General features: G+C 41.1%; 1 protein-coding gene across 1 annotated transcript; it reads left to right on the forward strand.

Annotated features, from left to right (window-relative positions):
• Positions 1–40,408: 40,408 nt before the first annotated feature.
• MYRFL (myelin regulatory factor like) lies at positions 40,409–110,696 on the forward strand. Its single transcript, XM_090275148.1, is given in 25 exon segments — positions 40,409–40,414; positions 41,665–41,770; positions 41,860–42,100; positions 42,910–43,001; positions 49,019–49,169; positions 52,756–52,951; positions 55,251–55,327; positions 56,508–56,618; positions 58,296–58,386; positions 63,060–63,221; positions 63,916–64,116; positions 71,086–71,194; positions 71,979–72,088; positions 90,616–90,779; positions 91,369–91,429; positions 94,540–94,625; positions 97,194–97,268; positions 97,352–97,407; positions 97,528–97,710; positions 104,304–104,366; positions 104,981–105,068; positions 107,001–107,075; positions 109,795–109,915; positions 110,243–110,317; positions 110,453–110,696. Coding segments are annotated over 25 exon segments (2,787 nt in total). The 3' UTR covers positions 110,540–110,696.
• The last annotated feature ends 33,483 nt before the right edge of the window (positions 110,697–144,179 follow it).

Genomic DNA, 144,179 nt, shown 5'->3' on the forward strand with positions numbered 1-144,179 from the left:
CGCTCCCCAGGTGTCCCTCCTGACTTTTTAAAACGTGTAACTGCGGTTTCCATCAGCCTGTTGCCATTGCCGCTGCTGCCACCACCACACCAAGCCCTCTCTGTCCCAGCTCCACCCCTCCTACCTGGATGAGTATTTCTTCTTTATATCTTTGTTTGCTGGACTTCCATATAGTATGATTTTCTGGAACTTCTGGTTGTTTCTAGTTTTGAGGTAATTGTATTTCTTCTTAGTTGTGGAGGGAGACGCAGCGTGTCTTTCTACGCCTCCATCTTGGCCAGAAGTCCTTGTCAGTTTTTTTGTTACCCTACTATTCAGAAAATATTAATCATCTACTATGTGCCAAGTCCAATAATAACCTCCTTGAAGCTCTTTCCTTAGCTTATAATGATTTCCTTTCTTAAATATTTTTTAGAATGAGGACAGCAAAACTAGCTAGAACATTCTGATGAGGAGGGCAGTGTGTGCGCTAGGTTCCTGTTGATATGTTAGTTTCTCATTAAGTGCAATCTTGTGTAAAGAGTCAAGGTTTGAAAATCAAGAAAAGTTTTGGAAATTTGTTACCCACTTGAAATCTGTTTTTCTTCATTTCCTCAGACTCTTTGTTCTAAAAAAACTAAGCCCTAAATAATGTATTTTTCCTTATGAACACTTTTATATAAAAAAGTATCTGAATTGATAATGCCATTTTGAATTAAATCTCCTTAAGTGTCAAAACCATTGAGATCTTAGTTTTTATTTTTTAAAGTTTTAAATATGACCTTACATTCTTAATTTACTACCTTATGGGTATTTCTTTGGGACTATTTTGATATCAGAGGACTCATCTTTTATTCCCAAGCTTTTTAGAATAGTTTAAAAACTGACTTGAGAAGGGTATTTTGTTATTCATCATATTTAATCTTGATAGAGGGCATTTTCTGAATTGACAAGAAGCTATTTAGCTCGTTTTCTTAGAAATCTCTTGAAGTAGGTTCTCAAATGCTTGTTGACGGATCATGAAAGCAGAAGAGGAGATTCCTACTCTAACTGAGAGGAGTGAGAAAGACTCCATGCCAAGAGCAGATCACAGGAAAAAGCACAAAAGGGAAACTGGCTGACTGAAACTCTGGCTCACTTGTTGAAGTTGGGATGGGGCTAAGTAGCTTGTAAGACCCGAAGCTGTCGACAGACAGGAACTACCTGGCAGCTCCTAAGATCTAAAAAGGAAGGAAGTCCATTTAGGAAGCTGCTGTCAAACAAGCTTGAAACATTTTCTGCCCCTGTCTCTCTGCTTCAAATTTAAATTTCTAGGTAGCTATTATTAAAAGAAAGTGGTAGGGATGCAAGGTAGGCAAAAACATCCATTGCCTGTGAGTTGTATGGGGAAACCATGGAGGGGCCAAGTGTTTAGAAAAATAGAAGTGTGGAAGGCTCTGGCACAGAAGAATAGGGTCAGAAGTACCTGCCCCAGATGGGATGGCTTTGGAAAGGCTTCAAGGGAGGGTAAGCAGAACTGTTGAGTAGAAGAGAGGTGTAGCTTTGAGAAGTGTCTGTGCATAGTAGCCACTCAATAATATTCATAGAATAAGTGAACTGAAGAACTGTGCAAAAGGCTATTCTCTGTAACAGTTAGTAAACTTGAATTCTAGCTTCAGAGAACCCAACACGTTTAAATATAGGAAGACAGAAACTTGCCCAATGGCAGAACAGTCTAGTGAATAGAACAATAAGGGATTTGAGACAAAGTATTGCCAATTGGTGGAAAGCCTCAGATTTCATTATTACCAGAGATAAAACAGTAAATATCCTAAGTGGACCCTGTCTATTATTTCTCCAAGAGTGAAACCAGCTCTGATTGGTTGATGTTTCTGAATCCCTGTGACAGGACTCAGAGGCTCTGAACAGTGAAACAGTACCAGGACTGGCTGTGGGCAAGCCTGACCAGTTTCTAAATTCTTTGTCTTTCCTTCACTTTGGGGCTAGTATTTTCTCACCTTCTCAGACATCCAGTATCTTCTGTCCCAATAAAACCTGAGCTTGCACAGAAGATACAAGTAGCAAATGATCTCTTACCTTACCACTCTATAGAGTCTCGTATTCCATGCACTTTCATAGAACACAGGCTGTTTTGATCAATTGAGTCAAGAAAGGTTACCTTCTCTAAGGGTAGGTTCAGTTGATCTCTAATGGAATTTTATTTTCATTTTTAAAAATTAAATAATAGTTTATTTAACATTCAGTGTGACCCCAAATTGGCCAAGACAAAGTCAGAAAACATTTTAGCTGGAAAACTTAAAAAGACAAACACAAGCCCTGGCTGGTGTGACTCAGTGGATTGAGCATTGACCTGTGAACCAAAAGGTTGCTGGTTCGATTCCCAGACAGGACACATGCCTGGGTTGCAGGCCAGGTCCCCAGTTGGGGGTATGCAAGAGGCAACTGATTGATGCATCTCTCCTGATCTTTCTCTCCCTGTCTTTCTCCCTCCCTTTCCCTCTCTCCAAAGTAAGTAAATATATTCTTTAAAAAAAAGAAAAAAAGGTAAACACAACAAATTGACAGCATTGTCTAGGAGCTCCCTGGCACCATGGTTTAATAATGTCAACTTTTATTCTATTATTGCCCATTACCTTCATAGGTCATGCTGAATGTAATCTGATGGTGGAATTTTAGACATCATGTTGCATCCTAGCATCTCTGAAATGACCTCACAGGGACTGGAGCTCCTTGTTTATTAGTTAGGCTACCTCTGCTCCTGTGTGAAGATAGCATTGACTTTTCCCGGACATGAGAGAAAGAAGATGCTAAGGACAAGAGAAACCTGCCAGATCATGCAAGCAGTTTGGGATTACCCAAACATTGTTATCTGATGTTGGCAGGTGGTTAGAAACTATGTTGCCATGGTGTGAAGCATCCACGACAAAGGAGTGTGGGCTTGGTGCTACCAAGAAACAATCCCTTTCCTTCTTTCATGCTGGGATCCCCAAGCTGAAGGTGATTTCATTAGAATTTGACATGTGCCATAACCAGGTCAGCACTGATTCCCATCACCTGCAGACACTGTTCACTGGAGGCCCACCAGGGTTATCACCCTCTCTAGGGAATCCTGGCACAGAAGCACCCAGACAGGTCCTCCCAAGAGGAGGCTCCACCACCTTTTTGGGGGTTACTGAGGTTGTTGTCTTTTCAATTTTGGAGTTAGAATTAGGTTTCTGGAACACTCCACAAAGTCTTTGAATCTAACTTTAAATACATGGATAATTTTGAAAAATATAGATAACTTAAAAAAAGAAGATAGTTTTTCACTGTAATCTCACCATTTAGTGATAACAGCTTTTCACAGTTTGGTCTCAATTGTGTGTGTGTGTGTGTGTGTGTGTGTGTGTGTGTGTTTTAAAGAAAAATGGGATTACACTATACTTTAATAATGAACTTCTCAGGGAATATAGAGTGGATATCTCTTCATATCATTATTTATTTATTGACAAAGGTCTGCAAGCCATGGCAAAATCTGGCCCACTGTCTGATTTTGTAAACAAAGTTTTATTGGAATACATGTGTTCATTTACAGATTACCTGTGGCTGCTTTGATGTTATGATGGCAGAACTGAGACCATATATCTCTCAAAATTTATATGGTTCTTTATAGAAAATGTTTGCTAACCCTTGATCTATACCCTAATTAATAATAACTTTTTTTTATTGAGCATTTACTATGTGCTGGGTATAGAAACATAGTTATCCTTGGTGTGAATCCTGGCTCTGTCTTTTACTACCTCTGGGATTATGGATAAGTAAACCTCTGCAGGTCTTAGTTTTCTTATTTGTAAAATGGGGATAATTGTATTATTTCATAATGTGGTTGTAAAGCACCATGTCTGATAGAGAGCTCAATAAATGTTAGCTATTATTATTCTCATTGATACTTTATTATTATTTTCTTCTTTTAGTATCAAAGCAGCCCCATGAAGGATTTTCATCCTCCCAAGAGAAACATGAGGCCAACAGAGGTTACATTATTTCCATAAGGGTCATTCAGGTAGTGAGTGGCTGCAAGGTCACCACTTATTCCTTACCTTTGCTTATTTGATTGGAACAAGCTGGTGCCACATCCTCATGTGGTGGATAAAAATTCAGGAGGGATATCTCAAGAATGAGGAGTCCCAACCCCACACCAGGTCCCCTAGCCCAGTGTTCCAGTGCCCAGAAGATAAATCCCCATAACTTCTAGCTGCAAAAACCAGTGGGGATTGAGCCAGAAGAAGAAACTTCTAGAGTACCAAGCAGTTCCTTTTAAAGAACCCACACATGGACTCCCTACTCAGACTCCCTCCCTCTGATCTTTAGCACTGGAGTAGCAGCTTGAAAGGCACCAGTGGCATACAGGGAGGAACTGAGGTGTCTGGCATCAAGGAGAGAAGTAGGGGACAGCTTTCTCCCACAAAGAAAGGTGGACAGAGGCCATTGTCCCTTTTCAGAACTCTCTCTCTACAGAGCCACAGAACCATCAGGCTGGTGCCATATCAGACTCCATTAACCTGGCTAACTCTGTTTGCCCGCCCTGGAGATCCCCTGAGACTCTGTCTGACTCAAGCTGTTAACAGTGACTTCTCCATATGAATAGCTGCTTTTGGCTCATTCTTCACAACTTCCTAAATCATCTCACACAAGCAACAATTGGCCCCTGTGAGCCCCCAGCCCCCGTACCTCTTGCTAGGAGGCCCAGGCCTGGAACTAACAGCAGCCAGCCTAGATTCACAGTTCAGCTTCACCTGGGAATCCCCAAGCCTAGCACAAGTAACAGCCATCTCAGATTGCTTTATAGCACATACAGGGTGGCTCCAGACAAAACATAGGTGGGAACTGACCTTGTCCTACACCACCTGGGAAATTCCAGAACCTGAGCACTCAGAGGACAGCTATAGACCATGTCAGAACACCACCACCCTGCCTCTGCACAGCTGATCCTCCAGTGAGAGCAGGGGTTAGTGGTCAGTGGTCACAGCCAGCCCTTGCAGATGACTGGCCTGGGTAAATCTCTCCCATCGACCTGTCAACAGAAATCAAATCTCAACTACAAGAGGGTGTACTCAGCCCACATGAAGGATCCACCTGAAGTACCCAGCTTGGGTGATAGGGGAAGCTGTGCCACTGGACACTACAGGACACATACTACATTAGGCCGTGTTGTCAGGGGAGTCATAACAGCTGTACCTAATACATAGAAACAAACACAGGGAGGCTGCTAAATTGAGGAGTCAAAGAAATATGGGCCAAATAAAAGAACAGATCAAAACTCTAGAAAAAGAACTAAACAAAATGGAGATAAGCAATCTATCAGATGCAGAGTTCAAAACACTGGTTATAAGGATGCTCACAAAACTCAGTGAGGACCTCAACAGCATAAAAAAGATCCAGTCAGAAGCAAAAGATAATATTAATTGAAATAAAGAACAATTTATAGGGAAATAACAGTAGAGCAGATGAAGCCAAGAATCAAATCAATGATATGGAACATAATGAAGCAAAAAACAACTAATCAGAATAACAACAAGAAGGAAAAAGAACCCCCCCAAATGAGGATAGTATAAGCAGCCTCTGGGACAACTTCAAGAGGTCCAACATTTGCATCCTAGGGGTGCCAGCAGGAGAAGAGAAAGCATAAGAAATTGGAAATCTATTTGAAAGTCTATTTGAAAAAATAATGAAAGAAAACTTCCCTAATTTGGTGAAGAAAATAGATATGCAAGTCCAGGAGGCACAGAGAGTCCCAAACAAGATGGGTGCAAAGAGGCCCACTCCAAGACACATTATAATTAAAATCCCCAAGGGTAAAGATAAAGATAGTATCTTAAAAGCAGCAAGAGAAAAGACTGTTGTCTGAGTTCTTAGAAGAAACTTTGCAGGATAGAAGGGAATGGTAAGAAATATTCAAAGTCATGAAAAGCAGAGACATATAGTCAAGATTGCTCTACCTAGCAAAGATATCATTTAGAATCAAAGGGCAGATAAAGAGCTTCTCAGATGAGAAAAAAACTAAAGGCGTTCACCATCATCAAACCATTATGATATGAAATATTAAAGGAATTTATTTAAGAAAAAGGAGATCAATACTATGAACAATAAAATGGCAAAAATACATATCTATCAACAATTGAATCTAAAAAACAAACTAAACAAACAAGAAGAACAGAGATAGAATCATGGCTTTGCAGAGGGTTTTGATGGTTGCCAGATGGCAGGGGAGTATGGGAGAATGGGTGAAGAGGTGAAGGGATTAAGAAGTACAAATAGGTAATCACTGAATAGCCATGGGGATGTAAAGTACAGTATAGGTAATGGAGTAGCCAAAAAACTTATGGCTCATGGACATGAACAATGCTGTGGGGGATTGCCTGAAGGAGTAAGGGGTAAAGGGGGGAAATTGGGGAAAAGGGGAAATAATTGGGACAATTGTAATGCCACAATCAATAAAATATAATTAAAAAAGAAGAACATCCAGGCAAAGGGAACAGCAGTGTGAAGATCCTGAGCTTGGAGTGATCAGGGCAGGGCTGGAGTACGGTTATGGGGGAGTGGCTGGGGGCAGGAAACTGCTGAGTGACGATGGGGAAGGTGGTAGGAGATGACAACAGAGTTTGGATTTTTATTCTCAGTGTGATAGGAAACCAGTGGAAAGTTTAAAGGAGAACAGGCAGGACTTGCAGATGGATGGAATAGGGGGGTGAGGAAGGCTCAGGAACGAAGGATGATGCCTAGGTGTTGGTGTCAACGTCAGTGCATGTTAGTTCAATGTAATCTGGCTTCTGCCTCAACTTACTCTTCTGAAATTTTTCCTAATTGCTCGATCACATTATAAATCTCCAGCCCCTCATCTTCCTGGCATTCTCTCTAGACTTTGTCAGCACCACCCACTGTTCACTTGTGGAAACTCTTGATTCCATGGTATCTTCCCTTCTGGATCTCATCTAGCCTCTCTCTCCTTTCAGGCTCACTCACTAGTTCACCTTCCTCCTTGTCTACCTGAGAGTCCTATTTGAGAAACTCTTTTATTTAAGCACCAAAGCTTATCCTGAATGGTTTCATTTATTCCCATGGATAAGCATAGTTCCAGACCTATATTTACAGCGACTTAATGTACCTATGTATGTATAGTTTCCCCAAACCAATACATTCTAAGTGGAACTCATCATCCTTCAGCTCCTTCATTTCAATGTTTGCTTCCTCCTATATTCCCTTCACTCTCCAAAAAACCTCCCAAACTAGAAGCAGGGGTGTCACCCTTGACAACTCCTCCTATACTCTTATAGTTAATCATTACTGAACTCTGTTACTTCAATCTCAAAAATATCTTTCAGCTGCAACCTCTCCTTTATTTGGAAGGTCATTTCTTGCAAGAGCCTCCTAACTTCTCTTCTGTGCTGACCACCTTCCATTTCACTATTGGTTCATAAGGATGTCATTGTTTAAACATTTCTGTTGAATCTTCATTGTCTGAGCTCAGCATAATGGTCCCAAAGTAACGTTTCAGGCATCCTTATCTCTGGAGACTCCCCCACGCTCGCATTTGTTAGAGACAGTTTGGTGTAACTGGCTAACAGCATGTTCCAGGGCCACAGTTCTAATCTTGACTCTGCCCTTTGCTAGCTGTGTGATCTTGGGCAGGTTACTTAATCTCTCTGTACCTCAGCTCTGTATCTATAAAATTGGGTTAATGCTGATACCTATCTAATAGGGTTAATGTGAAGGTTAAGTGATTCAGTATGCATAAGGTTCAGAACAGTACCTCAATTACTATGTGTTTGTTTTTTATCATTAGTATTATTATCTGTAGTCAGTATTGTTATTATTATTATCTATACCCCAACAACACTGAGCTTTTTGTAGTTCCTGGAATATACACTTCCCTTTCATAACACTGGGGTTTTGTGCCTTTTGTCCAGAATGCACTTTCCTACTTCATCTAGCAAACTTCCCTGGGCAAAGTTAGAACAAAATTCTTTATACTCCTCGAACACTTTGTCCATACCTTTGATGTGCAGCCTTCACATCAAAGTTTAGTTTATGTGTCTTCATGTCTGTCTCCCACAGAAGACAGAGATTACCCCTAGGTGAGGCCTGACTTTCTCTAATCACCTTTGCAGGCTTAGGGACTTTGATGTAGAGTTACTTTAAAGAAGTCTGTTGAATACATGTTAAATGAATGAGATTCTTGACCAAAAAGCAGAGGCCTTAATTGCATTATACAAAGGTTTGTGCTCTTTCTCTTTTTTTTTTTTTTCAGATTTAATGTGTTTTATTGATTAAAATATTACATTTGTGCCAATTTCCCTTCCCTCTGCTCCCCTCCACCCAGTGGCCCCCCTCCCTCCAGTTGTCCCCCCCTTTTAGATTATGTCCATTAGTTGTGCATACAGTTCCTCCCAATCTCTCTCCGTCTATTCCATTCCCTCCTACCATGATCCCCAATTCCTATATCATCTCCCTCCCTCTCCCCACTCCCCCTCCCTGTTGACCTCCCCCCACTATGCTTCCCTTACCCACAGTTCCTTTTCCACTCTCGTTGCCTGTTTCGTTTGCCTTTGTTTCATCTCCCTAGCTTCTGTTTTTTAAACCAGTCCCTTTAACATCTCATATAACAGTGGTTTGGATCTAATGAACTCTTTCAGTTTTATTTTGTCCTGGAAACACTTTCTCTGTCCTTCTATTCTGAATGACAATTTCGCTGGATAGAGTATTCGTGGTTGTAGGTTTTGGATTTTCATTACTTTGAATATTTCTTGCCAGTCCCTTCTTGCCTGTAGGGTTTCCCTTGAGAAGTCAGCTGATAGTCTAATTGGGACCCCTTTGTACATAATTCTTTTCTTCTCTCTTGCTGTTTTTAAGATTCTCTCTTTATCCTTAATTTTTGACATTTTGATTATAATGTGTCTTGGAGTGGTTCTCCCTGGGTCCAGTCTCTTGGGAACTCTCCTTGCTTCCTGGACCTGCATGTCTATTCCCTTCCCCAAGCCTGGGAAGTTCTCCTTTATTATATTTTCACTCAATTTTTCAAGTTCTAGTTCATCTTCCTCATTCTCTGGCAAACCAATGATTCTTATGTTGGGGCTTTTATAGCTGTCCCAGAGGTTTCTGATCCTCTCATTGTTGCTTCCTATTTCCTCTCGCTGCATTGGTTGACTGCTTGTTCCTTCTCCATATTCCAGTTTGTTGAAATGAACTCTGGATTCCTCACCATCTGTCTCGTATGTGGTTTTGTTCCTTTCGTTATGAAAGTTTTTCGCTTCTTTCATATCTTTTTCCTGCTCTTTTGTGAATTCTGTAAGCCACCTGATAACAATGGCCCAGAACTGAGCCTCTGACAGGTTTCTTATCTGTTCATCTGTCAGGTTCTCTATCTGCTGTCTGGTGAGTTGTGCCACCGGGATCTCTATATTTGTCTGCCACATTTTGACAGATGCGTTTTGTTTTCCTGGGCTGGCTGTCCGGGGCGGTGCCTGTGTACGCGTCACAAATTAGCGACCAGTGCCTGTCTGCGACCTATTTCGCAGCCCTGTGGTGCTTTCTGTGGGGGCGGGGGTCCAAGATGGATTCACACAGTTATTCAGCTAGGAGACCGGGATCCGTCCTCCCGCCCCCCTGGGCCTCACTGTTCAAGGCGATGCGGTGGGCGCTCTCCCCAGCGCCCGGAGTCGCGCACGCCAGGGGCTTGATTGGAGTCGCGCACGCCAGGGGCTTGATTGCCTCCGGGATTTTTCGCCGCCCCGCCCGCCGCTCCGCAAACAGCTTTGCCCTCTTTAACTCTTACCTGCCCAAATGGCACCGCTGGTTTATAACTTCATATGTTGGGCTTCCGTGTAGTTTTATTTTCTGGAATTTCTAGTTATCCTTTGTTTTGAAGTAGTTGTATTCCTATATAGTTGTAGAGGGAGACCTAGCGTGTCCGTCTAAGCCTCCATCTTGGCCGGAAGTCTCTTTCTCTTAAATATATATATGTTATTCCTCAGACTAGTGTGTTTTGGAGTGCTGTCAGCCCAGTTTCTCACCTTCCTGTGGGCGTTCCCTTTCAGATATTTTAGTATCAGAATCAACTTGGAAGCAAGTCAGCTCATCAATGCTTTTTATACAGATTACTCTTGGATCTGTGACTCATAATAGTGATCTTCTGCTAGGCATGGTAACTCTGTTTACCCTAACCAAACAAATAAAAAAAAAACCCTCTTTATCAGCAGGAAAGAAATGGAGGTGGTGTGGAGCTCAGAGGAAACATGGCAGAGATGCTGAGTGGGGATGGAGAGAATTCAAAACCCAGATCCATAGCTGAGAAGTTCAGGCTGTAAATTAACCTGGGTCATGAGCTTAGAATCTATAATTGGGAGTCACTAGATGTTAGGAGTCAAACAAGGAAGTTCTAGTTCTGAGCAAAAGTAGAGGTCCAGGCACCAGGACACCAGGCAAAGTGGTGGGAATGATCACAGAGATGATCTGATTATAGTGTCTTTCTCAGCTGAGGCTGCATTTCATTGGCCACTCACATCAGCTCTGGAGGTTAGGCACCATCACAAGTCATCCACCTTTAATCCTGAGCTCCTGACTCCAACCTGCATGGGTGGTGATGACTGGAGGAGTAGTTAGAGCACAGGCTTTGTTAGAGCACTGCTGGGTGCAAAACAAAACTCTTTAGAGGGAATTTAGGCAGCTGTAAATTTAGGCAGCTGGGTTTCCTCAGAAGTGTGGAACAAATATTAACTCTCAACAGTAGTTAGAGCACAGATTGCCCTGGATTCAAATCCCATCTCTACGGATGATTTAAGATACTCCTTTGGTAAACGGCTTGCCTCTCTGAGACTTTCCTCGTCTATCAAGTGAAGCAGGTATACTTAATAGGAGAGGAATAAGAATTAAGTATGATGTATGTGAAGTACTTTGCATAGTGCCTGACATACAGTTATTGACTAATGAAGTAGTATTGTCAGATTCTATAATTTAGAAAAAGGTTCATTCTTTTAAAGGAGCTCCCTGAAGCAACCTGTGATCAGTAAGAAAACCACTATCATTTACTCAATGCTTGGCTTTACATTAGACATTGTACTAAGACCTTTAGCTGTATTAATTCTTAATTTGCACAACAAAATGAACCAGTGGATAATGTTATCACCATTTTAGAGATGAGGAAGCATAAATTCAGAGAAGGTTTGTACCTTGCCCGAGGTAACACAGCTATTGTGCTTCAGAGCTTGGAGCTGGACAAGAGTCTCTTTCTCTGAAGGCCTGCGCTCCTGGCCACTGTGCACAGGATCTACTAAAGAGGTTGTATGGAAACATCTGTAGAGTTAACTGTGGAACTTATGGGTCCTGTTAAAATAACCAGGATTTTGTGTGTGCGTGTGTGCGTGTGTGTGTGTGTGTGTGTGTGTGAGAGAGAGAGAGAGAGAGAGAAAGAGAGAGAGAGTGAGAATTTGCATATTATTCCATTCTGTAGATGAAATTATTCTGGAGTGCTAGCAATTGGTACCGTCTGGCATTTTTTGGCAAAGCCCAGCTCTGGCACCATAAAATGAGGTGCCAGTGGGGAAAGGACAGTTGTTTATGTTCACAGAGCAGACAGCCACAGAAACTCAAAAGACAAGGCTACAAATAAGAACGTGAAGTTAGAAGAACACCAGTGCTGGCCTGTAGCACCACTTGGTGCAAAACATGTTTGTAGAGGAAAGTTAGGCAGCTGGGTTTGCTTGGAAGCGCAGTGGAAAATAACTCTCAGTCCTGTCCTTTTTGGTAACCAGACTCAAGACAAACAGTCCAGTGATATGGCATCCCGATATTTGATTAGCAATATAAGAAACAGTTGTTATGGATAGCAATGGGGAGTAATATGTCTTAAGGAAAACATCATATGACTTGATAGCTGGAAATAGTGTCAGTTATATAGGATTAAAGTGCTCAATATCCTCAAATATTAGGAGCCAAGACATATGCTTCCTAGGAATCTCTGTGGTGTGTGTTTGATATTATAGGCCTTGGTTCAGCCAGATCTGGGTTTGAATCCTGATTTTTCTGTTTCTTCTTTTTGAGACTTTGGGCCAATTACAAAAGTTTCCGTTTTCTCCATCTGTAAAATGGGGATAATAATACCTACCTCTTAAAGCTGTGCAGATTAATGATAAAATGCAGAAATGATGAGGTAAATGATAGTTATTGATCCTTACTGTAATGTTTGCAAGTGTGAAGGAACCAAATTGCTTGCTCTGTTCTGAAACAAGAATAGCTACAAGCCATATATATACATATCCACGCATTTCTTTCTCAAACACTCCTGTCTCCAGGGAGTTATTACAACTTTTATATGTTCACATTAATTCCAGAGCCTTTATAATCATAAAATCCATTTATAGCCTTTAGTTGCCAAGCAACAAAGGACAAAGTACTGAGTATTTCCTTTTATTGCAAAAGGTTCAGCTTTTCCATGTTGGTCCTGAAATCAACATTTTTCAGAAAAGACAGAACAGTGAAATTTAACACCATGTTTCCAAGGTTTAGAGGCATTTGTTGTTTGGGCATAGAAGCAAAGCCGAAAGGTGTACATTGTTATTATTGCCCTGTCCTTGAGGAGCTTAAAACATTTTGTGCTAATTTCATAGTAAGAAGTTCTGAAGTTGGAAGACTACAAATTCAGTTCAAGGAGAGAACTTGTTTCATTTAATGTTCTGTGGTGCTCTGAGTGTAAGAGAATGAGTCCTTTGATCTGTAAATGGTCTTTTGGGAAAGTCTGCGGTGACGTAAAATATATATGAAAAATTATGACTGGTCATTCAACCATGCCCTGGCAGGGTTTAGGGGACCTGGCTTTGTGCCACATAACTAAACTGAATTCTCCACTTCTTTGAAGACTATGTTGACATAATAATGTCCAAAGCTGTGAAGAATTTTTATGAATTTATTTGGGCCAAACGACATATGCCAGGGAGCAAGCTCTCAAACACTGGAGAATAACAGTTTGGCAGCTTCTTTTATGCATTTGAAATTAAGGAAGATTACGTGAAGGCGGGAGAAGGCAAGGTGGGGATTGGATTACAGGATAGTTTTAACAAGATGATATGCTCTCCTGAGGGTGGTTATGGTTTATTTCAAAGGTCTGTTAACCTAAATGCACAGAAAAAAAGGACAGAGTTTGTTTAAGGCAAAGATAAACCTTTTAGTAAAGAAGTTGTGTGCCTGGGGCATGACTACCCACTAAGACCTGCCCAGTTACAAATTCATGTTCAGATCACCCTGTGGAATTATTTTCCATAGAGGCCATCTTTTTCTCCACAGGTATCAAAGCTTTTAATTACTTCTGGTGTTTTTTTTTCCATGAATAATCAGTAAGTAAAGGATGAAAATCAAAAAAGAACTGAAATACTTTATATATTCTATTTAACTTCTTATAAAGTACCTCAATACAGCTTATATTTTAAAAAGCTCTTAGAATATCTTTGGAAGCAGTTTCTTACTTGCATAACTATTTTGCTATTTGTGTGTATGAAAATATGCAAAAGCAGATTATCTTTTCTTTAATGTTTAATCAGCTTTATTCAAGATAGCCAACAATGAGAAACAACCCAAATTTTTATTAACAGGAGAATGCATTAACAAATTATACTTCTTCATACAGTGCAATACTTAACAATAATAAATAACTGATTGATAACATAACACCATAAATAAAATTTTAAGTTTTTATGTTTGTAATTTTACAGAAGAGTGTACTGAAATATACTAAATGTTACCAAACAGCAAGTGAGGTCCTGCTGCCTGCTGCCACCCTCTAGGCAAATTTCCAGAGGCAAAGGTCTGATGATAAAGGAAAGAAGTCTTTATTCAAAAGCAGTCACTTAAGACTATCAAGTTACAGCTTTAATCACTTAAGCCTATCCATTAAAGCTAAAATCTTTAACTCCTGAGCTCCCCTATCATTCCCCCTGTTTTTAATTATCTCATTTTTATAGGATTAGTTTACAAACTAAAACGACATAATATACAAAAGAATTTTAATATACATTTTAGAAGAATGGTGGGCTTCTGCCTCAGAGCCCGTTCCCTCTAGAACAGCCAAAGAATAAACCTGCCACCCTCTGCCAGGCCAGCTTAATCCTAGGCTGTGCCTGGAGTGCCTTCCCATCCCAAATGCCGTCTGTTGGGAAACGATGGCAGCCGGGTCCTCAAGGAAGAGAGTCAGAGAACTAGTCTCTGCCTTCCTTTTATTTTAAATCTTCTAGCCCAGAATTCCATGTGCTCTGGAGGCATTCAGCTTCTCAGTTAATACCATCTCTGGGCTGTTTACCATTGCCTCAGCAAACTCCTCCTACAGCCTCTCCCTTCTCCTCTCCAGTGATCTGATCAGATCTCTGTATTATAAAGAGTATCTACTTATGATTCTATTTATGTTGGATTCAAGAAGAGTAAAACCAAGCTATTATGACAGAAATCAAAACAGCCAGTTTCAGGGGGAAAATTTCTGGAAAAGGTCATGAGGCACCTTTCTGAGGTCATAGAGCATCTTGATGGGAATTTTACTCCCCTTATCCACATATGAATCCTACTCATATTATGCATATGTGGTGGGATTCTATAAATGCAGAGTGAAGACAATGACCCTTTTTTTCTTGTTGGGTTAGTGAAGCTTGTTGCTTTGAAACAAACTTACTAATTCATATAGGATTTTTAGATGCAGGAAGAGGCAGAAAGGACACCTACAAATTAAAAACAATTTTTTATTAATGATTTTAGAGAGAAAGGAAGGGAGAGAGACAGAAACATTGATTTGCCATTTCATGTATTTATGCATTCACTGGTTGATTTTTGTATGTGTCCTGACCAGGATTGAACCTGAAACCTTGGCATATGGGGACAATGCTCTAACCAATAGCACTAACAGGCCAGAGCCATGAATTTTTTCTTATACATTCTACAAGGTAACAGCTAGTTAAGGCTCTTCTGCTGAGAGTAAATGTCCTTTGGGGCAATTTTTGCATGTGAATATAAGAGCAATAGCTAGCTGTTAACATGACTAGGCTAATTTCGACTTATCAGAACAGAGGCACTTTTAAATCTATTTCTCACACATTTCAAGAAATGCACCTAAAGCATTTGGAGAACTACAATATTCTCTTTTTATTTTGTCTTTAAATCTTCTCCCCTCTAGTTTCCCTGGGAGAAGAGGGCTTCTGTATAAAACTGTGAATTGACCCTTCATGGTGGTAAGGATCACAGAGCTGTTAACCCATGCTCAGGACTTGGTCCTCCCTCCCTTTGCTGCTATTTATGGAAATGTTGGGAAAAAAACAAAAATTCATACAGAGCCACCAATTTTTAAAACTATTTTTATTTTTATTTTTTATTTTAGAGAGAGGAGAAGGGAGGGAGAAAGAGAGGGAGAGAAACATCTATGTGAGAAAGAAACATGGATTGGCTTCCTTCCATATGTGCCCTGACTGGGGACCGAACCTGCAACCCAGGCACATGTCCTGACTGGAAATCGAACCAGTGACCTTTCAGTTTGCTGGGTGATGCCCAACCAACTTCGCCACACTAGCTGGGCTACAGCCACCAATTTTTACATTTTCTTATTTTATGCACTTGTTCCTAATCCATCTTCGAGGTTTCCTCCTTGCTCCTCCATTTGTATTATGCTTGTTTATGAAGTTTGATATTTTACAAACCCTTCCATCAGCTTATTGGTCCCACAAGAGGAAGGCATTTTACCGATGCAGGAAGTGGAGCCTTAAGGAAATTGAAAGCTATGTCTAAAATCCCATTGCTAAGTGTCAGGGCTGGTGGCAAAACCTGAGTCTTCATATTCCAAATCCAGAGCTCTTTCCCTCTGTATCCCACTTTTCCTTCCCAAAGAAAAGTCCATCCTCCAGGGCAAGGTGTCAAAAAAATACTTAAATACACCTGGTCAGTCTTTTGCAAAAACTCCTCCCTTTTATCCTCCTCTCCCTCACTTGACTCTTTACCAGTACTCTTCCAACAAAATGGCTGCTGGCTACCTCACCCCTCTCATCTCCAGAACAGGGCCAGCAAACTCCTGTGTTTTTGGCCTTTACATAACCCCCTGCTTTGATGAAACTGATCTGCCTGAGTTCAGCAGTTCGTTTCTTGTTCTGAGTCCTGTGTTTCGGGAGTGGAGGTGAGAAGCAGAGAAAAATTAGAAGGGAATAAACAGGCCCTGGCTAGGTAGCTCAGTGGATGAGAAAGCCATCCCAATACACCACGGATGTGGGTTCGATCTCTGGTCAGGGCACATACAAGAATCAACGAATCAATAAATAAAATAAAATAAAATTTTAAAAAGGGAATGAACATATATTATGAGCCAAGCATGTAGTGTTAAAGAAAAAAAATTCAATGCCACTGTTCACTGTTAACGCATGGTAGGGAGGGCTTATTCAAAGAAGACACCATCAGAGTAGGTAGCATGACCACGGTGAAGGAATTTTGCAGTAGGGTAGAGAGATTTGGCTCAACTTTGACTACAGTGTAGGTTGGTGGGCATTTGTAGCCAAGGAGCAGAGTAAGCGGAAATCTGGATGAAATGACCTAACAAGAGGCTTGCAGAACGCAGACTAGTGTGATCAGACATCACCTGGGGGATGGCGGAGGCTGGAATCTGATTTAGATATTGAGGGTGATCAAAGATGGAGGAAGGGGGATGCTAGTTAAACTAATTTATTAGAATTCTTGCTAAAACTTAAAAAATGCCGAGAGGAACATGGAAGTAGACCTCGTTGAAAAGTTCAGGGGAGTTGGAGTATAGTCAAGGAGAGAATCTCTCTGTAGTGGAATTATGTATGTTATCATATTTAGTCTGCAATCAGCACGGTACGGTGGTAAAACTCTTTTTTTTTTTTTCAAGATAAGGGAACAGGCCCAGAGAGGACTGGAATTTAATCCAGATCTGCCTGCCTTGCAGTTTCCCAAACTCTCGTGCTTTTTCTGTAGCTGTTACATGGGGCTCCCCCGTCCTGGAACACTTTCCCGCCCTTGTTCACCTGGCTAACTGCATTCACCCTTGGTGCCTATGCTCAGACATCGTTTCCTCCTCATTCCTGTGTACTACATAGCACTTTGTGATTCACCTTTTGAGGAATGGATGGCTTTTTTCTGTGTCTCTCTCCTATGGACAGCTGAAAGGAATGAACTGTGTCTCATTCATTTCTGCAGCCTCAGCAGCTAGGAACTGGCACATAGTAGGCACCCAAACAAATCTGTCAAATCAACAAATATAGAACTCTAAGCCTGGTATCTTCCTAGCATTCCAAGCCTTATGGATTTCCCTCCTTTATTTCTTGCGTCTAAGAGGACAAGATTCTTTGTCCTACACCTGACTGAAGACTCCGCCCTCAGCTGGTGCTCTGTTGGGCTGTCCCCTTCCTATCTGCCTGGCTTCACAGCACAGGAAGGCACTGCTGAGGCAGGATTGGCACCCCTGAGAGCTACAGGGTGGGCAGCTTCCTTGTTACACTCTTTCTGAATTTGTTCAGTGTAGGGTCTGCCCGGGGGGGCCTTGTTTTAATATCAAACACTGCATGTTCCAGATGAGCCCAACCACCTGTAAAGCTGGGGTTGAGGGGGTCAGAGAGATCCCTTCTTTAGCTTTAAGATGGTCTTCCTCTTCCTCTTCATATTTTGGTTTTGGCAAAATTAGATTTTCTAATAAACCAACCAGGACAATAATTCTTCAAAATCTTGACCATAAAATCAATAAGATTCCTTGATGTGTTCCTATACCATTTAAATTTTTTTTTGTCCGTTTCTGTTTCCCAAATTCATCTTTTATGGTTAACATGCATTTGTGTTTTATTTCTCTTCTAGTGTTTTTTTTTTTCCTGTATTTATTAACATTAGTGTGTGTTATTGAGGAGAAAATGGACTTAATGTGTTTAGAGAGAGGAGGAGAGTCCTTGAGCCCAGGAAGACTAGCTGTAATGTAATTGAGTTAAACCAGTTATAACCTCAATTTCCTCCCCTCTTTCCCTTATAACTCAGCAGCTGTAACTCTTCTTTGCAACCCCTTCTAACATCCCTTTTATAACGTAAACTCTTATATTTTCTGAAGTACTTCATAATACGATTATAATTTGCTGTGCTTTTATGTTTTTATTAGAAATGTTGTTTTTATTAGTTTTTAAGTGGTTTGCCCAAACCCTCTTTTCCTTCATTATTTTGCAGAAAGTGAGGTTGTTCATTAACACATATGTTTATAGTAGAAAACTCATGAGTTCCTGCAATAACAACTGTGTTACTGAAACTTGAGCAGATCTTTAAGCTTGCTAAGACTGCTCTTCTGCCAAATGGGGATAATAATAGTTCCTATTTTATAGAATAAAATTGTTTATAAGGAGTAAATGGGAAAGTGACTATAAAATTCTTAGCATAGTATCTGTATATAAAAAAATGCTCAACAAATTTACCAAGTATTATTGTTATTATTATTACTCTCCATTGACAATCTCTCAGGTGGTTTAACTGATTCTTTTGCCCTCTATTGGCTCTTGTTTGAACACCCTACTATGTGTCATTATCCCTGTTAAGGTACAGGGCCCATGTCATCAAGGTTGGACCTGTGCATAGAGGAAAATGACCTCAACAGCCTAGTTCTATACTCAATGATTTTATTATTGTAACCCTACATTAGTTTCTTTTCTTCCCAACACTTCCTCATGATGTGCAACTGAAAGGCCTATGTCTTTATCACCTACTCACAGATAAGCCAAGTTTCTCTGTCTCACTTACATGATTTAAAAGAGCCAATGTAAAGCTGAATGCATAACCTACTACATCTCATCTTGTCAGCCAGCCATCAGTTTCGTCAACCTAGGTGAGACCTGAGCTTTCACGCTGTAGTGCACCTTGCTCCCCTTCTTCAGGTCACTTGCACACTTGGCCAGTTTACCTTTTCCGTGCTTCTCCAAATCACAAATAACATTATTGAAAAGGATGAGAACAGAGTCATTTAGTCCTGAATTTTAAGATTTTCTCCAGGTTAACATTTTGGGGTACAGTTGTTCTCCCTGGTGTAAGTTTACCTAATTCTAATGAAATTTTCTCCACCTTTCTCCACCTTAGCTACATATACAGCCCCCTTGCCCACCTGCCCGCCAACTAAGATTGGAAACCCCCTTATCATGTTGGCGCTATTTCCTTCTTTTGCCCCTCCCCCACCTGGAGGGTAAGATTGAGTGTTGCTCACTGTTGCCTCCCCAGTGCCTAGCACACACACTTCACTGGCTATTTATCGAATATTGACTGAATAAATGAACAATTTTGTTGAGTGTCTAGCTGAAGTGAAGATACACATTTCCATGGAGAGTGTTCTAATCTTCCAGTCAGACAGCTGAACAGGAAAAAAAGTCCACCACCCAGTTTTTGGTGGGCACATGCAGACTCCCCGATGTCTCCTGATGTTTGTAGAGTCCAGCAGTCAGGTTTTTAGCAATCCTTTCTAGAACTTTGCATCTATGACAGATTAGAATACCCATGTGGGTGTTGTCATTCTTTACACAATGTGCTTGAGCTTTTTATTTTTTCATGTTGAAAAACATTAAAATTCATATTATCTGTTGATTATGGGGCACATGGATTTCTGGTGATTCATATCATCTTAAAGTCTAGAGACAGTCTTTTAATTTAGACACTATTTCCAACAATGAATCATGTTAACTTTGCTTGAAAGAACTGATTAGCTTCTTTCTCCCTGGATCAATGTAGGACAGCCTGTACAAGGAAGACTGGGAGGCTCCCAGGATTCCAGGTCATTAGGTGGACTTTTTCTTGAGGTCAGTGCCCTGCCATCCCTCATATCTACAAGTGTACAAAACCAAGGTTGACATGACATGAGCTTGAGCCAGTGTACTCCTCCAGCTCCTTCCCAGGCTCCTCGCCCAACTCTCTCATATTTCCTATTTCAAAGCACCAGTGTGACCTCGCTACCAAAGCAGAGGTGAAGAGCAGCCTAGATTCCTTTTAATCAATCAAAGTCCAGTGGGGCTCTCCTCTCAAATACATATTACTCACATTCAGTGATGTGCTGGTAAATGTTTAACAACCTACCCTTGGGGGAAAACTCCCTATTTTGTAGTGTTTGCCAACTTCCATGGTGTAAGTCCTCCCAGTATGGCTAATGTCAAGAGACTAACACAAAGACACTTAAATGTGGAAGTGGGAAGAGATGTGCACAGGCTCGTACCAGCAGGCTCCAGCTCTCCACCGCACACTAGTCCACTATCCTGACCCATCTCCACTTCACTGGGTCAGTCTCACGGCTTCCAAGGCTCCGGGGTTGGCTTCTGCTGATGGTGCCAGCCTTGTGGACGCTGTTCCTGGAAGCTTTTACTGGCGCACTCATGCTCCTGCTGAGTCATTTAGGTGTCCCATAATGTTCTGTGCACAACTCGGTTTTCACACCGTATTGCTATAGCATTTTTTTATGCCACTTTTTCTCACTGGTTTATAAACTTCTTGAGCACAGCAACTGATGGTAATGACAACAGCTAGTATTTATGGATCTGGGAAGTGTGCTAAGCACCTTTATAGGCATTATCTCATTTAATCCTTACAACTCTGTGAGGTAGATGCTATTATTATCTTCATTTTATAGGTAAGGAAACCGAGATACAGAGAGGCTAGGTAATTCACCCAAGGTTGCACAGCTGGGAAGTATCTCAGCCAGTGTGGACCCCAGGTGTGATTGCAGAACTAGGGTCCTTAACTACTAAGGCTCAATTGTCTTTGTATCCCTAGCACTGTGCCTGGTCCATAGCAGGTGCCCATTAATTATGTGTTGAGTGGTTTAATGAGGTAAGGCTAATGTTGACAGTGTCCTTGGCTAGTCTCTTTGCTCTAGTTTTGTTCAGCTTCACTCCTACCAGCAGCACAAAGACCTTTCAAAAATATAAAGCTGATCATGTCACCACTCTGCTAAAAATTTTCAATGTCTGTAAATTTTAAGACAAATTCCTTACTTTGATACCTATGAACAAACCTTCATGATTTGTTGTTTTCCAGTTTCTCTAGCTACATATTCCACCATTTACAATTACATTCATTTAAATTTTATTACACATCCAACAAATTCAATATTTACGGAATAACCACCATGTTCCAACAAATTCAATATTTATGGAATAACCACCTTGTTCTAGGTAGCTTAGGATCTGTACAAAAAGGCAATTTCTACCCTAGAGAAGCTTAGAGTTTAGCAGGGAGAGACAGACACCCCCTCACATGATTGCTGCAGTGGATGAACTAAAAGTACAGGCTGCTTGCAGCGGGTCGGGAAGGAGCTGCTCTTAGTCTGCCATGCTCCTCACCTGCCCTCCATCTCTGGCTGAACTTCCGGCACATCGCCACAGCAGTCCTGCTGCTGACTATTGAAATTCGTTTGCACACGCTCCTTTCTGTTCCTAGAATGTTTTTCTACCCCACCCCCCACACTTATCCAAAAATTCCTCTTAAGTGTCACCTGCAGAAAATCCTTGGCCCACCTCAGCCAGCCTGATGGGTATCCATGTATACATCCATGTGAAGACTGAGCACCCTGTGCTGCTAGCTAATTTTCTTGTTTCTCTCTCTGGACTGTGAGCTCACCCCTGATTTTATTCCTGGAAACATAGTGGACACTAAGTAAATGCTGAACAAATGAATAAAACAATTAATCAATTAATGCTTGGCAATGTCTCTGGGAAAATATCATGTTTGTTCATCTAGCTCTGAACTGGCTGTGGCTTTCAACACCAACATTGGAGTCTCCTCTCCTCCAACTCCTTTTCCTCCACACCTCCCCCTCCTTCTTCAGAACATCCATTAAAATTCTGCTCCACTTTCTCACAAACACAGGCATATAAGAGGGAAACAATCTTGAGGTTTAAATCCAAAGGGCAACCATGAGGGTGATCCTCATGGTTTGGCTGAACTAAGTGCCTGGGTTGGTGAAGAATGGGGTGGTCTGTGGGCTTCACTTTAAAACTGGTTTCTCTTTTCTATCCTAATGGCTTGGACAGAAAGAGCCCAGAGGTCTGAGAGGGGGGAAACCTAAAATATTTCCCTCATCCCAAACTAAGTATAATGAGCAAAAGGGTTTTGGACAGGTGAGATGTGCCTGGCACACCTTCCTCCAAAGAAGCCCTTCTTTTCCCTAATGTGGGACATTGAAAAATTAATACCTGTCTTTTGTCATCTAGTGGTCATGGATTGAATGATGTCTTTTAACCCTGTTGCCAAATCTGTTGCTCTGAGAATACAACAAGGATGCCAGCCTGTTAAACCAAGCACACTGTTGTCCAGGAACAGCCAACTGACCTGGAGTCTGCAAGATCCTTCCCCATGTGGGAAGGCCACCCTCCCCTCCACACCCCCACTCTTATTAGGGCTTTCTGGACCCAAGGTTAGGTAGGACGACAACCATGTCCAGCTTGAAGCAGCTAGAGGAGCTTGAGACCTTCGCCCATTGTCCTTTATAAGATTATAAAGGATCTTAAGTCTGAGAGAAAGGGATTGTTATTTTTTATTGTTAAAATAATTAATTAATTAATTATTTTTTTAAAAGAAGAAGAAGAATACATGAAAGGATGAAGTGGGAGAGCTTGTATGTATGACCCATGGGCATGAACTTAGTGGGGGGGGTTGCTGGGGGAGAGGGGTGCTGGGCAGAGGGGAGCAAAGGGAAAAAAAAATCTAGAGTCATCATAACAGACACATTTTGTCAGCTTGCCTATTTTCTGAATACTCTGTGCAGCATTGTGGTGGGACAAAGGGTGTAAGAGTAGATAAAGAAGGAACAGGGGGCATCCGGGTTGAGGTGAGTGATGTGGGAAGGGAGCCTATGGAAACAACAGGGGCTTCACATAGCCCTGGTGCATGTGGGTGTGCAGGTGGGTGTGAGGGGAAGCAGGGAGTAATGAAAGACTGTGCACACCCTACTCACACCTTCGGAGAAGCCCCGTTGCCCCAAAGGCATATGTATGTCTATTAGTAGGTCCTCTGAATGCAGCCTGGATGTGCCTGTGGCCCTCCCTGATGGATTGATTCTCATAATCTCAATAACCATGTGCTTTTTTTCACATCTGTCCAAGGCCAGGACAGCAGGGCAGGTTAGCATCCTGCAGCTGTCACTGTGCCTGCAAGGGGAGGCAGAGAACTGGGGTGAAGAAGGGCGTTGCTTTCCGAGAGCAATAAAAGGGCAGTTCTCTGGTCCTCCCAGGAGGCTGGGCAGCCTCTCCTTTTGTGAGCAGGATGGGACAGTGCTTCCCAGGCACACAGATAAATGTAGAAAAGGGAACAGTTGGGGTTTGAAACAGAGCCTCCCGACAGGTGTGGGTGTTATAAACCAGTGTTTAAGATGTTTAGAGCAAAGTGATTATTTTTAAATGACTGAGCTTTATTTTAAGAGCTATTAGAGAGTGGCTCTGTGTGTATAAAGGCCTCCTGGAAGCAATTTTCTCAGACACTATGGATTTATCTTGTTGAATAATTTCCTTTGGGTCTAGAAGGCACAGATGTGATGTTGGAGTCCTAGTAGAAAGAGGAGACTACTGCGGGGGTCATCTCTCCTTGTTCATCAAGCCACATGGGGCAGGTCCTGGAAGCTGTGGACTCTTATTCCTTTCTACCGGGGGATGGACGTGGGGGATGTAAAGCTAGTGGCACATTAGTCAGGTCTTAGCCATCTCCCATTCTTCCTGGGAAATTGTGTGTGTGTGTGTGTGTGTGTGTGTGTGTGTGTGTGTGTGTGTTGGAGAAGGGGTGCTGTATGAAGCAGATGGGGCATCAGCAGGGATTTCAGTGCGAAACTAAACAGATCCTTCCCCTCATCTGCTTCTCTTAGCATTCGGCTTGACCAAAGCTCAGTGAAGTACTAGAAACAAGTTGCGTCTCTGCATACCATGTCATTTTCCAAAGGCTTTCCATTGCTCTGACTGCCTCTCCCACCCATGTTCCCTGTGCTCATGTGCTCTGGGAGCACTGGAATGGTTTGCTTCTCAAACATGCTGAGCTCAATCCAGCCCCCCAGGCTCTTGCCCTTGCTGTTCCCTCTGCCTGGCAAGCTCTGCCCTCCATACGTCCATGGCTGGCTGCTTTCTGGGCAAAACCTCCATCATCAAAAGAGCTCTCCCCTCACACTCTATTATTCCATTTCCTTTTATTTTTTGTCACTGTCCAAGAACACCCTGTTTCTCAGTCATGTATAGTCTCCCCGGCCCCCACTGTTGCTACTTTTTCATCCCTTAGATCTCAAGCTTGTCCTTTTTTATTTCTCGCTGCTGTGTCCTCAGAATCTTGTACAGCGCTGGGCACATGGTGGGTGCCTAATAAAGGTTGGTTGAATCAGTGAAAGAATGAATGAGTCCTGTCCTGCTCATCTCCAACCTCTCCTTACTTACAAGTCTAGCTCAAGACAAAATGCCATGTTTTGTCTTGACCATCACAATTTTTAGTTCCTGTCATGGAATGGAGTTGGTAATCTCCCTTCCTTCCTTCTTCTATCTTTTTTTTTTCCTCTTACCTGTCTTTTGTACTCATAAATTTTTCCTGTTTGGGAGGTGCTCACATTTTAAAAAAATTTATTTTAATGACTTTGGATGAGATAACAAGTCAAAAGCTGACTATACAATGGAGCTCATATAACTAGTGCAGTGATCTGAACACAAGGCACTGGATTGTGAGAGGGACAGAGAATTGAAGTGTTATATATTTAAACTGCACCTAGAAAAATCCCCACAAAGTAAATAATTGGTGAATATGAGTGAAGGGTATAGGTTCTCTTGTGACTTCCCTTTAGGTTAGTAATTATTTTAAAATAAAATGTTAAAAGTTCTTTCTTCCCTCAAAAAATGTGTTGGGTTGGCCAGAAAGTCCACTACATTTTTTTCTGTATGATGGCTCTAGTAGTGCTTAGTTGTTTTTAACTTCATTAGAAACAATTTTGTTAGATTGTATGGTGATAGCTGCCAGATTAGTGTGCATTAAAAAAAATCAAAATTGGTGTATTTTTGTACATTTTAATATTAAAGATGGAAGAAAACACACAACATTTCCAGTGTATTATACTTCATTATTTCAAGAAAGATAAAAAAGCAACTGAAATGCAAAAGAAGATTTGTGCAGTGTATAGGGAAGGTGCTGTGACTGATCGAACATGTTAAAAGTGGTTTGCAAAGTTTCTTGGTGCTATTGACATTTTGGCCAAATAATTCTTTGCTGTGAGGCTGTCCTATGCATTGGAAGATGTTTAGCGGCACCCCCGGCCTCTACCCACTAGAAGCCAATAGCAGCAGATAGCCAACATACTCAAAAGATCAAAATCAATGAAGTTATTGGTGAAAATAAAATATGTGTGTTTTATTTTATGGAAAAAATAAACTGACTTTTTGGCTAACTCAATATAAAGTGAAATTTATCATCCTCTTCCTTTATAGTTCTGATTTTCAAGCCATGCTTGCAAAATCCTTCTTTAGCTCAAGGTCATAAGAATATTCACTTGTGCTTTTTTTCCTGTGGTTTCCTTTATTTATGTCGAAATATTTGCTCTATCTGGAATTTTGGTGATGAAGCAGGAAAATGATTCAGGTTTTTTCCTCCTAAATGTCTAACCAATTCTATGCACAACTTTTATTAAATAATATTTTCTCACTGATATGAAAGGATATGTTTATCATGTACCAAAAATTCCTTATATATTCCATATATATGTAATATTTCTTGATATGCTCTGGACTTGTGTTCCTTTGATGTGTCCATTTGTGTTTCTTGGTACTCATTTACCCTTACCCACCTCTCCTTCCACAATTATTCTAGTGATTTTGGGCATTCATTTTTCCAGAAGAACCTCAGAACACTTTAACTTGGGGATTATTTGATTTTAAGCAACATACAAATCAATTCAAATGGTTTATTGGGTATATAATGAGGTTGTAATGTAATTAAAGCAAAAATGGAAAAACCAGGCTTAGTAAGGGTCAAAATGAAGAAGAACCTAGGTGCACATGGCAGAGACATTTAGACCAGCACTTGTCCTCTGTCACAGCTATTACATGAGTCAATCCCAGCCACCAGCTTTTAAATCTAGTCAAATTCTTGGGAGAAATAATTGAATTGGCCACTGGCTAACTGATGGATTGGTTCGCCTGGATTCAGGTGCCCACAGAGATTATGTGTTAAAATATAAGGAGAAAGTTCTCAGAAAATGGACATATAGGTTTGGCAGATCCTAAATAATACAGAGTAAAAGTTTTGCAATATTGAGTCTTCTAGTCTAAGAACAATGTAGGTCTTTGCATTTGTTCAAATCTCTTATGACCCATCTAAAGTACATGTTTAGATGGTTTATGTTTATTGTTGTTTTGAATGGAATTAGCTTTTTTCATTATAGTTATTGAAATAATTGACTGCTTTTTTGTACATAACAAAGTAACTAGTTTTTATATTTAATTTTAACCACGTACTCTATTGAATTTTCTACTTATTTCTAATTGTTGTCCATTGTCTCTCTTGAGTTTGCTAGACACAAAGTCATGTTATATGCAAATAAAGATTGTTTTATCTTTTTTTAAAAATGATTTTATTTATTTATTCTTAGAAAGAGAGGGAGGGAGGGAGGAAGAGAGGGAAAAAAACATCAATGTGAGATAGAAACATCAATTGGCTGCCTCTCATCTGTACCCTGTCCGGACCGAATGTGCAACCCAGGCATACGTCCTGATGGGGAATCAAAGTGGTGACTTTTCCCTTTCTAGGATGACACCCAACAAACCGAGCCAAACCAGTCAGGGCTGTTTTATCTTCTTTATAATATAGTCCTATATTTCACATTTTAACTATTCTAACATTTTTATTACAAAGAGAATGAAACCATAAATTTGTTTTTGTTTTTTTAAAACCACGAGAAAGAAAAAAATATTGTGTTACATTTTGGAAAATCTAACAAAATGTGAAGCAAGATGCTGAACTTCTTGTTGAACTTAACAAAAAAAGTCTCTAACCAAACATTCGTTCATCGATTCATCCAATGAAAAATTTATTGCTGCCTTTTTTATACTATAGATTCTTGCAGCTACAATAAGAAAGACACAGTCCATACCCTTAAAGACTTTAGATAAAAAAAACAAACACAAAAGCAAACAATTATAATAGTGTATAAGGCAAAGCACACAGTGTTAAAGGAAGCATCTAAAGTAGCCTTAGACAGGGAAAACTGCTGGAGGAAGGTAACATCTAAAGAGATTTCTGAAGAAAATATTTGAATGGGAAATAAATGCATTATGCCATTTTGTTGCTTTGAAATTATTGGGTGCAAGCATTTCAATGTTGTTAGCCATTAGCCATTGTGAAATCTTCCTGAATCTCAAACTTTTCACTTTGCCTTCGCAGCTCAGGGGGGCAGTGGCGCTCTGGGGAATCTGGCCCTGGATATACATGAGCTGGAGGAGTTCTTGGGCAATGATTTCAATTTGGGGGCCTTGTAAGTAAGGAGAGCAATGGTCTCCATTTGGTGTTTTAAAAAAATTATGAAGTAAATGGTTTGGGAAGTGTTTCCTCCTCTTCTACTTTCTAGAAGAGCTTAGGTAGAGTTGGTATTATTTCTTCTATAAATCTTTCGCAGATTTCACCAGTGAAGCCAGCTAGGCCTGGAGCTATTTTTAGAGAAAGGTTCTCCCCTTCCAACTTAATATCTTTAAAAAATGTGTGTCTATTCAGGTTATCTATGGATAGTTATCAGCTGAGGCAGTTTATATCTTTCAATGTATTTGTCCATTGCAACTAAGTTGTTGAATTCACTGGGCTAAAGTTGTTCATTATATTTCCTTGTTATACTTTTAATGTCTGTCCAATCTATAGTGATGATCCTTTCGATAACAGTAATTGTGGCCCTAGCCAGGTAGGTCAGTTGGTTAAAGCATTGTCCCGATATGCCAACGTTGCAGGTTTGATCTCTAGTCAGGGCACATATGAGAAACAATCAATGGTTGCATATATAAGTGGAGCAACAAATCAATGCTCCTCTTTCTTTCTCTTCCTCTCTCTCTCTCAAATCAATTTTAAAAAACAGTATTTTATGGATTTTTTTTTTCTTGATCTATCTGGCAAGAATTTTATCAGTTTTCTTAACCTTTTGAAGAACTAGCTTTTGGTTAAATTTATAGTCTTAATTTTTTGTTTTCTTTTTCTTTGATTTCTGTTCTTATTTTTTGATACTAATATAGCTACCCCAAGCTTTCTTTTTTATTTTTAATTTAAATACAATAAAATTCAATTTTTTCCCCTTGTATGTAGTTTTGTGAGTTCTGACAAATTAATGGGGTCATATAATTACTACCATGATCAGCACACACTGTATAGTCACTGCAACATTTCCCTTATGCTTCCCCTCTGTGGTCAAACCCCATGCCCACCCTGAGCCCCTAGTAACCACTGAGCTGTTCTCTGTCCCTGCAGTTTTGATTTTTTTGAATTGTCACGTAAGTGAAACCACATTGTAGTTAACATTTTGAGTGTGGCCACTTTCACTAAGCATATTAAATGTTTGATCAATAATCCATTTTTTTCTTTCTTTTCTTTTTTTTTCCTGAGAAAGACTCTGTCGAATGGTTATAACACAGATTGTTTATCTGGTCACCCATTCATTGAATTGCCTTTATACTGTTGTAAAAAAAATCAGTTGGACATATTTGTTTGGATCTATATCTAGACTCTCTACTGTTCCATTAATCTATATGCCTATCATTTTGCCAGTGCTACACTATCCTGATTACTGTATTTTTATCATGAAGTCTAGTGTCCATTGGAGGAAAACTGATATCTTGGCAAACTGAATTTCTAACCTATGAACATGATATATCTCTCCATTTATTTAGGCCTTCTTTGATTTCTTTCATTAGTCTTTTATAGTTTTCAGTATACAGATCCTGCACATATTTTTGTTTAAATTTATACCCCTATATTTTACATTTTCCTTTGAGCTATTTTAAGTAATACCACCCCAAAATTTTAGATTTCAATTATTCTTGACTAATATATAGAAATAATATTGACTTTTGTATATTTGGCTTGGGCCCTGCAGTCTTACTAAAACCATTTATTAACCTTAAGGGCTTTTTTGTATACTTTTGGCCATTTTCTATGTTGACAATCATGTCATCTTCAAGGGAATATTTGTACATCTTTCTTTCCAAACTATATCTTTTGTTATTTTTTTTTTCTTGTCTTATTGAACTGGGTAGAACTTTGAGTATAATGGTGAATAGAGGAGTAGTTTGAGCAGACATCTTCACTTTGCCCTTGATATTGGAATGCAATCATTCAGTTTTTTAATTATTAGGTAGATGTTAGCTCTTAAGTTTTTTGTCATGCCCTTTAGTAGTTTAAGGATATTCCCTTCTAATCCTAATTTGCTGAGAATTGTTATCATGAATGGTTGTTGAATTTTTTCAGATGTTATTTCTGTATATATTAAGATCATAGAGGTTTTTCTCCTGTCTGTTAATATGGTAGATTACTTTCTTACTTTTTGGACATTGAACCAGACTTGTATTCCTAGGGCAAATCTTAGTCGTGATGTATTATCTTTTTATATATTGCTGGATTCAATTTGTTAAAATTATGTTTTAAAGATTTTTGCATTTATGTTCATAAGAATATTAGTTTGCAGTTTTTCTTTTTATTATATCATTTTTCTTGTGTTAGGATCAGGGTAGATATAGACTCTTAAAATTACTTGGGAAGTGTTCCCACCCCTTAAATTCTCTGGGTGAGATTGTGTGGCATTGGATTTATTTCTTACTTAAATATCTAATGGAATTAACTAGTGAAATAATCTATGCTTGTAGTTTGCTTTGTTGGAAGATCTTAACTACAATAGAATTTATCCAATGTATCCATGTTATCTTTTTCTCTTTAAGTGAATTTTGGTGGCCGGTTCTCACTTCCCCCTCCCTACCCCCATCTCAGGTACTTGTCCATTTCAAATTTATGGGCATAGATTTGTTTACAGTAATTTTTATTAGCCTTTTGTAGACTCTGAGGAGTCTGTAGTGATATTCCCTCTTCTGTTCCTCATATAGGTAATTTGTTTCTTTTCTCTTTTTTGATTAAACTCATTAGATATTCATAAATTTTATTGATCTTTTCAAATAAACAGCTTTGGCTTCATTGATTTTCTTCATTTTGCTTGTTTTCAATTTCACTGATTTTTACTTTTATTCTTATTATTTTCTGCTGCTTCCTTTGGGTTTAGTTTGCTCTTCTTTTTCTAGTTTCTTAAAGTGGAAGCTTGACTTGAAATTCTTGACTTGAGACCATTCTTTGTTTCTTATGTTAAATATGCTGCTATACATTTCCCTCTCTGTACAGTTTTAGGTGCCCCCCTTGTTTGTGATATGGTATATTTTAATTTTCTTTCAGTGCCAGGATTTTCTAGTTTTTCTTAAGACAGCCTCCTTGACTCACGGGTTGTTGGAATTTTGTGTTTAATTTCCAAATACTTGGGAATTTTGAATATATTTTTCTGTTGCTAATTTCTAGTTTAATACCATTATGGACAAAGAACATGCCTTGTATGATTCTAATTCTTTTAAATTTAAAGTTTACCTTGTGATCCAGGATATGATCTACCTTGATGAATGTCCCATGTGCACTTGAATAAAGGTGCATTCAGCTATGGGGTAGATAGTGTTTATAAATGCTAATTAGGTCAAATTGATTGACATTATTGTTCAGCTCTTCTATATCCTTGCAGATTTTTGTCTGATTTTTTAAATCTATCACTGTGAGAGGAATGGTAAAGTCTTTAAGAATGATTGTGGATTTAGACATTTTGGTTCTAAGTTCTTTTTCCTTCAGCATTTAATTTTGACCTCCTGTCTTCTAACCTCCATGGTTTCTGATGAGAAATAGTTATTTGAATCATTGTTCCCTTGTATGTAATATGTCATTTTTCTCCAGCTACAAAATAATATCTTTATCATTAATTTCTAGCAGTTTTTTTTTATTATGATATGGTTGGCTATGAGCATAGTTTTCTCGGAAATTTTATTGACTGGGATTTGCTAATCTTTTTGAATCTGTAAATTTATGTTTTTCAAAACATCTTGGAAGTTTTCAGCTATTATTCATTCACATTTATTTTTCTGTACCGATGTCTTTTTTCCTCTTCCTAGAACTCCAATGAAACAAATGTTAGACTTTTGATACTGTACACAGGTCTCTGAATTTCACTTGATGAAAAACAGATAGTGAAAGCAGACCTGAATTTCAATAGTAACAAGGAAACTTGTTTGTGGATGTTTCTGGTACCTGGATCTGCTGATCTTTGCTAAAACAGAACAAAACAAAACAAAAAATTAACAAACAAACAAAAATGTTCTCACCCAAGGACTGTGGGAAGAAAGGAAACACATTTTGCAAGCTACACACACACAGAGACACACACACACACCCTGATAAGTTGCCAAATGCCTGAGTCCACATTTTAAGCCTGCTGCTCTGCCCTGCACACTGCATGGGCTGAACCTAGACACTAGTTGCCCTGTGCCTGAGTTCACATTCCTCTCACTCAATCCCCACAGTGGATGTAGATTCCTATGAGGAGGGTGGGCAGTGGATGTGACTTTACTGTTGCTGGCCTGGAAACAATCTGCCAGAAGTTTTCTAGTCTCTCTCACTTATGTGATTTCTCCTTAAGAGAAGGTATAGCTGATTCCACCAGAGTTCTGTTTAACCATCTGAATCATTTTTATAACTAGCAGAAAGAACTTTAGCTGTTGGGGAGGGGGTGCAGGGGCAGGGATGAACAACAGTTTGATTTGAAAAGCTCTCTTTTTACCTGGGGATTCTGAAACCTGCTGTATGATCTTAGTCCCCACGACAATAATGGTCGTTCCTGCAGGACCAGAGGTATCTCCCTATAGGCTACTGCTATTGGTTTGTCTAATCAGATTCACTCTGTACCGTTGGGGGGGTGGGTGGGATGTGTATGTGACGTGAGGTAAAGGAGGTAGTTAATATTGCTGAGCACTTAGCGAGCGTTGGTCAGTGTTCTTTGCGTTTTATATATTCGCTTACTTACATATTTGACTTTACTACACTTGTCACTCTTAACAAACTCAGCCAACTAGGCATGCTATTGTCCATATTTTACAGATGATGAGGCTGAGTTTCAAAGAGGTTAAGTAACTCTCCGTAGGTAAATAAGTGGCAAAGCTGGGATTAAAATGTGTCTGGCTCTAGAATACATGACTTTTCTTCTACAGACAGCTTTAGATTAATTGATATTTTAAGTGATATTTTGGAGGATTGTGAACCTTAGGGAAATATATTAAATGTGTCTCAAGTAATTTGTCAGAAGGTGTGACTCAGGATGGATCTGAGCCATGCGTAGTTTGCAAAGATTGTCAGAGTTCACGCCCATTAAAGAAAAGTCCTACGATCAGAAAACCCGTCATTGCTGGATAAAAGCTGCTCCAACGCACGCAGTTAAGTGGGGCTGCAATAAAAATCTGAGAGAGAACGTGTGGAAACAGGTCCAGCTCATGACCACAGGGTGATTGCACTGGTTCAGTGATCATTAAAACTGTGCAACCTACTCACTTACTCGAAGTGTGGGGTATTTCTAAGCACCAGGCTCTTTTCACAGGCCAGTCACCTTCCTCTCAATAGCTCTGAGATATAGGTTTCCTTGCCTAGGCTCATAATTAGTAAGTAGCAGAGCTGGGATTCACACTGGTGCTTCCTACAAATCCTGATTACTTCTCCTCTATTGTATTGCCTATAAATTGTTCTTTTTTAAAAAAACGTCTGGGACAACTCTTTATCTAAGTGACCTAAGGGACCACAAGACTGCAAATGTACCAAGAGCCAGTTTGAATCTTATAAGCAGATCTTTACATCTCTGACATATTAAAAAATGGAATTATTGGCTCATTAAAACAAACTCCCCTAAATGCTCTGTGGAAAACTGGTCCTATGAAATGCTGTGGGAAAAACATAAAAGTTCTGTGATCAATAAATAAGCTTATGACTCACTGGCTTAAAATTAAATGATCTTCTTTCCTGCAGTACTTTTCAGAACCTCTGGTGTGCTAATGTGCAGCGAGGGAGGGCAAGTGCAGTGTTCTTCAAACTTATTTGGCCAGGACCCCCGATTGGGAGGCATGTACCCATGGTGAACATTGGGGTATGCTGCTTAAGGCTTTCCCATGTTTCTGTATGTATCTGGTACTCTGGGTTGGGACAGTCCTTTTGGCATGTAAAGGTTGTTGCCCTTAGCCCTTTATCTCCTATGGGACAGAGGCCAGGGCAGCTGTCTGCCCAGGAGGAGCAGACTGAGGTCCTCTCTGATCCTCTGGGTTAGCCAGCCAGTTACCTACTAGAGACAAGGTGTGGTAATTGGACATGTGGGAAATGCCCAGGTGTGGAGAGCTGCTTGGAGGGAGGTAGGCTGGGTATTTAGGGAATAGCATAAAACTCTGGAGGGTGCCACCCTGGCTGAGTAGCTCAGTTGGTTAGAACATTGTCCTGATTATGCTAAGGTTGTAGGTTCTATCCCTGGTCAGGGCACAAATAAAGAAGCAACCAATGAATGCATAAATAAGTGGAACAACAAAGCGATGTTTCTCTCTCTCCCCCTTCCAAAGTAATAAAATGAAAAAAAGGACTGAAATAAAAAATTTTAAAAACTCTGGAGGATACAGTGAAAAAGGAAATGAAGTGTGTGTGAGTGTGTGTGTGTGTGTGTGTGTGTGTAGAAGAAGGAAGACTCTGGGAAATAGATTTTTTTCCTTGAAAAAAATATGAGGTGACACCTATCCACAGTGACTTCACAGGAGAGGACCTTAGAGATGCATTAGGCCCATGAGGAATCAACTCCAGGTTTCATTTAATTTCATTCTGATGGTTGAGCTTACGCATTTAATATTCGGAGGTTTACCAAGGACTTGGCTTATTGGGGTTGGACGGCAAAGTGAGTTTGGAGTCAATGACCAGCTGCATGTTTAGTTCTGCCACCAGTGCCAGTCACGTGGGGCTGATAAGCTCTTAACTGTGATGTTGTGAAAGGCAGTGAGGTAATATGCATAGTTCTGTGAGAACTTGTTAAAGGCTGTTTGAGTTCATTGACCAGTTTGACTTCTGGGTTCAAACTGATTCAGCAGGAGAAAGATGAAACAGAATCTTGGGCTAAAACATTATGGGTGATTTCTCGATTCTAAAGGTATCTGTGGAGAGTGAAATAGCCCGTAGTTTTCCATTTGATTAGGATAGTCCATATTGAAAACACCACGTTCTTTAGAGCATGAACTCTGGTGGCAGACCACTTGACTCCATCTTGACTAGTGGCCAGATGAATAACCTCATGAAGCTTCAGTTTTACTGCCTGTGGCATAGGCACCACAACAGTACCTTCCATATGGTGGTAGCAGAGATGAGCTGAGTCAACATATGCAGATGGCTAGCTCAGGACCTGGCCCAGAGTAGGTTCTCCCTAAAGGTTATCTATTTCTAAAGCAGCAGAGGAGGGGTGCTGACAGGGTTGGGGTCCTTACCATCTGTTGACAGGGGGCTAAAGGGGGGAGTGGCATTTTCTTGCCTCTCACTGCTCTGTCACGAGATGATTTTCTTGTGCTATTTTATCCACTGGCAGCACTTCTGCCAAGGCTCTTTCCCCCAAGTTCTGGGTGGTGGGTACAAACCCTAACTGAGCTCGATCAAATAGTTATTGAGTGTCTACCATGCGCTCACAACTGGACACTATGCAGGGCACACACAGACAGAATTTATCAGGGTGGCATTGGTTAATAAAATTATATAGGTTCCAGGGACACAATTCTACAATACCTCATCTGTATATTGTATTGCGTGTTTACTCCCCAATTCAAGTCTCTTTCCATCACTCTTTACCGCCACCCCCATTCTCTCTTCTACCCCTCCCCCCTTCCGGTCTGGTAATCACCATACTGTAAAACATGCTTTTAGTGTGAATGTTTACATGGGAAGATGAATCATACACATAAAAATTGGAGAAAATACTATCAGTAATCATTTTTATAGCTGGGTAATGGCATACAACAGTGAACCAAACAGATGAAACTGCTGCTAAGGGCAGTGTGCTAGGAAGGGTCTGCCCTGCAGGGCACCCAGGCATTTTCTCTGAGTTGGTGGTATGTGGTGATTAAAAAATAAAAACAAAACCAACAACAATAACAACAAAAACCGTATAAGAGTTCCCATAAGACTATCAGCTGATTTCTTAGAAGAAACTTTGCAGGCAAGAAGGGACTGGCAAGAACTATTCCAAGTGATGAAAAGCAAGGACCTACAACCAAGATTACTCTATCCAGCAAAGCCATCATTTAGAATGAAAGGGCAGAGAAAGTGCTTCCCAGACAAGGTAAAGCTAACGGAGTTCATCATCACCAAGCCCTTATTATATGAAATGTTAAAGGAACTTATTTATGAAAAAAAAGACAATCAAAACTTTAAACAGTAAAATGACAACAAACTCACAACTATCAACAACTGAATCTAAAAAACAAAAACAAGCTAAGCAAACAACCAGAACAGAAATAGAATCATAGGTATGGGGATCATTTGGAGGGTTTTCAGCTGGGAGGGGGAAGGGAGAGAAAGGGGAAATGGGGCAGGGATCAAGAAGCATAATTGGCAGGTACAAAATAGACAGGAGGAATGTTAAAAACAGTATAGGAAATAGAGAAGCCAAAGAACTTACATGCATGACCCATGGACATGAACTAAGGGGGTTATTACTGGAGGGAAGACAGGTACTGGGAGGAGGGGGACAAAGGGAAAAAAAATGGGACAGCTATAACAGCAAATCAAACATACTTAAAAAAAGCAGACTGACTTTTCCTTATTACCTCCTCCTGGGGTGAGCCGCTCCCATTCCTTCCCTGTTGGAACTCCTTGCTCTCATGCCACTCCAGTAGGAAGAGAGAGGCAATGACATATGATATAAAGTCGATCGGTAAGATAAGAAATATAAGCACAAGGTAAAGGGGTAGAAAGTGAGGGGTGGGGGAAGGCTACCATTTTAGATTAGGTGGTAGGAAAGCCCTCTCTTCATCTATGAATTTATATATAGGTCATTTATATAAACATATATGTGACTACATGCGAGTAGTTCCAGCTGGGTGGTCACAGGAGGCCTGTGTCTTAACACTGTGTGTCCTGCATAGTGCCTAGTGGAGTCAGTCATAAGCACATACTTGGAGTTGGAGGCAGCCGTCTGTCTCGAGAGACGATGGTGTAGCTTCTTAAGAGTCTATCTGCACCGCCGAGAATGGCTGTGCAGTCCGACTCGGGAGTGACACGGTATCTGTCTCCTCCCGTGTTGAATCGACATCTTGCGATGACGCTGGAGTGTCCTCTCCAGTGAAGCTGAAGCTACAGAGCCTGGGCAGGGTGATATGGAGGGTCTGCTGTTGCCCATGCAGCAGACCCCCCCTCTCTTCGCAGCTGAAGGATCCAAGGGAAAGACGGAGTCAATACAGCTTGGCTTCAGGTGCGCCGCAGGAGTTGCCGGTGTTGACTACAACGTCAAACCGCCTTAGGGACTCCGGCTCCGGATTTTCTGTCGGGGTTTACTCCCTTAGCCTTTCCCCTGAAGAGGTATGCCGCAAGGCCGCGGAGGTTTTTTGGAGTCAGAGTTTTCCTTCTCTGATGTGCCCTGACTGGAAGATCGAACCAGCGACACTTAGCTCGCAGGCCGACGCTCAATCCACTGAGCCAAACCAGCCAGGGCTCATAAGCACATACTAGGCACTCAATAAATACTTGCTGTAGCCTGGTTGCAGTCTGAAGGAAATACTGGCTGCTTTGGAGGCAGCATGCAGATGTCATGGATGTACATATAACTTCAACTGGCTGGAGAATAAAGTCTATTTTGCACCCTCTCTTTTAGTATGCATGGCTTCAGCCTCCAAACACAGAGCAAGTTGTGGATCTGAGATGAAAGGGTTTATTCCATCTTTTATCAGCAGCTAAGACTTTTTTTTTTTTAATTTACAACTGTCTCCTACAGAAGCTAGAGACAGAGATAGCCCCCCAAGAAGTGACCCATGGTGTTTGTTCCTTCCTACCCTCACTTCATGAAAACCCCTTTCGCTTAATAGGCAAAATTAGAGCAGGAAGTCCAAAAAGTCTCAGGTGCATTCCTGGGATTCCTGACAGGGTGCCTGCCTTTAGGGAAGAGTTAGCAGCTTAGAAACAGTCCCAAATAGCAGTGTTTCTCTTGAAGTTAATCATTGCGCTTGTTTTAACAATCTGCTTAGTTATTTTAAATAATTTGCTGCCACTCAACACAGGGATCTTTGGTTCTCCACAGAGGATGGAGCATGCATTCCTGTTTCTAATATGCCATGCCACATTTCTTGAGTTTTAGGTTCAGTAAGAGCCTCAAAACCCCCACCCAATAAGTTGATTAGCAGGAAGTAAAAACCACAAACAATGACTACTGAGCAGTCCAGTGAAAAGTTCCTCAAATCTTGCAAAGCACCAGTAGGAGGTAGAAAATTTTTTACTCCCTTATTCTATTCTTCTCCCCAGCAACATGCCCAATAAATGACCAAGTACCTTCTCCCGAACAACATACCCAACAGAACACCAAGTGCCTTGTTGTTCCCACCATTGTTTGCGCGGTTACCCCCAGACTCAACCCATTGTTGCCGCTGTTATCCCCAGGCCAAACCAATCACTAGGCGCCCCGGTACCCTGTTCCAGTCATTCCCCATCCCTCCCTTTAAAACCTTGTCAGCCTCTACGCCAGCTGCTGTTCTCTCCTTTGAGACAGCCCGGCAGGTTCCCCTTAATAAATCTTGCATCTCAGCTTCCTTGGTTTCGGTTTTTACTATTTCTAACATTGAGTAAATTGATAATTGTGACTTTTAGTTTTTATTCACATTGAATTCAGTGGTGCTGCTAATGTAAAGGTAACTTAACTGCCTAGAATCTTGAATGTGGCATTGTAAGATCACAGACTCAATCACCACATTTAATTTGTAGATTTGAAAGGGTGATACACAAGCAGAATTTAAGAAGTCAAATGGTGACATATATATGGCTTACAATGAAAATCAGCAACCCTCTGCCCTACTGAATTTGGCTCCCCTGGAGGCAGATACTTTTTAACACTTTTATATATTTCTACCACCTTCTATCTAATTGATTTTTTCTGTTACTGTTCTTGATTTATTCCTTTTAAGAACTTAATATTATCTACATAAAATGTGGAACGTTCAATTGTGTATCCTCCATCCTGTATGCTCTAGTTGTCCTAAGTATTATAACTACAGACATTATAAATTCTACAAGGTGATGTTATAAGTTTTGCTTGCTGCAGTCCTATGTATTTTAAAGAAATTAAGAGAAAAAGTAATTTGCATTCAGATATACAAGTATACCATTTTTTATTATCCACATTTCTTCCTAAAGTTTCAAGTTCTCATCTATCATTTTTCTTTAGCCTGAATAATGTCTTTATCATTCCTTATTGTGCATATCTGTGCATGGATTCATTTAAAAAAATTTTTTAACTGAAAACATCTTTAATTTGCTTTCATTCTTGAAGGAATTTTCATTGGCTATAAAGTTCCAGATTGTCAGTTTTGATTTTCTCTAGCATTTTAAAGATATTATTGGACTCTCTTATTGCCTCAGGAGATTTTGATGAGAAGTCACTGATCATTTGAATCACTGTTACCTTAAATGTAATATGTTTTTCTCTGGCTACATTTGAGCATTTCTCTTTTTTTTTTTTTGGCTTATGGCTATGTGACTCTGATAACCTAGGTATGGTTTTCTCTATACTTATCTTGCTTAAGATTTGCTGAGCTTCCTCAACCTATAAATTTATGTGTTTTACCAAACTTGTAAACTTTTTGGCCATTATATCTTTGTTTTTCTATTCCACTCTCTTCACAAGTTCCTGACTCTTTCTCTCCCTACTTTTTTAACCTAATTTTTTTTTTTGCTTGTTCTTTAGATTGGATGATATTTATTGATGTATCTTTAAGTTTTTCTGTTATGTCACCTAGTAATTAAATTTTTTAAAGTTTTCATATCTAAAATTGTCTTCATTTCTAGAATTTCCATTTAGTTCTTTTTTTAACAGTTTCAATATGTTTGCTGAGATTTTGTATTTTTAAAAGCTTTTACAAATATATATTCTTCCACTACATTAAGCTAAGTTACAAGAGCTGCTTTAAGATCCTTAATTGCTAATCTGGTATTTGGATGTCTTTGAATTGGTGTCCATTGATTGTTCTCTCCTCAAAGCTGGGCTACATTTTCCTGTTTCTTTGTTGAATAATTCTCTTTCGGTTGTATTTGTAATCCTTTTAGGAGTTGTTTTCTCATTTTATTCATCAACTTAGAGTTGGTAACAAAAAGATGTTTATTCCTACTGAGTCATTAAGGAATTCTAAACTATATCCTGAACATTGTGAATGTCTAGATTCTTTCATATTTCTCTGAAGAGTATATATATTTTTGTTATACCAGGCAATTACTTTGCTTAGACTCAATTTGTAAACTCTATCTCTTGGGCAGTAGATCAAATTTCAGTTCGGTCCTATTTTCTTTGGTTGGGCTGTGTGCAGTGAGCCCCACTCAGGGACAGCTTAGGAATCAGCCAGACACTTGTGCAGAATTACCCACAGAATCTGGGTTTCTTCTCTTTGAATCTCTCTTTTCCAAGATTTCCCTCACACCCTTTCACTTTCAGCAGCTGTGTTTGCTCCAAAATCTGTTCTCTGGTTCATTTGGCCAGAAAGACTGTAGGTTTCTATTGGCATTTTAGCTCTTGTGGTTCTGAATTGAACTGGCCAGAAGGCTAAGAGCTGTAAGCAGGTAACTCACCTTATGCCATTACCTTCGTCCAAGTTTCAGTGCCCCTTCCAAATCTTGCTTTTGTTTCCTTTTATTGTTTTGGGGCAGATTAAAAATTTTTCCCCCAGAGTTCCTAGTTTTTATCTGTGGGAGGGTCAGGTCTGGTAGGAGCTTATCAATCATATCAGAAGCAGAAGAGCTTTTTGTGATTCTTTTGCACTTCTTATTATCTAGTTGTTTGTTCTCTGTCTTTAATATTAAAGGTTTTGTGAGAATGCCTGTTCCTTCATTGTTTGCTCTTAAGATATTCTGGATGCAAGCCATTCTTCTCAAAGGATGAACTTCATCGTAGAGTGACTTCAAAATATCATTTCTCCCCTCCTGATGACATCAATTTTTCTAGGGAACAACCGTCCAATTTCTACTGTGGGAAATCTGCTTGGACGCTTACAAAGCCAAGTTGAGGAAAGGTCTCACAGTTCAGCATTTGGAGTAGCTCCATAGTCTTCTTGCTCATTTTTCCAGAAAGTAAGCTTTCTCAGCTTCTGCTGGGGTCATGGAGGTAGCTGTACGTGTTGGGGAAGCTGGTCTAAGGGTCCAGCTGCTTCTTCATCTAACTTTCAATCAGCCCCATTTTACCCCTGAATTCAGAGGCTCCTATTACTTCTAATGTCTTGGGCTTTTCTGGGGCTGTATTAGAATTGGATAACTTCCTGTTGGCTCCTATGTTCCCTCTGCCAACCCCAGGAAGTCTTGTTTTTTATTCATCCTGCTGATCCAGTCACCACCCATACTACTTCTGTCTGCACCGGTGTCACTGAAATGTGGTCTGATGTGGTCTCTGTGCACGCTTCTCTGTCCTTCCACATTTATGCTTCTTTCTTCCTTTACTTTCCTTTGGGTGGGGTTTTCAGAGAACTGTAAATGTATGTTCTTTCTTCCCTTAGTAATAAGAAGTGAATAAATTATAAAGGACAAATTTGAGAAGAAAGCATAACTTTCCTGGTTAATAATAATGGCAGATTTTTCTCTTTATTGTACAAGACTGAAATCTTAATTAACCAAGGAAAGCATGGCAGTATGCTCTCCAGCAAGAGAATCAAGGGGAGGGTGGTGGTGCTTCTGTACGACTTAGAATCACAGAGTTTCTCAACCATAAGGGACTTGGAGGTTTCATGGAACAGGTGTTTTCACGATTTGTTCGTGGTGGTACTCATTTTACTTGCCCCTCAAGATATAAAACAGAAAAATGTTGTGATTTTTCTCCCAGGCATTAAAAAATTTCCTTTATAAAACCCCTGAGCCCTTTTCCAAGAGCTTTTGGATCTACCAGAGCAGAGACAGAAAACACTGGCTTTAATGGTGCTGTTTTACATTGTCTTAGCCCAAACAATATGTCCAACCATCACTCTGGTGTAAGTAACTTGACAATGTTAAAAAGCAACAATAATGTGAATTAAAGTTTACTGAGCACTCCCTATTTTCGGGGCATTATGTTATGGGTTTACATACAGTATCTCATTTAATTCTCACAATGATGCTATGAGGAAAGCGTAATGATTATTTCCCTTTTGTAGATGAGGAAATCAAGGCCTGGAAAGGCTAAGTACTTGTTTATGGACATATAGCTAGGAAGTGGAAGAGGTGGAACTCAAACCCAGGTCTGACTGACTCAAAGCCCATTGATTTAACACAGGACACTGGACATGATCTGGTGGGCTTTGGCCCCTGGAGCACCCAGAACCATCCCCGGGAGTGCTGTACACTGAGGGCCTCCTCCCGTTTGTGACAAAAACTATGATAATGGAATAGGTTACAACAAAAAAGCAATGCCTGTCTCTAATCCTCAGGACGCGCCAGCCCCCAGATACCCCACCCTACTCCACATCAGAATCCTGCTCTCCTCCACAGGTCAAAGGTGAGTGCCCTCCATCTCCCGCACAACGCGAGCCTTCTTCAACTCTGGTGGTGAGCAAGAGAGGCCCCCTCACCTGTGTGTTCCCCCAGGTGCCTGCTGCTGGCCTCGGAGGACTCCGGCTCCTTTCCACCACTCGGCTGCCACCCCCGGGCCTCTGCCTGCGCACCCGCCACAGTGTCCCGAAACGAGCGACTCCGGCCTTATCCACAGCCGCTCTCACAACTGCTACCCAAACACCGGGCACCCCGCGACCGCCCCGGACCAGTCTGTGCCCTCTCATCTGGGGATAACTTGTTTGTACCATCAGCAGCCTCTGTGCCTCAACCCTGGGTAAGGAGCAAGACGATTTAGGGTTTTTTTTTTTTTTTGAAAGACCTCAGAGCAGCCCGCCCCGGGCAGTGCCCGTGGAGAGTGAACAGTGGCGTCCTCTCCAGGAGATGGCAGTGTTGAGTCACGTATCAGACAGGGTCAGGCCCAGTGCTCTTGGCTTTAGACCTTTAATTAATAACCCACTAAACCCGAGGTCCTCCTCATTCAGTGAAAAGCTAGTGTCAGGAATATAGAGGGAGAGTCTGGGTGACGGAGAAAGCCTGCTTCCATGTGCAGCTTCAGCTGGAGTATTCAAGGGAATTGGTGAATGAGCTCTCAGAAAGATATATCAAATAAGCTTTCATTAATATTCCTTTCTTCTCTTTTCCTTCCTCTCTCCTTTTCCCCCTTTCATTCATCCTTTTGGACTTAGAAAATGGCAAAATAATAAAGGCCATCAAAACCTGTGGTAAAATTCCATGCAAAAAAATGTCAGGTGTAGAATATGTACCTGTATTTTAAGCCTGTATCTTCTCTGTCTCAATGAGTCCTTTGCCTCTGACAGCTTAATTTTCAAGTAGGTGAGTCCCAGGTCTATTGGCCAGAGGTAAATGAAATTGGAGACTGGTAGGGCTCCTGGCACAGGGGCTTGCTTTGTCCACTCCATGCATGGGCCAGGTTTGGAAGACTAGCAGGGCCCAAGGAACTGCAACTCATTAGAATTAGACTCAGGAAGGCAGACAGCAGAAAAGTGGAACATTGAATTTTACTTGTTGTAACATGGAAAGCAAAGAAGGACCCTAATCTTCATGTTGGTTTCTTGATTTTAGAGCCCCTTTGTCACCAACCAAGAAGAGAAAGTGCTCACAGGCACTGGAGGACCCCAGGGACGGTCAGCTATGGGCCCAGGACTCCAGCCCAAGTAAGCTGACGCAGGGTTGTGGCTGCCCGTTCAATCAGGGCCTTTTTTTTTTTTTTCAACCAGCTTTGAAGCAGCCCTACAAAAATATTTTCTCTCTCATAAAAGGGCAGTGACAGGCTCCGGGAGTTTATTTCTTCCCTCTTGACATAATGTTTCCTGCAGTCTTAGGTAGATCCTACAGGAGCTCCCGGGGAGAGATGCCATCCTCAGTTCCTCCTGGAGATGAAAGACCAGTCCTTTCCATTTCAAGGGTCATGAGTCTCAGAGGACCCAGACTCCAGGCCTGGGGAAGCTGTACAACTGGCAGCACCTCCCAGGGCCAACTGGTACACTCGCTGCTTTGTTCAGTGCCCCTTCTCCACTGCAGTGTGCACAGAACACAGATAACATGCAGACGTGGTAAACTGCAGGTTCTGACCCAGGAAGCCTGAGGTGGGTGTAGGGTCCTTTCGGGTGCTGCCAGCTCATGGAAGGTACTCAGAAGCAAGCCTTGAGCGGATTTCCCCATGGAGCAGGAAGGTGGAGAAAACTGAGGTTCCCAGTAGATCTCCAAAATTTTGTGACATCGTTTTAGAAGTCTTTTAGTACCACCATCTGATGCCCAGCGGGGGTCAGCCTGCTTTGTTCTTTGTCTTATAGAACATGTGACACATTATGTTTTGAACTTAGAGACCTGATCAAGTTGAGAAAAATTAGGTTTTTTTGAATCTGGAGTCTTAAACTTCAGAATTTTCAGAGTAAATGCGATGGCACGTACTAGGGAAGAGGGTAATACTACACACCGATTCTATCAGCCACTGTGAACGATCAAATGTAGGCAGTGTGAACAGTGCCCCAGATTCAGGGTAGTAAGTCACATCTCCTTTATTCCTGTGCACCAGGTTGGCAAGAAGTCCAAGATTTCCCTCTTGGGGCTCCCTCTCCCACTATTGTCCCCGGACTCCAGAGGTTTATCCTGCCCTGAAAGGCAATGCGTGTGACTTTCTCGCTGGCTTATGTTGCTGCTTTTGCCTTTCACAGCTCCATAAGAGCTGGAGCTTTCAAGGACGTTTGACCTCAGCTCCAACATGGCCTCTGGGGGTCCTTCAATGGATGACGACTTTGTCCTCTCAGCTCAGTCCTCCACATCGCCGTCTCCTGGGACGGCTGTGGCAGAACCGTGCTGGACCTCCAGCCCTTGTATAAACCAAACCTCTTACTATCTTCCTTTCTTTTGCATAGATCCACTGTGCCCAACTGTTGCTTGATTTTAATTATTCCACCCTAGCAACACAACATACAAAATAAAGGCCCCTTTCCAGATAATATAGTGCTTTCCATCCATCTTCCTATGAAAGGTTACTCTAATTTCTGCAGGGATCCTTGCGTCCAGCCTGCAGCTTCAGCAGGATTCTCAAACACAGAAGGATGAGTAAATTCCCAGCCAGACGAGAGAACCATCTGTTCGATTTCCCACAGATGCACCAGCTCACTGAGGGGACTGGGCAAGTCACCCAAACCTTCTGAGAGTTTCCTCATCTAACCAGAGTGCTGCTCAAATTGTCCTGGTCACTGCAGAATTAAGCTCCATCCTGTGCTGCTCTCTTCTGCTGCCTGTCCCTGGAAAGGGCATTGATTTTTCAGCCTCTCCAGAGAACAGTCACAGAAGACTAACTGAAATGTCCCAACAGACAGAAAACCTTGAATCCCTTGTTGAACACCTATTCAAAGGTCATTGAAAAGCTGGCTAAAGATATTTGGCTCCAGACAATGATTCTAGAATAATAATGAGCAGATGGGCAAAAAATAATGGGAAAAAATACCCCTACAAAACTCAGCTGATCCAAGTGCCGTGTTTTCATTACAGCAGAAGTTTCTAGTGGAGTGCTCAGATTTGATGTTGCCAAGGCCCAGGGATTTTACAAAGATCCTGGGAAATGGCACATGGGCAGAGGAAGAAGAGGTTATGCTAGTCTCATAGGCAGGATTTTTGATAGGAGACGATGTTCTTCCTTTTTTTCATCCTTACCTGAGAACATGCTTATTGGCTATAGAAAAAGAGAGGAGAGAAAAGGGGTGGGGTGGGGGGAGACAGAGTGAGAGAGAGAGAGAAAGAAACATTGATTACCTTCTGTACATGCTCTGACTAGGAATTGAACCTGTGACCTTTTGGTTTATGGGAGCCACATGGCCAGGGTGGGAGATAATGTTCTAAGTCAATCAGTAAGGTGTTTTTTGGTGACCTTGTCCTCAACAGTTCACTTTGACCAAGGGTTCCAAGATCTCCATTTATAGAGCTTACAATGTAGAATTATTGGGCTGCTGTGACCATATATAAATTTTTGCTCTGAGAGAGAGCAGCTGGTGGGGAGGCTCCTGTTAGCTGGTTCCAGCCCCACATGGGCTGGACCCCAAATATGAGAGGATTCCTGGTCCCACCTAATCTGAATCCCAAATATAAAAAGGTTCATGGCCTCATATTGTTTGCTCCTCAAGTATAAAAGGGTTTGTCAGCTCCAGATTTGTGACCTTTGGCCCCCAGTGAGAAGTGCAGTGGTTGAATTCACACTGTAGAATAAGAAGATTCTGTCTCATCTCTCCAGCAACTGGGAACTTTTAAAGCCTCATTTTTTTTGATTATCAAATAAGAATCATAAATTCTACTTCACTCATTTCCAAGATTTTTAAAAAAGGAATGCATAAGAAAATATTTTGAAAGACATTCAAACTCAAGCTATGAGTTTTTTCCAAAAGGTTGGGACTTGGACAGTTTGCTGCCTTCACATTCCTGCTTCTCTCTTCTGTTACATTTTCTCAAGAAATCCTCAGTGTAGCATGAGTCCTGTCTCTTCCACTGAACAGCTGTGACACTAAGCAAGTTATTTTAGGTCTTTGAACCCACTTCCATATTTGTTGAATGAGATTAAGAATCCATTCCTCACACCCACTTTCTAAATCTGTTTGACTGCGTCTATTAAAGCATAGTCTGGGACCCAGTGATTCCTCTCCTAGGAATATACCTTACAGAAAATTCACATATGCCCACTAAAACATATGCACAGAAATATTCATGGTAGCATTGCTCATAATAACCACAAACCATCAAGGGCAGGATAAATTGTGGTATATTCATATAATGGAGTACTATACAGCAACTAAAATGAACAAACAACTGCCATTTGCAATAATAAGTGAATCTCATAAAGATAAATTGGGCCAAAGAAATCAACACTTAAGAATACCTATCATATTATTCCATTTCTACAAACTTCTCTGTGGTGTTAGATTTCAGAATAGTGATGATTCTTGGGCAAAAGAAAGTAGTGATGAGAAGAGGACAGAAGGCTCTCTTCTAGAGTGCTAGACTGTCCTGTTTATTTGTGGTAATTACCTGGTATAATTCATTTTATTAAAATGTATCAAATTGTGTACCAATGATTGATGTGCCTTTATCATGTATATGTTAATAAAAAAAGTCTATTTAAAATGAAATTCTAACCTTGAAGATGAGTTGATGAGTTGATAAGCAACTATGTCAAATGTCTGGGACAGTGCCTATGGTTCAGAAAACACACAGGAATAGTAGGTATTTTTATTAGTATTAATACATCCCTGAATAGGCTCAGGCTTGTGCCAGCAATTTTTGTGTGAGCTTGTGGTCCCAGATTCCCAGTGCTGGGTTTTTCCAGCTGATAGCCAGCTTCAGGAGAAGCTACGACTATGTCAGCCCCATTGGAGTGGCTGCCTTGATACTTTTGCTCCTATGAGAAAAGGTGGGAAATGCCATTATCCTTGAGGACAATGCTCCCTGCCCACTGCCCACCCTCCCAACCTGCACCTGGAGGAGTGGAGCTGGCCTTCAGCTGCCTCTCCTGGCACCAGGCCCTTGCTACCATGCTTGAGTGAGGAAGGGCCTGAATTAGCTGCAACTCACTCCCATCAGATAGCGTTACCAGGAGGCCAAGAACAGAAGTATTTGCCAAGGCTTCCTGGGAATAACTGAGTCACCTGAGCTGAAACAAGTAGTGTGATAAACACACCATTGTTCAAACTCTTACTGGTGACAGACGCTGTGCTAAGCACTTACAGACATTATTCATTGAATCTCTTTAACAGTCCTGGCAGGTATCATCTGGTTACTCCCATTTTGCAGATGAAGAAACTGAAGCCCAGAGTCCTTAAACCACTTCCCTAAGATTGTATAGCCATTAAGTTTAGAGTTGTGAAACTCACTTCTAAACTTTAAGGTCTTGAACTTCCTGTATCCTCTCTTCAATGGAGGAGCGAGGAAGAAAATAAAGATGAAAGAACTAGTTTCTCGCTTTCTCTGAATTTGGTATATGATAGAAAGATTTGTTGTTTTGAAAATATTTAAGGCCAGGTAACTTTTGGAGGTCTGAGGACACAAAGTGTTCCATGCATTGCCGACCTCTTTATTTATAGGTGGGAAAAAGTTTCTCAGGATTCTGCAAAATTATTCCCAAATTCATATTTATTAAAAAAAAGAAAAGAAAAAAAGATGGGTTGCTTAGGTGACATATAATAGCGATACCCCAAGGAAAACACATTTTATGTGGCATTTGGGATCAAAGGCAACCTGAAGCAGCCCTGTTATTTATTTTAGGAAGTCCTCAATGAAAGTATGAAGGCGGTTAGATGAGTGAAAGAAATCCCGGGCACAGCCCCCTGCATTTTCCAAGCTGTGAGCCAAGTGCACGCTCTGTAGGAGCTAAATGTTGTATTTCTCCTTCTTCTTGCAGCCGGCACCTGAACTCATGAACAACCACTACTTCCTTTTCACTCCTTCTGTCAGGCATGAGTGCTGGTGGGAGCATTAAAAGAAAAAGGAAACAACAAACGTACCAATTGAATTTACATAAAAATTTTCTGCGGTTGAATCGTACAGTTTGGAGGCATACTCAGATTAAGACAATGTGCAAGGATTATGCAAAAATGGTATCTTGCACGTGTGAAATTGCTGTTATTCAACGCTTTCTGATATACAAAAGTAACAAATGCATATAGTTAGCACTACATACTAACAAGGTATTTTCTGTCATTGTATCTTGGTATCAGCTTCTGAAAGTACTGTCACTATCATTCTCTCTGCTTGTGGGATGTTGCAACTTGGGCAAGACACCTATTTTAATTTCTGTTTTGAAGTTGAGGGAAATAAGACAGTAACTGAATAAATAACTCGTCTAAGTTCAAAAAGCTAATTGGACCACAGAATCTTGGTGCCACAAGGGACCTGTAACAAACTAGAATGTATTGATTGCAGTTGATAAAAACAAAGAAACAGAAGACAAAAGCCATAACCTTAAACTGCCTTAAGCAAACTACATACATACATACATATATACAAACAAACAAAACCAGAGGATTTATTGGCTTCTCTGATACAAGAGTTTAGGACTGGATCCCAGAACTCAAATCACACCATCAAGCCTGGGTGCCCTTCATTCTCAATTGTGCCTCATGCTGCATTGCCTCCTTCCCGGGCAGGCTTTCCCTTCTGTCCCACAATCTTGGGGATGTACCTCACAGGTGCAAAACTCATGGGAAAGACTCAGTGTTGTTGAGCCCTCATTCCCAGTCATGCTGAGATCCATTCTGCTTGGATTGGATTAGACCAGGTGTCTACTTGATGCAATTATTGATGCAAATAGTGAATGCTCAACTTGGACTGACCAAGCCTAGCCAGATCCCGTACCCTCCTGAGGCTGAACATGGCCATCACAGGAACCACACAGAATGGAAGTGAGGGGATGCTGTGCAGGAAGTAGAGAAGATAGATACTGATGGCAATGTCTCCAACAAGTACTCACCTTGGCACCTTGGAGATCACTGACCTCAAGCTGCTCTTTCTATAGATGAGGAAACAAGGCCAGCCACATGCCTCCCACCTCCCAACTCTTGTTGCTTCCCACGTGGTCACTCTGCTTTCTACATGGCCTGTTCATTAGCTTCATGCAGCTGTCTGTGAGTGTAGGAAAGCAGCCTTGGGGGAAAGCTCTAACACACCTATTTCTTTGCAGTGATGAGTAGAAGTTACGGCAGCAAACTGCAAGATCATGACAATGAAGGACGGAACGTGATGCCTGCTGACTAGTGCTCTCCTGCTCTGAAGTGGCAGCCGTACTAAAGTGTTCCTTGGCATAGTTTATTAAATGATCATTACGAGAAACTGTAAGTGGCTTCAGGAACCGCCTGTGGTGGGCTGGAAAGTGAGGGAGGAAAGGCAGTGCTAACTCTCAAGACCAAACCCAAGATGTGGGCTTTGATGCCACCCTGATCAAATGGTGGGCCCAGTGAGAAAGTGTGACTTACTCCTTATGGTTTGCATTCTACCTGGTGAAGAGCTGGGGCGTGGGTTTCCGGCTATCAGGAATCCAGACTTATGATTCTAACTTGTTATAATTTACCCACTAAACGAGGGAGGGAGAGGGAATTTTTCGCAGATCACATGCTCAGTTTAAGCTAAAATCTGGAAAATGGAGATTTCTCAAATTACCAACATTGAATCCTACAGTTAACTTAAAATTCCAGAAAATACATTTTAGGGGCCACAATAAATTTTTAGCTGGTAACACCTTCCTCCCTCAGCATCTATTGTCAAGTTCATTATAAATACACCCTGAAATAATTATAGACATCAGTGGCTTTGTATTCAGAGACTGAAATCAAACCCTACAAAATATCCTTAAACTTGAAAAGTTTCATTTTACACTTATGACATTACATTTTCAAGAAGCAAATGTGGACTTATCCATTATTGTTCTTAACCATTCTTTAGCACTTTTCTTTTTTCCTTAGGATTTAATTTATCCATCTAAGTCTTCTAGAATTTTTATTGAATATAAATGGCTTTCTGAAACACTAGAAAATGTTAGTGGTTAAAGATTAAAATTTTCAAGTAATAAGTACAATATGAAAGGCAAAGCATTGGTCTACAAACTTGAGGGCCTTCATGGTATTTTCTAAATTCAAATATAACTTCTTTAAGAGAAAACTTATTTTTAGAATTTTTATGTAAGATGAATTGGAAGGAAATCTTTTCTTTAAAACAAAATCTAAAGAGGTAAATAGACTTTGGAGTTGGTGTGTTTAACAGGAGAGAGAAAAAAGCAAATTGCTAATTGTATCATTGAAATGTCATAACTTTGTGTCTACCACTGTGTGCGCTTAGGAAAAGAACGGAAGAGTCCGTAGGTCTTGGTTTTGAGTCTTAGCCTTTATGTGATCTTTTGGGGAGTGTCCCATATGCTGCCTCAACTATAAGTACCAAGATCTGAAACTGTCACACACATGCACAGTATTTTTAAGTATATTTTATTGATTATGCTGTTATAGTTGTCCCAATTTTTTCCCTTTGCACCCCTCTGCCTGGTACCCCTCTTTCCTCCAGCATTCTGTTCCCTATGGGTCACATGCACAATGTTTTAATTGACACCTTTCATGCTTCCTGGTCTCTATGCATCTGAGTTAATTAAGCTTTTGAGGTAACTGTTATCTCTCTTCTTACTTGAATAGATTATTTTCTAAAGTTTATTGAACAGCAAATTTATGCTTGACTTATCTAGAAAAAAAGGGGGAACACAAATGGTATCAACTCAAAGGAATAGAGGAAGATGTATTTTGAAGCCATAATTCACTTTTCTTAATCATAAATGAAGGCAATATTCATCTGGATTAGAATTCAGACCCTCTTGATTTCACTATTAATAAAGATAATCATTTGTGCCTTCTTAGATTTTTACATCTAAATTGTTACAAAAATATTGTTTCCCTAAATTAACATTAGGGGACTGAAAATTTATCAGATCTCTTCTTTCCTGAATGATATTTCAGGCATGTATTAAAAAGTTTTTAATAAGCCAGTTTAATTGACTTTTGATATCAAAAACAAAGTTGCTATTCTTAGGTAGATTTCATTAACCAGAGATTGGTGTTTAAGATTCAGAAAATCTTCAATGGTATAATTGTTGTTGGTTGATTCAATGTGTTATAGCTGTCCTTAAGTTTCAGGCTAGTGCTCATACCTGAGTTGTCAATCTTACCTGCTTTCTTCAGGGTTTTTGATGGTGAAACATGGAAGATCACAAAAAGATATTTCCTTTTTTTTCCTCAACCAAGATAGTTCTTATTACCCTCTGTAGTAAAATCTATACAGTTCAATTCATCTAGCCTTTAGATTAGCAAATTAACAGATTAGTTCTAGAAACCTGAGCCAATATAAAGTTCCCAGATGGCATAAGACACATCGTCTTTATCAAATTCTTCATTCAGTGGATTTTCGTGGTACTGCTGGCAGGCACTGTGATTGTGGGGCATTTGACGAATCAGCTACTTGAGGGTAATCAATGACCCAGTGGCTTGATTCATTGTGAGGGTGCTTTATTTGCAAAGAACACTAACACTACTTACCCAAGAAACCCATTAATATTTTCTGTCTCTGGAATTAGAGGACAATTTAGAAACTCTATGTTGTTCATTATAATGGCCGCCTTCCAAATGGAGATGCAAAAATCCACACGGTAGTAGAGAGCTAGCACCGCAGTAAGTACTGCCCTCTTTCACCTGTGCTCCTGGGAAGGTGCTTCTTTCCTGAGGAAAAACCCACATTTAGAAACCTCAATAAGTTAAAAGTCATGTTCCTTATCTACGTGTATAAAAAAACTCACCAAAGGAGTTTTCAACTTTTATATTCTCTTCTCTCCTTGAAAATGTTTCACATTAAACATGTTTTATTTTTATTGACATTTAAAAGTATTTAAACATGTAAAAATGTTTAAGCATTTAATTAAACATGTAACATTCTATTGAAAATGATTTGATTAAAACAAGTAAAGCAAGAGTCTGATTTTTTTAGCCTGTTTACCACCATTGCATCCCTTTCTGCACAAATAACCAGCGTAATAGGTTTGTGTTGCTATTCGGATTGGGTGGATAAAAAGGAAATGACCTCTATCTGGGAAAACAAACTTTCAATCAGTAGTATGACTGACTGTAGTTAATCTGGTGTAAAGCTATTCCTCATATTTTTGACTTGTTTATTTTATTTACATGATCACCAGTAGGCTGAATATTCATTCATCTAAATAACTATTTGAATATGGTATTGATGATGAAATTTAGAGCCGTTTTTAAAACGATTTTATTTGTTAATTTTTAGGGAGAGGGGAAGGGAGGGAAAAAGAGAGGGAGAGAAACATCACTGTGTGGTTGCCTCTGTCGTGTCCCCAGCTGGGGACCTGGCCTGCAACCCAGGCATGTGCCCTGAGTGGGAATCAAACCAGCGACCCTTTGGTTTGCAGGCTGGCGCTCAGTCCACTGAGCCACACCAGCCAGAGCAAGACTTCTTTTTTTTAAAGGAGCAAAATGATAAATTCTATTCCAAATATTTTACAAGTTTGAGTAATGCACTGATTTCCCAACTTCTAGCCTATGTCTTTCTATTGCATGGTGGAGTCAAATGATTGTAGATGTCTAGAAAGCACAAAGGGAAAGGCAGGCTGAGGAAACAATGCTTCCATTTGGTGAGAATTGTGCTCCTTCCTTGTGAGAAGATAAAAAGCTGTGAGGGAGCCAGCTGTGTTTTGAAATATCATTTTCATTTTCTCAGTAAAAATTCACAAAGCTGATTGATTAAATATAGCAAAAGGAACTTTCTGCATTATATTTTCTTGAAATGTTTATACAATTAACAGGGTTAATGAAAAAAAATGTGTAGAAAATGTTTCTAAAACTGGTTTATTGATTCCTCTTTTCATAGACCCAATATAGGTTATCGAGTTGTCACAGACAAAGGATTCAATTTTTCACCAGCAGATGAAGCTTTTGTTTGTCAGAAGAAGAACCATTTTCAGATAACCATCTACATCCAAGTTTGGGGAAGTCCGAAATTTGTCAAAACCCAAATGGGCCTAAAGCCAATAGAAATGTTTTACTTGAAAGCGTTTGGGGTTAAGGTAAGTCTTTTATTTAGTTCCATTAATTTCAGCCAACATTTATTAAAGTGTTCCAGTAGTGTGTTGTTGCATAGCAAACTACCCCAAAACTCAGTGACATAAAATACTAACAGTCATTTATTTGGGTCACAAAGCTGCAACTTGGGTAGGGCTTTGCTCTGATAGTCCATCTCTGTTCAGGAGTCATCAGCTGGGGCAGCTCACCTGGACCTGGGTCCAGTTTGCAAGAAGGCTAACTTACCTGTCTGTCAAGTCCGTGCTGCCATCAGCCAGGAGCTCAAAGGAGCCATAGCTGGGAGGCCTTGGCTCTTTTCCATACTGCCTCTCTATAGGATAGCTTATGTTTCCCCACCAGCACAGTGGATGGGTTCTAAGAATAAATGTTCTGGGACAGAGGGAGCAGAAGCTGCTGATTTCTTTTCTTTTCTTTTTCAAAAGATTTTATTATTTATTTTTAGAGAGAGGAGAAGGGAGGGAGAGAGAGAAGAAGGGAGGGAAAAAGAGAGGAAGAGAAACATCACTGTGAGAGAGAAACATCAACTGGTTACCTCTCGTATGCACCCTGTCCAGGGACTGAATCCACAGCCCAGGCGTGTGCCCTGACTAGGAATCAAAACAGTGACCTTTCTCTTTGTGGGCTGATGCCCAACCAACTGAGCCACACCAGTCAGGGCAGAATCTACTAATTTCTTAAACCTGGACTCAGAAACTGGCAAAATATGACACCACTTCAGATTGTAGTTTTGCAGTTTTCAGTGAATAAATCTTGTACTTCTTTTACTAAATGTAGTCTTAATTATTTTATGCTTTTTGATGCTGGTTCATTTCAAATGGAGCAGATTCAAAGTTTTCACCATATTTTCAAAGAGGTCCCTGACTTAAACAAGTTGATGAACCACTAATCTTGTCAATGCCACCCCCCCTTCCAGTTTAACAGAGTAGGGAGACTGAGGCTCAGTATGTTACACAATTCATCCAAGATAATAAATGATAGAGCTGAGTTTAAAATGCAGGTAGGATGACTTTTGATTAGTCAATAAGTATCTAATAAATTATTACCTCAGATTCAGCGCCTTAGGGGGAAGAGTAGCTGTTGTCCACATATTTTATTCTGACCATTATCCTGGGCTTAGCTTCCCAAAATGGGGCTGGACTACTGGAAACATCAGCTGCTCTTCCTCCACACTGAGCTCTTCCACCAAACCAAACCCAAACAGAGCAAAACAAAAGCAAATACAAACAAAAACCAAAACCCATGTTCTTCCAATTTTGTAAGTAATAATTTATTGTAAAAATTTTGGAACATAATAGAAAAATATGAAGAAGAGAAAAAAATCATTCATATTTGGGATCCACCATTTGGTAGCTTATTTTTTCCTTATTTTTCTGTTTTTAGAATTGATCTCATATTGTTAATATATTGTAAAAAATAACACAATATGATGTTAAAGACTCTATCAACTATTGTTTATAAAAATGCTACCTATTTCTATGAATTCCTGTATTATTGTTAGTTTTATTTTCAATTTTTTGTTCTTGTTAATAAAACTGCAGTAAACATCTGTATATACTCACCTTTGCATGAGGATAAATTCCAGCAGAGGAATTTACACATGAACAATATGAACATTATGAATCTCTTGATGTAGGTTGCCCAGTGGCTTTTCAGAAAGATCGCTGCTGTGTGAATGAATACCCACAGCCATAGATGACATGGCAGATCCCACCACGCTGTTGCCACTGTTCACTAATGATAAGAAGAGTGTAGCAAGTACTGAATAAATGTCATCTCCTATACTTTATTTTTATTATCATTGCTTTTTATTATTAGAATGTAAGCTCTGCAAGGGTAAGGATTTCTGTTAATTTGGTCAACTTCTCATCTCTAAGGCCTTGAGCAATGCCTGATGCCCAGCAGGTGCTCAACAAGGATTTAGAGAAGAAATGAATGCATGAGTGCATGAACGCACGCCTGCTTTCAGCTGTGTTGCTCCTGTGTTTGCAACTGATGTTTCTACTACCCAGTTCCGTACTCGCTGTTTACCTGAAACGCTGTGTGGTCTTGTGTTTTCACTGTGTAGTTTTACAGCTATTTGTATCTTTTCCCGCCAACAGCACACTGCTTTACGCTCAGAGCCATTGTTTATATGTCTTTTCAGTGGCTTGCCCCTCCTGCCCAGTGCCTAGAATAATACATTGGAAAACTTTTAAGTTACTTGTACATTATTTACTACTGATCATTTTTATTAATAAATTAATGAAATGATTTTCTTTTTTTAATGTATGTTGTTTTACACAGGTGGAAGCCACCAATGAAGTGATTGCTATTGAATAATCCCAAGCAGATAGAAGCAAAAAGATTTTCAATCCTGTTAAGTAAGAGCTTCTTTTCTGAATTCCTTTGTGAATGTTTTGGGAAGAAGACCAATTGCCCAATTTATTTTGCTTATTTAAAATGAATCCTACTGTAGAAACTAAATAATAATATATTAATTTATGAACACAGGCCATCAACAAAAAGTAGGTAAAATGCATTGAAATAATTGCAAAAAATTCCTTATAAAAAGCTCCATTTTTAAGATATTTTTATTTTTATAATTATTTACTACTGACAACCTTGCTAACAACCTTGGTTCCTTGAGGTAGATTATGGTTAGATCTTTTAATTTTTCATTTAAATGAGTATGTTGTGGATAGAATTAACTTTAAGGCTCTGAATCCATCCTGTGCTTACAATTTATTTTTTCTTCTCTTTTAAAGTTGTGTTGATAGATTGCTTAATGGGTTCCAAAACAGAAAGCATACAGGATTGGGATTATCCAAAGCCACATGCTAGTCCAAAGAGAGAGTGCTCTGTAGAATCACTTTGGAGTGGGATTTGCTTTTCAACAACTGATTTGGCTAGGATACCATTGAGACATTTAGTGTTTTGATCCTGAGTCAGTCCCATTTGGGCTGGGAAGAAGATGCCCCTTAGCTGGGACCAGGCAGGAGCTCAGCCTGATGCTCAAGCAGGAACCTTGTGTACAAACACGGCTCTCAATCTGCCTGGTGCATCTGGCTCTCCCTTGCGTGGGGAAGGCTGAGTGTGGTCATCCTTAGGAGCAAGCAGCCTCCCACAGCAAGGCCTGGAGAGAGAAAATACATGAAAGAGATGTGAAGGAATTCACGAGGAACCTAGGGAACCTGCTTCAGTGAGGAAGTGAGTGCTATAGAAGCAAAGTGCAAATAAAATAAGTATTTTCTCCTCCTTGTGGCAGTAAAAGAATCCATATGTGGTAACCGGGAGCATATGGCCCTTATGAGTCAGAAACTCTGGGCTTGACCTCATGCAGAATGAGCATTTCCACACAAGGCTTATTCTGTGGACTTCCCTGGCCCCATGCCTGGCCATGCTATAGATGGTTTATTAGAAATCAGTGGCTGGAATAAACTGTCCTCTGCAGTGAGATAGGAACTGGGGACTGAACATGCTTGAGAGTCTCAGATGGGTTACATATGCTCAAAGACTCTGTGTTCTTTTACAGTCTCTTGGTATTTCTGCTGTTTGTTTTAGAATTGACTTACTGGCCAACCAAGTCACCAAAGTAACATTGGGCCGACTACACTTCAGTGAAACCACAGCAAATAACATGAGGAAGAAGAGGAAACCGAATCTTGACCAGAGGTACCAGTGTCACTGTGTCCATCTGGGTGGTTGGTGCTTTGTATAACTAGGGAGTGCCCTCCACAGGACCCTCTGCTCCTCTATGCCCTACTACTCGAAAACGGGGCCTCCCTCAGCCTTCTCCCTCCCTTCTCTGATTCGGATTATTAACATCTCACTTACCCTTAGACATCCTGCCTCTTCCCTCCTCACCCTTGCAATGCCTACTCTCCTGCCCAGCGCCAAACCTGCTCACCTTGGTTCCCTCCATGAGTCTCTGGAGTCACCATGCAGTTATGCGTCATGGCTGTGCAAGGGCTGAGGGAGGACCGACTGCATTTTTCAAACCTGTGTGCTGCTCACTAATAGGATGCCCTGAACCCTGCAGCTTTGCTGCTGCCTTTTTTGATTAAAAAAGAAAATAAATTTGCATTAATTATTTAGACCTGTGGTTCTCATAATGTGGTTCCAAGACTATCAGAGATAGTATAACCTGAACACTTATTTAGATAAGCAAGTTCTCAAGCCTCCCCAAAGACCTAATGAATCAAAAACCCTGGTGGTGAGGCCCAGCAATTTGTATTTTAACAAGCCCTCGAAGTGACCCTGAGGTATGATCCTGTTTGAGAACCACTGGTTTTAGAATATAGGTTTTAGAGCTGGACAGAATTGAGTTTGAATATATGATACAGCCATTTACTAGCTGGGTGACCTTGAGCACATAACTTAACCTCTCTGAGACTCATTTTCCTATTCTGTAAAATGGGGACAATAGCCATCTTCTACTCCAATAGGGTTTTTTGGGGGCTCTAAATGAAATAATGTAGATAGACTGCTTAGCTCAATTCTTGACACATTGAGCACTCAGTAGATGGTAGCCAATAATAATAACAGCAATGATTATTACTATTACTGATTTACTTTAGACACAGAGGAGAACTCATTCTCTAGGGATTGGAGAATTTGTAGAGTGTTACAGAGGAAGTTGGTGAAGTTTTTTCATTCAGTTATTAAAGTAAAAGTTTCTCTGATAAGGATAGTTTTTATTTTTACTTTCAAGAAGTTGTCTGATCTAAAAAATGTCTCAGCGGTGGTACATATGAAGAAGCAACTGAAATAACTGATGAAAATCACTGTTGGGAGCAATTGGAGGGGAGGGTCCCGGTCTTTGACTGAAGGCATGGCTGGAGGATGAGGAAGGTACAGGGCACCCGGCCGAGAGCAGCTTAGGGTGGGAAGGGCCGGGGGTGGCTGAGCAAACGCTGAGGAGTCATCCTCCACTGAGGCCCAGGATATGTGGCTTGGGTGACTCTGGACAAAGGGACCTCTAAAATGACTTCCTGTTGCTCACGTGTTTGTGAGCGGCGCTGGGTTGAGGACCTAGGAATGCAGCCTGCACCGAGTCAGCACAGATGGCCCAGGCCCCCAGCAGGATGACTCCCCAGTGGAGGCCACACAGTTCAGATACCTCAGACTGGGCAAAGGGTGGGCCCAGAACAATGGCAAGTGAATCAAATGCTCTCTCTTTTCTTAGGAGGGGCAACTTAAAGAGGAGTAAAATCTTTAAATATGCAATCCTTAAATGAGTAAACCCATCTAGGTAAATAACTATTGATAAACTGCGGGGTGGTATTTGATTGCACAAATTATGTCTTTGTCCCCTGACGTGTTGGCATTGGTCTTCTATTTCTGTATTAGATACTTCATGTTGGTGGTTGGACTGTATGCTGCTAACCAAGACCAGTTCTATCTGTTGTCTGCCCACATCTCTGAAAGGATCATTGTAAGGGTAAGCTCATGCTTTTCTTGAGTGTGGGCATAGCAGGTACTATTATTTTAGTTTTTACAAAGTGGTTCTTGACAAGAAAAACTTTGTTCCCCCAAGGGTCATTTGGTCATGCCTGCAAACAGTTTTGGTTGTCACAGGTGGAGGGTGCTGGCATCTCGTATATAAAGGTTGAGGATGGTGCTCAACACCTTACAATGCACAGGACAACCCCCACAGCACAGAATTATCCTCCTAAAGTGTCAATAGTGCTGCGGTTGAGAAACCCTGGCTTTAACACTGTATTTTAGGCACTGAGTTAAATTATCTATATATGGCATCATATTATATCGTTTTACATTTGTATTACATTCGTTGCACCCAGAGGAAGGGAGGTGCAAGAGGGTAAGAAACTCATCTGTGATCACACAGCTTATAAGTGATGAAGCTGGGGTACAACCCAGTTCTCTCTCACCCCAGAGCCCACAGGGCAGGGACAGTGGCAGGAAGGCCTTCCAAGCCCTGAAGTGGTGGGTGACCATAGGGGCATCTGGGCCCCTGCCTAGCACATGGTCATGGCTCAGCACATTTTGCCAAATGACTGATTGGTCACAGCTGTGGACAGAGCCTTGGCAGCCACAAGAACATAAAGCTGTTGGCAGCTGCAACTGCAGCTGTGTGATGCTAGACTGGCCACTGCTGAGAATGCCAGGGCCATGAGGCGGGCAGCCTGGGAGGAGGTGGTTGTCACAGCTCTTTGAAGTGACATGGGAGGACACTGAGGACTCCAATGGGAAAAGCGTTCACTATGCGCATGCCAGCTGTTAGCCTTAGGCCTGGGGATGAGATCTGCCCTTTTGGGGAAAGGAGTCCTTCTTGCTTGCCTCGAGCTATTCTGAAACAAAGGGCCCTCTGTGTAATTCTTTTAGTCAATTAAAAATAATAAGCCACCTATTAGTGGAAATCCTTAAACTGGGGCTCAAAGTTTTAATGGAGGAGATGTAACGATGGAAATGTGGTGGAACCCCAATGTGTTTGGAGGTCCCAGGGGGAGAGCCAAGCCCTGTGCCACCAGCCTGCATGCCCCAGGCTGCGTTTTGTGAGGCCTGATCTAACCTGTGGCAGGTGAGGCTCTCACCTGGTCAGGGGCCAAGCACAGAGCTTCCTATCCCTCCCTCAGCAGGGCTCAGAGTGGTCTTGGACACCTCACTTGATGTAATCTGGGATTGCTTTGATGCACTAACAAATCTGATTTGAAATAGTCTAGAAAGCTTCGTTGTTTATTGTTTCTAATTCCTCATAGGAAGGAATACACTGAGAGGTGGAGTCCTGTACAGCTCATGCTTGCGTCAGGCGGGCAGCTAGTCACCTGCATACTTTGAATAATTTACCTGGTGTTGAGGCTCCTCCATTTCCTGCTGGCAGCTCCTTTAAAGCTATCTTCTGGCTGCTGTGCAGACTCACAGAGCAGCAATCCGAGATGGACCCCTCTGTCCAATGTGCTGTGACCCAAACTCTGTTAATCGGCACCTCCTCGTATCTAAAAAAATATGATAATTTAACTCATGAAGATGATTTTGAGAATTTGAAACATTTCTACAATTTATGTTCAGTATGGATACTAAAAGTAAATAAATATTTTCTCAGCATAGATTGTGTCATGTCATTTACTGAATTTTTATTTTAAAAAAATGATTGCATTCCCAAAAAAGGAAAAAAATTATTGATTCCAGATTTGATTGCTTTCTTCTAGTCGTGATTTATGTTTAAAGATAATGCCCTGTTCTACAAGTGTGCTGGGTAACACAAGGGTTATTCTAACAAAAATGAGAAGAATTATAATAGTAGATAACACAAAACCTCCCCCCAAACTAGAAATATCTTATTGATTTTATTTCATTTTCACCCCAAATGCAGAAGTGAAAAATGAATGCAGACTTTTGAATCTATTTGTTTAATGCTTAAACCAACCAAAAGAAAAACAATTTCAGAAATGGCAATATTGGTTGAATCAGTGGGTTTTAGAAATGTCCACAGAAGACATTTCCTGCCACTGAGATTCTAGAAGGCTCCATGTAGGTGTATGCATCATGGGTTGGACAGAAGGGAGATTGGCCTACATTTTACAAAAAAGCAGATGTGCCTAGGCCATAGCCTGGCCCTGTTAGTTTAAGCTCCAAAATGAAGGAAGAAAAATTTGACAATCAAAGATGTTACAAGACCTGGCCACATTAAATGAATGGCAAACTACATTTAACAAATTCAGATTCCTTTTGAGACCTAAGAATTATTCCTCCCAATAGCAGAGATTCACATAAGGGTGATTTGCATGAAGGCTGGAGTACTTGGGAGTCGGGCCTCCAGGAGGGGTCCAGGAAACTAAGCTTGTCAGAATTCTCCTTGGAGAGAGAATCGTGAGCAAGACCCAGTAATTGTTCTTCTGGGTTGTCCATCAAAACAGCTGTAGAAATATATTATGGCCCCATAGTGTAAATTGACCAATTTAATGGAAATTAAGCTTTGCTCCAAAGAACAGACTTATTTCCCAGATGTGTGTTTTGAGAGCATTCCCCAGCAGAGTTCCTTCAGATTCTCCTTGTTAATGACTAGGCTTTCCTTCAGTTCCACATTTCTTCTAAAACACATCATTAAACCTGGTTCACTGCTGTGCTGCAAACTGGAGGAATGATTGCTTCCGTCTGTCTTTCAAAGATGTGTCAGACACCTGGGTTGCATCCCCACAGTTTTTGATTCAGTAGTTTGGAGATGCCTAAGAATATGCATTTCTCACAAGCTTCCAGGGGTTGCTACCTGCTGGCCTGCAGACCACACTTTGAGTGCATGAGTAGAGAGCATTTTGAGACCTATTTCCCATAGTCCTTTCAAAGGTACAAAAATTGGTTTATTATGAATTGCCTTCTTCAGCTCAAGCTCTCTTATTATGCTCCTTAGGTATTATTGCTTTAGAAGCCCAAACGATAGTAAAGCGGAGAAATTCCAGCTTTCCATTACAAATTTAGAGCAAGCCTCAAATTACTATTCATTGCTGTTTCCTATGCCAAACACCTGCAGGGGGCGCCATTTACATAGTATTCATTGTGAAGGGTTTTTTTTTGTTTTTTTCCTCTCCCCTCACCCCACCCCTCGCCACAATTATGCAATTCTGCAGATGTGTGGCTGAGGACAGCAGATTAATCCAATTTACAGGTTGGACAGTGGTTGCTATGCACAGCTGAGTATGTTGAGAATAAATTTGAGATTCTTTACCTTCAGTTTTGCAATGCTTATGTATATATGATTTCAATGAATTCCCACAACTCTGTGAGACAGGTATAGATGTTATTATCTTTATTCTGCAGAGGAGAAAACTGGTACAGAGAACTTAAGTGACTGCCCCAAGGTCACATAGCCAGTTTGTGTTATAACATAGGCTAAAATGTTCAGGTCTTTCCTAAATATAGGAGGCTGGGGGATAAATAATAATAGTAATTTAGAAACTTAAATTTATTTGGTATTTGATATTAATCCTCTACTGTTGGGCCACATCTGAATTCAACTTCATAATTCCAGCAAGTTTTTCTGTGGTTCCATTACAGTTTGCCTCAATACATTAAGATTCTGGATACCAAAGAAGGACAGGTTCACAGATTTTATAATAACATTTCCATTAGGGATTAGGACCCCTCTTTAAGGCTATAGATTTAGGACATGTAAGTCTCTGGTCCTTACCAAAATGATTTGAACATATTTTAGGGATTTGAGTTTTCATCCAGAGAAAGCCAAGTGAGATTGTTGTAATAGTTCCAAAAAATTGAATCTACTTATATCTGCTGTTCCAGTAACAGTTACCAACATGATGATAATTATCCCAAAGCTCATTAAGAAAAAAGAAATCTATTGCTGTCCTATTTTGTTTCCTTGAAGTGGCTGGCTCATTATGTTCAGAGTAGAGCAAAATACATCAACATTTTATATGGCATACCTTTGGATTTAGCTGATTGCTTGCTATAAAGGATTTGAGTCAAAGCCAGTTTGCCATTCACAGCCAAGGGGGCTCGAGGGATTTTTGCAGAAAAGCTTTTTGTTCAAGTGAACTTACACAAAATAATGTTCCATGTTGTTACTTTATATTCTTCCATGGCCATTGTCTATCAAGCGTCAGTGGTTCTTCCAAGCAGCTCATGGGTCAGGCAGGTGGGAATGAAACAGGATATTGAAGACACCCAAAAGTTCTTTAACTGAACCCAAACTCAGAACTATATCCTGATTTCTTTTAATTATTTTTAAGTTGTGAACACATGCATATGGTAAAAACATTCCATACCGGGAATATATAGTGAAGAGTAACTCTCCTTTCCACCCCTCTCTCTATGTCTCCCAGCCCCTGAACCTAAGGAAACCATGGCTCTTGGTTTCTTGAGTGTTCTTCAGAGATAATCTGCATATGTTCAGGAGCTGAGTCTGTAATGTCTTGTATATACTGTCAGAAAGGCAACAAATGAAGACATTGCATCTGTGCTGACTTTTTAGAGGATCAGGGTTCCTACTGTTATATCTGAATTTCTGACAACCTGCCTCAAACACACAAAAATCAGATTTAGAAGGATAGGTCATAATTTTAAAAATAAATAAATTTTGTCATAAAGATTTGATGGATTCAGAGATCCGTACTTAAAGATGTTTGGAAATATATTCAGCAGCTACAGGAAACAGGGAAGGCACTACAGTGGAGAATTCTTCAACAGGAATTTTATTTAAGAGTAAAATCTCCAGAACTTTGTCTGGTCCAAAGTTTCACTTGGCTTTCCTTTGAAGACCACATTCAACGAGGACTACTTCTTGGCAACAGGACAAAAAAGGCAAGTTAATACTGTTTATTTAATAATCAAAGTAAGTAAATTCCAGCTCCAGAACTTATTAGCTTTGTGGTCTTGGGCAATTTGTTTATCCTTTCAGAAACTCAGTATCAATAAAATGAGGGTAATAGTACATATCTCATAGAATTAGGGTGTAGATTTGCACACACAAAAATGCAGCTGTTATTATTCTTCCTTTAGTACCACCTGTGTTTAGGAATAGCTGAGGTATATTAAATATATTTGTATTGTCATTTACTAGTCAATTGTGTATAAAATCATTAATATGAAAGTGTTTTGAAAATATAAAAAGGCTAGCTAAATGCAAGGTATTTTTATTCATCTGAGCTTTAATAAACTTCTCCTATTTTCTGATTTAATGTTCTGGTTTTAAAATCATTATTATCCCTGAAAAAATAGTCTTTGTGAGTTTTCCTCTTCATCTTTCTCCCAGTACAATCAACACATCATCAATCCCAGATACACGCAATAGGGACTGGATGTTCCAAAATATGGCAAACTGAGCTCCTGCTCGTGGGGCCACAGCTATGTGGACATGTCAGAATGTCTCATCCCACATATGATTCTCAGGTAGAAAGACTTAGATACATTGTTTTCCTTTGCTCTGAGGACCAAAGTGATCATCTATTCCTGCTATTGTAACTTGAACTGTAATATATTTATGTATTTTTTCCAGGCCTCTAACCCTGGGCAATTTGAAAATAACAACGATGCATTATGGCAGCGAGGACAAGCTCCAGAATCTGTTGTCTGCCATGGACGAGTGGGAATAAACACAGATGCACCAGATGAAGCCCTGGTTGTCTGTGGCAACATGAAAGTGATGGGGACAATTATGCATCCCTCTGACAACCGGGCAAAGCAGAATATCCAAGAGGTGAGCATGGGGCAGGCCTTGGACACCTTCTCTGACACGTGGGTCAGGTGTGTGGGGTGCTCCTGGCCTCTGACATGCCTCGAGCAAGGACGTCTCTATGTGCCGCCTGTGGAGTGAGGCTGCTTAGCAATTAGGAGTGTGGGAGCCGTTAGGCATCTCTGCTGGGACTGGGAAGCAGTTCCTCCCTGAGAGAATGGACTTACCCGACGGGAGCACTGGGAGATGACAGAGTAGCGTTGGCTTCACAAGCATCAGGTCTCTGGTTTGTTTTCCACAGGCCACTGCCCTTCCTTCCACGCATTGTCAGCTGCTGGGGGTTGCTTTTTCCTTTCCATCTCTGAATTTCCTTCTCCCTGTTCATCTTCCAAATACTCTCTCAGCCCAGTTCTTGCCCATACCCCCCCTGCACCTCTCCAGTTGCTTCCTCCCAGAGACCAGGTCCCAGCCCTGCAGTCATTGTGGGTCCCACTCATCATCTTACTCTGAGGAGCAGAGAGGCTCCTCCTACGTGACCCTCCCTCCATCAATCCCATCACCTGAGGTGCGAGCCCAAGACTATCTCCCCCTGTAGAGAGACGGCTGCCTTGTGGAAATCAGAAATCAAGCTAGATGTCAGGAGGCTGCTCCTTCACTCGGGCCTCACCCCAGCAACGTGACCCTGGACAAAATGCTTAGCACCCCCAAACTCAATGTCTTCGTCTATGAAATAGAAATGGTCCCTGTCTGCCTGACCCCACTGAGCGCTTTATATTTTTCCACCTATTGAGATAGGTACTGAATCATCTGGGAAAGCAACAACAACTATGAAGACCTAAGGGATTAGATTGAGATGCTAGGTTGCTCCTGGTTCCAGCTCTTCCACCATTTAATTCTGTTTTCCAGTCCCTGCTCTGCCACGCCCCCACCTTCTCACTCACACTCTGTCTCTCCTGGGAGCTCTGTTGAGCCTGGGGCGGAATGGTGTTTTTAAGCCTCCTGTTCGTATTCTTTTTTAGTTAACAGGAGACAATCTGTAAATCATTGGCCATTCTTCCAGACTGCATTCCTTTCCCCATGCAAATCTGCACTGGTTTTACTAAACTAGCCAAGGAATGCCCTCTTTTGCTGAGAGGATTCCAGAGAATGGCTGTAATTGTAGACTTTCATGCTGATTGTGAAGCTGCAGTTCATGTTAGAAGAGCTGTGACCTGTTAGCTGGATGGGAACTCTTAGGGCTAGAAAGTTCTCACATACATTTTCAGATCCCAGTCATAGATACTGTGCCTTTGCCTTTTAGAGGGAGATAAACTGTCTCTGTTTCAGATCACGCCAGCTCCAGTTTATCCTGCAATTGGCTATAAAATTCCCTACCAGGTCTTATCTAAATGTGAATGCAAGAGGACTCTTGGGGAAAGTCCTCCACAACCCCTCCTGCTAAGTAACCAGGATAGCGCCAGAACTTTTCTTACCTGATGTCTACACATGGTGCTCTTTGGTTTGAAAAATACATATATTGTCTTAAATTAGGAAACTTCCCTAGAGCCTCTGAAATCCCTTCTAGGAAGTGCTCTCCATTAAGTGAAATGTCATTTCAATCCAGGCTCTAAATGTGAAATTCCTGTATCCCCCTCCTGCTCACAGCAGCATGATGGGACAAAGAGAAGCCCAGTCTCTGGTGGAAGGCTAAAGTTTTAGTCTTAACCCAGGAAATTTGGCCCAGAGACATTCTATGCTCTGTTTATTCTTCTGTGAACAGGGAAGGCTTACATTCATTTTACCCATGGGCTTTTTCTAATTATGTGAAGCAATTTTTAGCTGCAGAAGGCTAAGCAAATAGATATTATCATTTACTTGTAAAAGATGCAAATTATGACATTAATTTATTAAGTCATTTATATTAATATATATATTCTTAATAGGTCTCTCCACATTTATAAAATATGTTTCTTGAAATCTTGTCTGTTCTATTGGCCATTTATTATACACAAGAGAGAGGACGGTAATGTTGATGATGGTGTTGACAGATGTGTGGACTTCATCTCTGCTTCTCCCTGACTTAGATTTTCCAACTTGTAAAAAGAGAGCCATTCTTCCAAATGTGCTGGGAAGTGTTCCTTGGCTGATCTGATCGCGTGCACAGGACTGGAGGTATGCATCCTTCATTTCTTTAAGGTTGCATGGTAACCAGAGCTGGCTCCTGCACGAGTTGTTGCAAATCATAGTGGCCAAACAGGTCACTAAATGCTGTGGCAGTGAAAATGAACACAGGCTGCTGCCTTGCCTTGGCTCTGTATCTCCTCACTCAAGGCAAGGTAGGTTGCTTTGCAGATGGTAAACTCATGAGCACTCTGCATAGAGAGTCCTGGTGGAGGAGATCTCTGGTGCTCATCTGGATGCATATCCAAGATGCCGAGAAGATAAAGCAGATGTGATTGAAACCTGTGACACCGAAACACTGGGAAAATGAGGCCAGCCTAAGAGGAGCAGCTTGACAGTGCCATTGTACCTACCGATGTGACCGCAGACTAGAGAAGGAAATGTAGCTCTTACAAAGGAAACTGAACAAAATTAGGGTAGAAAGGGTATGCTGAAAACCAATGGGGCATGATGAACATCAATGTCGATGCAAAAAAAAAGGAAGTTGAAAGTTGAATGGAGCAAAGGGCTGGAAACAGGCAGTAAAAGACCCACAAAATAAAAGCCAAGAAAAAACAAACAAACATGAAATGATCAAAATTCTTTTCTTCCAACCACACCAGCAGTGAGCTAGTTAAAGACAAAAGCCTGAAGAGCTGGAGAAAGTCAAATATGCAGTCTCCCCTCAGGGCCATAAGCCAAATGCAGAAGTTCCTCAGCTCTGGGGGAACCAATGTCTGAGGCAGACTGATAGTCTGGCTGTGAGTCACAGCCAAATGACATGTAATGAAATCTCTTTCCCTGAACTGACCAGACTCCCACCAATGGAATGTCTTCTCTGTGGTACAATCTTTTTCTTTTTTTAAATTTTATTTTAGAGAGAAAGGGATAAAAGAGAGAGAGAAAGAGCGGGAGAAACAGAGAAACATCAGTTCATTGTTCCACTTATTTATGCATTCACTGGTTGATTCTTGCATGCGCTCTGACTGGGAATCGAACCTGCAGCCTTGGCATTGCATGACACTCTAACCAAATGAGTTTCCCTTTCAGGGCCTCTGGTGCAAGTCTTGGGTTAATGATACAGAAGCCTTGGGCATGAAGCAGCATGACAGCTAAGGCCATTTGCATTTATGGTCAAAACTTTCCAAAACTGCTGCGGGCAAGATCAAATCAGACACTATAATTTTAGTTTCTAGCTTCTTGCTCAACACACCTGATGAGCAAGGCGTGGCATTAAGTGCTGGTCTGTGTACAGTTCCTGGAGGAGGATTCCAACAGGGCACAGCCCTTGCCTCAAGGGCTTTCTCTAGGCCAAGTGTAAACCTAGGGAACATGCAACACAGGCAGTTCATATTTAGCTTTGGAAAGCCTACAAGCCAGACATCAGAAGAGCATGTTTCTTAGAGAAACATCATTATAGGTCTTCAGATCCCCAAGCCAACTCAAAATTTTCTTTGGGCAGAAATCTGTCTGAAATACAATAGTAATACTACTAGAGAACCCTGGCTGGTTTGGCTCAGTGGATTGAGCGTCGGCCTGCGAGCTAAGTGTCGCTGGTTCGATCTTCCAGTCAGGGCACATCAGAGAAGGAAAACTCTGACTCCAAAAAACCTCCGCTGCCTTGCGGCATACCTCTTCAGGGGAAAGGCTAAGGGAGTAAACCCCGACAGAAAATCCGGAGCCGGAGTCCCTAAGGCGGTTTGACGTTGTAGTCAACACCGGCAACTCCTGCGGCGCACCTGAAGCCAAGCTGTATCGACTCCGTCTTTCCCTTGGACCCTTCAGCTGCGAAGAGAGGGGGGGTCTGCTGCATGGGCAACAGCAGACCCTCCATATCACCCTGCCCAGGCTCTGTAGTTTCAGCTTCACTGGAGAGGACACTCCAGCGTCATCGCAAGATGTCGATTCAACACGGGAGGAGACAGATACCGTGTCACTCCCGAGTCGGACTGCACAACCATTCTCGGCGGTGCAGACAGACTCTTAAGAAGCTACACCATCGTCTCTCGAGACGGACGGCTGCCGACGACTACTAGAGAGCCTAATTGCTATGTTTTGTAATATGTCTTTTGGGAAAAATGCATTCAAGGATCCAATTTAGACACCAGGGGTCATTTTCCCTTCATGCAGCCTGGACAGCCTGAATGAGGGCACATCCTTCTCTGCTTTTCATCCACAGCAAAGAGACTGACACTGCCTCATCTCTGGTCTCCAATGGGGGCTCAGGGCAAGAGCCACGGGGATAATGAAAAGTAGGCAAAATAGCACGAGGCTTCCAAGGGTGGGGGAGTAGGGAGCTAGGTAGATCCTGGCTAGCACAAGGCCTGTCCAGGCTGGCTCCTGATCAACCCCTGTCTTCAGTTCTATTAGTGTCAGGGATTGTTCTGCCATCTCATTATCTCCATTCTTTCAATCCTTCTTTTCTGCTGTGAAATTCTGGATGCCTATTACATCAGACGCTTTTCTAGGCACTGTGCAGTTCCTGAAATAAGCAAGACATAGGCCTTACCCTAAGGAACAGAATTTTTATTAAAATTTGAACTCCTGATAAGAAACGCTCATTTCATCTTCAGTGTCTGGCATAGCATCTGACACATAGTAACTACTGATTAAATACTTGCTGAATGAATGAAGAAGCTCACAGTCATATGAGATGGTGACCATTTCTCCCCAGCATGGCCTGCAAGGCCCTCCCTGCTCTGACCTTATCCTTACAGACTAGTAACGTCACACTCTGCCTCTGTTGTGCAGACATCATTTGGGGGATTTCCTGCCTTGTGACTTGGCTCATGGTGTTCTTCCTGCCCAGCATCCCAGTCTTAGTCTCGTCCTTTCCAGCCACTCCCCTACATCTTTCCACAACTTCTATCTTAAAGTTATTAATTTATTTAACAAATATTAGTTGAGCACCTACCACTTGGAAGGAATTGTCCTAGAAACCAGTGATTTGGTAATGAACAGAAAACCATGGCCTCATATGTCCTTGCCCTTGGGAGTATAGCTTATAGGGAAGACAGAAAACAAGGGTGATGCAGCCAGCTGTCTGGTGATAATGTGCTTAGTGCTATGAAGGAAGAGAACAGGGGCCATGAGCACATACGCAGAGGGAGGCTGTCCTAGTCTTGGAAGTCAAGAACTGCTTCTCAGGTGAAGGGACGTTTAAATTGGGGGAGGGAAGCGGGTGGGAAGGAATTACTTTTGAGAAAGGAAAAGTGTTGTGATCAAAGGCCCTGAAGTGGAAGGAGCAGAACAAAGATTGAGAACTGAAATAAGCCAGGATTTCAGTGATGCTTCACCATCTCGAGGAAGCCCTCCTGCCTTCTGCTCTCAAGAGCAACCGTTATTCTCTACTGATCCATCGTCACCCTGCCTATCACATTGTCATATAGTTCATATGTGATGAGTCTGCCTTCTTGTGTAGACCACAAACCTTTAAAAGGCAACATTTTTTGAATTTTAATTTTTAATTACAGTTCACATTCAATATTATTTTGTATTAGTTTCAGGTGAAAAGGCAATCATTTCTGAAGTCCCAACACTATGCGTAGTGTGAGGTATGTTGAAGGTGATTGGTAAATGTTAGTCATATAAAACAATGAGTTAATGCATTGAATCAAGCTTTTGATAAGAGTAGTTATTAAAACAACAGTGAGTTCAGAATGATGCTGCCTGACAAGCACCTAAAGTAAATCTTGCCCATGTAGTCAGTTCAGTTCCAAGCCACACCTTTAACAAGCAGGCAAACTAGGGAAGGGCAGGGGCCTCTAATGATATTGGAGGAGCTTTCTTACTCACCTGACAGAGTGGGTCCAGAGGAGTTGAGGGTCATGACAGGGGTTTTCTTAAAACAGCAGCAGCAGCAACAACAAGGCATTTTTGGTTGCTCTAACGCGTTGTTGAATGTCCAGGCAGTATACCATTAATTGCCAAGCGACCATTGGTTTCATAACCCAGTTATGTTCTAGAAGAAAGTTTAGGGGACGCATGCAGGGCTGACAACTTTTTACTTGTTGAATAAGGTCATTAAAAAAAAATCAGTCTTGTTATACCATAAATTGACTTTACAAAGAAAACAGCCTCAGAAGGGAATGCTTTGAATCAAATACATTTAGCTTTAGGAAAAAGTCACTCTATTGTCTTGATTGGTATCATCTTGCTGGGACGCAGTGAATTTTTTTTGAGGACTTTTCAGTGACAGCTGAGAATGCCTTCAAGAACCTGCAAGAACAGTGAGCTGAGGATACCCCGTGACTGACAGTATGGTCAGGGGGAAGAAGTTATCCCCACAAGGGGAAAGTCTGGGTCTTGAGGATCTGCAGGTGGGCAACCTGGACTTGCAATCTGCAACTTGAAGAAATTTTCTCTAGCAAAATGGTCAAAAGCAATTCAATGATATAGGATATATCCGTACCTCAAAGTCTGTTACTTGAACTAAACATTGCACTTTCAACTTATAAATACAAGGTTGACCTGCATTTGTTTGGCATTTATACTGTGTGTTTTTTGGGAAATGATACTTCTCAATCCTTCAACAATTGTTTCTCTCCAAAGTGAGCAACCTCAGTTCTCAGAAGGAGAGTTCACCTCTTAGGGAAGGGAAGGAAGGCAAGAGCAGCCACTGAGGGAGTTTTTATTCTGGAATTTAGACATAAAAAATGGCTCAGTTTACAAATCAGTGTGTTGAAACATTGGCTTCTCTAAGGAGAAAAATATAAATTTCCCTTAAAATAGTTTGAGCAACAGGAAAAGACAATCCCATGTTCAACATGTCTAATCTCTCTGGGTCACTCTGGGCATTGGTTTGAATAGCAAATTTCTAAGTGGGTGAAATCTGCTCTTCTTTAATTCAACTAGGTTGACACAAATGACCAGCTGAGAAGAATAGCCCAAATGAGGATTGTTGAATATGACTACAAACCTGAGTTCGCGTCTGTGATGGGAATATACACTGCCCATCAAACAGGTACACGCAAGTTCCCTTTTTAATTTTGTATTGTCACCTATTAAAATTTGAATTCTGAATTCTTTATCTGGAGGTTGTGCACTATGGCATTTGACAACATTCTATGGGTCTCAGTCGCCCTCTGTGAAACCCATAATCACTAGAACAGGAAGGCTTAAAGAAATTCCTGTCATTTTTTACTCAACATCCCACCCCTATTCCTGCATCCCAAAGTCCCGGTGGCGTTTTTTGAATATATTGTTTCTTTTTGCTGGAGTCCTCTAGCTCATGGGATGAGGGTGGGGCAGGGGGCAGACGGCAGCTCAAACTGCTGCATGTGCAGCTTTGGGTAGTCCAGGGATGGAGAGAGAAAATGGCAGGCCTAGGCCAAAGAAGGGTCCTTGTGGTGTTTATGCTTCAACCTGAGAATCCTAAGGAAAGAGGAACTGATTAGGGGGTAAAGAAAAAAAAAAAAAAAAACCCAAGCTAATGCCCCACCCTTGCTTCTATATACAGGAATGTTAAGGTGTTTACTCACCCCTTCCAATATTTGGCTGAGAATCTCAAAGAAAAGTAAACGGCACTCCCACTTTAATCCTATAGTGTGGTTCATGGCTCAGAATTCCTTCTTTGCTTCAAATGCAGTCAGATCAAAGCAAAAACTGAGAAGGGGATAAGCATCTATTTGCAAAGACTTCCCGTGTGGCCTGTGGCTGTCATGTTTCTTTCTGATGTAGACCTGGGAGGATTTGCTCTGGAAAGGTCTTTCCCTGACTCAACTTGTGTGGGTGCATTTTGTGTCTAGGAATGATTGCCCAGGAGGTGCAAGAGATCCTGCCCAGAGCCGTGAGGGAGGTTGGTGATGTCACCTGCGAAAATGGAGAGACGCTGGAGAATTTCCTCATGGTCGATAAGGTAACCCCGGAATAAATACCTCCCTGTAGAGCTATAAGCCTGTGGTGAACCCCCTCTGTGACATCAGTGTTCTGGAACATCCAACCAGGAAACGGGACAGTAAGAATTCTTTACCGAGCTGGAGAGTAAGTCAGTGTTGGTTATCCCACACTGGTCCTAGGCACCAAAAAGAAGTCCCATAGGGAAAAAGAAAAAGGAATAAACAACGGTTAGCAATAGAGTTCAGCAGGTCTGGTGGTTGGAGGAAAACTGCCTGTGGGGAAGTCTACTTAGCAGGAGCGCACTTACAACAAGGACCGAACATCATGAGAAACAGTTACAACAGGCTTCGATTAGACTGTCTTGGAAAATGGAACTAAAATGTATGAACATAACTTATCTCACATAATATCAGTTACGTTATCATTAAAACAATGTGTTGCTCCTTAGAATGTTGGAAAACTGAAGTGTTTATTTTTTGAGCACAGTTTTTCAACAAAATTGTATGTTTGAGTTTCAAAGCACAGTCATAAAGTGGGTCGTTTTTTTAAAGATATTCATGAGCCTCGTCATTTCCCCAAGGGCCTGTCTTCATTCTTTGATGTTCAAATCATTCTCCTTTGAAGGAATGTCACCATCCTTGAGGATTAGCTCCTCTTCGTTTGCCAAGGGGTCTAAGGCTGCCATCTCCTTCTTGCCTGATGCCTTGCGTGTGATCTGAGTAGTTCTCCAAGACCACGTCTGTTAATCCTGTGAAATCCCAATCTTTGCGAGCTTTGCAAGTTCATTCTGCTGCTGATTTGCTTTACATTGCATTCTTATATTTGATGCTGGGAGGGAAAGCTGACTGACAAGGGGATTTTATAGTAATCGGGAGAGATGTTTGAGCGAGACAAATTTGTAATTTGTCAGTTCAGTTTCAAAGTATATAAGAATCACTGGGGAATCTTATTAAAATGTAGATTCTGATTCAGCAAGAATGGGGTGAGATCTGAAGTCCTGCATTTTTAACCAGCCTCCTGTTGATGCCAGTTTTACCAATCCTGCTGGTCAGCAAGCTATACGTGGAGTAGTAGGGTAGAAGGGGCACTTACATGTCAGGCCCTTCCATAGTCTTCTATCTACAAGTACTTTCACAAGAAACACTTAGCTAATGGGATCTGGTTGGTCTGCTCAGGCCTGGGCTACAAGGCCTAGTGCCCCAGGTCAAATTCCTTCCTCCTGCTTCACAGGATCACATTTTTGATAAGAGAAATTTTTTGTTCTCTCTCTCTCTCTCCCCTGGACTATTGCTTCACTTGAGAAATTATTTTTGATAATAAAGTACTGAAGTTTTCAAATAATTTACTTAAATGTTTCGAAGCTTGTTGTCACTATTTCTCATGATGTTCAGTCTTTGTTGTAAGTGTGCTCCTGCTAAGTAGACTTCCCCAGGGGCAGTTACTTAAAATATAAACTTTATTCAGAGGTATTTGCCCTGGCTGGTTTAGCTCAGTGGATTGAGCGTCGGCCTGCGAGCTAAGTGTCGCTGGTTCGATCTTCCAGTCAGGGTACATCAGAGAAGGAAAACTCTGACTCCAAAAAACCTCCGCTGCCTTGCGGCATACCTCTTCAGGGGAAAGGCTAAGGGAGTAAGCCCCGACAGAAAATCCGGAGCCGGAGTCCCTAAGGCGGTTTGACGTTGTAGTCAACAGCGGCAACTCCTGCGGCGCACCTGAACCCAAGCTGTATCGACTCCGTCTTTCCCTTGGACCCTTCAGCTGCGAAGAGAGGGGGGGTCTGCTGCATGGGCAACAGCAGACCCTCCATATTACCCTGCCCAGGCTCTGTAGCTTCAGCGTCATCGCAAGATGTCGATTCAACACGGGAGGAGACAGATACCATGTCACTCCCGAGTCGGACTGCACAGCCATTCTTGGCGGTGCAGATAGACTCTGAAGAAGCTACACCATCGTCTCTCGAGACGGACGGCTGCCGACGATTCAGAGGTATTCATATAATAAAGACACTCACTCCCCTACATTTTCTTAAGCTTCCTGGGGTGAGAGGATAGAGGGCAGGCATAGCTGTGCATCTCAGGATAGAGCCTTGGAAGGTGTCACTAAGCTTCTAAGGTGGGGACTCGGGGTTACTCACTCTATCTGTGGCCCTCCCCTAGAACACTCAGGAAACAGATTTCTGTGTTTTTGACATAGGTAACATCTTCCCAGGGCCTTATGACTCTCATTGTTCAGCAAAATAATTAGTTCTCCCCCTGGCCCAGTGTCTGCCCATTCCCAGCTGAGTTTAATGGAGGCAGTTTGGATTATTAGCAACAGGAATTCTAAGGGCCACTCCCCACTTCCCCCAGGAGATGCTAAAACCCAAGTTCATTCCTAGGAAGGTAAATGCAGAGCCCTGGGAAAGTAGGGGATAGCATTCTTGTTCCAGACAGCCAGGTGCATTTGTCACCTGAGGAGCAAATCATGCCAAGGCAGCATTCAGTGTATAAATAAGTAAAACCAACAGGAGTCCAGAGTGGAAAAGTTGCAATTCTCTTAGTAATAGGACCTTAGAGTGATATGATCTATGGAGACGTCACTAAGGCCACACTCATTTACAGACTCCGTTACACCAAGAGCAGATGAACATCTCCATACTCTTTTTCTTCTTAGGCTGTCTTCTGAGGATGGCCTTCAATTGCTTGTTTAATCCTCAACATTGTGGAGTCTCCCTCCTCTACATTCACAGAATATCACCTGTATCCTTTCTCATTCAGGACATAGGGAACGTGGCTCTTCTTGTCCCATGCTCTTTTTTCACAGTAAAATAAGCAAGATGTACAGAGAACCACTTGCCTTGCTGGTGTGAGAAACGCTCACAATAAAACACTGGGACAGAGGACTGGAGCAGCAAAGCAAGGCATTTATTCACGAGTCTGCAGAGTAAGGAGCACCACCAGCCAGGAGAATGTGCGTGCAAAGTAGACAAAGAAAACTGGTTTTATATTAATGCGATTAGCTCCTCTCCCTAATGTGATTAGCTCCCCCTTTTCTCTCCTCCCCCGTTTCTTCAGTTTCTTCATTACCGGTTAATCTGGGTTCACAATCTAACACGATTAACTACTTAACTCAGGGTGTGATTAACTAAGGGTAATCTAGTTATAGCCTGGCTGGTTTGGCTCAGTGGATTGAGCGTCGGCCTGCGAGCTAAGTGTCGCTGGTTCGATCTTCCAGTCAGGGCACATCAGAGAAGGAAAACTCTGACTCCAAAAAACCTCCACTGCCTTGTGGCATACCTCTTCAGGGGAAAGGCTAAGGGAGTAAACCCCGACAGAAAATCCGGAGCCGGAGTCCCTAAGGCGGTTTGACGTTGTAGTCAACACCGGCAACTCCTGCGGCGCACCTGAAGCCAAGCTGTATCGACTCCGTCTTTCCCTTGGACCCTTCAGCTGCGAAGAGAGGGGGGGTCTGCTGCATGGGCAACAGCAGACCCTCCATATCACCCTGCCCAGGCTCTGTAGTTTCAGCTTCACTGGAGAGGACACTCCAGCGTCATCGCAAGATGTCGATTCAACACGGGAGGAGACAGATACCGTGTCACTCCCGAGTCGGACTGCACAGCCATTCTCGGCGGTGCAGATAGACTCAAGAAGCTACACCATCGTCTCTCGAGACAGACGGCTGCCGACGACGGAATCTAGTTATAGGTCTATCTCCAACTTAATTGCAAAGTTATCTAGCTACATCTTCCCATTTCTCTGTGTTTGGTGACAACAATCTTCCTCCTTTTGATCCCAGAGATGTGTGTGAGGAGCTGCGGAATGTCATTTCCTCACCCCCTTTCCATGATTCATCTGTTAATTATCTCCTACTGGCTTGAGAGTCAATGGCTTGCTTCTTTATCCCTAACACTGGCTCCCACCCACTCACGTGGGCAGCATGGTGTTTTTAATGGCCAATTCCAGGGATGTTGGTTTTAGGAATTTTACTAGGACTTCCTGGACTTCATGTTGTAGCAGCTGGTGGAGATCAGATAAGATAACAGTCTCTCCACTCTTTACTCCATTTTGCTTCCATCAAATGTGCCTTTTATACTTTATTTTATTAAATTTTTAATAAAAAATGTCTTGGTAGCATGGCCTAATGTAGTAGGTGTCCTATAGGGTCTAGTGACAGCCTCCCCTATCACCCAAGCTGGGTACTTGAGGTGTGTCCTTCATGTGGGCTGAGCACACCCTCCCCTTGTAGTTGAGCCTTGGTTGCTGTTGGCAAATCAATGGGAGGTGTTTACCCAGGCCAGTCAGGCACAAGGATTGGCTGTGACCACTGACCACCAACCTCTGCCCCCCATGGAGTATCATCTGTGCAGGGGCAGGGTGGTGGTGCTCTGACGTGGTCTGTAGCTGTCCACTGGGTGTGCTGGCCTTGGGGTTGCCCAGGTGGTAAAGGCAAAGGTCAGCCTCCACCTGTGTTTTTCCTAGGGCCAGCCTGCCTGAGCTATAAAGCACTCTGAGATGGTTGACCTTAGAGATTCCCAGGCAAATCCAGGCTGTGAATCTAGGCTGGTTGCTGCTAGTGCAGGACCTGAGGCCACTTAGCAAGAGTTATGGGGGCTGGGAGTTCACTGAGGCCAGCTGTTACTTATTTGATAGGATTTAGGAAGTTATGAAGCATGAGCCAAGACCAGCCATTCATATGGAAAAGCAGCTTGGGTGGGCTGGTAAATTGGGTGGGGCAGAGTCTCTGGGGATCTCCAAGGCGGGTCAAACAGTGTTAGCCAGGTTGATGGAGTCTCAGATATGGCATCAGCTTGCTGGCTCCATTGGGGGAGGGTTTAGGAAAGAGACCATGGCCTCTGCTTGCCTTGATGTGAGACACTTCAGTACCTCTTTGTATATTATTGGTGCCTTTCAAACTGCTACCCTGGTGCTGGAGCTCAGAGGGACTGACTGAGTAGGTGAGTCCATGTGTGGATGCTTTAAGAGGAAAGAACTGGTTGGGGCTCTAGCAGTTTCTTCCACTGATTTAATCCCTACTTGTTTTGCAGCCAGAAGTTGTGGGGACTTATCTTCCTGGCACTAGAACTCTGGGCTGGGAGGTCTGGTGTGGGACTGGGACTCCTTGCTTCCCAGATATCTCTCCTGAAATTTTATCCACCACAGGTGGGTGAGGGACCAGCCTGTTTCCCATCTGCACCCCTCCTGCCAGTCTGGATGGATGTGGTTTCTTTAATTTCATAGTTGTCAGACTTCCATTCAACTTGATTTCTAATGGTTCTGAGTGATGGTTCTATATTTTAGTTGTAATTTTGATGTGGTTGTGCGAAGGGGTGAGCCATGTCTGCCTAAGCTGCCATCTTGACCAAAAGTCCAGTGTCCCTTTTTTTAATAAAGAAATTTTCCCTGAAGCTAAAATGCAAACTAAAAATTTACATTAAAATGTTGACCTCTGTGCTCCATGATTGCTATATTATTTCCATGTTTACTTTGCAACCTCATGCCAAAATAGGAAAAAGAATGGCTGGATCTTTAAAGACTGCCCATGCAACCAAGCAAAGTTGGAGATTAGTCATGTCAGTCAGTGTTCGCATAAACTGTTAGAAATAGTAAAAACCAAAACCAAGGAAGCTGAGATGCAAGATTTATTAAGAAAAACCTGCCGGGCTGTCTCAAAGGAGAGAACAGCAGCTGGCGTACAGGCTTTCAAGGTTTTAAAGGGAGGGATGGGGAATCACTGGAACAGGGTATTGGGGCGCCTAGTGATTGGTTGGGCCTGGGGATAACAGCGGGAACAATGGGTTGGGTCTGGGGGTAACGGCGGGCACATTGGTGGGAACAACAAGGTACTTGGTGTTCTGTTGGGTATGTTGTTCGGGAGAAGGCACTCGGTGATTTATTGGGCATGTTGCTGGGGAGAAGAATAGAATAAGGGAGTAAAAAATTTTCTACCTCCTACTGGTGTTTTGCAAGATTTGAGGAACTTTTCACTGGACTGCTCAGTAGTCATTGTTTGTGGTTTTTACTTCTTGCGAATCAACTTATTGGGTGAGGGTTTTTGAGGCTCTTACTGAACCTAAGATAAACAACTTTTCTTTATGCACTACGACCGGGGATCAAATCTGCAACCCTTTGGCTATAGGATGCTGGTTCAACCAACTGAGCCACAATGACCAGGGCTCTTTTTCTTAAGAGGAGAGGTGACCTTGCAAGTTAAACTTCTCTTATCTGGAGTAATGTGCTTCTTCTCCTAACTTCCTCAGCGTTGGGCAGTGGTGAAAGCTCAGTGATGGAAGGTGAGGTGAAGGGGTCACAGGGCAGTAGGTACCATGAGGTCACTGAGGGCTTTCTGAATTGTTCACCCATCTCTTTACCTGACAAGTTTATTTATTTGTTTCTGTGATTATTTGGGAGCAGGTGGTTAAATTTTTTGAGCATTATTATTAGGTGTACTTGATATAAGAAAAATGTACACAATAAATGTAAGAACTGTCTTAAACAAATTCATAACTGAGTCTATATAAAAATGAGGTTCATCTTCTGAGTAAATTTTCATTGAATAATCTGTGTGTATTTTTTTAAGATTGCATGTTATAAACCACTCTACCATAACTTAGTATGTAGCAACGTTTTACTCATTGATTCTATTTTTCTTCAGCCATAATGTGGCAGAAATTGTCATTTGGGTCATGCAGAGATAAATAACACTTGGTTCCTGTCTTCATGTACCTTACAGATAAGACAGGTACATAAGAAATAAAGCTCTACACTACAACGTGAGGGCTACGGAGGGTGCAGAAATGAACTCTCACATCAGTTCAGAGGAGGAGAGAGGATATTTGGATACTAGGAGTTCACGGATGGAACGAAAGTAGGGAGACAGAGAGACAAGTTACATAAGACACTGTTGGCCTTTGGGACTGAGGGTATGACTGAGGGAAGGAAGGCATCTCAGGCGGCCACCCAAGCCTTCCTTCTTCTCATCACAGCATCTAATTAGATGCTGAGTCTTGTTGTTCTTACTTTGATAATATCTCTTATATATGTCATCTCCCCTCTTTATTCTTTCCATTTTCTCCCTGTTATAATGACCTAACTGACCTGCTAGCCACCAATAGAATTATCTTCCTTTAAAACAAAACAAAACAGATCACTGATCATATGATCTCCCTTTCCCACTTTTGGCTCTTCATTGACCAGGCTGTGGTAAGCCTCCACAATGGGGATGGCAGCTTGTCTTTCTAACCCATTTCCTAACACTCACAGTCCCAGCCCTCAGCCCCCAAACAAGCTGTGACCTTCAGAGTACGATGTCTTTGTGATGCACTTGCACACAAAGACATGGCTTGTTTGCTAGCCCCTTGCCCACCAGCCTTTTTCCCTGTTTCTCACACTGGCCAGTTTGTTTCTGCCTCAGAGCTGTGTTGGTCTGTGTTCTCTGTCCTAAAGACCCATCTGCTGCGTCTCAGCGCCAAGACCTTCCCCGACCACCTTATCTAAACAGTCTCTGCATCACTCAATTTTCCTTTGTAAGCTTCAGGGCCACTGTGAAGGTGTACTATATCCTTTTGGTAATTAGAAAAAGGTACTCTGTCTAGCTGGCACAGGCCCTGCCCACCCCCTGGGCTGCACTTCTGTGCAAGGGACATACTGCTAACTTGTTCACAGCAGGCTGGAGGCTTTTGTCCCTAACTGAAATTATCTTGTTTATTTGCCTGCTTGTTCTTTGCAAACCTCCCCAATTAGTTGTGTAAGAGCAAAAATTGTCTATGCTTTTCAAAACCATGTCTTCAGTACTTGATGTGTGGCTTTAACTCCAGTACTTAGAATATTATAAGAATTCAATAAATATTGGTTGCATGAATTAATGAATTCTATGACACTTTGATTTATCCTGTCTCTACAATGTCCTAAGCCTCTGAATATGCATCCTCTCTCCTCCAATAGACTGTGAGCTTCTGGAGGTCAGAGGAGGTGCCTTGTCAGTCTTGTGTTGTTTAGTGCGGAATCTGACACATCCTGGGTTTTCACTAAGAATGTGTTTATATTAATGCCTGAGTTTTTGCATGTTAATGAAAGAAAGAGGAGTTCTAGTAAAACAAAGAAGTTTGAAGGAGAAATGGTTTTCCTGGGGGGAAAATGAGTTCAATTTTGAGTTTGAGATGTCAGATGAAAATGTCCTCAGGTGATGGCAGGGAGTGTGGAACTTGAGAGCAGGGGGTGTTGAGGGGAAGCTGCGGACATGGATAAAAAGATTAAGAAGGGAAAGGCTGGCAGAATGCCATAACACACCCCCATCTTCTCAAGTTAGGGCTTCTCAATCAATAAAACTTTCTTTGCTCCAAACTCTGATCTACTGAATATTGACCTTTCTTTTGAAGCGTCGGGCACACAAAACTTGAAACTGTAACAAATGGTGAGCCATATCCCGGAGCTAGTGTCCATGGTAGATGTGCCCAGGCTGGCCACCCTCTCTCTGCTTGATGAGTCCTGAGAAGCTATCAGGGCTGTTTTGCCTTGAGGACCTGGGAGGGGGACCTTGGCCAGCACTGCTCACCCTTGGTACAGGTCACATTTGGAGTAAGGAAATGATTTTGGACTTGGTCAGCTATCTGTGGGTTCCTGAATCCTCGGTGGAGCAACCCCCTGGCTATTTTCTCATGGAAAGAACTTCAGAGCTGTCTTCAAGGGCTGAAGAAATGATTTATTGCCCTTGCTCAATCTGTGACCACTCAGCTCCCAGCACAGCCCCAAACATCTAACCCACAGTGTCTTGTGATTTTTGCCCTATATAATCTATAACCTACCATTAGGGAGTTTGTGCTTTTGAGTATTAGCTTCCATTCTCTTGGATGACACCATTCATAATAAAATAGCCAATATTTCTCCACTGCAAAAAAGGAAAAAATAAAGAAAAAAATAAAGAAGGGAAAGGTTATGGACGTAGATCATAGATTGGGAGTCTGTTACCAAGTCTGGCCTGAAGATGCCCCCCACCCCCCATGGTACTTTAAAATTAACTTTCAAAGTTAGGAGGTCCTCACACAAATTTCAGATTTCTGATTCCCTGGAAATATCAGATCTGGTGACATGGTGCCAAGGGATGGCTCCCTCAGAGGGCTTCGTAAGCCTTACATCTCTGCTTCCTGTTACCTGCCTGGCTCTGCAGGTTTTCTGGGTTCACTCGGGATGAGAAGGAGCAAGGACACAGCATGCTTCTGGGGAGGGCTGTGGAGGAAGGAGAGGACCTGTGGGGCTTGAGAGGGTTGGGCAAAAGAAGGAGGAGTGTACAGGGCAAGCCCTGTGCCAGAAAGTCAGGCGAGCAGAGAAGATCAGTGAGGAAACGGGGAGGAGATGGATTAGATGGGGGGAAGTGAATTTTAACAAAGCATTATTCATTTTGATGACTGAAATATTACTGATAGTCTATAGTACATAGTGGTGAAGAGTGTGAATTTCAGCATCAGAAAAACTGTCCGATACTTGGCTTAGCAAGTTTTGGGGATTGTAAGGTCACTTTTATAGTTATACAGAACAAATTATTTTATTCTTTACATTTCAGCCATAAAAATGACTTCATTATGGTGAGTTTCAATTCTATCTTACTCACTTTGTCCCCCACTGAAGCAATTGTTCTTATAAATCATTTTTTGCTAATGCAAGTTTTCTTAGGATGACTTTTAGGTCTACAACATAGCAGAACCTAATAAATGGTTAAGTGTTAATAAATTTTTCTGGATGCCATTCAGAGAGGCCACCACTTTAGATCTCTCTCAAATGCTTTATGTTATTTTTTTAAAATAGAGTGATGTATTTTTCATGTTTAAATAGTGAAATACTGAGTTATAAAACATTTTATTCGTTTATGTCCAAATAGCTAGCCCAGAATCTAAATGGGGCTGTTGATGTCCCACTCAGCAGCTTTATTAGAAACCCATTCTTTTCTCATCAAGGGAGGAAGGAGAACTCATTCCCTGGAGGTGATGATAAGTGTGGTGTGTGTGAGGAGGGTGGGGGGTGGGGGGGTTGGTACTCCCTGTTGTGCTCACTTGGTTGATTTGACTCTAAGCTAAATGAGTTCTTTAGAGTTCATAAGTTATTACAACCAGCCCTGGATGTTTTAACAGTTGACCACCTGTTTTTAGATCATCTTCTTCTCTTTTAGGAACTCCTTACACTGAAACCAGGGAGGAAATTCTCTTGTTTTCTGGTAAAAAAATTTCAGAGAGAAACAGGCCATTTATTGTTTTCTTGGAAAATTTCTTCTTATAGTAATGTCTTTTTAAAAAGTTATTGTTCTTTTTTTTAATTTTTTTTATGCATTTAAAGAAGACTGATGAATGGATGGATGGATGGATGGATGGAGAAGCGTGATTTAAAAAATAAAAAAAGATAGAACAATATAATAACTGGGGAGTTTAGGTGGTGCGTATATGAGTGTTTACAATTTTTTAAATTTTTCTGTATGCTTGACATTTTTTTGTAATGAAATGTTGGGAAAAGAAGTGATTGTTTCAGACACTTAAAACTGCAATTTAAGTATCACGTCAGCAGGTGGTGGCGCTGCTTTGACAATCAGATAGGCCTGTGATAGAGGACCTGGAATTTCACACTTTATTTACCCAAGTGGAAGTTAGTTAAAATAGCTAAATTTATGTCAAAGTATTCAACGAGAAATATTTTCAAGTAACTGTTAAAGAAGTCTTTAAGTATAATTAAGTTTCCTTCTGACCGATGGTAACTTACCTTTATCTGTGAAGTCTGATGCCTAGGTTAGAGCCTCTTCCTCCCAGGAAGTAGGGAGAGCTTGCTTGGACTTGGACTTCACGTGCGAAGCACCAGGACTACTGGATTTTGTCTCAGCTAATCAGTCCATCACTGTGCCATCAAGCTACTCAAACTGAGCATAGAGCTAAAAAGTAATTTTCTGCAAGAGTAGTGTCTCTCAAGATGAAAATCCCTTTCATTTTTTCCCCTAGAGGATTTGTCTTTATTGCTGGAATTTTAGAGTGGATATACTACAGTCCTTATTTTACTGCTCTTGTATTTTATTGCATTTCCCTCTCTTTATTCTCACCTCCTTTTCCGTCCAGCCCTCCACAGCAATGGCAGCCACGCCAGTGTGTTTCATATATATCCTTGGAAGTTCAGTCTCTCTCTGGAATATTATTAGTATTGTTTTTTGCATGTGTTTTAATTATTAACATCTGCTCACTGTTTGATGCATGGAATTCCTGGCCTGTGTCTTTACCTTCTCCTTCTCAAGTGTGGATCCCCCAGCACGGTTGACCACAAACTATGCAGGCCCCTTTTTGAATCTGTGGGAAGTTTTCTCTGGAACACATACCAGAAGCGGGGTATAGGATACACATAGCCTTAATTTCATGAAGTACTGCCAGATGGTTGGTCAGTTCTAATTCATAACAGCAACGCATGAGGCTTACTGTTTCTCCACAAACCCTACACCTGACATTACCTGACTTTGTAAATTTTGCAATCTGATTGGGGTAAAGTGATATCTTATTGTTTTAATTTGCTGCTCTTTGACTAGTAATAAAGCTGTGTATTTCTTTCCTATGTTAGCTATTTAGATTTCTCCTTCTGTGAATTGTTTGGCCCAGTTTTACATTGGGGTATCTGTCTTTCTTAGGATGAGACTATAACTTGCCACTTGAGGCTACTTTATTTTTTCCCAGTGCTCTTAAAAATAAGACTAGTAGATCAAAGCTATAACAATGGCTTGAGATAGTGATCATTATTTTCTATTTTAATGCCTTGTTGGCTTCCTTCCTACTGCTAATTACAACTTAAAACTGTATTATTTACTTGTGGTTCACTTGTTGTTGACCAGTTTCCCCCACTAGAAAATACGCTCTGTGAGGACAGAGACCTTTCTGCCTTATCTTATTATTTTTTCCATGCACCTGGGAAGGTGGTTAGTACATCATAGGTGTCTGATAAAGAGCTATTCATTCTGTTCATTAATTAAATATTAAGCTTCATGTGCCTGGTATTTAGTTGACCCTGGGAAGTCACAGGACACAGTGACTGCCCTCAAAAGGAGCTCATACCTCACCTGGGGAAGACAAAAATCAAAGAATTGGGACAAACTGTGACGTGTACTAGCTCAACTGGAAACTTGCCTCAGTCAGAGGACTTCAAGCTGTTCCACAGAAAATTCCACTTAAACAGAGATAACTGAGATGAAGCAAGGATTCTAAAGCACACAAAAGACAACAATGAAACACAATTTAAAACAGTTTTATGAAGCTCTGCTCTTCCCATATAAGGCAGAGGTCAAAACACAGCAGCCAGGGAAATGAGCCCAAGAGTTGTCCTCTGTGCAAGAGAAATGTGCCGGTGAGGCAGACCTCTCCTCCAGGGAGCTGTTGGAAATTCAGCTGCAGGACTGAGCTTCCACACCATCTCAGCAGCCTGCTTTTCTGGTTTGGGGATTCTATTTTTTTAAATCTGTGTCAGAGCCTGGAGAACTACCCACAAAATAAACTCTTGGATAGAGATCTAAAGCTGAATTTATCCAGAGCCCGGATGATCACCAGACACACCCATTGGCTAATGGCAGCGTTTCTCCCTTGGCAATCATTTTCATAACGCTCAGTTATGGGCTGTTTTATTCCCATGATCTGACTATAAAACGTCAGGCCATGCAACGTCAGATGCCACAGGAGAGATTTTCAAGTCTGTGACTCTCACTGGGAAAGAAATAAGAGCCTCTTTCATTCTTTGCCACCAGGCTTAGTCACCGTTGCTCAGTGTTGTTAGAGGACGAGTTGTAGTTCCCAAAGAGAGGCTGCTTCCCAACATTGCGGGCTCATTATTATCGGACCTGCAAGGGACCCAGGAGCTTGCAAATTGTGTTCTGCAGTCCCAGGGTTCCTAGGGTACAAGGGGGGCTGAAAGGACATTCATCTCTTTCCTGAGCTAATCTCTTTCCAAAGGGGATGGGCCCTAACCAGAGTGGAGATTAGTTTGCTGGGTACATTTAAACCACTATCCCATTGCACCAAGAATGTTAAACACTGGTGTTCTGGGGGGGTGGGGTGGTGGTGTTTAATTCTCCTGCATTTCCATGGGCATTTCCTAACATGGGGATTTGGACCTCAGTCTTACTTTTCTGAGATTTACCTCAGATAAAAAAAAATAAAATAAACTGGAAGTCTGGCCAGTCTCTTCAATCTTACTAGAGTACAATGCTGTGACCTCTCAATGCCTCATAGCATGAACTGCCATTGTAAGAATATGAGTATATTCATTCCTTCATTTAGTCATCGACATGTACAGAGTTGCTGCTCTATGCTGGAGAATTGGCTGTGGACATGGTGCGGGGGCCCCTAGGTGTTTATACTATAGGTAAACATGACACTAAGTGTAAGGAAGGCGGGAGGAGGGACGAACAGGTGGTGGTTCAGAGGATGGGAGAAGCCTCTGCTGGTTCCGTGAAGGGCAAATGGTTACGTATGATTAGAGCACAGAGTGTGAAGGGGGCTGTGGTGGAAGACAGAGCTCAAATGAGGGAGCCGCTCTAAGCTAGATAACAGCTCTGATGTCACAGCTGCCTCCCTGTGGTTTACAGGTGCACAGTCCTTGCCAAACTGCCCTGTGTGTCCTTTCAGAAACGATGCTCACACTGTTTGTGTGCGCCCTCACCCCAAAGCTAGTCTTCAACAGTGGGGAGAGAATTCTTGTGTGATTTGAAGCAGTTCCCACACCCCACCCCGCCCCAAAGTCTCATGAGCAATTTGGGTGTCAAGCCAGTTCAATCATTTTTGCATCCCAACTGTAAAGCTGCATTTCTGTTGAGACAGTGGGTTCCCTTTAAAATGGTCAATCATAACAAGACAGAGTTGAGTAATTAAATTAGGTTCAACAAACAGTGGGCATCTGACGGGGAAGCTTTTCAAAATGTCCCTGCCTTATGCCCGTCTCAGTCCTGATGAATACAAACAAGCCTGTAAGTAGTGCCTGGGTATGAGTATTTAGAAAAAGGTCCCTCAGGCACCAAGGTGTACATTCGTGGTTAAAATGAACTCATCAAGGCCACTCACTTGCAGAGAAAAGGACATTTTCAGAAAATTCTAGATTAAATTTTGAACACATTTATACAGGGGTGGGCAAAAGCAGATTTACAGTTGTCATGCAAATAAAAATAAAATAATAAATAATAATACAATAAATTCTGATCCGCATACACACAGTTTTAAACTGACTTTTGCCCACCCTGTGCAGGCTTTGTTATGATGATAGAGAACAACAGTCAGAATATTTTAGTGAGAGTCAATCCCCATAACATGGCTTAGAAACTTATTTTTCCACTGGACCCTTAAAGTCAGGGCCTTCGTTATAATCAGGAAGGCATGAGTAAACTCCCTCTCCACCTTTATTTCCTCTTGAACAGGCAAGCACATGCATTCTTTTCTGGCCTGTGGGGCCTACCTGGAAGATGTATGATGTCGGCAAATTTGAGTTGGCGTGATCAGAGCTGGCTTTTTATTATTAATGACGAGTCACTGGACAATGCAGCCATTGTTCTGATCTCGTGAGGCAGCATTCCAAGTCCTGTTGGGGAGACATTGCAAAGAACATGCTGTGGTTTAGAGCGGACTTGAGCATCATTCTCCATCATCTGCTTTGGCGGGGCCAAATCACAAATTAATGTATCAAGGAAACATTTTTTTTTTTACGGACGCCAGTTCCCAAGAAAAGTAAAACTATATATATATATATATAGTGTCAGTGCCAGAGAGGACACAGAGAAGCGGGTGGGTTCAGGAGACTGGGCTGTGGAACAGCTGCACTGCCTGGTGGACTGCTTGCCTGTAGCGGGGGGGAGGGGGGTGCTGAGGGGGGAGGGGGCTAGGCATCAGAGGTGATGGCTGGGAACGTGATTGGACTGCTGATGGATGTCACCTGACCGTCTGATCCACTAAATACTACAGTTACAATTATGGCATCAAGTAGAATGACATTTACTATGATTTAGAACCATAGAATGTTATTCTTATCTTCATGATCTCTGCCTTATATTTATTAAAACAAATTTAAAAGTGAAAGAACATATGTATCAGAATTAGAACTTTTAGAAGAGCTTTGGTCAGGAGACTTTCTTTTTTTGTTTTATTGTGTTTTGTGGTTTATTTTTAATATTTTTAATGAAAAATTCCAAACATACAGAATAGAATAGTGATGAAACCCATGTATATACTTCACTCAGATGCCAGTTAACAGTTCATGACCAATCTTATTTCACTTAAATAAAGGATCCTCCCTCACAACTGAATTGAGAAATAATTGACATATTACATTGTTTAAGGTGCCAACATGATTACTTGACACACATGTATTTTGCAAAATGATTACTACAGTAAGGTTAGTTAACACATCCATGGCCTCACACCTTTGTGTGTGTATGTAGTGAGAATATTTAAGATTTACTCTGTTGGGGAGGAAGAGTTTCTCTCTATCCTTACAGATTCTTACGTCTGGTTTAAGAATTAAATTGATGTGGGACAGATAACAGGAGAAAAACCCAAGCTTGATTTTGGACATAACTTTGTTTCATAAGAATACGAGGGCCCAGAGACAATCAGGCAGTTGAACTTACCTGCCATCCTGAGCTAAAGAGAACAGGGGTAAGAGTCTGGGACTGCAAAGGGGAGGGAGGCAATTCATATGAAGATGAAAAAACAACTGTTTGGTAAACAAATGTTTGCTATGCCAAGTGGAGACAATGAGACACAAAGAGGACTTTGAACAAGCAGGCCTTGCTGAGTTTACCCCCCTCCCCTTTCCCCCTCCCCATCCCCGGGTTGACCACACCTGGGTCATATTCTTCATGGTAATCTCTGGTGATTGATTGCTCATCTTCCTGACACAGGCCCTCTATCTAAATTATTTTAGGCAGTTAAGGGGAAGGTAAGAAGCTCTTTCTGAGTCTTTTGTTTCTTAAAAATAATCAGCCTAAAATAATCCTCATGACAATGAGACAGACATATTTTGGGGTGGCAACATCCTGCTTCCCAGCGACTCTGTTAGCAGTTACCAAGTATATAATACAGTGTCATTAACTATTGTCACCATGCAATAATTAGATCCCCAGAACTTCTTCATCTCAAACTGAATTTGAGCACATATATATTTACAACTGTAATATCCTCTTGAGGAGTTGACGACCCCTTTCTCATTATATAGTAACCTTCTTTGTCTCTAGTTAGAGTTTTTGACTTAAATTCCATTTTATCTGATATAAGTATAGCTACCCCTGCTCATGTTTGGTTTCCGTTAGAATCTTTTTCCATCCTTTCACTTCGAGTCTATGTGTGTCCTTAAAGCTGACACAAGTCTCTTGTAGGCAGTGTATAACTGGGTCCTGTTCCTTGTTTTTAATTCATTCATACACTCCCTACCTTTTGATTAGAGAATTTTATCTGTTTTTGATTAAGACACTTATTAACAGGTAAGGACTTACTAATGCCATCATATTTTTTTCTGGCTGTTCAGTATTTCTTTTGTTCTTTACTTCTTTTGCTGTCTTCCTTTATGAATTGATGATTTTCTGTAGTGGTATGCTTTGATTCTCTTTATCATTTTTGCATCTCCTGTAAGTTTTTGCTTTGTGATTGCCATCAGGCTTACCTAAAATACCTTATAGATATAATAGCCTATTTTTGGCAGACAGCAACTTAACCTCAATCATACATGTATAACAAAAACTTTACCCATTTATGTTTCTGATGTCATAATTTATCTCTTTTAATATGGTACCATTAGCAAATTATTGTAGCTGTAGTTGTTTTTAATACTTTTTTATTTAACCCTTATACTAGATCTAAGTGATTTATATACCATCATATTACAGTAGGAGAGTATTCTAATATTGATCACATACTGGCTGGTTTGGCTCAGTGGATTGAGCGTCGGCCTGCGAGCTAAGTGTCGCTGGTTCGATCTTCCAGTCAGGGCACATCAGAGAAGGAAAACTCTGATTCCAAAAAACCTCCGCTGCCTTGCGGCATACCTCTTCAGGGGAAAGGCTAAGGGAGTAAACCCCGACAGAAAATCCGGAGCCGGAGTCCCTAAGGCGGTTTGACGTTGTAGTCAACACCGGCAACTCCTGCGGCGCACCTGAAGCCAAGCTGTATTGACTCCGTCTTTCCCTTGGATCCTTCAGCTGCGAAGAGAGGGGGGGTCTGCTGCATGGGCAACAGCAGATCCTCCATATCACCCTGCCCAGGCTCTGTAGCTTCAGCTTCACTGGAGAGGACACTCCAGCGTCATCGCAAGATGTTGATTCAACACGGGAGGAGACAGATACCGTGTCACTCCCGAGTCGGACTGCACAGCCATTCTCGGCGGTGCAGATAGACTCTTAAGAAGCTACACCATCGTCTCTCGAGACGGACGGCTGCCGACGACGACTTACCTTTACCAGTCTGTTCTATAGCAGCGTGCCTGTCTTTAAACTGTATAAACTGAACCTTAAATCCATTATGTTCATCTTTCGAATCCTTTCTGAGCGGTTGCTTTATAGCTTTTGAAACACATAAAACTTTGGTTTGCATGAAGGGAATCTCAAAGACACACACACACCTTTGAGTATGATCCCCTAACCACAACGGTCTTTCTTGTTTGGCCTCTAGCTCATTCCTTTGCAACCGTGGACCAGCTGCTATGAGCCTCAGAGAGTGCAGTGGCATCCTGAGCTGGTAAACAAGCGAGGAAAGGAGGAGAGGTCATGAGATCAGAACCCCCATGGTTTTTGTTATGGCGGAGACATAGACACGCTTGTTTTTATGTGGGCCGGGGAAAGAAAGGCTTACACACTCTGCCTTTGTTGGTTTCCTCTTTATTGCTCTTTCTGACATGTCAGTGACTTTCTCTGAATAGAAAAAATTAAATATTGCTGTTGTTTTAAGTTTTGTTTGGGAGATAGACTGAAACACACATGATAGCTCATGGGAGGTTAAAGCAGAAACTAACACCTTAGGAATTTTCCTCTCCTTTCACAGATGAAGAAACTGAAGCTCAGAGAGGTTGTTATGTTTTATCTGGGTCTCACATCTAGTAAGTTGCAGAAATCAGAGAAAAACCCAGGTCCTCATTTCTCCCTTCTTCACCTGAACACCATGATGTGCATTTTATCAGGAAGAACTGGGGTCATTTCTTATGAGGCTTTAGTGATGCACACACAAATCAACATTCAGAAGCCTGTGCTTTTCTTTTTATGAGTTTGAAATATAGCATCATGACCACTGAAAATAATTCTTCTGATTCCAAACTTGAAAATGTCCTTCAGCTCCATTCCCTCTCTTGGGTTACAAGGACATATTTCCATTTTATCGCAAATTGAACATAAGCAGTTTTACTATGTAGCCAGCAGCTTAGCAAGACCACTTTAGGTTGCAAACCTCTCCAGCTGTATCTTGAATGAACTTGAAGTTGTGTATAACCATTTTTAATGGTGTGTTCCAACTGTCTTTGAATGGGCTATGGACAGTTCTGTGGTGACCTCAATTTTATAAATTTATGTACTTGATGTTATTTTCACTTTTAGGACCAGACCTTTATGGAAAATAGAGGTGCAGTGAAGCAACTCTGCAAACTAACCAACAACCTTGAAGAAAGAATAGAGGAGTTAGAAATATGGAACCGAAAGCTGGCCAGGCTAAAGCGGCTCAGTAGTTGGAAGTCCTCAGCCAGTGAAGCAAGCTCCATCAGGTATATCCAGGATTGCTGTAGGAACTTGGAGAAAGGAGTGGAATCTTTCCATAAGTAGATCAAGCGGCAACCATTAGTTTCTGATAATTAAGTCTCTATTCTTTTAAAATCTTTGTTACACAATTATCTTATATGATCATTTTCTTATTTTTTCTGTTGCAGCTTTAAAAATGAGACAAAACATCATGCAGTCTGTTTAAGGGCAATTGTTACAAGAATGTTACATTTTAGTAAAGGGGTAACTTCTCCTTTAACTAGGAGAGGCGGCCATTTCTAAATTTAGAAAACCATGTTTTGTCCTCAGAGGGAAAAAAAAAACTTACATTTTTTTTTATTACTTAAGGAGGTAAATACACATTTCCTGGGGTATAATTTTGAGAAAAAGAAATGTAACATTTAATGAATTCATTTATGCATACTAAAGTTCTTTTCCACAAAAGGAACTCTTAGTTGCTTTGACTTTTCCTTTTTTAAATTACCACTGCATTACAAAAAATGTCATACTGCTGTTTTAGTGACTGCCTGGGCCTTTGTCATATAACTCCTGGAGAGGCGTTTGAATAGTAATTAATTCTCTTTCTTTTTATAGCAAATTTAGCAGAGCTGCTAGTACTCCTCCAAGAAGGACCATTCCCAAAAAATCCAAGAAGGTAATTAAACTTACATTTATGGTGAATAGAGATAATATTTTCTATACAAAGAAAGTCTTTAGAGAAATTGATCAAGATATTTTCTTCATTTATTTGTTGATGAATTCCCTAGTTTGCATCCTTATACATTCAGGTATTTAAATACTAACCTTTTTAATAGCTATTATCTGGTTTTTCAAAGGACGGTTTGGAGAAATGAGTACAGAACATGCTCACTTCAGAATTATTATTCTACCAGTTTTTATTTCTAGTGTCTCCATCAGGTGAAACTCCAGGGCCTCCACATGCGTATGGCCCTGGGCCATAAGCTCTGTGCTGATGCCTTCACTCCCCATAGTCCCTTATCTTTCACTTCAGGAGATCCCCAAGGGATGCCAGTTAATCCTCAGGTCCCTGTTTCCCTTTAATATTTAGTAGTATATATGCAAATGGAGAGTAGGTATTCACTTGCTTGCAAAGGTTAAAATGTAATGGCTTTATTAATGAATAGGGGACTTTCGCCTAGTAGGATAGGATTTACAGTAAAAAGCAAGGGTTAATCATTTGTTAACTTGAAGGACACTCTCTCTGTTGCAGAGAAGTGTCTGTGAGGGAGAAGCTGCAATACTCCCTTTCTAGCTACGACTCATAACTAGCTGTGAAACTTCGCTTGCTCCCTCTCATCCAACAGTGTCCCAAAGGTGGTCCTTCTAGAGAAAGACTGTCATGACCTTATCCTTATGTTAGGGCCATTGCCTTAATTTTCTCTCTACTCCTCATGTTATACCACATTGAAGTATTGTAAAAAGAGTCAGAAAGGGTTTAATGTTCTACTAAAAACTACTATAGTGTTATGTTGCTGACAAGCTTCTTGTACCAATAAACATAAATACATGGATAAATACATATGTAAAAGTGTTCTTGGGCAAGTTACTTAACTGCATTGGAAAATAGAGATAATTGATACCTTTCCAAGATTGATGATAGAAGTAAATGAGCTAAAGCCCTTAGCACAGTGCTCAGCACTTAGCAGGCTGCTCAATAAACACAAAACATTAAAAATACTGTGTCAGGAAGGTGCCCTCTGTACTAACCAGTTTGCAATGGGATGGAGGGGGTGGTATCTACATCCATAGCAACTCTAATGGTGCCATTTGGTCATGTGCAACACCTATAGCTTGCATGTTGCATCCAAAGAATCTCTTTATTTTGCAGTAATCTCAGAATATTAACTAGAATGTATGGTCCATGAAAGCAGGCCCCATGCCTGCCTTCCTCACACTTTGTTTCAGGGTCTGGCACATAGTAGGTACTCAAGAAATACTTGTCAGATGAATGCATGAATGGAGAGCTCAGTCTCAAGATATCCCTTGAAGCCTCACAGTCTAAATTAAAAACATTAAGTGGCTCAGTGTCTTGGGTGTGTGGGTGGGTGGGGGTTGGGATGTAGACACAGAGCCAGGAAGTGATATGGGCATTAAAGAGCACCCATTCAACTGGGAGGCCTCTTGCAGTTAATGTCCTAGGCCTGTAGAAGGCAGATAAAAGTGATGTGTGACCTCTTCAGCTAAACAATTGCAAGGTAGCCAGGGAAGATCAAAAGGAAAGGCAAAGAGCAGTAGTACCTGAATGGGATAAATATCGTAGAAGCTCAGAGTGCGGCACGAGTATTATGGGATCTGGGCCTTCAAGAAAGAGTATGCGTTGACTGGCCTAACAGGAGCTGTAGGAGAGGTTTCAGATGGAATAGTGTGAGCAAAGGTCTGGGAGCTGGTGCTGGCTTCATTGAAGGGCTAGGTGGCAGGTGGTTAGGGAGGAGAATAGAACATAAGGTTGAAAATAGAGATTAAGCCCAGTTTCTGGGTCACCAAGTTAAGGAGTTCATTTGGTAAGCATGAGGACCTTTGGAATCATAATAATATCTATGTTGCAGGGTATTTCCTCCTTTTACAGACAGAAAAAGGGAGATAGCATAGCATTGTCTTGAAGAACACAGATTCTGGAGCCAAATGTCATTCGGTTCATATCCTGCCTTGTGACTTATTGGGTGAGGAACCCGGCCTTCATGGGCCTCATTTTTCTCTTCTTGAAAATGAGAATAACACTACCTCCCTCATAGAACTGTTGAGAATTATTGGGAAGATTTTTTAAAAAGTAGTATATGTGAAACATTCAGAAGAGTTTATAGCACACGATAAGGGCTTTATGGGTTCACGATAATTACTATTCAAGAAATTCAAACAAAGACCAATTTAAAGCTATCTCTTAACTATCACCATCCTTCAGTTTCCTTCCAATCGAAAGCATAATTCTATTCTGTTCCCCCAGGAGGAAGAAAACATAATACTCCCCATTGCATTAGTAGGAAAACTCATATTTAAGGAGCACCTTATTTAAAGGGACAGTAAACCTCCTATTTATTCAGCTAGATTTCCCAGCTATTGCCCAGCTGTCTATCCTGCAGTTCTCAGTCCATTCCCCATATGCAAGTTCTTATGCCAACAGGTATCAGTCCTAAAGGTTTCTCGCATTCACTTCCTAGAGACTGTAATTTACTTATTTTCATATCCTCTGTAGTGTCCTACATGTTAGTGCTTAATGAATATTTGTTGAATGGATAAGTAAGGCACAGGTCCAGAACTGTCCTTAAATATAGGTGACAGAATTAGATACAGATGTGTAAGATTTAATCTGGAAATATTTCACTCCATAAAAACTTTTCTGTGGTTTGTCATGATGACTGAAATTCTCCCACTGGGATTTATTCTATCAAGTCTTTAAAACCTTTTGATTTTGAAAAGTATTTGACTAAAAGAGGTGGATATTTAGGTTCTGAGAGTATCTTGGGTGTTAGGTCCTCTTCTCTCATAAAACTTCAAGTAGTGCTGAATGAACGGCACATACCATCATCCTGCAGAACGTAAGGGAAAAATAGATTCCTGTAGCCTGGAGTGTCAAGGAAACGGAGGCAGTTGAGGTGGGTTTGAGAGAGCGTTGTTTTCAGGAAGGCTGAAGGGAGCCCACCAACCATCCCAAGGGAGCAGCGGAGATTCCCACTGGGAGCGAGTCTTCAGGTGCCCTCCTCTCAGCATTGCCGATCTATCACTGCTCATGACTAAATCCTTTTATAGGTTTATTTTACAGGAATAAAACAGTGGTGTCCTAACTGGGTTTTCCAGACCTTGGTCATAACTCTCATTGCTGTGATGACATTTTGGTAAGAAAAACTTCAATATTATTATGCTATGTGAAGCTCCTTTTCTTCCCTTCTTTTTCTCACATGTGAACCGAAGCCTGACCTTTTATTTACTTGGAAGACAAGGTGCCCTTTAAACTGGGCATTGACCTTTGATGCAGCTTAGAGGTGAGGGAGCCCGTTATAAACTCATTGTTGGGAGAAAAGAAGCACAGGCTTCTGCACTTAAATGTGCAATGAAGGATGATTCTTTTTTTCAGTCAACTGGTATTCTTTAACCGCCTGCTGTGCCTTTTATGTGTGTGTTTAGTCTTGCAAATAACTTTCTCAAATTCTTTTGTCTGGGGTGGGGAGGCAGAAAAGAGCAAGTACGCAATCAGGTACAATCTATGCTCCCCTGAACATTCATATTTATTGGGATTCTTCTAGATTCTTCAGTAAAGACTTCACATCAAAGGGATTGTGCAATTACCCCAAAATGTACAATATGATGAAACTGCAGCCACATTTACTAGTAGTTAAAGCAAACAAATACAGTAAGTTCACATAGGCAAGCATTGGGCTCCTTTTGACTGCCATCCGACTTCCACAAGGACATGGGGTCAGCGCTTACTCAGAGACAGGAGTCTCTCTGGCCTCTGGCCTCTGGCCTCCAGGCTCATGCTGCTGCTGATGCCACTCAACCTCTGAGACCTGGTCATCTTGCCTCTGTCCTCCCAGGCTCCTTGTTTGTAGTCTGACAGTTCACAAAGTGAAAAGGCTATTTATATATCCCTTGAAAAATGCTTTGTTAGTGTGGGAAAGAAACCGGCTTCTGGGCTTGTCTCAGGGGAGATGGTCCTTCCTGGGGGGAAAGGAAGGGACGGTGCCATGGGGTGTCCACCTCATGGAAAGCAGCTTCCTGCTCTAGGAGGCAGTGTGGGTCTCTGCCTGCTTGTCTCCCCTTAGCATTTTAACTCCTCACTTGCTCCCGCCCACTGTGGGAGGCACCTGCAGTATTTGGTCCAGAATTCCTATTGGAGGCCATTTCACTTTTCTCATTCTTCTAAGTGAGCTTGTCTTCTTCTGGGACCCCCAGCTCTGGAGGGTGTGAGCAGATGCCTCCACAGACACACAGCATTTTCTAGCTTCACATATTCCCCTGAAAACCCAATGGAAAGACTATAGGGACTCTAACTTGGATGCAAAGACACTACTTTTGAAACATGCTTATTAGATTTTATGAATTCCAATATTGTTGACCACTAAGACCATCCATGGGAGGAATTGGGTTTATTCTCCTGTTTCTGACCTGTGGGCTACCTGAGAAGGGTCAAAACCAGAGTTGGCCCCTCCAAAAACGAGAAGAAGGTCATGTTATTTATTCTGTGATTCTAGCAGTTCTCTGGATTGTGCATTGAAGCAGATGCCAGAGACAAATCAGAAAGAGTATGTAAGGGTTAGTAACAGGGACACAGAAGGGGGGGGTTGTGGCAGAACCAGTGAGGGAGACTAGACCGTAGCAAGCAGCTGTCAGAGGGACACAGCAAAACCTGCCTGAGGGCATCTTCAGGGCCCAGCCCCCTTGTCTCAGGCAGGTCTGTGCCTGCTGGGCAGTAACCAGCTGCTGCTGCTAACACTGGGAATGGTTGCTTTAGGAGTGGAATTCAAACACGTGGCACATACTTTGTATATATTTAATGATAGAAATCCACCACCTTTGACAGAGAACGAAGCAGTGAGGAGTTGCATCTACAGAATCAGGTGTGAAGTCAGACCGAAAGGACATCATGTCTGGTCACCCATGTCAGGCCCAGCACACAGTGGGGTTGTGAGGCCACCAAGCAAACTTCCTTTTGTGGTTCATGAGAGAATTCTAGACTTCCCTGAGGAGGAGAATGCTAAGTGTTAGGATGAGTGAGCATTATTGGGAATAACTTCCCAAAGCTCAGAACCTTTAAGATAGTTTCCATTTGGATTTACAAGTTCTGATATCAGAGGGGAAAGATATGCTCATTATGTTGAAGCCATGCAGTGTGGAAATGGATGACTTATTCCATTTTTCCCTTCCTCTGTCCAGTTTGGTGTATTGTCCTCTGAAAAGACAGGCAGCTGGAAGATGTCAGCAGTGGCCAAAGGCTTTGGCACCCACAACTGACTAAGTCTGAGTCTCCTTTAACCCCCCCGCCCCCCACTCCCCGCCACGCCACAGTGCATACGCCCTCTGCTAGCCGATGTGAACTCTGCTCTGACGTTTTCCTGCAAGGAGCAGAGGGCTGTCTCCAGCCATTTTTATGCTTCCTGTTGTAATCTTCCACTAGTGACAGATGCTTATGAGACAACTTGCCAGGGCCAGGGGGCTGGTCTGTGGAAAAATCCATCAGTGTGGACTACCCCAGGAGCCTCTGAGCTCTGGACAGATGAGGGCTTTTCTCACCAGAGCAGAGAAGCATAACGGGACTGGTTTCCATGGTGCTTCTGTCAACCATGGCCACCCCCCACCCCCCCATCTGTGTGGTCTGTGTGAGTGCTTCTCTGCCCAGCTGGTTGTGAGAGATATATCTGGAATCAAATCTGCCACATAATACTTTCTTATTATTTTTTAAACAGTGCCTTGATGATAGTGTCCCTTTACATACTTAGCTTAAAAGAGCAAGACCGACATGCTCCAAATCTCCTTCCGAGGTGAGAGTTCCAGTTTTGCTTTCCTCTGGGGAGATGGATCCTTGAAGGTCTCTTTCATGAATCATTTCATTACTCTTTTCCAGCAACACCACAAGCTCCCAGGAGCCAGCCCTGCTGCCCACAGCCTCCTCCTCCTCAGGTAAGATCTTTGCATTCCTCACCTCAAACCCAGCCTGTGTTTTGTGTGAATTGTCAGCAGAAGAACTAGCTTGTCAGGTTAACCTTGTTACTTCTTTCCCCTCTGCCCCGAGTCGTGCAGCACCTACTACAACATCTCTGGCAACCACACAATCTTCCTTCCAAATTCCAGAAATCACTTTCTGTGAGATCCTGCCATGTCAGGAGATTTATTGCTGCCCCATCTGGGGAACAAGAAGAGTCCTCTCAAGTCCTGTGCAAAGACAGTCCAAGGAAATGGAACCTCATCAGAGGTTATGCGCAGGTAAAAGATGTGCAAAGAGAAACAACTAGAGCTTTGAACCTGGGTTTTTTTTTTTTTTTTCCCTTGTCAATATTTACTTGAATCTTCTCTTAAAATTCCAGATAATGGTTCCACTCTTCTCTTTAAGGAGGGGAGATCTTTAAAAACACAAAGAAACAAACTTGTAATCATTTAAAATATAGTCAATGAGCAACCACACATAAATGCTGGTCTCATAAGAGTCTAAGGGAGCTGGAAAATTCCTACCACCTAGTGATCTCGTAATGTTATAGGGCAACTCATTGCTCATGGGTTTGTGGTGATGCTGGTCTAAACAGACCCGTTGCACTGCCAGTCATATAAAAGTACAGCACATACAACTATGCACAGCACATAATGCTTGAAAATGATAATAAATGACTATGTTACTGGTTTATGTACTTACTATACTATACTTTTTTTCATTATTTGAGAGTGTACTCTTTCTACATATAAGAAAAGTTTTCTGTAAAACAATGTGCCATGTTACGCTGGGAGGAGCCTCATACGTCTCGAATGTACCAAGTCTCTTGATGGCATCCTTGTCTCCTGTGCTGGATTTAATCTCATGTGGTTTGTAGCCCTAGGGCCATAGGTCACGCCATACAGACGAGGTGCGCAGTACGCTGTACCATCTGGTTTTGTGTAAGTGCGCTCTATAATGTTCTCATGACAGTGAAATCACCTAGAGACACATTTCTCAGAACATATCCCTGTCGTTAAGCAGTGCACGAATGTACTGAATTCCCTGTCTACGGATGGGATTTGGATTGATCCAAGTGAAAGGGTCTCATTTGTCTGTTGCCAACAAAGATAGTAATAGTTGCATGACTGAAGTAATTACATGTGGATGGGTAGATTTTTTCTGGCTCACTTAGAACTTAAAAAAATGATGTAGTATCTGGGCTCTCTGACCAAACCAAATAGGGTAAATGTAAAAGGCTTTAGAAGCTGTAATGGGTTCAGGGTAAGCTTTAAGTCAGTGAAAAACATGAGATTGGCATCAGAACATATTCTTCCTCCTAGGCTCACACACACACACACGTGTGTACACATACACAGAGATGCTTTTTAAATAATGGAATTTTATCTTAAAAAAACATGGAAACTTGAACAAGGACTAAAGGTGTAATTATCTCAGTAAGATCAAGTACAATATATCCAAATGTATGCTAATTTATTATTGCTTTTAGAAATCTTCTAAATGCACATATTAACTGTATAAAATAATAATAAAATGATGCAAAAATACCAATAAATACATATTAGTGTAGTTTATTAAGATGCTATGCTAACAACAAGTGACATTGGTCATGTCTAATTTCAAAACAGTTGGGGGAATGCAGACCTAACATGCATCTGGAAGAAGATGAACCGAAATAGTTTTGAGCAGCCCTAATGATTTACATGTAGAATCTGGTCAGTGGTTGAAGTTTTGGAGTGACAATGTACTTTCTTTTTCCTTTTGATATTATTCTTCACCCTAGTCTTGAATAAAAAACTCTTACAAATCCTCATCATCTTCACATAATGAAGTATTATTGTATGCAAGGTACTGCATGGGCAACAGCAGACCCTCCATATCACCCTGCCCAGGCTCTGTAGCTTCAGCTTCACTGGAGAGGACACTCCAGCGTCATCGCAAGATGTCGATTCAACACGGGAGTGAGACAGATACCGTGTCACTCCCGAGTCGGACTGCACAGCCATTCTCGGCGGTGCAGATAGACTCTTAAGAAGCTACACCATCGTCTCTCGAGACGGACGGCTGCCGCCGCCGCCGCCGACGACTGTCATAAGTAGTCAATATAAGTAAATCACTTTATAAACCTAAAAGGTAGGCAGTTATCCTGTTTTTCCAATGGGGAAGCTGATGCACAGAGAATTTCCCCACATCTCCAAGAGGCAATGTTTTTCTCATGAAAGTGGCTTCTGATTGAAGTTGGAAACATGCCTCACTATAGGGTGAGGATAAAGATTCAATTTGAAGAAAGAAATTTGTTTCAGTCATCATACTCTCAACAGTTTAAAATACCCAAAGCCTTCATCCCTTGTGGAAGTACATGAAACCTGTGGCTGCTGAATCCTTTTCTTACCTTGGGAGTCCACCTTGGGGCACTTGGTGTTCTTTCTGAGAGCAGTCCTCAGAAGAGACCATTTTAACTATGAGAAAAGTATTGAAACAGCAGATTTTCTATAGGAAGATGTCATGGACTGATCCAGTTTTCATTTTCCAAGTTTCTTGACCTTTGAGCAGACTCACTGCTGTAGCAACCAGCTCTTGATCTGCAAGATTGTTGCTCTCCTCTCTGGGACAAGGAGTGTCTGCTCATCTTATATTTCCTTCACTATGGGAGACACCGAGGAGACTCCTAGAGAAAGAAGAGCTGCTCCAGGTGCCTAGCTGTGTCCTCTTAGGCACAATGGTCAGCTTTCAGCTAAAAACGAAAGTTTAGCCCTGTTTTACCTGGCCCCCTGCTTCACTGGAAAAGCTGTTCCCTCTTCCCTCATGCAAATGGAGAAAAATGAAAAGAATTTAAATGTTCTATTTACTTTCACCTCCAGGAAACCTGAACACTTTGGGGGATTCAGAGTCACACAATGTCAGAGAGTAGCTATAACAGTGGCAGCCTGATTTTTTGACCCCCAATAATGCATTATTAATTCATTATAATTTTACAATTATTTGACTGAGAAAATATGTAGAGGGAGAATGTAACTAAAAACTCAGTTAAGTTTTTAATCAAATTATTTTTGTTAATCCAACAGTGACACTTGAAAAATATTACCAGTCTATGGGAGAGATGTCACTTTTCAAGTGCACAGATGTATGCACTTTATGAAATCACCTGAAATTCCAAAGTCCTCAGGCCAGGAGAACCTCTCACTTACACCAACCAACTAATTTTACAGCTGATGAAACGGAATCCCAGGACCTTGCTTGAGGTTCTGCAGTTGGTTACTGTCACAGTTGGTGTTGAAATCTGGGTGCCCCCTGTTGGGTCCTTTCCCTTCCTGCCCCCAGTTATTTGGATGCAGTGTGTGCATATGGCTGGGATCAATTCTAGAAGCTGCAAAAAGTGTTCAGGATTCTCAAAAGCCCTTTCAGCACACCCCCCAACAAGTTTACCTATAGCCACTGAGATGTCTGTGATGTGAGACATTTCCAGGCTCTGAGGAAAGGCACTTCTGCTGCGGGTCCTGGTTTCCCTTCTGTTAGGGAACCATATCACACGGAGGATCCTAAATCCAAAAGAGGAAAAAGCCAGGCAAACATTGTTTTCAAGCAGATGTTTCTGAAACATTGAAGGCCAATTAAAAATTAAGGAATAAAAATAAAAAAGACATTCAAGGGTTAAAAAAACAACAACAAAATGGGAAAACTCTCAGTGGGATGAAGGTCACTGTGTAACTGTTTAGCAAGCTCCTAGAACACATTCATGAGCCTCCTTCCTGAGGAGGAAAACTACCAGTAAAAGAAGTGAAGAAAAATCAGCCTTTTTATGATATGCTGAACTCAAGCCATGATTCTTCCTCTGGGCCTAAGCTGACTGTGTATATGTCTTTCCGAAAGGTTACCCCCTCCCGCCATTTAATAAAAGGTTTGGGTGAGTCTACTTAGGAAGAGGAAAGTGGGTGTTTGAACTTCTACTCTGAGGAACCAACGGAATGTCATGGACTAGATTTTATTCTATGGAACCAATGAAAGTTTAAATAGACAGCAGATTTAGATGTTAAAAAGTAAAGAGCCTGTCGCAGGGAGGGGGGATCTATGGAATACTACAGATTTATAGAGATTTGGTAAAGATTTTAAAAAATTTTCACAAAGCTAAAGGCATGCTCTAAGAAGGTCAATGGCCAACAGAAAACGGTTCCCTGTTTTAAAGGACTCAGGCATCGATTGGTTGGGCTTGTTGACTTTTTTCTTGGCCCAAATCTGGTTCATTCAGGAAGGAAAAAGGTATCCAAGATGCTGTGTTGGAGCTCAGCTAGCAGCACAGCTTTACAAGTAGCGCAATGTGCACGTTCTACCACAACAGGACATGCTTTGGTTGGACACCATCTTAAATCTCCTCTCCAGAAGTTTCTAATTTAGTTTATTGAGAGCTCTTATCCAGTGATTATAAAATGTATCTTCATCTTTACAATGAAAACCACTTGGAATATATATTAAGTTTATAGTGAATATTGCTGGAAGGCATGTATAAAATGAGAGCCACTCATGTGTGACATCAGGAACATTTATGGTTTTTTAATAACCAGCCTTTCAGAATTGAATAGGTGTTTTTTTTGTTTGTTTTGTTTTTTTGCCTCAGAGAAGTGACAAATTAGAGGTGTTTTATAGGAGATTTAATATTTGCTATTTCAATCCTGCTTTTCAAAAGCTATTTTTGTAATTCTAAATCTGTGAGATGATCTCTACTCAACTTCACCTTTTTATTACTGTTAAAAAAAAAATACTGTTATTAGATACTAAATCCTGTCATTGGGTTCTAGTCTTCGGGAATGCAAGGACTCCCTTCTATGGAAGTGAGACAACTCTTTTTTTTTATTTATAGAACTTATAAGTCCCTTTTCTGCAAATTCAGCAAGAAAGTAGAACCAAAGGTAGGGGAAGAAAAGAGAGGGATGGAGAAGTTCTGGTTTGCCCTTCTCTTTATGCCTCATTTGCCTTGTAAATTCTCAGCCTTCTGTGGAAGCATTCAAAGTAAAACGCATAGCAGGAGACATGTGTTTGAAAATTATTATTGGAATAGCTGGAATCCAAGCAATCTGGAGGCCTTTTTAGATAGCACATACATTTATATTTTAAGGGAAATAAATATTCAATTTTCTAGAAAATCCTCATGTATCAAAATCATTTCTTCTTCATAGAAAGCATCGTGTTGGGGAGGATGCTCAGGAAACTTGCCTTGCCTTTAGGTTCTGTCTCACTCCTATTTGCTAATAGGGTGAAGGAGCTCAGCCTCACACATCCATGGCCAGCCCCCCTCCGCACCCATCCACTGGGAACTGCCCCTTTCAGTGTGCAATAGAAAACATTTTTCTAGAGGGCATTTAGTTGGCCTTCCTTTGTCTCCCTTCTGTCCTCCCACAAATATTTGTTGAGCATCTACAGTTGTGCCTGGCCTTGCCTTATATGAGGATACAACATGGACAAAGATGCGGTCTTCCAGAAGCTCACAGGCAGTTGAGCAGACAAGTACAGAAGCCCATCGGCCTAGAGTGGGAAGGACTAGCCAGGACAGAGAGACTTATTAGTGATTGCCCCCAACTAATGCCCACTGTCGCTTTTGCTTCTTATCCTGAAATTTCATACAGAAACGTGTTGTAGCTTGTGCCTCTTTTTAGTTCCTGTGAAAGAAAGCAGGATACGTTATATTAACTCATGTCTCTTATTAAATGAGGGTAATGTCTTTGTGTTTTCTCCAAAACTATATTGAAAAATATAAAATTATGGTGTTTAATGCAAATGAAGAAATGCAATAAAGAGTACAAATACTTGAAAAAAATCTACAAATTAAAAAAATGCTGCAAAATTTTTAAAATTCTTTTGTTAGGTTTGTTTAGCAACCCACTGAATGATTGCTTTCACTATCCACTTTAAAAAGATACACATTTTTTTCCCCATAGCCTTAACAACAATTGTCTGAATGGTAACCTTCTCAAAATTGTATTGAAAATGCCTCTTTGGCTGTGACGGATCACAGCCACTCCCCCAGCTCCCTTTTGCACAGGCACTTCCGGTTCCACACCAGGGAGCTGATTCCTCTCTTCTGCCCTTACCTTCAACTTGATATATTCCTGGGCGAATCACGTTATGCAGGAGCTACAGGGGATTCAAAGGATGTTAACAGAGGTTTCCTAGTGTGGAGTTGTTGAGAATAGAGATAACATGCCCTTCGGCATAGTGATAGATATACCACTGATTGATTACCACATAGAAGATTCGAGTGCTATGGCATTCCAGAGGAGGGAGCCGCTATGAGCTACATTGATCTAATCTGGATGGTGTCTTAGTCTGTTAAGCCCGTCATAACAGACTGGGTGACTTAAACAGCAGAAATACAGTTTATCCCAGTTCTGCAGGCTAGCAGTCCAAGATCATGGTGTTCGCAGGTTTGGTTTCTTCTGATGCCTCCCGCCTCCGCTCAGAGATGGCCGCTCCTCCGTCCTTCCAATGCCTTTCCTCTGCGCAGGCGCCCTCCTTGCCTGAATCTCCTCTTCTGACGAGGAGAGCAGGCAGGCTGGGTTAACGCTCACCCTAACAGCCTCATTGTAACTTAATCACCTCCTTCGAGGCCCTACCTGCACATACAGTCACATGCTGAGGTACTAGGGGTTAGGATTAAACACATGAGAATTTGGGGGACACAGTTTAGCTCGAAGCAAGTAACTTCTTGGAGAAAGGTGAGAATCTTCTGTAAGCAATGTGATAGGGACATGATGGGCTGAAAGGTGGGTGAGTAAAGGGGCGGGAGAACAGTCCACTGGCAGACAAACTAAGGCAAGGCACCGGCTCTTTTCTCATCTTGAATAAGCTTTAAAGACTGATAGACTTTTTTCCTCTTCAGGAGACAGAAGCACATCGTTCTCAGCGGGAGATGAGCTAACTAGCCCTGACTGGGGGAATGACCGTAAGTCTAAATTTAAGTGACTCTATTCTTTGATGTGGGGAGCCAGGCAGAGCAACTACAAGCTATAGGCACTGGAGTGAGGGACAGGGACAGAGGCCGCTCCCTGCCGCTGACACCCACCGCATCCCGTTTTCCTCCTCCAAGCCAGCCTGCCCGGGACGGGGGCGTTAAAAATGTTGCTCATTACTAGACAACTGGTGGTTGATCTCCATAGCTTTTGATAATTTATTTGAACTTCCTGCCCTTTTCTTCTATTTTTCTGACTACATTTTTAGCTTGTTTTCTGTTTTCTCATTTTAAAAAGCATTTTCAATAAATTTCAATTTAGCAGGACTTGCAGGGTCCAGAAATTCTTTTGAATAATATGAGGCTGTCTTTTGGAACCTGGGACTCTTTGTTTTTGTTTTTTTTGTTTTTCTTTAGTTTTCTTAAAGTTTACTAGAACAACAAAAATGCCTTCTCCCCTTCCTCGTCCTTCTTTTTCCATTTGAATGCAAATGAAATCCATTTATCTAGGAAACTTTTAGTTGCGTTCTGAAATTTGGACACTATGCTGGAGCAAGTACTCTTTTCCTCTGCAGAAAGTTTACTCTTTTCTCTACTTCTCATTCCAGGGATCGACACAACTATCAGTTCTATTCAGATTATGGAAATCCAGCAAAGAATAGATCGTCGGTATTGCAGTAGAAGCCTCCAGTGCGGGTGGGTAAGCCTCCCTCTTACCCTCAATTTTTTCTGGGATTTACTCAGGGCTCTGGGTTTTTGAGATCAGAATGAAAGCTAAAGCTATATGGTAAAAGCGGTGTGCACTAACACTGCTTCTTAAGTGAAAACACATTTGTTACATTGTGTTACAGGGTGGAAGAGGGAATCATAAAAACGGTTGGTATTACCAAAGGTCAATAAACCATGGCTCCAATGTTCCCATCTCTCTCCTGGTTTAATGGGTACACGAAAGCAAAAAGCTTAGGGGTAGCTCTGTGGCTGACTCTCCAAGGCAACGAACCAGAGGCGCAGAGCTGCTAGTTAATTTTATAGGCAAGAAAGACATTGTTACCAATGGCTTCAAGTTGTGAGCGAACTGACATTTGTATATTTAAATAACAAGGGATGTCATTATTTCAATTGCTGAAAAAAAATACAGCTTATCTTAGTTTCTTCAGCTAGGAGGAAAAAATCCATGTGCTGGACAAGTTATCAGCATCCATCTCTAGTGTATGCTGATCACCTGTATAGGGGTACTATAATGATGGGTCTAGAGCATAGCATGCAAATGGCTTCAGCAAGCACCATGTGCAAATAGTAGGCATTGAGAAGGGGGGTTATTTTTCTTTTTTTGATAGATATTTACTGAGTGTCTGCTAACTCAAAAACAAGGCCCTATGTTTTTAAACCAGTGTCACAAATCCTATGCATTCTGAGCCTTGTTCCTTTTTAACCTGATAGAACTTAGGCTTCAAGTTGATGGTCTGGATTCTTAAAAATAAGCTGCATGGTGCTTTATGATGTGTTTATGACCTCTACATTTATTATCACATCGAGTTCTCATAGAATCCCTGTGGGTTGGTATCACTGCTCCCCATTTTGTCATTATGGGACCTGAGGTTCAGTCAGCTTGAAAAAGCCAGAGACAGACATTAATTAATGCGGCAGGGTGACAGAATGAGGAGGAGTAAGATGATTCAGGTTTGAATTCCAGAACTTGGACAAGATGCTTATTCTCCCTGCATATATCCCTTTCTCATCTGCTGAGCTGGGTTGCCGCGAAGCATACAGATATTGGAGGCACCGGGTGGGAAACAAATTCCATTTATCTAAGCTTCCTCCAGTTGCAGATCTATTTCCTTTATTTTTACGTTCTCATTTTTAACTATTTAACTTTAGTATTCATTCAAGAGAGTCTAAAATGACTGGCTATTGTTCCCGATTACCTGGTTTTAAATTGTTTCTACATATGATTTAAAAGATTGGGTCATAAGAACTCGGATATGAGAAGCCTTTTTGCTAGAGTTTTCATTGCAATATGAAATCAAAGCAACTCCTGCTTTTCCCCAAGCTTCTCTCTTAAGAGGGGGAGGAAGGAATCTCTGTATAAGCATTTCTGTCTTGCAATTATCTCCATTAGTAAGTGGTAATTAGGACTATAGTGATTTTAGTTGTTTTAAGTACTGAAAGTGCATAATAGTTCCTGCTAATGTTTCCTAAAAGGGAGTGGTTTACAGTAGAAAAGCTGGTATTTATTATTTCCAATCCTTTTTTCCAGAGGAATTGTTAGTTTGAGGCCTTTGCCTCATTTGTCTTCTGAAATCTGTGTCTCCTTAGGGGAACCGAAGTTATTTCCTTTGTGTTTAGTTTTGTGCACTTGGCCTGGGATTTGACTTTCCATTACTTTGTCTATGTGTCCTAACAAAGTATAAATCTGTGTGGTATATTTTATATAGTAAGACCTGAAAGAAATCACTTTGCTATTTGACAGGTATGTCTCTGAAAAACATAAAACTATACCATGTTAAATTTGGTTTTATGTTTTTAATACAGAATATTTTATTTTACATAGTGTATAATGAGTAGCAAAAAGCCTTTGAAACATTTCCTGGATATTTTGATTTGCAGTTTTATTTTGTTTATAATTAGGTCTGGAAATTATAATTACAATATTCCTGTTAATAAGCACACGCCCACCAATGTCAGATTCTCTCTGGAAATCAAGTAAGTGCATAGCCGTAAAAAACAATTCCATTTTTATTGTGATTTGAATAGCTAGTCTAAATGTATTTTACAATTTGATCAGTAAGTCAGGAGGTGGAAAGTTATCAGTCCCTGTTGACCAATGACGGTTGGGTTGAGAGGCGGAGCAACTCAGGGAAGGGGTATGCAGATGAAGGCTGGGATCGTCCAGGCTCCCTTCCTACTGTGGGCTGCACAGTCACACCTGCAAAGCGGAAGTAACCTTGGATCTGGTGCTTGCTCAGGAGCTGCAGACTGCCCCTGGCTGTGTCCCTTTGAATTAGGGTGGGAACAAGAGCAAGAGCATGGCCCTGGGTGGGGGGGGGGGCACTGCCCATTTGTGAGCTCCCGGTAGCAGTGCTAATGCACACACTACCTTCTCTCCCCAGGGGAGTGAAAAAAAGAAGTCAAGAGTTTGGAATCAGGCAGACCAGAGTCCCGATTTGTCTCTGTCACTAATCCTGTGATCTCGGAGATACCACTTATCCTCTCTGAACTACTATTTATTCATCTATAAAGTGAGTTTGACATTAGACCATAACAAGTGGAGCTGCTGTGGGAATCACTGTTACTAATAGTGAAATTAATAACTACCATTTGCCAAGCATATTATAAGCCAGACACTCTATACTTTAGTACTGGGTCATATCATCCTCACAATAACCCTCCAAGGTTGGTATTGCTTTTTTCTAGTTTATATTTTTCAGATGGGAACACAGGTTTTGAGAGGTCAAAAAGCCCATCACAAAACTCAGAGCCTGTACAAGGTGGGGCTGGGCTTCAAACTTAGCCCATTTAAAAAGACAAACAAAAAAAGATTTTACTTATTTATTTTTAGAGAGAGGGGAAGGGAGGGAGAAAGAGAGGGAAACATCAATGTGTGGTTGTCTCTCACACGCCCCCAACTAGGGACCTGGCCCACAACCCAGGCATGTGCCCTGACTGGGAATTGAGCCAGTGACCCTTTGGTTCGCAGGCCGGCCCCCAGTCCACTGAGCCACACCAGCCAGGGCTCAGACCATTTTTTGACCACACTGTCCTGCCTTCCCACATGAGAACATTGCCCCTCCCTGGCATGCAGTGGGCACTCAATAAATGTGAGCTTTTATTATGACTACCTTTTCTCCAAAGTCACAAAACTCTGTTCTTATCAATTTTAATTAATTATGGAACTTGAAGACGTTTGACCCACTTCACTCAGAAAGTATGCAATGAGCTACCTCCTCCCATGGAGAGAGATCGTTTTTATTTTGTGTCTCTTGAGTTTAGTCTCTCCTTTTCTGCTCCCTCCACATTTCCTGCCTTCTTCCCTTCCTTTCTTCTCTCTTTCCCTTTCCTCTGTCCTTCCCTCTCTCCCTCTGCTTCCCCAGCTCTGTTGCTCCTCCCCTGCCCCCCACTCCCACTCTGTCTCTTCCCTGGTTTCACTCAGGCTTCAGCCACCTCTCTCATCCTCTCTGCTTCTACAATAAGCTAATGACTCTCAGTCACCACTCCCCGCAACCCTGCTTGCCTTGGAAAGGTTTGTATCCAGCGGCTAATATTTCATGGCTCAGAAGCCACCATAATTCAAGGCAGAGCAAAAGCTCAATGTACTATTCTTATGAGCCAAAGGTGGTACTATTCCCTAGCACTGCCTTAGTAACCCGAAACAGCATTTCCTCATTCATGCCTAGCTTCAGTGGAGGGAAATAAGCTTAAATGGTAAATCAGTCCCCTGAAGTGGCAGAAGATTCATCTTGAGCCACTAAATCAAGCCATTTTTCTAATACAGGTGATATAAAAATAACACAGATGCTCAACTGAGATTATAGGTTGCCTGTCACACTTATGCAAAAAGATTGTTTCCAAACACAGATGAATCTCATCTTCTTGATGATGATGAATGGGTCAACCTCCAGAGAAAACCACTCTTTCTGGCAGAACTTCCACCCTGATAGCTTTAAAGGCTGGTCATTTCCAATGGGTCTCACCTCCACACCCTTCCCTCTGTTAGCCTTGCTGCTTCAAACAAAATCTACCCAAAGCAGGATTTTGTGGAATCTGAAATCCTGGAAACTTCAGATAGATGCAAACTTAGCTGCAGTGGGGAGGAAAGGAATATAGCCAAAATTATTATAAAACCTGTGGAGAAAACTTCTGATGTTGAGGTCATTTAAAACCGTTTAGAGACCATCATCTGCTATCTCAGTAGTCTGCGCTGGTTTAACAAAAATGGCACCAACCGGGTGGCTTAAACAATAAACATTTATTTTCTGCAGTTCTGGAGGTTGGGCAATCCAACATCAAGGCTCCAGCAGATTCGGTGTCTAGTGATGGTCAGCTTCCTGGCTCATAAATGGTCATCTCGCTTTGTCTTCACATGGCAGGGGGTTGAGAATGCTTTCTGGGGTTCTTTTCACAAGGACACTAATTTCACTAAAGAAGGCTCACCTTATCCCACTGGAGGTTAGGATTTCAGTATTTGAATTTGGGAGAACACGAACATTCAGTCCATAGCAGTAGTCACCTGAGATTGAGCTTCTCTCTGTAATAGTGAGATGTGAGCTAGGATACTGGCATTAGGGAGCTTTGTGTAATAAAATGCTTACTTGGAACCTTGCATGGATTTCCAAGATATTATGTTCCCTCTTATTAAAGTGTAGCCTGGTAGGAGGTGGGAGTTGCTTTTCCATTTGTCCTTTCTTTCCTTTGTCTCTTAAAGCACAACAGAGCCATTGATAGTCTTCCAGTGCAAATTCACCCTTGGAAATATATGTTTCCAGAGGAAAAGGGAAGCCAAAGGGATGCAGAACTACCAAGAAGTCTCCCAGGAGATGACACAGGTAATGTTTTCTGGCTCCTTGGCATTACACCCCGGTTCCAGAAGTGTGTGTAGAATTGGGGCACAGCCTCTGCTCCCTACTAAGAGAGAGATGCCTCGAGCCACATGCCAGGGTTTCCTCTGCTCGCCAACCCTGGTCCCCAGGCTTTGCTCAGCATCTTCCCTGGTGTCCTTCGGAAGCTACAGACTGTTCTGGCAATCCTTATCAAAAGCTGTTGTCACAAATACCTCTCCTACAGTAGTCAAAGAAATGCTTTCTCAGTCTGTACTCTTTCCACTGACGTGTAAAACGTGGTTGTGAAATGGATCTCTTTCATTCATTATTTAGGGATATCAGCACGTGTGGAGCCTCTCTGTAGCTCCGTTCTTTGATAACGTGTACCATTTCCATGTGGCTGCCCCGGTAAGCTTTCTTTCTTCCTTTTTCTTAACTTTTCTTTTCAGGGAGGAAAATAAATAAATAACTAAATAAATAAATACACTTTAACTACAGTCAATTCTTACATGAATAATTCTCTCTTTTTCCCCATTCTGACAGGATTTAGCTGACTGTTCAACAGACCCTTATTTTGCTGGAATATTCTTTACAGATTACTTCTTTTACTTCCATCGACACTGTGCCTAATTTATTCAAGTTTGTCTGGGGACTTTGCCAAGGAAAAATACTCAGAAATACAGTTAATGGAACCTTCTATCTATGTATCCAACTTCTTTCTTGTTTTTGTGGAAGCCTTTGGCTTCTGACAGTTTTGAGGCTTCAATGAGGAGAATAAAGTATTTGCTGAAACTTGAGATAATGTGGTGTTTGATTTTGCCATGACTGTGAAGAAGATATTTCCTGGAGTAATCAGCACCCTTGGATTTGAAAATACTGCTTCTGGTATTAAGAAAGCTGTGAGGTCAAAACAGGCAGGTCTAGCTTTGCTTTGTCTTAATGTATTTCAAAGCTTTGGAGAAAAACAAAAAGGCCCATTCAGCCATTTGAACTTAGATCCACTAAACGTAGACTTGAGAATGTGTAATGTGGAGCGTGTTGGCGGGAGGGGTGGATGGCGCCTGACGCTGAGCTCACGTTTAGACAGACTATTGCTGTGTTTGTTTGTGTTTGTGTGTGTGTACTACATACACTGCACCGCAGAATGTACCTTGCTAATGAAATGTATTTAAGAGAGATAGTTTCAGCTTTGTAGTGTTTGACAGATACTAAACTTTTTGTGCAGTGAGATTTGCACTCTTGTAAAGAGGGAAGCAGTAGCTTGTGAGAAGTCTTTACAGGCTCCCCAAACAATCTAGGCCCAGATAGTTGCATTTGATCTTCCAGTTGTCGTTGCCTTTTTTCTTTTTCTTTTTTTCTTCTCTACATAAGAGGGGTTCTGTTATGGGGCATTAAGGCCCATCTCAGTTTTTTATAGCTAAATTAGCTTTGGATATATCGACCTGGCTTATGGCTAGATTTGTATGCCTTTCGCAAGTTAGAATGGACAGAAATCCTCTAGCTGGACTGTATTAACTATGTCTTTTATTTTCTGTATTCTGATGTTTTGACATCTTAGGGTCTTGCTGCCCATGGAGGGCCTACATGTCCCAAGGTCAGCCAGTTCCTAGAGATAGCAGTAAACAACTTGACCATGAGTGCTTTTTAAATATAAACCAAATGACCCAGAGCCCACACCCGAACCACCTTCTTTATCAGGCTATAACAATCTACCTGCCCTGATCACCCCAGGGCCAGATACCAGGCAACCAGGCCCAGCCCCTATATCCCAGAGCCTTGTGAAATTATTCATACTAGCTGGTCGTAAACCTGTTTCCCCTGCTCACCCATTCCTTCCTGTGGAAACCACAATAAAGACTTCCCCTTAGTGCTTCCCTTTCCCTCTGCCTTCTGACCAGCCATGGCACTTCCCAGTGTGGTCCCGGAGGGATGGCATGTCTCCTCCTCTTGGGAACAATGAATAACAAATTGTCTTTTCAATGCTGATCATCTGGTCTGTTGATAGTCTTATACTTCAAATTCCTATTAACATGGAGAATCAAGCCACTCTTGCTCTAGTTCCAGGTAACAGGGCTGCTGAATCGTTGGCCTTACCTTATCTTGTTGTTGGCCTTCAAGTTAGTTAGGATGAGACTACAGTAGTCTCTTTCTATATCGCGGTTCACTTATCGCGGCCTCACTGTATCGCGGGATTTTTAAAAATATATTTAATTATTTATAGCGGATTTTTCTCTATATCATGGGATTTTGGGGTACTGTATATGTATGTTGTTAAAGTTACATAGGTTTAAGAGTGTAGAATATGTTTAGGAACATAAGTAGTATTTATAAAAGTGTGGAAAAGGTTAATAAGGGAGTGGGAAAGGTTAATAAGGGACTGGGAATTGTTTATAAGTGTGTGGGAAGCATTTATAAAGCCTTAAAATATATATAAATATTAAAATAAATGTAAGGTTTCTACTTCGCAGATTTTCACCTGTCACTGGGTGGGGGGGGGCGTCTATAACATAATACCCATGATAAGTGAGGGAATAATGTATTTGTTTTTACCTTGACAATAATAATCAGTAGTAATAATATATCACCCTCTTCCTTACTTTCAAATATTATTAAATATGTGCCATGAAGATGGAAATTAAGTGAGGCCATAACTATTAAGAAAAGACACGATCTTTACTCTCACAGGTGGCATTTTGAAATAGAGTATTGACATAAAGGCAGTTTAATCCAGTAGGAGCTGAGACTTTGAAGCCAAAAAGTTCTTGCCTTGAATTCAAATTCTGACTTTTTCTGTGCATTCTTAGGCAAGTTATTTAACTTCTCTAAGCCTCATTTCCTTGATTTACATAAGAAGACAGTGAGTATCTACAACAGATAGGAATACATGGAATAAAATATATAAAATAGATAGGCTCTTAGTAAATATGAACTATTATTGTTATACTTGCACAGAGCAGAATAATTATAAAGATTACTGTGGGATTATAAGGACTTAAATAACTAAACCTTCACAGACATTAAGGCATTTTTGTCAACTGTAAAAATAACCAGACAGAACCAAGGATGTGTACAATATTGTATAATATTTATATATTTTTCTGTATTTGGGAAATTGTTTTCCCTTTTACTAGCCAGTATAATATTTATGGGGAAAAATAAGGTAGTTAATTCTTAGGAGGAGTAGTTCAGATTTCCTCCAGTTTCTTAGACTCGAATTCAAACTTGGTTCTCCTGAGTTGTAGGACCAGCCTGTCCAGAATGACCTAGCTCTAGATACTGTAGCTGCCAATCCATTTTTTAATAGCATCCCAGGTGTTTGGTGTCAAGAGACTCCATTAATCTGTCCCTTCTCTGAATAAAGGAGTCCTTGTCAGCAGCAGAGTTACAGGAGTTCTCTTCAGCACATAAGTCCCATGTACTTATTCATGCACTTATGTTCAGGATAGCATGAAGGTTTCACATATCTAATGCAGTCCAGTAATGTTGCTTATAAGGGAATTTCTGTAAAATATATACCAATATATACTAGCTTCAAAATTTTTTTATAAATCTAAAAATGCTCCAAAATAAAACACTATATTAAAAAAGTCAGAAAAAATTTCATAAGAGCAACACATCGGGTACCATTTGTGATAATGTAAGATAAGTAAAAGACTGAAAAATAGGTATTTTTAACTTCAGACCAAAGTATTTTAGTTCCCTGCTTTCCCAGTTAGTTATCAGATTCTGTATATCATTTTTATTAACTCCCAAATATCATAGAAAATATTATAGAATATAAAAGAGAAATATATAAATACTATAAAATAAGCACATAATATAAACAAGCAGAATTACAATAATTTTTCATGAGTCCTAACAAAGAGGCTCAAACAAAATTTTGAAAGCTGTCAGATATTTTTAAACAAACCATAAACATTCACTTAAAACAATTAGTATGTGTGTGTGTTCAACCCTACAGCATTTTCAAACAAAACCATTTTGTAATACTTTTACTCCTTTTTTCATTTTTTAAAAGATTTTATAAAATTTATTTTTAGAGCTAAGGGAAAGGAAGGAGAAAGAGAGGGGGAGAAACATGTGCGAGATCCATCAGTTGCCTCTCACACAACCCCAACTGGGGACCTGGCCTGCAACCCAGGAATGTATCCTGACCAGGAATCGAACATGCCACCTTCTAGTTCACAGACTGGCATTCAATCCACTGAGCCACACCAGCCAGGGCTCATTTTATTTTCCTATATAATTTCTGGATTTCACTTCAGTGGCAGATTCCCAGCACCACATTATTTGAATCATGAAACCTAAGATCTTCAAGAAAAAAGCTAAAAAGCAAGTCTTTGGGCAGTTTGCAAAGCACTTTCATAAACCTCCTTTCACTGGATTTTCACAACAACCTTGTGATATTGAGAGTGAGGGGAGGTTAAACAAGGACAAGAGGTGAGCCAAGTTTTCTGGTACTAAATTTCATCTCTTTCCACTATATTACATATCTTATTTCATGCGGGCTGCCATAACAAAATTTAAGACTTGATGACTTATACAATAGGAATTCATTTGTCACAGTTCTGGAGACTGGAAGTCCAAGATCAAGGTGCCAGCAGGCTCAGTGTCTGGTAAGGGCTGTATCCTTGAGTTTCAAATGACAGTATTCTTTCTACATCCTTCTGGCAGTGCGGGCAGATGGAGAGAGAGTGGGGGCATGGAATCAAGTTCTTTGGTGTCTCTTCTTATAAGGGCACTAATCACATCATGAGAGCCTCCTCCCTGGTGACTTCCCACAGGCCCCATTTCCAAATACAATGGGGACTACAGCTTCCACATGTGAATTTGAGGGAAAGACAATTCAGTCCATAACATTACGTACGTCATTTACCCGTCTGAAATTCTTTCCTTTCTTCACAACTCTTGGTGGTTTTCAAGAAGTCATCAACTCAGATAAAGACCCACTCAAAAGGCACTGGTAAGCAATACTTACACCTACTAGGCCTTGTAAACTGATAGGATTTGTTTGAAGCCTTTTAGTCATAGTACAGAATGGAGACAAGGTAGAGGGACCAAGATGAATGAGATCTTCAGTCACCACTAAGTTACATGTATTTATATTGCACCAGGGCTTAACAGTTCACTTGATTGCTAAATATCAACCACACTCTGAGGAACACTTCAGCAAAATCTTCACTTGGCAAAGCTAAACGTGTTTTGGCTTTTATTTCTTCAAGGACGTGTGTCATTGATTTTTGTGTCTATTGCTAAAGAGCCAATTGAGCTTTGAAGAAGCTTCCAAGGATTCAAAATTGAGTGCATTTTTGATGAGCGGTTGTTTAAAGCTTGTAGAAGCACAGTTTTGGAGACCTTCAATTTACCAACAGTGTTCAGCATACATAAAACTTCCTCTCTTCTTGGCTGTATTCTGTGAATGGGAAAGCTTTGTTAGTTCTTAAGGCATATAATTGGAGGAAAGGATGGGTGCCAAAAATCACGGTCTCAATCCTTCCATTTCTTTATGGCCCCACACAAATATAAAATGAGATCATATTTTAGAAAGACTCTTGATAACATGTCTTGGCCAGAGTTGAGTTCCCAAGCCCTTTTTAGTTTCACCAGCCTGACCTCCCGTTTAAATGCGAATCACTGGAGAAAGAACCAGACTCAGAGCCAGGAAACTTGGTCCTGCTCCTGGCTCAATTACTTGCCCTTGGTGTCATCTGGGATACTTCACTTCACTTTCCTGATAGCAAAATTAGGTCCATGCTAGTCCTGCCTATGAGATATTTACATGAAAACTCTAAAGTGGCTGGTGCTGTGTGAATACAATAATCTTTGAGAATGGTCCCTGAGAAGACATTATTTTGAACAAGTAAATAAGTTGGAAATTCTCGCTTCTTTTAATAAGTTTAAGTCCATTATGCTGAGGGTAAGTTACTTATATTTCCATCCACCATCTTCACTTGGAAGACATGCTGCCTAGCACACAATAGATGCTCAGTCAACATTTATTAAATGAATGGTGGGTAAACAGGAACATTTCCTCTTACTTACCAGGGACCATGGCAAGATGGCATACTAAAACAGATTTGTTTTTCTCCTTCACTGTGAATTTTAAATTGGTGTTATTTGGAATACTGCTATTATTATTGTCTTCTTTAAGCACATTTAAGGCACCTCTAAATGACTTCCAATAGAAACTAGAAAATCAAATGGCCTATTGTCTGGTAGAGGATTCTAGACCCTGAGAGTCAGCTACAGCTATTATTCATTGTTGATATTTATACTGCTGAATTTTATAAAGCACAACTGCATAAGTATCTAACTTAATTGCAGATTAATTATAAAGAACTTAATGAATGTTTCATAATGTATCCAGTGAATACATTATGAAAGTAATTAGGTTGTTATACTTTTCTCCTGAAGTGAATTCAAGCTTGTCATCCTATACAATTACTGAAAAAGGTTTTTTAATTTTAAATTTAAAAAGTTTTTTTATGCTCACCAAGGATATGTTTATTTATTTTAGAGAGGGTGGAAGGGAGAGAAAGAAACAGAGAGAGAGAGAGAGAGAGAGAGAGAGAGAAACATATGTTGCCTCCCATATGTGCCCCGACCAGGGATGGAACTGCAAACTTCCAGTGTACAGGGTGATGTTACAACCAACTGAACCACCCGACCAGGGCTGAAAAATGTTTTTGTTGTTTGTTTTTTAGTGTGGATATTCTAGGATCTCAGGAGCAGTCTGTGGAATCAACTGCAGTACAGAAGCTACCCAATATTATGCTAAGAAGGAAAAAAGGCTCTTAGTTCCTTCCTGGAGCGTCCCTTTACCTCTGAGAAAACACTCCAATATAGATGATATTCAGCCCCAGAGCTCTGTAACAGTTCGTTCATTTTCCACTCACTCAATCTCTCATTTACTTCAACACTGGTGGAGGACTGTTGATGTGCCAGAGTCTGTGTATGACGCTAGGGGAGCCTGGCATCATTGCTGACCTTTTTGAGGACTAGCCACGCAGACACTCAGTTGGCCCTCACACACGTTGAAAGGCACTGTGGCTGTGGCATTGACATTGTGCTGTGAAAGTACAGGGAAGGAGTGCTCAATCCCGCCTCTGGGGTAAATGAGAAAGAATGGAAGGGAGGAAAGGGGGAGGTGTCAGGCAGGAAAAGACGTCTGAGCTATTCAAATCTGAAAGGCTGATATGTGTTTTTTGTCTGTGTGTGTGTGTTTAAATAAATAAATAAATAAAAGGTAGAAGTGAAATATGAATCCATTTTTTATAGGAAAGAATCTAATTTTAAGTGCCCCAGGAACTGCAAAGTGAATAATCACCACACCACACCCCCCACATCTCTCACTTCCCTGAGGCAGCTCCTCTGCTAGCTTTGCTTACAGGAGAGACACTCCTGTTTCTGAAAACCACCTCTTTTTACCCTCAGCTCCAAGGGGCTGCCATTTGTCCCAAAAGATTCATGGAGACTGTGGGAAAAGCAAATCACATTGTGTGGGGCACGGGATGACTCAGGAGACTGGCAATGAACTTGTGGGTGGGGAGGCTGAGCCTCAGGACAGTGACTGACTCATCCACAGGTACCTGTCTCTCTGTAGTAGGAACTTGATAAATATTTGTGCAGTAGGTGAGGACTGGCTGTAGGTAGCACATACCCACAATCTTTTTGGTTCCTCTGTCCATTTTAAGATAAAGAGGTTTTCCTTTCTAGGGAAAGTTTACTTCTGACTTTTCAGTCTCTGATGTTCATGGTAGGAAGAGCTGAGAGTATCTTTTAAAAGTCCTCCCAACATGCCTATTCCATTCTTTTGGTAACAGCACAACCTGATTTTCTTTTGGCAAGTGATCTTGCCCCAGCTCTCAATCTCTATGAATCAGATAAGGCTGACATGCTCTCACTCCAGAGAAGAATATGTGATCCTGGCCTGAGCAAAGAAAATATTGCATGCTTTTGGCCACAGTCGTTAGTTCAGGGGAAGCACCTGATCCAAATCAGGCCCATCAGAACCATACCTGGGAGCTTGACTGAAACTATAAGCAATGATGTACTCTCTGGGGGAGTTATTAAGCTGGTAGGAGTAAGTCTGGGGTTGCCGTCTTATCATCATGTTGGATTGCCTGTCTGCCTGAGAATGAAGCTAACACAAGGGAAGCAAGGATGTGAAAAAGAACAGGTCTCCAAGCCAGTTATGCTCTGCCCTCCTCCATGGACTGAACTGTTAAGATGGCTAATATATTTGCATTCTTCTTTAGCTAGATTGAATTTGGATTCTGTGCATAGCCGAAAGAATTCTGATGCATACCAGCCCTCAACAAGAACCTTTGAACATTTTCCACACAGGATACTCAGCTGGCTGGTTCCAGATTCTGGCACCTTATTTATGAGAATGTTGGTCACTAGTCAGGGTTTGGAAGGCAGCACCTGGAGCTGCTCTGGCTGGAAAGGCCAGGCTGCTCAATGGTCCTCCTTTCCCTGGTGGCTGCTCCGTTCTAAGTGACAGTCAAAGATAAAACTAATTTCACACTTGTATGGTGCTTTCCATTTTGCAGCTTTACAACTATTTCTCTTCTATTTGTTTAAACAAGGAACAAAAACTTAAAGTAAGTGAAGAGTGTTAGGTTTATTATATTAGAATATAGAAGAATTACACACCACATTGTAGGGACTATACTGGAGCTGAGCTTCACAGGAACCAGACAGTTACTGGAGACTTCTCCCACCATCTTGGGTCCTCTTTTGATGTCTTGCTATCTTCTCTCTGCAAGGCTGCTTCATTCTTCCTTCTGCAGACCAGCTTCTCTGTTCACTCATTTGCTTGCACCCATCATGACTACCCCAAAATGTAGTCTCGAACCCTAAGTCTCCATCAACTTTCAGCTTGGTGCTCCAGGGCAACATGACTCAGTCTCTTAAATTTCAAATTCCTATGAAAGAGAACCTAACTGGTCCAGCCTGGCTCAGCTGTCCCCCTGTGACTGAATCAGCTGTAGCCAGGTAAGAGGGCTGTATGGTTTGTAGGGCTGCCCTTGTAGACGCGAGTAGTGGTGGGGAGATTCTCTAAGAAGGGAATGTGGGAGGGAAGGAAATGAAGGAAATATAGGTCCCCATTTCACATGACGATGGATCTTGAGCAATGTGCTGCTATCCATTAATGAAGGCATGAATGAGAGGGAGAATTCTGTTAGGAAAAGTTCAAAGGAAAATGCGGTTGAAAAATAGTGGTCCCAGTGCTCAGGGCATACATGTGGGTCCTCAGTAGCTGCAGAGGTTTGGACAATAGCTGATGTGGCTGAGTGTTTGATTTTTATTCTTTGAAATTATAGTACTATAGTACTATCACTTTTTGTAACACCCATTTTATTTCAACTTTAAATTTATTTATCTATCTACCTATGTATCTATTTATTTACTTATTTAAATTGAGGTATAATTGACATATAACATTATCCCAGAGGTGAGCAGTACCATGGTTTCTGGAAGAGAGAGAGAATTAAAAATAAAATAGAATCCAATATATATATATATATACATATATAAGTTTAAATAGAAATGCTACCAAATAGTGGTGTCTTGTTATAAAGCACCCCATCTGCCCTGGCTGATGTGGCTCAGGTGGTTGTAGCATTGTCCTGTAAATTTGATTGCCGGTCAGGGCACATGCTTAGGTTTCGGGTCAGGTGCCCAGTCGGGGCACGTATAAGAGGCAGCCAATCGATGTTTCTCTCTCACATCAATGTTTCTCTTCCTCTCTCTCTTCCTCACTTCCCCTCTCTCTAAAATCAATAAGCATGTCCTTGGGCAATGTTTTTAAATGATAAAAAAAAAAAAAATAAAGTACCCTACCTGGGCCTTCTGTAAGTATCATGGATGGCTGAATCTCAGATTTCTATATAGGTCATGCTTCCACAAATTTGGGCTTTTCTGTTCCATCCTTTCCTTCCCATGTTACATTAGACTTGGGGTGGGAGGGAAGAACAAGATTATTAATACAACCACAAAACTATATGTTTGTCTCTGATGTAACCAACTATGCAAAATTTACCCCCACCCCACCCCTCTCAAATTCTACCTTAAATACTCCTCAGAATTCCTAAGGGCACACTCTTTGTGCACAGCAGTTGCCCTTAGTTGTGATATGACAGTTGTCATTCTATTTTCTCTTCAGTGGCTCCTTGGGGAGTTATCTCTGGTCACTACCACCGGGCAGTGACCAACACCTGCTGAAGATGCCCCAAATAGCTGTTGAAGATACTGCTGTTATCAGCCTTCAGCATCTGTGCGTTGGCAGCCTCTCCCCAGCCCATGTTGGTGGCTCTGCACTGTTGCCACCACAGATGCTGGGTCTAATGATGCCACAGTTGTCCTCCATGGAGCCTGTGCAAGTAGCCCCCTCTCCCAAGGAGTTGGTCTTGTTTGAGCTCATGCTTTTTGGATGAGGAGATGACCTGAAAGTTGGACCTGACTTTCTTAGAAACATCCCCCAGGAGGCTGCTTTTGGTCCTAGAGCCTCTGCTGATTTCCTTTAGAATGAGCTCTTTTATCTCATGTAAAAGACCCTGAGGACTCACTCCATGGCAAGGCATGCTTGAATCCAGGGAGAATGGAGAGTTAGAACAAAATGTATATAGGTAGATACAAATGTTTAGGCACCTTCTGAAGACTTTCCAGTTATCAGAGTGCTTTATATCATCCTACCTTGGAGATAGAGTAAAATCAACTCTTACTGAACCTTTTTGCAAACAATTGCATCCCAGCACACACAGCTGTACCTCAGCCCTGTGTTCCTGGGCCTCAGAGGCTTTGGAAGATCAAGTCCTCCCAAGCAGCTGTTTATGCCTTGTACCGAGTAGTTGGTACTTGGTAGGTCACTTCCCAAGGAGAGGGTGCTTTTGGCCTTTCCAAAATGATGGCATCCTTTTTCATTGTGGTAAGAGCAAAAATAAACAAAAAACTTAGAATAGCGTTACTCCTGAGGAACACATAAACCCATCTGGGATAGTCTCCAGTTGAGACATTCCCCACCCGGCAGATTTTTCTCTCCTCTGACCCACTTCTACACAGCACAGATCTCTTCCTTGGAAGTTTTAGAACAGTGCACAATTATTTAAGTCTGTCACTATTACTTCTACAATGTGTTTTAGTTTTTCATTCAAGAGTTAGTCATAGATTTTCTGGAACAGACTGTTTCTTAAACAAACCAAATGTATTTAAAACACTTTTGAGATGCAAAGAATTTTTTTGTAAATAGTGATTTACAAATGGAATCATTCCATTTCCATTGACATTTTGACAGATTATTAATTATTGACCAGGGGAATGGAAGATGAAGAAAATGATAAGAAGGGGCAATGGTATATATGTGTCTATGTATGTAAAATGGAGTTAGGCTAATGTAAGGGAGAAAAAAGTTTTCCTCTGGCTGGTTCTATAAATAAAACTGATGGATTAACAGGAGAAAAGCATACAAGTTTATTGAGCATAAATGATATATGGCATGGGAATCTTCATAAGGAAATGATGACACCCCCCCCCCAAAAAAACAGTGAACCTTGAGTACTTTTATGCTTGGTTTGATAAAGAGTGAACAGTTGTGTAGAAAAATGACAGGTCAAAATTCATGAGGTCAGTGTAGCAAACTGGGGGACAGTAAGAAAGGCCTGCTTGTTCAGTTTCTTCTTGGTAGTGGCCCTTGTCTTCAGAGGTAAGGACACTCCTTTCCTCTGGGTACAGGTAGAGCACCTTCCACATGGGAGTTCTATTACCTGTTTCAGATGAGAAAGGCCACTGTGGGGAAGAGGTCCTCTTTGGCTGTTTTCTCAAACTCCTTCAGCTTAAAATATTCAAGGTACCGTACTTTGGGGTAGCATGTCCTGAACCCTGTCACTGACCAAATGTCAAGGGGTCCTTCACAGTTGCATTAAAAACCTTTTAACAGTTAGGAAGCTGATAAGAGTATTCAACCCAGTTGAACAGTTTTTTGTGAAGCTCCTATCACGTGTCTCTCCTATGCAGCAAGGGCCTCATAAAAGACCGATTTCTAACAGGGAGCCCGCTCATTCTGAGTTGCTTTCTTCAGCTGTTGCTCTCAGGGACACTGAGCAGGAAAGATTAAAATCTACCTCAATTCCACTTTGGAGGCTTCTTTCAGTCTCATACTGACCTGTCTTCTCCAAGGCTGGGACGGTTTTGCATATGTGGGTTTGCATTTTATTGGTTCTCCTACCACAGAAATGGCCAAGGATTTGAGAAGGCAATGCCTCTCTCAAGTGGACCTTTCCTGAGAAAGGGGAGTGCTCTCTAGGGACAACCTGCTCAGCCACAGCTGGTGAACCACCAGGACCCAGAGAAGGACACGGAAGCCTTTGTGAAGGCCCAGTCCTTTCCGTTTGGCCGTGTTCTATGGTGTTGGCAGTATATGAAAAGAAAACAGAGCTCCAAACCACAACAGGCTGCGTTTGTTTGGTGCCTTAGAACAGGGCTGCTGGAACTTGAACGCACATACTGCAAACCTGGGATCCTGATTAAATACAGGTTCTAACTCAGTGAGTCTAAGGTGGGACCTGAAAATTTGCCTTTCCAGCAAACTCCTGAGTGATGTTCATGCTGCTGGTCTGGGAACCCACTTTGAGCGCCAAGTCTTTAGAGTTTGCCAAGTGTTTTTTTTTTTCCCTATGTCATCCCATTCAGTCCTGAAGACAAGCCTGTGAGGTACTCGACACATCCCCACTTTACAGAAGTGGAGACAGCCTCAGCGAGGTAAGCGGACTTGCCTGGGACTGTGCAACTGGGAAGACCTACACTCAGTCATTGGAATCCAAGCCCCGTGCTTTTTCTCCCATGTAGCTGGGGCTCTTCTGCATCAGTCCTTGGTCCGTGATGTTACTCAGGGAAACCACATGTCAAGGCCTTGGATTTCAGAGCTGAATGAGCAGCACACCGCTTAGTGGATCCCTAGTTAGATCTGCTCCTTTAGGTTGCTTGTAGCATGTTTTGGTTGGTGATTTTGCCATACAACTTGCTTGTTACTCATCTCCACTCCATCCTTTATTTATAGGTAGGTGTGAAATTCCTGCCTTCTCATATTTGAATTATAAATACAGGCTTTTCAATGATGGTTGTGGGCTCAAATATTGACAAACACATGGAGGACCAGTCTATGAGAAATAAAACAGGCAGTATATAGAGAATTGAAATAAAGGCTGAATAGTATATTTTTATGAATAATAACAATGAACAAAGTAAGAAAAATAGTAGTATAGCTAGAGGTTGACAAAGCAAAGTGGGTAAACATGTGGCTTTGGGAGTTTTAAATCCTGGTTCTGCCTCTACCAAACGAGTAACTTTGGGTCTGTCACTTAACCTCTCTGTATTTTGATTTACTTGTACGTTAAAAGGAGATAATATGGTTTTTGTGACAACTAAAAGATTTCGTTAATTCTCAACAGTGTCCAGCATGTAGTAACTGCTCAGTAAATATTAGTGAACATCACTATTATTAATCATACCAACCTCCCTATTTTAATACAGAGCCATAGAGGCCCCAAAAAGCTTAAGTGATTTAAGCATTCATTAACAATTATGGAGTGCTTGCTATGTAGCAGACATAGTAGAGTTGATAACTGAACACAGACCCTCTGATATCTATGCTATTATGTTGAGTAAAAGTGCATGTTCACCCTACTCGCTGCCACTCTGGGTCTGTAATAGTTCTTGGATATTTCAAACTGTTTCATGGACGCTTGGACTCCAGTAACTACCAAATGGTATCTCCTCTCCCCATTGTCTTCTTGACCTGGAGGAGCCTGAGAGCAGGCACTGGAAGGCACAGAGCCTCTAGCTGGGCCGCAGGAGCTACAGGACTGGCTGAGAGAGTGCCTGGCATGCACGTCAGGAGCATTCTCAGAGCCCAGGACTTGGGAGTGCTCTCTGCTGGCATGAGTTTCCAACCCTCCCAGGGATTATTAGAATCAGCATAGTTTACCTGGCTGAAGCTAGTGCTCCTGGCTTCTCCCTCCCAGGGATGGTAAGGAATCTGGTTACTCTGGGCTGGGGGTGGGGCACCAGTGTGGAACTGACCCTTCTGCCACGTTGCGCGTTTCAACTGGATTTAAAAGCTTTTGTCTCCAGGGAACTCTGTGGCTCTGAGCTTCAGTACTTTTGTCTGGAGCAGCCTCTCCCCAGTGTTCAAGTTTCAGGTGAGGCATCTGGTGCGTGTAAGTAAGGTATAAGCACAGAGAGAAATAAAAATCTTTTATTATGTCTGTGAAGCCAGATATGTGCAAATAAACAACCAAGAAGTGCAAATGAATTCAAAAGAGAAATTGTATGAACTCCCAAGGGGCTATAACCCATCTTTACAAACTAAGAGTTGCTTAACATTCCACTACTTTGTTTTCCTCTCCATTTAGAATGCAAATTTACAGTGATTCGCTGTGATTTAAGGGGTACATTCCCTTAAAAACTAACCCTCTTGTTGCAAACATTGGTCTCTTCTTGCAAATTATTTCAGTGTTATCCAATAATTCTCCCTTCAACAATGTTCAATTATATCTCCTGTATGTGAAGCCTGCGGTGCAGAACACCCAGAAATTCTGAAAACAGAACTTCATAGTCACTCTAGCCCAGGGGAATTCACTGCCCCAGTTACAGTGTTTCCAGATTGCACAGGATAAGGGCTCCCAGCTGTGGAGTGTGCACCATGGGAGATGCTGTGATCCTTTGCCTTTGCATAGGGAATGAGGAGTTAGAATACTGACTACCCAATACATGGTATTATAGAATTTGACAAAGTTCAATTTCTTAAAATGTTGTTTTATCAATGTCATACAGGCACGTGATTTCAGAAGTTGAACGGGACAGTAAGTTTATCACTGAAGGTACAGTTCTCTCCGCATACCCCTTTCACTCTCCAACTATTTTCTACTTCTTTTAGCTCTTTATTCTTTAACTGGGTCCCTATTTCTAAATAATATGCATATGTTCCTATTATTCATCAGTATTAGACATTAAAGTATGTGAGGATTTTAGTTCTCTTGCCTTCTCTCCTACCCTGCAATAAATTTATATCAAAATTTTGTAACAATTAATCATCTGTTTTCATTATTCTGAATGCAAATGTCATTTATTGATGAGCCTAGAAGTATGATTATATTTTCTGTAAATGCTTGTTGTTATTGTTTTTTGGGCTCTGTTTCCTGCAGCTGTTGGGACATTCTTCATCAGCCACACATTCTCCTTACTTTATTAGGCTGATAATAAGAATTCTCTGAATCTCATGGATGATAGATGTCTCCATGTCCAGCGCCTGTTCTGGCAGCACATTTATCTAAATTGGTTCCCTCTGGCTTCTGCCCAACCTCATGAAGCAGTAAAATGTGAGGCCCACAATGGCTTAGGAGTCATAAGTAGGACTTCGTGATAGCAAGAAAGCAGAACAATATAAATAAAGGCAAGAGGCAATCTGGAACATGGAATTTTCTAGAAAGAATTTTCTCAGAACTTTAGATGTTGTCTGCTAAAAACTTTTACTGCCTGTGGTTGTGGACACCATGTCAGGAGTCACAGTGGGGTCTTTGTTCTCTATAAATATGCTGTGTACATTTAAACATCCTGAATATTGATTTCATTCAGAAACATATTATTTGGCTCACGAAACTTAGAATCATTCACCCCATGTCTAACCATTCGGGTCCCTTTAGTGTCCTCCTACTCCTCCTTTTCTTGTCACTAGTTGAGAAAAGACAAGCATCTGCCTGTAGTTACCAAGTAGCCTTTGTCACTCACCCCCAGAGGTACCAAGTACAAAAGGAATCAAAGTCCACGCACCCTCGCACAGATGTGTATGCACTTACACACATCCCCAGAAGTACCGAGCACAAAGGGAATCAAAACATGTGCGTGCCTGTGCTCACACATGCACACGCACATGGATCTTTTTTTCTGTGTTTTTATTTAATACTCTCTGATTCTTTTAAGATATTAAGTAGACATATCAGACACATTTTTAAACTTTGAGATGGGGATGTGTGAGAAGTGGCATGATAAATATTTGCCAGACTTTATTTTCATTCCTTTCCATGAGAATGAGAGCTGCTCCAGAATGCCTTTTCTTTGGTTTCTTTGTGGCTAAAGAAAAGGTCAGACTCGATGGAGGAATTGGCAGGGAAGGGATGATGGGAAGCTTGAAAGTCACACCTGCTGCATTTTTGCTTCCAAGCCCAAGGTATGGAAAAACATCATTTACCGTAACCAACGCAAGTTACTCCAGATCATAAACCAAGAACCTGAAAAAAAATGCTGGTAAATAGTTTTAATAAGAACTAAAAATTTCTCTGTTTCAGTTCCCCTGTCCCATGTCCCTACTAGAAATAGGAATAACTCTCAAAAGATTTACAAAGTTATTGGTCTTCTCATGGTCAATGGAGACTCTTAGACTTTTTTCCAGGCTTTTTACTGGTACCCAGTCCAATACAGCATCAACTGAGATTTTTACTTTAAAAGCCATGAATTCCAATGAGGAAAAACAGAGCTTATAGTGTATTAAAATCTCATATAAAAGGAAAAAATGTTTGACTAATCATTAAAATTAATATATGTGGATAGAATTGTGATTAATAAACCAAATGGGGGTGGTCTACAGAAGATCCAAAGATTGGAAAATTGTCACCGGGTATTTAGTGTTATTTTTAGGAGAAGCTACTAATAAGCTGGCATTGTAAACACTAAGTCTGCTTAGCAGGTGCATCCCTAAACCTAGAGATGAATATCTGAAGATATCAGCCTGAAGCATGGGTCTTGCTCTTAACTCCCCATTCTTCTGACTCCATATTTGCCAAGAACACATCTGATTATAATCTGTCTTTCCATATAGAGTTTCCTTTAGGGAACAAATATTTGATCAATTGGCATGAATGTCTCAGTTGGCCTGGCAGCTTGGTTCTCACTGCAAATGAACTGGCCTTCTGTTTGTGCATCACTTGCCTGAGAGGTGGGTTTGCATGAACCTGACCACCAGAGAGCTAGTAGGTTATGCTGCATTAACAAAATCAATTTAATTAACCTGCAAATTTAAGGTGATTCAGCTATAACTCACTCCCCTTTCCCCCTATAGGTCTGTCTGTTCCTGCCACTTGCGGAGCCCGAGAAAAAAATACAAATGGACGCCTCAAGTCCGCGTCTTACCCCTGCTTTTTTTCCCATAGGTGGCTCTAACCTTCACATTCGGGGCTATGTGAGCATCCACAAGGCTACCTCAGTCACCAAGTTCATGATCTGTCCCAGTCCCTGCCTGCCCAATGTCTCAGGCCTAGTTGTGTACATATGGAAATGGCTATCTTTGGGAAGACAGACACAAGGAAGAGGCCCAACCAGGACCTTTAACATTTTCTACAGGCATTAAATGGTGAAGATGGTCTATGGGTAAGTGGTTGACCTCAGGGCTTTATAGACTCCTTACTGTGTAAAGAGTTTTCCCCGAGGAATGCTAGTGTAAAGCCTAGGGCAGGCACCTAGTCACCCAGTTTTAAGGGTCATATTTCCCATATAACCATCCTTTCTCCACTCTGGGGACATTCAGGATTGACTATATTACCTCTTGAGGTGGCCTTTCTATCTCATCTCTCTAAAACTGTGATACTTCCTAACAGAATGTAATTTGCCAAATTGTGGTCTAAGAAGGATCTGAACTAAGCCATAAGCAAAGCTTATCTTGTTTGAAATTGCTCTCCAGCGAACTAGAGAAAACTTTGGGGATCTCTATGAACATTTATAGAAGTTTCTCAGGCAATCAAACTAAATTCTGATCTATGTGGAAACGTAGTTCGGGGTCACAAACTTATCTCTCTTAATTACAGTGTCAAAGACAGAGGAGACTTTACTTAACTGCTAATGGAAGTCCTTAATCTGAAATAACCTGAACCATTTGGCTTAGGAAATGAGAATTTGAAAGGAACAACATGGACTTTACTTGCTTGTAAGTGTGCCTTAGGGCAGAATGGTTGCAAAAGTGATCATGTTCCAGAGATTTCACTGCTGTTTCACAAACACTCTATCCAGTCTTGCTTATAGAACAAAGCCATGGAACTGCATTAATCTACTCAGCCACCTGATCTATTATCTAGATTATACAGGGGGAGGAAGAGAAAAATGTAAAACATAATGTGACACACACTTCACATCATTACCTGATAGAAGATTCCTTAAAGGGAAATGAATGGGAAATCAATATTTAGAAAGTTCTGGGTGGATTGAACAGTTGACCCTTTCTGATAATATTGAAATGTCTAAAGAGTTGTAGCCAGGAGAAGGAGTGCCCTTTGCGGCTGTTCATTTAATTTTATTTCATGTCAACCATTTATTCAGTAAATATTTAAGTATCAGCCAAATGAAAGGCATTATTCAGCAAGAGACCATTTCTATGGATTCTTTTTCTTCACCTGCTCTCTTCTCTTCTATTCTCTGTCTTTAACTCCATCACCAAGGAGGTATTTTAACATGATAATTAGCCATGCAGGCCATGTAACCATTATCAAGGAAGTAATTTCACATCTCTGGGTCTTGCTTTCCATATCTATAAAACAGGGATCGTGATAGTGCTTAGCTTACACTGGTGGGCCAGCACACACTAAGCTTCCAATAAATGTTAAATATGAATAATGTTGTGAAAAAGATAATAACAACTTTCTTCCTAGGTTGCTGAGCTAACTTACAGGTCACCTTCAGGAAAGAGTAGCATTAGCCAAAAAATAAATCAAGGATAATGTTTGTAACTTTCAGTGTTTTGTATTTCTTAGGCATGAAAAGCCCAACATTTATTAAGCATGTACCATGCTACAACATAAGCAAAGCTTCTGAGCAGTGAGGGCTGCCAGCACTTCCCACCCCTGGAAAAGTTTTATGACCACGAAGATGAAAAGTTGGTGCTGAGATGGACCTGCACAGAAAAACCTTCCTCCATCAGTTTCCCCACATATTTAGTAAACTTCCCAGTTTGCTGTCCTTGGTGGCCTAAAATCTTCTCCTTTGTCCTGTCACTTCTCTATGAATTGTGTTGCTTTTTGTTATGATTTCATTGTAAACTCCAAGTTCTAACCACCCTCTGAATTACTCATCCTTGAGTTTCTCCTATGTATATAAATGCTGCATGAGTTAATAAACTGTTTTTATCTTGTTAATTTTTCTTTCTTTCTTTCTTTCTTTCTTTCTTTCTTTCTTTCTTTCTTTCTTTCTTTCTTTGTGTCTGTCTGTCTTTCTTTCTTTCCTTTCTTCCTTCCTTCCTTCCTTCCTTCCTTCCTTCCTTCCTTCCTTCCTTCCTTTCTTTCTTTCTTTCTTTCTTTCTTTCTTTCTTTCTTTCTTTCTTTCTTTCTTTCTTTCTTTCTTTCTTTCTTTCTTTCTTTTTTTCTCTTTCTTCTTGTCCATCTAATTTGTAGGGCTCAAGCTGGAGTACTGAGAAGGGCAGAGGAAAAGTTTTCTTTTCCTCCCCTACTGTGGTGTTAGAGAGCCCTGGTCAAGCTGAGCTCAAAGTTAGAACTATCCCTAGATTTTTCAGACAAACATTTCCAATTTGCCTGAACTATTTTAGGTGGGGGTTTTTCTATCTATCAAAATTTTCCCCAATATCCAAGCCTTCCTTATTCTCTGAAGCTTCCCTTATTCCCTTCGTACAGGATGACATCTGCCTGCCCCTCTCCCTCTTTCTGCTCCCATGTAGTACGGGGTTGGCACTTCTATTAATGACCTTACCAATTATGCCTTGGGCCGTTAAGTGCCTGGGGACTCTGGAGTGAGATTGCTTAGAATGGAATTCTGGCTATAACACAGTCTGACTGTGCCATATCTTCCCTAGGAGAATACAAGGGGCTCAAGATAGAGATCTTGGCTTGAGTCATTTTCCTGTTGCACTACCCAGCTACCCATCTTGTTGTCCATCCCCTATGAACAGGGACTGTTAGTAGACCTCCTTTTGGATTCATGCATTGCCCTTCTTCCCTCCTTCCCATCAGTAGACTGGTACTCCTTTGGCGACCCTAGTACACCCAGATTTCAGCTCTTTGCCTGGCCCTGCAAATATAATATGTTGGAATCCGGACCTCCTAAATCTTCTCCATTCTTTTGATGCTTGATCAGGGTTATGACATAAACATATGATCTCAGTGACCAACTCCTTCTCTCTTCTGCATTCTGGAAACCACTGGTGCTCCAAGACAGATAAAGGTTGCTCCATTGGTCTATCTTGATTCATTCTGCACAAATAAAACTAACTTTTCTTCCCTAATGAGTAAAAATTGTCATTCCAAATCTTTACAGTCTTACTTTTGCCTTCCTAAGAGGCAGTCTGAGGGTTAATTGTTGGCAAAAACCCTTCAAAGAAACAGACTCTGAAGAGTTTGTTGAAAGAATATTAAATCCAGATGTCCTACTAAGATGTTGTCCTTGAATTAATGAGGAAATAAAAACAATATAATTTAATAGAGTAAAAATGCCTATAAACAGTGAACAGCAAGGATTAAAGGCTTTTAGACAATGGCCTGGGTTATGGTCCCATTTTTGCCACTTGATGGTTATATGACCATGGGCAAATTACATAAGGAATCAGTATTCCCTTCTGCATCTCTATTCCACTTGGCTGTGATAATGATCAAACTGTCTGGTGCATAGTTGCTTTGCTACCTACACAAGGTATTGTTGCTACTATTGCTATTTAGCTCTTTTCCTACTATTACTATTACCAAGTGGTCCAAGTTAATAATACTTTTACATGGCAACATTTGGTAATAATTGAAATCCAACATTCTTGAGAAACTCGTTTAATTCTTTATGAAATCGCCACACTTATTTTGTGGATAAAGGAAGTAAAGTCTGAAATTTTGGCATCCATTCCTGTTATTTTCATGTTTAGAACTGACAACTATAATTAGATTAAGTAATGGTAATGTAATATAGCTACACAATTATGATTCTTATGAAACAGAGCAGAAAAGCAAGTAGGAGTATTGAACTGGAGGAGTCCAAGTTTGAGTGTGGCGTTAAGGTTCGTTAGGTTGGGCTTGTACTTACACCATCCTAATCATCATTGGGTTTTCTTGCTTTAACATAATATAGGTTATACTCAGACTCCTCACCATGTTGTGCATTTAGATTCTTAGGTGCAATGGAACTTGTCTCCTTAAAGTACCCTTTAGCAAGATCAGTTTAGCTGCCATCAGCTTGTAGACAGTTACTGTGCTGACATTTGTGCTGACATTGCAAAAGCAACCTGGGTAAATCTGACAGTTCCTTAGCACTAATCTGGGGATTAACACCATTCCTTACCATTATTAAGTCCCAACCTTGACTCCTTGCACACCTGCATGTAGGCAAGACCTCACATGGGATAGCCGGGCAGTGTGTCTGGGAGGCTGAACCACGAAGAACTGAGTGCAGGCAAAGATGCCCTAAGCACAGGCATGTCAGGGAAGCCAAGAACATACAGACTTTGGTTTGGGCCACAAGGAACTCAGGAGGAACTGGGACAAACTAGAAATTAGAGAACTGTCTCCCAGTTCTGGGTCCCAAGAATTCTCCTGCTTTCTGGTTTTATCTTAGGAGCAGATTCAGGCTCCAATAACCTCTGAAATGAAACTATGTACCAGACAAGTGGGATGGGAGCTTAGAGAAAAATTGAAGTTAATTTAAAGGACATGAGAAAATGCAAAGAGAATAAATCTGAGTTTGTGGGTGGAGATGAATACATGCTAATACAAAGATGAGCACTGCATTTGTATTCTCCCATTTTGGGGACTGCTCATTCTATGGAAAACATGTTATTGAAGTATATGTCTGTTTGGCATTTCTTTTGCTCTAAAGCCAAGTTGAAGTTTATTATGGTCTGCCGATCCACTGATGTCTTGTAGGGTAGAAGTGTTTTTAAGGCAATTGATGACACCACAAAAAGAGCAGAATCAGATTTGGAAAACTTTTGGCATATTCATTGGAGGATGGACAGATATAAGCAGAAAGAAATCTAATAAGGAAAGAAGAGATTTTCTAAAAGAAGAAATGTAAATTGGGTAGAGAAAATTGATTTTGCATACAACATTACCCACTTAGTCATTGGGTCAAAGGACAAACACATATCAATAATTGCAGTTGAAACCTTCCTCTAAGTAATACATCTTCTTTCATTTTAAATCTACTCAGATCAGAACGTTCCTTTTGCTACTAGAATCTACCTCATTCTAATGAACCCACCTCATTTATTTTCTTCATTTGAAAAATATTGATTGAATACTTCCTATGTGACAGCCATCAAATTTACAACGATAATGCCACATGGTTTTTACGGTAATAGCAAAGACAATTCCAGTATGGTACCAAACTCTACTTCTTTTTCTTTCTAGGCATATAGCTAGATGGAAATAAGCTAAGAAAGAGTTAAATAAGTTGCCCAAGATCACGTAGGTAGAATGGATGCAGAGCAGGTTTTAAACAGAGGAGAGCCAAGTTCAAATGTAGATGATGGGCTCAAAAACAGACCATTAGCTAACCATTCTCTGTATTTAAATCCCATGCCTATCTGAATTTCAGGGAAGACTTCACTAAGAAATACAGTTCATAAGGGCTGGCACTCTTCTCTGCAGTTAGGTGGGGCCATGTGACAGAGTTCAGGCCAATAGGATATGGGTGGAAATGATACATGTCATTTCCTCTCTCACAATCACCCATGGGCTCTATTTTTCCTCATCTGATAGACAAATGCTGATGAACTAGTGGAATATGCTGAAGCCTAGTGGGTGAGGAAATCATAGGGTGGAAGAAACTGGGACCCTGAATGACTGTGGAATAAATCACCCCCAACTAGCTCCCATTAGACCATGACATGAGCTCTTTCTACCTGTAACACTTGAAGCAGGAGTAAACCACAGGTATGTCTCAGGGACCAGGCTTTACATGCAACAGTGTGAGAATATGTGAAAAGATGTTAGATGTGAGATAATGGGGAGTCATGGGAAATGGGTCCAAACTAGAAAATGGCATGCCCATCCATACCAAAAAACAATTATATTGACTCTTAAAAACTTTCCTGGCTCAATGATAAATGTCTACAGGGAAATTTGTCCATCAAAATCATAATTCTCATGTGGGAGAGTTCACCTACATGTCCATATGTGGTCCCTTCTAGCTCTGATTGTCAAGAAGTTCTTGGGTGTGTAATACTTTTAAAAAATTTCCCCTGGCAATATCACCTTAAAGATAAATTTTCTGTCCAAGATAGATTTTAGTGCTATATTATTTTGAGACCTAAAGGTTTTTATCTCCAAGATTCCAAATTGTTATCTTAATACGTAATTATTGACAAGACCAGTTATATAATTTGTGGAGTCTTTTGCAAAATGAAAATGTACAGTCACCTTTCAAAAAAGCAGGAAAAAAATGTGATTAAAGGTACTAAAATATTAAACTTTTCTCTTTCTTGTGTGTTTTTTCTCTTGATCTGTCAAGGTGCTTTTTATTTAATGTTCTGTTAATTTAATTAATCTAATTTTGCTATTTAATGTCATGTTCCTTCAGGTACAGGGAGACTCCTGTGGAATACAGATCCTTGCAAGTGACTGGGGCTCCCTCATTCCATGACTCCCTGAGTAGTACTGTGCCTGATGTGTCTGGCCCTGGCTGGGGACAAGTAAGCCCCCCAAGGCGCAGTAACTTCCACACCAGCATGCACATGGCACCTGGATCAGGTGTGGATGAGAGGCTTGCTGCTGTGGAGGCACCCACTAAGGGCATTGTGGAGCTGCCAGCCCGGGATGGGACAGCAGCTGTGAGACCCCTCCAGGAGATGCTGCGGATGCAGACTCAACACTTCGGTGCCCACACCCAGCCCCAGGCCACAGTCAGAGTCCCCTTCATACCCACCACCCAGGGCAGATGAGTGAGGAGTGGAGAGCCAGGAACCCAGGGAGGCAGGAAGTATAGAGGTGGTAAAAGGTATAATAGGACCGACCACATGTGGACCAAGGCTCCAACTACCCTGCCATGTGTAGTTATCCCATCAGGTTTTATCTACAAAGCACAAATTCAAAGATAAAATTTAATCCTTACCTGAGGATATGGTTATTGATTTTTAGAGAGAGAAGAAAAGAAGGAGAGAGAGATCAATGTGAGAGAAAAATATCGATCTGTTGCCTCCCGTTTATGCCCCTGCTGGGGACTGAATCCCCAACCTCGGTGTGTGCCCTGACCAGGGGACCGAACCTGCAACCTTTTTTCATGTGTGGGATGATGTTCCAATTAACTGAGCCACATGGCCAGGGATCAAAGATAAAATTATTAAGAATTTTAAGATGACAGCTACAGAGCATTAACCCCATGTGTGGACCACTTCTGAGTGGGGTGCTGCACCACTGCCCATGAAGCAATCTTTTTTTTTTTTTTTCCAGCTCTCCCCTCCCATGAAGCAATCTTGATTACAGATCCTCCACTCTTAGCTAAGCATCAGAGGTTATAATAAAACAGACCAAGTCCTTACCCTGATGGAGTTTACATTCTAATAAATTCCTTATTGAAATGTAGATAAGCATGGGAGGGACATACTTCAATAAACGGTTTAATTATAGGGAAGGGCTAGCAAATGGTCAGCTTTGGAGCCTACTGTAAAGATTTGAACTTTGCACAGCCCTAGGTTTTTGGACCCTGCTCTTCCACTTTTACTGGTAGCATGACATTGGGCAATTTACTTAACACTTCCTAAGACTATTTCCTCAAGTATGAAATGGAAATTAGAATAATACCCATATCTGGAGGCAAAAACCTAGACTGGCACATGTTCATGTTTCCTATTATTATGTTTATGTATTAGCTTTAGTTAGTGTACAGAAAAAAAGGCTTGAAATTGGAGAAATAACCCTGGGGAAAGAAGGAGGGAGTATCGGGTGGAGGACAGCCTTTCCTTACCTCACTGCTGCTGACTGACCAGGCTTGAGGATATTTGTACTTACATAATGCCACTGAATTCAATTGTCTTTTTTTTTTTTTTTCTTCACTGAATTAACTGATTTGGTGCTGTATGAAAAAAAATCTAATAGTATGGCTTTTTTGTATTATTGTTAAATAATACTTAGGTTTTAAATTTAAGTGAAGCATAGTTTATTTCTGATTTCTAGAGACAAGGAAATAGTCACGTGTAATGAACTTCCTACTAAACTATGAGTCATGAAATTCCATGTTTAATTCCATGTTTATGTTCACGTCCACCAGGGACCTGTTAAGTGCATTCTCTGGAGAATTGCCACATTTCCTCTGAAGTATTTTGAGGATTAGGTCAAATTCTTAAAATACTAGCAAGTTAATGAAAGGCACTGACTCCAAGAGGAGAAAAAGCAACTCAGTGCAGGAGCTCTGTTTCCTGATTCAAAAAAGAATCCAGAAAGTTTTGAAATACAGTTGGACTTCTATACATCTTGATTGTGACCTTCCAAAAAGGCATTCATACATCTGGAATTTCCCAGGATGCTTTGCCAGGAGTTAGTGTTGAATTACCAGAAAATCAATATGACACTTAGTACACATCTATCTAGATAGTAATTCAACACACACACACACCTTTCATTGTTTGAGGAGCTCCAGTTCAGGAGAAAAGGTAGTGTCCTAATCAGATTCATTTTACAAGTAGTTCTAAATAATCATCCACAGCTGGAAATACACCTTTATTTATGATAAAACACAAACTCCTTAGTATTCCTACTCTGAAAAATGAATTCTGTATTTGCTTTCTTATTATTTTATTTTAGATTTATTTTCATAACTTGTCATGCAGTTCCCTCAAGTCCTGCCCTGTACAATTAAAAAATATCCATTTTTCCCCTATGTATTCTTCTCCCCCATTCATATGTGTGTGTAGGTATGTATGTATGTGTGATTTTAGCAATTTCTCTTAGCATCAGTCTATGTTAGAGGTTCAATTCATAGTCCTTTCTGAGAGTGTAGGTGAAGTCTCCACAGATCTGGTCAGGGATCACTCCATACTGAGTGGGAGGATTTCTTTTTCTTCCCTGGGTCTGCACATTTCCTCACTGTCAGAAGTCCTTTTTGTGCCTGGCTGAAAGTCCAAGATACTTAGACTATCTTTTAAAATAAATCTTTTCCATCTCTAGTTAGTATACTCCCTGAAAATTCATGTGCTAGGAAGAGATCACAGGGTTTAAAACTCAAAGAACTGGAGAAAAGGGAGAGAAAGAGAAAGGGTCCTGGGGAAAATGGATAAAAAATGTTTGGGTCTTCATCTGGACTGAGTTACTTAATCACTGTACCTTCAACCAGATCCCGAAGAGGCCCAAAGAGAACTCATGGACTCTTTCATCAAACAGATTATTACACCTGAGTAAAATCTTCTTTGGAGAATAAATTAGAGAGAAAGAGAGAAAAAAAAAGAATGTCCAGGCTCTTATATGTCTATTTCAACTGATTTATCCTCTTCCCAGAATACTTGAGCCTCTTCATGCCTTGGGTTTATTTGGTTTAAAATAAAATCCCCGTGACTGCTCAGAATTCAGCAACCTAGATTCTGTCCAATTTTGGATTCCTTTAGAAATTAAATTCATAATAGTTGTCAGACACCACAATGAAATTTTCCCACTATGACTCAGCATCTCCTAATTTAAATTACCCCCAGTTTTAAACAAGGTATATGAAATCCATGCCTGTTTATCATAAGAGTTCAGAGTATCCAGAAATAAGCTGGGCACATTCTGCTGTGTCTGTTCACAATACTTACAGCCTGCTTTCCATATGTGACAGAAATGTTTCTCAGGTGTGTGTGTGTGCGTGCAGAGGAACACTTACTTAGAGGCCTCATTCCATCATTGACAGTCTGTCCACACTTGAAGGCCTCATTGCTCCTCACTGCTAACTACTCCTCAAGGGAGGCTGGGAGGTAGCTGGGAAGAGAGACTAACATGTAGTATTTTGTCAGGCACTTCCCTCAGCATAAAGTAGAAAGGCTGAGGTTGTGTTTGATCCTGGACTTGTCACTTATTAGACATGTGACTTTGGTTAAGTTATTTAGTCTCTGTAAGCCTCAGTTTCCTCAGCTGTAAAATGGGAGTACTTACATGATAATATCTAACACTTTTTGAGTACGTTTTGTGCCAGGTACTGTTCTAAATGCATACGTGCACACAAAACCTTATGAGGTAGGTACAAGATATAAAAGACAGACTCTAAGCAAAACGCTTAACAAATAAGTGAAAAGTCATAGCTATTATCATTATGATAATACAGGGTGGGGCAAAGTAGGTTTACAGTTATGAGTAGGCAAAACACAGTTTATTCTTGTATTATTACTTATCAATTATTGTATTATTTTCCATTTGAACAACTGTAAACCTACTTTTGCTTTACCCAGTATATCTTATTATTACATAATATAACTTACAGATTTATGTCTTATTTAGTTTTCTCAAAAGTTCTATAAAATTTGTATTATCACCCTTATTTATTTCTCATGCAAAAACTACAGGAGGTTAGGTAAATTAAATTCAGGTCTTTCTGATTTCAAACTTATTCTCTTTTGACTATGCTACAATTTTTTTAAACCTATTTATGCTATAGAAACCCCGTTTTCTGCTCTGTGGCTGCAGGGTTTCTTATTGTGTATGACCCTGCTGCACAGGTTTGAACTTAGTCCCAACAACTTTGTTGAACAGGATTGGCATTCCAGGACACACGTGCTTGAGGTGACATGTGAGAGTATTTCCACAGATGGGTTTAGTTGTTTCTGTCATTATGCACCCAACTCCTTACCTGGAAGAGCGCCTGTTATACCCATTGCCACCAACAGCATTAACACCACCATGCCCTGACTGACCCTTGCTCATCTGGGTCAAGCATTATGTTCTACTGGAGGCCTTCCCTGAACCCTGACCTTCTGTTCTTTTAGTCATCCTTCAGCAATGATTTGACAAGGACCAACTATGTATCAGGTACTCTTCCAGATGCTGGAGTACAGTATAGAAAACTCCTGCCTTCGTGTCCTTTCATTCTTGTTTAGGTAAAGTTCCCCACTGCATCCTGAAATGCTGTTTCATAACATTGCCTGCTTGTGGTTATTTATGTGTAAGAATATGAATTAATGTCATTATCAATACAAGAAAAAGCAAAGACCATATGAAATTTTCTCCATTTGCACAGAGCTTTGTTTACACTAGTAGGCACTCAATAAGTATTTGCAGAATGACTGACTGGCAGAGAGGCACGTTAGTTCATCTTTTTCTAGGGTGCCCTGGCAATGGGCATTCTCAGTATCACTCCCAGGAGTTCCTCAGGGGCTGTGAGCTCAGGCACCCATACTGGGCACAAGACACAAAAGGTCCATAGTCTATAAGGGAAGAGCTCCATATGGGACCTATCTCTTGTAAGTGGATCCTGCCTGAGGGTTGTGGAGACAGGTATTTTCACACAGTCCTATTTGCAAGTATAGATCAGTGCAGCCATTCTGGTTCACAGTCTTGCAGAATTTAGTCAGATTAAGTGTACCTACATTCAATGTTCCAACAATATAGCTCCGGGGTATATATCCCAGGGTAGTATCTTATGGGTCATAAGAGAACATGCACAATGATGCTGATTGCAGTATTATTTATGAGTGTCTGTCCATCACTGGGAGGACGGATGGGTAAAATGTTGTGGAGGCACATGATTGGTCATTATGAAGCAGTTATAAAAAATGGATTAGATATATACACAGCAACATGGAATTCAGCAACATATAGCTACACTAATGTTTAGTGGAAAAGGTAGAAAACAGCATAAGATATTAAACATAACTATTTAAGGATGTAAATTACAAATCCATGAACACAAAACATTATGTGTTTTGCAAAAACACATGCAAATAAAAATGTTCACGTGGAACACACTAAAATGATTATCTCTGGTGAAAGGAACATGGGGTGGGTGTACCTGGAAATTAATTTATGTAATAATTATGTACTAATATAATTTATTGCATAAATAATTTACAAGTAAAATTAGGGAGAGGTCTTACATAGATTACTGATGTCCCTGAACAGAAGGTACAAAAGCAAACAAACAGAAAATGTTTTCCACAGCATCTGCCTTGTCTGTGGCACCACTTGCCAGATTTCTCTGTCTGTTGTGTCCATTCTTGATGCCACTGTAAGGTCACATGACTTGCAGAGTTGCTTGGAAGTGTCTTAAATGTGTTCCTTCTTTCATGATGGTCACCCTTGTTCAATTTTTCCCATGGTAGCGCTTGAGGACTCTGAGTTCCCAGTGTCTGCTTCTGTGCAGCTTACAGGGAAACTTGGCAAAATGAAAAGCATCGCTACAGTTGGCTCAACTGGTTCTGCTGTGAATGATCAGTCTCTGTCTTGCTGAGAATTCTGAAGCCTAGCCTGCTCAGTCATAAAGATGTGGCATCCGGGCAGGGCTTGGTCTCCTAGTCATGTGGAAATGTTGCCATGACGTCTGTTTTTAATTTGGAGCTTGATGCTACATGAGTGTCGCTGTAGTCTTGGGCTGTGTCTGGACTTTCCTGAAAACAGGCCGGTGTCTAATAGTTCATGGTCCACCCCCAGCACTGTGGTTCCCCATCATTGACACTGCTGGTTTGCCACAGCTCTTGAGTCCCTGTTTCCAGAACTTTGGTTCTCCAGGCAACAGAGAAAAGAGAAACCACAGCATCACATGTGGTATTGGGCTCTCACTGTCCTGCAACATGTTCAGCAGCCATATTTCTCACCCGGGGGTTGACAGACTCTCTAATGTGAAGGTCATGGGTTGAAATAGCCTGAGAAGCCCCTCAAATATATTTGGGGAGCTGTAAGAAGTCTAGAATGTGGGATCAGTAGGGGCTGCAGAGAGTGAAGTATGTCATTGTACTGACCTCGCCTAGCATGGGACAGAGGCAGAGCCAACTACAAGAATGTCAGGAGGCTCATATGACGCCAGACACACATTCCCAAAGGGCTTCAAAATTTAATAGGTATTTTGACTTCCAATATTATCTCCAAAGGATTAGACAGCCAGGCTAGAGATACACTGACAGGTCTGGACGACGAAGAACCTCATCATACTGCTTTAAAATTGTGGCCCATTCTGGAACTACACGATCTGTAGTACACAGCAAATAGAATTGTCCCCGGGTCTTTTTAAATTTTTTTTACAATATTCCCTCACTTATCACGGGTATTACATTCTAGACCCCCCCGCAAAGTAGGAACCTTACATTTATTCTACACTCTTAAACCTACGTAGCTTTAACAACATACGTATACAGTACTGCAAAATCCCGTGATATAGAGAAAAATCCGCGACAAATAATTAAATATAATACTTCTTAAAATCCCGCGATACAGTGAGGTTGTGATAAGTGAACTGCGATATAGAGACTACTGTATTTAGAAGGTTTTTTTTTTTCATTTATTTTTTGGGAGACCCCTGCTCTGTAATAACTCCCCCCTCTCAGACTTAAGACCAAGGGCAAAGGGCGAAGGTCTCATTCTCCTCTAGCTGCTTCAAGCTGGACATGGTTGTCGTCCCTTGGGTCCAGAAATCCCTAATAAGAGTGGGGATATGGAGGGGAGGGTGGCCTTCGCACATGGGGAAGGATCCTTGCAGACTCCAGGTCAGTCGGCTGTCCCCCGACAATGGCATGCTTGGTTTAGCAGACTGGTATCCCTGTTGTATTAGACAATCACTCAAGTAATGAGGTCATATGCTTTATGCCCTCTGGTTCAGTTTTGCTCATTTGCTTGTGTTGTTCATTAGTCTCCTGTAATAGGTGATAGCATATGGTATTCTTCTTTCATTGTCTGGCCTATTTTGCTAAGTATAATTCTCTCTAGTTCCATCCATGTTGTTGCAAATGGTAGAAGTTCCTTCTTTCTTTCTGCTGCATGGTATTCCATTGTATAAATGTACCAGTTTTTTTATCCACTCATCTACAGATGGGCAATTAGGTTGTTTCCAGCACTTGGCTATTGTAAATAGTGCTGCTGTGAACATAGGGGTGCATAGGTTCTTTTGAATTGGTATTTCAGGATTTTTCGGATATAATCCTAGCAATGGAATTGCTGGTTCAAAAGGCAGTCTCATTTTTAGTTTTTTGAGGAAATTCCATACTGTTTTCTACAGTGGCTACACCAGTCTGCATTCCCACTAGCAATGCACTAGGGTTCCCTTTTCTCCACATCCTCGCCAGCACTTGTTGTTTGTTGATTTGTTGATGATGGCCATTCTGACAGGTGTAAAGTGGTGTCTCATTGTGGTTTTTATTTGCATCTCTCTGATGGCTAGTGATGTTGAGCATTCTTTCATATGTCTATGCGACCCTCTCTATATCCTCCTTGGAGAAATGTTTGTTCAGGTCCTTTGGCCATTTTTTAATTGGGTTGTCTCTCTTCTTGGTGTTGAGTCATACGAGTTCTTTATATATTATGGAGATCAGTCCCCTGTCTGAGGTATCATTGGCAAATATACGTTCCCATATGGTTGGTTCCCTTTCCATCTTGCTGATGTTTTCTTTGCTGAGCAGAAACCCTTTAGTTTGATGTAGTCCCATTTGTTTATTCTTTCCTCTATTTCCCTTGCCTTAGGAGATATATCAGTGAAAATATTGCTACGTGGGATATCTGAAATTTTTCTGCCTATGTTTTCCTCCAGGACTTTTATGGTGTCACAGCTTACATTTAAGTCTTTTATCCATCTTGAGTTTATTCTGAAGTATGGGGTAAATTAGGGGCCTAGTTTCATTTTTTTGCATGTCCCTGTCCAGTTCTCCCAAGACCATTTGTTGAAAAGGCTCTTCTCACTTCATTTTACGTTCCTTCCCCCTTTGTCAAATATTAGCTGACAAAAGAGACCTGGGTTTATTTCTGGGTTCTATGTTTTGTTCCATTGATCTATATGTCTATTCTTATGCCAGTGACAGACTGTTTTGATTACCGTGGCCTTGTGGTATAGTTTGGTAGCAGGTATTGTGATTCCTCCTACTGTGTTCTTGTTCTTCAAGATTGCTTTTGCTATTCGGGGTCTTTTTTAATTCCATATAAATTTTTGAAGTATTTGTTCTAGGTCTGTGAAGTATGTCATTGGTATTTTAATAGGGATTGCATTGAATCTATAAATTGCTTTGGGTAGTATGGACATTTTAATGATGTTGATTCTTTCCATCCGTGAACATGATATATGCTTCCATTTAAACGTATCTTCCTTAATTTCTCTCTTCAGTGTTATGTAGTTTTCTGAGTACAGGTCTTTTACCTCCATGGTTAAGTTTATTCCTAGGTACTTTATTTTTCTTGTTGCTATGGTAAATGGGATTTTTTTTTTCCAGTTTCTATCTCTGAGATTTTATTGCTGGTGTACAGAAATGCCTTTGATTTCTGAATGTTGATTTTGTACCTTGCTATTCTGCCAAAATTCACTTATTAGGTCGAATAGTTTTTTCGTGGAGTCTATAGGGTTTTCTATGTACACTATCATGTCATCTGCAAATAATGACAGTTTTACTTCTTCTTATCCAGTTTGGATGCTTTTTATTTCTCTTTCTTGACTGATTGCTGTGGCTAGAACTTCCAAGACTATGTTGAATAGGAGTGGATGGAGTGGACATCCTTGTCTTATTCCTGATCTAAGGTGAGTTCTTTCATTTTTTGCCCATTGAATATGATGTTGGCTTCAGGTTTCTCATATATGGCCTTTATTATGTTGAGGTACGCTGCCTCTATTTCCATTTTGGTGAGTGTTTTAATCATAAATGGGTGTTGTACTTTATCAAATGCTTTTTCAGCATCTATGGATATGATCATGTGGTTGTTGTCTTTCACTTTGTTTATGTGGTGTATTATGTTTATTGATTTGCAAATATTAAACCATTCTTTCATCCCTGGGATGAATCCCACTTAATCGTGATGTATGATCTTTCTAATGTGTTGCTGGATCTGGTTTGCCAATATTTTGTTGAGGATTTTAGCATCTATGTTCATCAGCGATATTGGCCTGTAGTTTTCTTTCTTTGTTGTGCCTTGACCTGGTTTTGGAATTAGAGTAATATTGGCTTCATAGAAAGACTTTGGGAGTCTTCCCTCTCCTTGGATTTTTTTGAAATAGTCTAAGAAGGATAGGAGTTAGTTCTTTCCTAAATCTTCTGTAAAATACCTGTGAAGCCATTCGGTCCAGGGCTTTTGTGCGAATGGGAGTTTTTTTTTATTACTGCTTCAATTTCACTAGTTGTTATTGGTCTATTCAGGCTTTCTGCTTCTTCTTGATTCATTTTTGGAAGATTATATGTTTCCATAAATTTGTCCATTTCATCTAGGTTGTCAAATTACTTGTGATACAGTTGCTCATAATAATTTCTTATAATCCTTTGTATTTCTATGGTATGGGTTGTGATTTCTCCTTTTTCATTTATGGTTTGATTGATTTGTGTCCTCTCTCCTTTTTTCTTGATGAGCCTGGTTAAAGGCCTGTCAATTTTGTTTATCTTTTCAAAGAACCAGCTCCTACTTTTGTTGATTTTTTAAAAATTAATTATTTATTTGTTTATTTATTAATTTTAGAGAGAGGGGAAAGAAGAAAGAGAGGGAGAGAAATATCACTGTGTGGTTGCCTCTCACTTGCAACCTAGTTATGTGCCCTGACTGGGAATCGAACCAGTTACACTTGGTTTGCAAGCCAACGCTCAATCCACTGAGCCACACCAGCCAGGGCTTGTTGATCTTTTGAATTGTTTGTTTATTCTCTATGTCTTTTAATTCTGCTCTGATCTTGATGATTTCCTTCCTTCTTCTTGCTCTTGGATTTGTTTGGTTTTGTTCCTCTAGCTTATAGCTGTAGGATTAGGTTTTTTATTTGAGTTCTTCTGTCCTTTTTAGGTAGGCCTCCATTGCTATGAACTTTCCTCTCAGGACTGCTTTCGCTGTATCCCATAGGTTTTGGGTTGTTGTGTGTTCATTATCATTTGTTTCCAGAAACTTTTTGATTTCTTCTTTGATGTCATTTTTAAGCCATTCATTATTTAATAGCATGTTATTCATTCTCCATGAGTTTGAATGTTTTTGAGTTTTTTCCTTGAGGTTGATTTCCAGTTTCAAACCATTGTGATCTGAGAAGATGTTTGATATAATTTTATTTTCTTGAATTTGTTGAGGCTTGTTATGTGTCCTACCATGTGGTCTGTCTTTGAGACTATCCCATGTGCACTTGAAAAGAATGTATATTTTGCTTCTTTGGGGTGAAAAGTTCTATATATATCAACTAAATC

Source organism: Furipterus horrens, unplaced genomic scaffold (assembly GCF_987537825.1).
Source record: "Furipterus horrens unplaced genomic scaffold, mFurHor1.1.pri manual_scaffold_4, whole genome shotgun sequence".
In the NCBI taxonomy this organism is placed as follows: domain Eukaryota; kingdom Metazoa; phylum Chordata; class Mammalia; order Chiroptera; family Furipteridae; genus Furipterus; species Furipterus horrens.